The 144,179-nt window shown below is 36.1% G+C and overlaps 2 non-coding genes across 2 annotated transcripts; both read right to left on the bottom strand.

Moving 5' to 3' along the window:
* Positions 1 to 125,054: 125,054 nt before the first annotated feature.
* On the bottom strand, positions 125,055 to 125,126 carry LOC133048371 (small nucleolar RNA U2-30). The gene has a single exon (XR_009691027.1). It is a non-coding gene; the product is annotated as a small nucleolar RNA U2-30 (small nucleolar RNA).
* Positions 125,127 to 125,277: 151 nt separating this feature from the next.
* LOC133048372 (small nucleolar RNA U2-19) lies at positions 125,278 to 125,357 on the bottom strand. Its single transcript, XR_009691028.1, has one exon. It is a non-coding gene; the product is annotated as a small nucleolar RNA U2-19 (small nucleolar RNA).
* Between the last annotated feature and the right edge of the window lie 18,822 nt (positions 125,358 to 144,179).

Genomic DNA, 144,179 nt, shown 5'->3' with positions numbered 1-144,179 from the left:
TCCTCTAGCTAAGAGATCCAAGAAGAAATGTTAATTTTTCAGCATGTTTAGCTTATTACTTATTGTCAGAACAAAGTGGTGACTTCAAGCTTCTTATAGACCAGACCATGAACTGGAAATTCCTACCTAACAGTTTCTATAGATCTTCCACAGACTGCAATCAAGATATCAGGTAAGAGGACTGCAGTAATTACAAGACTAGATGGGGGAGGTTTTACTTCCACATATCCTCATGAGGTTGTTAGGAAGATTTTTAAGTTCTTGTGGTACTAAAAATTCAAAAAGAAATTAAAAAAAAAATCTAGAACATATGAAACAAATTAGGAAAGTCAAGCTGGGTTAACTCTACCTGATTTCAAAACTTTGAATAAAGCCATAGCAATAAAAGTAGTGTGGTACTAAAATTAAGATAAACATTTAACATCAGTGTAACAGAATATAGAGTCCAGAGATAAACCTACACTTATAGGGACAACTCATTTTTGAGAAAATACAAAGTTAACTTAGTGGAAATATAATAATCTTTTCAAAAAACAGCATTGGAACAATTGGAAAACCATATTCAAAAAATATGAAACGTCAAGTTAAACTCAGGGATCATGCTAGGGACCTAAGGAATGCAAATTTTTCATGCTTTACTTATTTTTTTAACTTTTAATTTTGTATAGGGATATAGCTGATTAATAGTAAGGACCAAACAGAAGCAGAAGATATTAAGAAGAAGTAACAAGAATACACAGAACTATACCCCCCCCCCAAAAAAAAAAAAGTCTTAATGACCTGGATAACCACAATGGTGTGGTCACTCATTTAGAGCCAGACCTCCTGGAGTGTGAAGTAAAGTGGGGCTTAGGAAGCATTACTGATAACAAAGTTAGTAGAGGTGATGGCATTCCAGCTGAGCTGCTAAAAATCCTAAAAGATGATTGTATTAAAGTGCTGCACTCAATATGAGAGCAAATTTGAAAAACTCAGCAGTGGCCACAGGACTGGAAAAAAAATTAGTTTTCATTCCAATCTCAAAGAAGAGTAGTACCAAAGAATGTGCAAACTACCAGAAATTAGAGCTAGGCTTCAATAGTATGTAAATCAAGAACTTAAGAGATGTACAAACTGGATTTAGAAAAGGCAGAGGAACCAGAAATTAAATTGCCAACATTTGCTGGATCATAGTGGAAACAAGGGAATTAAAGAAAAACATCTGCTTCATTGACTAAACTAAAGCCTTTGACTGCGTGGATCACAACAAACTGTGGAAAATTCTTAAAGAGATGGGAATATCAGACCACCTTACCTGTTTCTTAAGAAACATGTATAAAGGTCATGAAGCAACAGTTAGAACCAGACATGGAACAACAGACTGGTTCAAAATTGGGAAAGGAGTACACCAAGGCTATATATTATCAACCTGCTTATTTAATGTCTATGCAGAGTACATCATGAGAAATGCTGGACTGGATGAATTACATGGAATCAAGACAGCATGGAGAAATATCAACATGCTAAGATATGAAGATTATAACACTCTAAAGGCAGAAAGTGATGAGGAACTAAATAACCTCTTGATGAAGGTGAAAAAGGAGAGTGAAAAAGATGATTTAAAATTCAACATACAAAACACTAAGATCATGCCATCAGGTCCTATCATTTCTTGGAAAATAGATGGAGAAAAAGTAGAAGCAGTGATAGATTTTATTTTGGGGGACTCCAAAAACTGCAGACAGTAACTGCACCCATGAAACTTAAAACACTTGTTCCTTGGAAGGAAGGCTATGACAAACTTAGATAGTGCATTAAAAAGCAGAGACATCACTTAGCTGACAAAGGTCCAATATTCAAAGGTATGGTTTTTCCAGTAGTCATGTACAGATGTGAGAGTTGGATCATAAAGAATGCTGTGCACTGAAGAACTGATGCTCTCAAACTGTGGTGCTGGAATAGCTTCTGAGAGCCCCGTGGACTGCAAGCAGATCAAACCACTGAGTCCTAAAGAAAATCAACCCTGACCATTCATTGAAAGGACTGATGCTGAAGCTTAAGCTTCAATACTTTGTCTACCTGCTGTGAAGAGCCAACTCATTGGAAAAGTCCCTGATGCTGGGATAGATGGAAGGCAAAAGGAGAATAAGGAGGCAGAGGATGAGATGGTTAGATAGAATCACCAACTCAGTGCACATGAATTTGAACAAACTCCGGGAGACAGTGAAGGACAGGGAAGCCCGGCATGCTACAGTCCACGGGGTGGCGAAGAGTAATACATGACTTACTGACTGAACAACTCAACAACAATAGCTGATCAGCAATTTTGTGATAATTTCAGGTGACCAGCAAAGAACTCAGCCATTTACATACATGTATCCATTCACCCCCAGTCTGCTCTCCCATCCAGGCTTTCAATAACATTGAGCAGAGCTGCATGTTATATGTTAGGTCCTTGTTGGTTATCCATTTTAAATATAGTATTGTGTACATGTCCATCCGAAGCTCTCTAACTGTCCCTTCCCCACCAGGAACCATAAGTTTGTTCTCGAAGTCTGTGACTTTCTGTTTCATAATTCATTTGTGCCATTTCTTTGTAGATTTCATATATACGGAAAGCCATGTGTTATTTCTCCTTCTTCAGCTGACTTAAGTCACTCAGTGTGACAATCTTGAAGTCTATCCATGTTGCTGTAAATGACATTATTTCATTATTTTTAACGGCTGAGTGATATTCCATTGTATAGAGATTGCACATGTTTTATGTTTATGAACCATCTTTAGTTTGACCCCTGTGTTAAATTAACAGCTCTGCATTTGGGTTCATGTTCTGGTTTTGACTGATTCTAATTCTTAAGCTTTCTAGGTTCTTGGGGCTTCCCTGGTGGCTCAGATGGTAAAGAATCTGCCTGCAGTGTGGGAGACCTGGATTCAATACCTGGAAGGGAAGATACCCTGGAGTAGGAAACAGCAACCCACTTTAGAATTCTTGCATGGAGAATTCTATGACAGAGCAACTAACACACACATCCTAGGTTCCTACTCCACTTTTGCCTCAGAGGTCTTTTCACTGTTTCTAAAAGTATAACTCTAGAAATCACTATATTAATATTTTATATGTGAATTCATGTCCATAACTATATATTTGCTTTAACTGTCATATTGAATTTCAACTTATTTATAACATTGCTATTGTTGTTGTTAGCCGCTGAGTCATGTCTGACTCTTTTTCGACCCCATGGACCCCATAGCTTTCCAGGCTTCCCTGCCCACAGGATTTGCAGACAAGAATAAACAGTGGCAAAAATTTTAAGAATTCTATAACTTCAGATCATCTCCTTGGGATTTTCATTATTTATTTTTAAAAATCACAAAAATAAAACTCTTAGAACATCAAAGGATGTCAAGTAATTTTATATGACCTACTTCTTAATCTAGATTAAGCATTTAATTGGGAATTCCTGTAACTGAAAATAAGAACATAATTTTAATTAATTCCTAACATTAGGCATATATCTGTTGGCAATTTTCATGAGTTCTTGAGCTTTCTACCTTTCCTGATATTGTAAGGAAACATCTTTTTTGTTAAAAATACATTGAATTTAAAAAAAATACATTGAATTTATAAAATACCTGTGGTTTAGATATGATAATTTTCATTTTGCTATGGAAAAATTGAAAATAAAATTTTGGGCAGCACTGTTTATAATAGCCAGGACATGGAAGCAACCTAGATGCCCATCAGCAGACAAATGGATAAGGAAGCTGTGGTACATATACACCATGGAATATTACTCAGCCATTAAAAATAATTCATTTGAATCAGTTCTAATGAGATGGATGAAACTGGAGCCCATTATACAGAGTGAAGTAAGCCAGAATGATAAAGACCAATACAGTATACTAACACATATATATGGAATTTAGAAAGATGGTAATGATAACCCTATATGCAAAACAGAAAAAGAGACAAAGATGTACAGAACAGATTTTGGACTCTGTGGGTGAAGGTGAGGGTGGGATGTTTTGAGAGAATAGCATCGAAACATGTATATTATCAAGGGTGAAACAAATCACCAGCCCAGGTTGGATGCATGAGACAAGTGTTTGGGGCTGGTGCACTGGGAAGACCCAGAGGGATGGGGTGGGGAGGGAGGTGGGAGAGGGGATTGGGATGGGGAACACATGTAAATCTATGGCTGATTCATGTCAATGTATGGCAAAATCCACTACAATACTGTAAACTAGTTAGTCTCCAACTAATAAAAATAAATGGAAAAAAAAGAAAACTTTGGCTTATGGAACTCTATGCCCTATATCCTAAAATGGTTTTATTTTAAATGCCAAGTAATTATTAAAAATTATTTTTGTCCTATTACTTGGATGTAAACAATTGTATTGGTTTTAATGTCATAAAATCCTGCAGTTAGAATCAATACGTTCTTCTGAGATAAAGAAAAATCTTGTTGAGAAAAAAAAAAAAAAGGAAATGGAAAGAAAATTTAGTCATTTTAAATGCAAATTTACATTCATGTAATTCTCATTTGAGTGCATGCCCAGTCATTTAGTGGTGTCTGACTTTTTGTGACGCTATGGGCTGGAGCCCTCCAGGCTCCTCTGTCCATGGGATCTCCCAGGCAAGAATACTGGAGTGGACTGCCATTTCCTACTCAGGGTGTCTTTCCTACCAAGGTATCAAGCCCATGTCTCTTGCACCTCTTGCATTGCAGGTAGATTCTTTACCAGTGTACCACCTGTTAAGTCCCAATTGCACACATGCAATTCCAAATGACTATTTGTTTCATGTGGAAGTACTAAAAATTACTTACTGTAGAAAAGCATCTGCTACATATACATGGAGATATTATTTAACCTGGAGAAAAATTTACTACATATATCAAATTGACATTATAAAGGCTGTAAAACAATAAATAATAAATGACTATCAAATGGATTGCATTTATTTAAGGCCATTTATAATGATAAATCTATCCACGTTTAAAAAAAAATCTGTCACCAGTTTTAATCTAAATTTGTATACATCCCATATATTTTAGTTTTATTTTGGTATTTCATAATATAGACATTGGAAGTTGCAAGAAAATCAGAATTGCATGTTATTTTTTTACCACACTGTTCTGCATGTTTGATAGAGGTCTTTTATTTTTCACTCCTTAGTCTCTACATATATTACTGACTGGAAACAAATGCTCTGCAAATTGTCCTATTTCTTAACCATAAAATTGCAATGTCAACTTCTCCAAATTCAAAATTCAGTTTGACACATAAGGAAAAATAGACACGAACCTAAGGAAAGAGACAAGCACATAAACAGAAAAGCCAGTGGTACCTATAAAAAAGAAATTATTTCTAAGGAGCATATTTATTCTTTAAATATATTTGAAAGTTATTTCTCGAATTATTTAGAATGAATATATCTTATGTACCACAGAGGGAAAAAATATAATCCTGCTTTAAAGTTTTTCCTCTGCCTGGGTTACTTTATAGTTTAGTATGGATGATTTGCATAGATACTATAATAGGAAATCTGTATGTAAACAGTTACACATTAGGAATATGAAACACACACAAGTGAAAAAGAAAAACACACAGTGCACATTGCAAATTGAGCAATAGGAATCCTTTTTTACAAAAAAAAATGAAATAAAAACCACTTACAGAGGAAAGGTATTACTGAGAATAGTATCAGTTTAAGAAAAAAGTCATAGAAAAAAATAATAACCATATTTTAACTAGTTCTCAATTGCTGGCAAATATTGCTCTGTTTCTCTACCTGGAACACCATAGTGAATCGCAGTTAGACTGAGTTAGCAATGAATATTCTAATTTTAGGGGGTTTCCCAGGTGGCACTAGTGGTAAAGAATCCACCTACCAATGCAGGAGACATAAGAGATGCAGGCTCAACCCCTGGTTTGGGAATATCTCCTGGAGAAGGAAATGACAACCCACTCCAGTATTATTGCTTGGAAAATTCCATGTGTAGGAGGAGTAGCCTGGTGAGGGATGGGGTCTCAAAGCGTAAGACAGGACTCAGCAACTGAGTTTTTAACTTTATCTCATATTAGATATACAGGTATAGGTGTGAAGCACCACCCAGATTCTTCTTTGAAGAAGGACTCCTCACTCCTCTTGGAATCTGAATCAGGGTTTAATGCAGCTGCACTTCACCCAAGACCATGCTTTTCCTGTGTGGCTCATATCCAAAGATGAATCCACAAGGTCAGTCCTAATGTTGGACAATGCTGACAAGACAGACTGATTCCAAATGTCTCGTTGTTGTTGTTGTTTAGTTGCGAAGTCATCTCCGACTTGGCAAAACCACAGATTGTAGCCCGCCAGGGTCCTCTGTCCATGGGATTTTCCAGGTAGGAATATTGGAGTGGGTTGCTATTTCCTTCTCCAGGGGATCTTCCCGACCCAACAACACACACACATCCCCAGCACTGCAGGTGGATTCTTCTTTATCACTGACCTACCAGGGAAGCCCTAAACGTCCTCGTGAGGCTGGTCAACTATGTCCGGTCTCCATCACTTTGATCCCTCCGCGTCTCAGTGCTGCTTCCCCCGTCGGCCTTCCACAGGCGTTGATCCTTAATTAATACTTCACATGATAAACTCTTTCTCAGCTTCTCTTTCCTCAAAAACAAGCTAGTGACAGTAATTCCCAGAGGTGGTGCAAGAACAAATGCAATAATATTTGTAACCAAATCTCTTGCCAGACTCTCTGCCATCAAAAGCAGTGCTTCACTGGCAGTAAGTGGGGTACAGAGAGCCCCTGACTCAAGGTAGTGATCCACTTGTTCAAAATCTCACAGCAGTGAACTGGCATGGTGTAACAAAGGAAGGGAATGCATAAACTGGAGCCATTTATCACACATTAGAGAGACACAAGGGACATAGTAAATAGAGAGATAATGGGATAGAATAGCGATCGTTAAATACCATTGAAACCTTGAAAAAAATAATGAAAAGCTTCAGGGGATTAATAGGTAATTAAAGCTAGTGTGAAAGCCAAAGTGTTACTTTGGCACCCTGTAAAGTAACTCTTCTCCTGCAGTTGGGCAACAGATAAAGCAGAGGCCAGGCCAAGAATTGAATAGTCTGAATGGCTAAGGTCCAGATAAGGTTAAAACCAAATCAGGTTTGCCAAGGCAAATTTAGGGCCAATGTTGGGGGAAATACTGGACCCTAACTTGACAGGTGCTCCCAAATGTTGAATCCTTAGATATAACTCTAAGCCCTGAACCTGCAGAAGTTGCCCAGGCTTCCTTACTAAAAGCTAACATTTCCCTTATTATTTAAAGTAATGCAGAGACCCCTTCCTTGTAGGACAACTTCCCCAAACAGTTTGGCATGCTCTCAAAATGTTAAGTGCAGAATTTACTATAGGACTTAGCAATTCTAGCCCTGGATAATCCCAAGAGAATCCAAAATACATATCCACACAAAAGCTTGTACACTAAATTCATATAGCATTACTCATGATAGCCTAAAAGTAGAAATGTTACAAATTTCCAACTGATGAACGAATACACAATTGCTTGTTATCCATGTATACAACAAAATAGCTATACGATGGGATAAAAATTAATGAGGTGCTGATACATGCCACAACATGAAAGAAACTTGGAGACATTAGGCTATGTGAAAGAACCCATAAAAGATGAACTGAATGAATTCATTTATTTGAAATCTTTACCAAAAGCAAACTTGTAGACTGAAAGTAGATTAGTGGTCTAGATTGGGAAGCAGTGATGGTGGAAAGAAATGAGGACTGATGGCTAATAGATATGGGGCTTATTTTTCGGAGTAACAAAAACTTCTAAAACTAGATTTTTATAATAGCTGCATAATTCTAGTTAATATATTAAATGCTATTGAATTGTACATGGGTGAATTTATGATTTGCAAATTATATCTCAAAGTTGTTTAAAAAATGGTACAGACAGTTCTCACATAACTTTCACTCATCTTTTCCTAATGTTAATTCTCTTGTAATTATCAATACCAAGAGTCACAGACTTTATTTACTAAAGTACTTTTTCAGTTCCAAGATCCAATTCTGGCTCTCAAAATGCATTTTGTTGTCATATCTACTCAGTCTCCTCTAACCAACTACTTTTTCATTTTCATAATCTACTGTTAGGATCTAGTTAATAATTCTTGCTCACAATGGAAAGGAAAATAACTGAACTCTCATCTCCTTGATAGGGAAGTAACTGAAAATTCATGATAATTTTTTAAAACTACCAAACTAATTAAAAACTTGTGGGGAAATTACTTTGGGGTAATCAAATAGCTGGTTTCTCTTACGTTTGTTCACTAATTCTGTCACTAATCAATGAATCTTGCCTGTTTTAATTATACTATGGTGTTCTTACAGTGCTTTTTTTTTTTTTTAATTTCCCTCATTTTTCTACATTATAGAGGAGGAGGAAAAAGCTTTTCTTCCTCCTCTTTTTAGCTCTTGGGTGGGGCTTTGTAACAAAATACAGATTAACAAGAGAAAAGCACATATGTATTTAATATCAGTTTTACAAGACACAGGAGCTTTCATAAGAAAAAGAAGATAAACATTAAGGGACTTTCCTGGCAGTCCAGTGGTTAAGACTCCATGTTCCTAATACAGGGGGCACAAGTTTGATCCTTGGTCAGGGAACTAAGATGTTATGGCCCATAGCATGGGCAAAAATAAAAATAAATAAATAAAAAACAGTTAAAACTGACTATGCTTATACTAGGTTTGATGGAGAGTAGAAAGACATGGAAATAATGTGATAGGACAAAAGGGTATAAGCTCAATATAGTAACCTGGGGAAAAAATTAGCAAACCCTGTTAGTTAAGATTTTTCTAGGCATCCCTTTGTCTTATGAGATAAGGATGCCCCTTTTCTCCAGATATAAGAAGAGTATCTCTCACAGAAGGGTTTTGAGACCAGCTCCAGAGAAGCAGGGTGAGGTGCAGGAAGGAAGTCAGAAGGCATTTTTGCCTCTGTGATTTTCTCACATTCCTTTAGTTTAAAATACTCAATGTGCTAAGGTACTGTATTTTAGGGTATTACATCTTGCAACCTATCACAGTATTTAATCAAGTCACTCTTTGCAATGCTACAGTTCCATGGGTTCTACAAATGCATGGAATCATGTATTCACCACCCCAGTACAAAACAGTCAATTTCCTTTACCCTAAATTTACCATATGAAGCTCCTTTGCAGTCAGCCCCTTTCCTCCTCCAGTTCCTAACAAGTACTTACCTGTATCTCTGTAGTTTGATCTATTGAATCTGTGTAGAGTTAAGCATCCCTCCTTCTACATCCCCATCACCCACCTGTTCTAGTCTTCCAGCTACAATGAGTTTTTCACTAATGCCTTAAGGCTCACAATGTTGAACCCTCCTCCCCCCACCACATACACACACACACATACACAAACACACAGTTGTGGCTTCTTTTCCATAGCAGAGATAGCAAAGAGAAGAATCTGGGTCAAATTTCGTGCCCCAATTGCAAGGCTGCTGTGCCCCTCCCCAGGTCTGTAGCACAAGAAACACTTCTCAGAGTTGTTTCTGTAAAGATTCAGGAAAAGATAGCTCATATACTATGACCATTCATTTTAGGGTTTTACACAATCCTCTAACCTGTATTTGATGCTTAATATTTTGTCAGCAATTCTAGCTAAACTCTAATGTCTTCAGGAACTTCTATCCCAATAAGTGTGAATTTGTATCTGCTTTCTTTCTTTCAAGCATTGCATTTTCTTAGATTTGGGGCCAGTTATTTGCTATGACAAATATTAAAAAGCAGAGACATTACTTTGCCAACAAATGTCCATAGAGTCAAAGCTATTTTTTTTTTTCCAGCAGCCATATATAAATGTCAGAGTTGAACCATAAAGAAGATTGAGTGCTGAGGAATTGATGCTTTTGCTCTGTTGTGTCAGAGCAAACTCTTGAGAGTACCTTGGACTGCAAGGAGATCAAACCAGTTAATTCTAAAGGAAATAAGTCCTGAATATTCATTGGAAGGACTGATGCTGAAGCTGAAGCTCCAATCCTCTGGCCATCTGATGTGGAGGATCGACTCATTAGAAAAGACCCTGATGCTGAGAAAAGTTAAAGGCAGGAGGAGAATGGGATGACTGAGGATGAGATGCTCAGATGGCATTACCGACTCAATGGACATGAGTCTGAGCAAGCTCTGGTAGATGGTGAAGGACAGAGAAGCCTTGCATGCTGCAATCCATTGAGTCACAAGGAGTTGGACATAACCCAGAGACTGAACAACAAATTTGCTCTGACACCAGTTATGATTTTTAAGTTTGTTCACCTCTTTTACGGTTGCAAGAGAGAATGTGTCATCAAAAAAGAAAAAAAGAAAGAGAGAGAGAAAATGTATCTTATTACTTAGTTCTACATCTTGAGGTAGAATCCAGAAGTTCTCAGTTCTTTGGTTTTTTATTAGCTACTATTGATTTATACTTAGTATGCAAAAGAGGACTCTACACTAAGATTAGTGGTTAGAGAAAAAACAGGTATGTCTAAAATCCAGCCCCACTGGTATAAATCATGCAAATTCTGTCTTTCTTTCTGAGTAAAATTTTTCTCACTTCTGCCTGTGTGCATATATCTGGAAAGTAACAAAACCAAACTAAGTAAGCATTACTCTATTTTGATTGTCTTTCAAAATACATTTTACTTATCATTCTCTTTCTTGTCTTGCTGTTAGTGAATGTTTGTGCTTGTCCAGAGCTTCCCCGGTAGTTCAGCAGTAAAGAATTCACATGCAAAGCTGGAGACATGGGTTCCATCCCTGGGTCAGGAAGGTACCCTGAAACAGGAAATGGCAATCCACTCCAGTATTCTCACCTGGAAAATCCCATGGACAGAGGAGCCTGGTGGGGTACAATCCATGGGGTCACAAAAGAGTTGGACATGACGGAGTGACCAAACAACATCATCTGTGGGTTATATTAACTTCAAGAAGGTAGTCAATCCTTCTTGGGGAACTTTTACAAAGATAACATCAAGGAATGTGATTGTTGATCCACAGAATACCAGGAATTTAATGATAACCATACTTTGCATGTGCAACTCACTTTAAATATAGAGCATTTATTTCAAGGTAGTTGAGTAATTTTCTTCATTTGTGAAGGCCAAAGTCTAGACTAAAAGTATAAGATTTTGATGTACAATTTAATCACTTAGTTTTTCTTTAAAACCATGAAATACAAGTAAATTTATATTTATTCAATAGATATGCAAAACCTAAATTTGAGTAGGAAAAGGATCTAAGTATATATTCCTCTTTTTGTTTATTGAGTCCAAAATATACCTTTTGCTGTAAAGGCCTGCTTCAAAAAACCAGTAAAGCTTCAAATAATCTAAAAACTTTACTTCAAATGGAACTAGAAAGAAACAAGAAAAAATAAAGCCTGAAGTTACTAGAATAAAGAAAATAATAAATGGGAATAGGAAAATGAAATATAGACTGAAAAAAATAGAAAGGATTAATGAAACTAAGAACTTTATCTTTGAAAAGATAAAAATGATAAACCTTTAGTCACACTCACCAAGTAAATAAAAAGAGGAATAAAAGAGAAGTTTCAACCAATACTACAGAAATACAAAAAAATCAAAAGAAAGTGTTATGAACAATTACACATCAACAAATTGGACAATCTAGAAGTGAAGAAATTCTTAGAAACATATACTCGTCCAAGACTGAATTACAAATAAAGAGAAAATCTTAACAGATCATTTATTTACTAATAATGAAATTGAATCTGCAATCAAAAAACTCACCACAAACAAAAGTCCATATTCAGATAGCTTCATAGGTGAGTTATACCAAACATTTACAGTCAATACCTATCCTCTGCAAATTATCAAAAAAAACAAAAAACAAAACTGACCAGAAATACATACTTCCAAATACATTTTATGAAACCATAATTATACTGATACTAAAAACAAAGATATTACAAAATTTATAGACCAATATCCCTCAAGTATATAGATATAGAAGTCCTCAACTATATATTAGCAAACGCATTTCAACAATATGCCATGTGTGTGCTAAGTCACTTCAGTTTGTGTTCGACTCTTTGCACTCCATGGACTGTAGCCCATCAGGCTCCTCTGTCCATAGGATTCTCCAGGCAAGAAAACTGGAGTGGGTTGCCACACTCTCCTCCAGGGGATATTCCTGACCCAGGGATCAAACCTGTGACTCTTATGTCTCCTGCATTGGCAGGTGGTTACCACTAGTGCCACCTAGGAAGCCCCCTACATTCAAAATATCATGCCCCATGATCAAGTTGGATTTATTCTAGTGATGCAAGGATTGTTAAAATCCAGAAATCAATCAACACGGTATACCACATTAACGAAACAAGGATAAGAATCACATTATCATCTCAATAGATACAGAAAAAGCCTCTGACAAAATTCAACATTCATTCATGATAAAAACTCTCAACAAAGTGGGTACAAAGGAAACATACCAAAATAATAAAGAGCATTTGTGGCAAACTCATAGTTAATATTATACTCAATGTTGACTATATATGTTCTTCTAAGATCAATAAAGAGACAAAAATGCCTAGTCTTACCACTTTTATTCAACATAATACTGAAAGCCCGAGATACAACAATCAGATAACAAAAGAAATATCATTCTTCCAAACTGTAAAAGAAGTAAAACTCTCATTGTTTGCAGATAGTATTGTACTATATATATAAAACCCTAAATATGCTACCCAAAAAACATAAGAACTAACAAGTAAGTTTGGTAAAGTTGCAGGATAGAAAAGATAAAGAAATACACTGCATTTAAGCGAAATATTGTCATTTGCAGCAACATGAATGGATTGAGAGAACATCCATGCTAAGGGAAATAAGTCAGACAGAGAAAGAAAGATATATCACGTATACATGGAATCTAGAAAATAATACAACTCAATCTGTATACAAAACAGAAATTGACTCATGGACATGAAATACAATCTTACAGTTACCAAAGAGAAAAGAGAAGTGGGGGAAGGATAAATTAGAACTATGGGATTAACAGATATAAACTACTATACATAAAATAGATAAGCAACAAGAATTCAATATGTAACACAGGGAACTATATTCAATATCTCGCAATAACATACAATTGAAAAATATCTGAAAAAAAGTAACTGAAAAAAATTCTCTGTGTTTTAAAATGCTAATTATAAATGATCATAAAAAGAAATGAAGGAAACAATTTCACTTAAAATATATCAAGAATAAAATACCTAGGAGCAAATTTAACCAAGAAGTTGAAAGACCTGTATTTTGAAGACTGTAATACATGATTAAATATTAAATATGATATAAATAAATGAAAGGATGCCCCATGCTTAAAGACTGAAATTACTATTATTGTTAAAATGTCCATATCACCCATATAATTCAAATGATTTAATGCAATCCTTATCAAAATACCCATTACATTTTCACAGAATTAGAACTAGAAAATTCTGAAATATATATAGAACCAGAAGAGACTCCAAATAGTTAAACAGCTTGAGAAAGAAGAACAAAAACGAAGGCATCATACCTCCTAATTTCACAAAATACTACAAAGCTATAACAATCAAAACAGCACGGTACTGGCACAAAATCAGAAACATAGATCAATGAAAAGAACCAAGAGCACAGAAACAAGCCCGCTTATATGGCCAATTAATCTATGACAATGGAAGCAAGACTATACATTGGGAAATAGACAGGATCTTCAATAAATTATGCTGGGAAAGCTGGACAGCTATACGGAGAAGATGAAACTAGGTCACTTTCTTACACCGTATACAAAAATTAAGTCAAATTTGATTAAAGATGCAAATGTAATATGTGAAACCATAAAACTTCTAGAAAAAATATAAGCAATGAACTCTTTGACAACTCTCTTAGCATTATATTTTTTTGGATATATTTCCTCATGCAAGGGCAACAAAAGCAAAAATAAACAAATGGCACTGTATTAAAATAAAATGTCTTTGCAAGGTGAAGAAAATCATCAGCAAAATAAAAGGGCAACCCACTAATGGGAAAAGATATTTTCAAATTATATATGCAATACAGGGCTATTATCCAAAATATATAAATAACTTATACAACTTAGCATCAAAATAACCTAATTAAAATCAGCAGAGGACAGCAATAGACATTTTCCCAAAGAAGATTTACACATGGCCAACAGACACATGGAAAAATGCTCAATACCACTAATTACCAAAGAGTGCAAATCAAAACCACAATGACATATCACATCACACCTGTTAGGAAAGCTATTATCATTGTCAAAAAGACAGCAAATAACAAGTGTGTGGCAGGATGTGGAGAAAGCAGAACCCTCATGTGAATGATGAGAAATTAAACTGTTGCAGTCACTATAGAAAACAGTATGCAGTTTCCTCAAAAAATTTAAAAATAGAGATACCATACCACTCAGAAATTCCACTCCAGGGTATTTATCTGAAGAAAACAAAAACACTAATTCAAGAAGATAAATGCACCCACTGTGTTCTCTGTAGCATTATTTACAATTGCTAAGATATTGATGCAGTCTAATGTCCACCATCCATAGATGAATGGTTAAAGAATATGTGATACACACACACACACACACACACACACACACACACACACACACACACGTATATCAGCTATAAAAAATAATGAAAAAAATCAAAATATAAAACTGTAACACACATACATACAGAGAGTAATATATTGGTTGTCAGTGGGAGGGTGATAGGGAGATAGAAGAATCAGGAGAAAAGAATTAAGAGTGATGTTGAGCATCTTTTCATGTGTTTGTTAGCCATCCGTATGTCTTCTTTGGAGAAATGTCTGTTTAGTTCTTTGGCCCATTTTTTTTGGCCCATTTTTTGATTGGGTTATTTATTTTTCTGGAATTGAGCTTCAGGAGTTGCTTGTATATTTTTGAGATTAATCCTTTGTCTGTTGCTTCGTTTGCTATTATTTTCTCCCAATCTGAGGGCTGTCTTTTCACCTTGCTTATAGTTTCCTTTGTTGTGCAAAAGCTTTTAAGTTTCATTAGGTCCCATTTTTTTTGTTTTTGCTTTTATTTCCAGTAATCTGGGAGGTGGGTCATAGAGGATCCTGCTGTGATTTATGTCGGAGAGTGTTTTGCCTATGTTCTCTAGGAGTTTTATAGTTTCTGGTCTTACATTTATATCTTTAATCCATTTTTTATTTTATTTTTGTGTATGGTGTTAGAAAGTGTTCTAGTGTTATTCTTTTACAAGTGGTTGACCAGTTTTCCCAGCACCACTTGTTAAAGAGGTTGTCTTTTTTCCATTGTATATTCTTGCCTCCTTTGTCGAAGATAAGGTGTCCATAGGTTTGTGGATTTATCTCTGGGCTTTCTATTCTGTTCCATTGATCTATATTTCTGTCTTTGTGCCAGTACCAAGAGGTACAGATGTGTTATAAGAATGCAGTGCACACATAAGGTATATATCAATAATATTTTAATAACTTTGTATGGTGACAGATGAAATGGTAACTACACTTATCATAGTGATCATTTTGTAATGATCCAATGTAAGATCATCTTACATCCAATGTAAGATCATTGGATCATTATATGATACACTAAAACTAACCCAATATTATAAGTTAACTATACTTCACTAAAAATACATACAAACATATACATATATATGTGTATATATATATATACATACATAAACATCATACACAACTTAGGGGTGTATATTTAGACTTTTTTTGGAGCAGTAATAAAACAAACATTTTTGTACTTGTCCCTATCATGATTTTATGAGTAAATCATGATTTTTCTGAGTCAAAATGATTAAAATGTTTATTTTGATGGATATTGCCAAGTTGATAGATTACAGCATTGTTCCACATATTCATGACTATTCCTATAAATCTTAACTTAATCTCTGATCATAGGCAACAAGGGAATAAGAGCGATATGAGTCTCATGTTTGAGAAGAATTTCAAGGTTGGTCAATTACAACTGGGGAAGTAGGCAGTGCTGCGCAGTTTAAAAGGGGATGAGGGTCTGGACCCAGCTTTACGATTAGAAATGATATCCCTTATAATATGATATTCAGGATGAGTTAAAAGAGTGAATAGGAATAAAATATGGTACAGCAAAATTCACGTTACCCTTAAAATGTACACAGTGATTGCATAATTGAACTTTACATTAACATATAATTATAAACCAAATAGGGGTATGATGAATATCCTTTAGAAAGTCTAAGCAAATACTATTTCCAGCGTGCAGTACTTTATTTCATATCTTAATACCTCTTGAATCAAGGTCTCTAGTCTTTAAATAATGTTTAATAAAGCTTGAAAAATATATACAATTAAAATTCCTCAACTAGTGTACAAAAGCATGAAGAAGGTTAAGTTTGCTAGGCTATAACTAGACAAGACAGAATGTGATGGCCAGGTCCTGTCTAGTTTTTTCTATGTTTAGATTTCATCCTGCAAACCAGGTTGAAAAACATGTTCAATTTGTTTTAGCAAAGAAAGAGAATAAAGAATATAATCATTGAGTGTGGAATTATAACACAAAATCTTTTAAAGAAAATAGCTCCTATAACTAAGATTCACACATCTCTGTTGAATTGGCAGTTTGTATAATAAAATGAAAATAGTTTACCAAAATTCATGTTTACATTATGCAAGTAAATTAACACTGTGAAATGGCTGAGTTTATTTTTCTGCCAACTTGAAATACAGCCGTTATAATACTTATCCAGAGCTCATTTGAAAGCTTTTATGCAAGGAGTTAGAGTACATATATCTAGATTTCCAGAAATACACAGAGGGTCTCATTCCTTTAATTCATGAAAGAAATGTCTATAAATGTAAGTATATGACAGATACTTATCTACCTAGTGAAATTTCTAAAATCTGACTCTTTTTTTTTTCCTTCTCTAGCACTCTATTTCATTAAAAGCTCAACTTTCATGAGTGGGAACTCTGGAGGAATAAATATGTTACTAAATATTGTAGTCCTCTGGTGCAAATTAGATAAGTGAAAGTGAAAGTCGCTCAGTCCTGTCTGACTCTATGTGACCCCATCGACTATGCAGCCAATGGAATTCTCTAGGCCAGAATACTGTAGTGGGTAGCCTTTCCCTTCTCCAGGAGATCTTCCCAACCCAGGGATGGAACCCAGGTCTCCAACATTGCAGGCGGATTCTTTACCAGCTGAGCCACAAGAGAAGCCAAAGAAGGAAGAAAATTCATTTACTTGATTAGAATGTCAAGCACTGGCTTCTCAATTATAACATACAAAGTAGGCATTAATCTTGATAATATTTTAGATCAGGTTAATTAATTCCAATGGGAATATAACAAACCCAAGCCTAAAAGGTTACTGGGCATTTGCAATTATTTAAGTACAGCAGCTACTCTCCTGGTGGCTCAGACAGTAAATCATCTGCTTACAATCCAGGAGACCCAGGTTCGATCCCTGCGTCAGGAAGATCCTCTGGAGAAGAAAATGGCAACCTACTCCAATACTCTTACCTGGAAAATCCCATGGACGGAGGAGCAAGGTAGGCTACAGTCCATGGGATAGCAGAGAGCCAGAGACAACTTCATTTTCACTTTTTCTCTCTAAGTATGGCAGCACACTGGACACAGAAATAATTTAGTAAATCATTTTTTTTTTCAGATTACTACATAGAAAAAGGCTTTATATCCCTTCTATAGTAATATAACAATACTACAGAACTGGCTACTATGTATAAATAATTGTGCATGCACACACACATATCCATGGTGTGGTTTAGTCTCTAAGTCATGTCTGACTCTTGAGACCCCATGGACTGTAGCCTGCCAGGCTCTTCTGTCCATGGGGATTTTCCAGGTAAGAATACTGGAGTGGGTTGCCATTCCATACCCCTACATAAAACAAATATTAAATATACTGATATATATTCTTCTTACATATATGGTGTTCTGAAACCATATCTAATTTTAAAGTCTATGAAGGTTCTTATGGTAATTGGAATTAAACTTTATTAATATAAGACCTAGGAGTGACTTTTACATAAACTTCCCATTTTCTATTTCAGTCATAAGTACTTTCTATTTTACAAAACATTTAATCTATGTATGATATATTAGTATAAATATTACTTAGATATTTCAAGACAATCCAGAAAAATAAAACTCAAACTTTTTCTACAGAGGAATTCAACTTACTACTAAAAGTTTACTTTTTAAAAATTTTTTTATTTTTTTCATTTATTTTTATTAGTTGGAGGCTAATTACTTTACAATATTGTAGTGGTTTTTGTCATACATTGACATGAATCAGCCATGGATTTACATATATTCCCCATCCCGATCCCCCCTCCCACCTCCCTCTCCACCCGATTCCTCTGGTTCTTCCCAGTGCACCAGGCCCGAGCACTTGTCTCATGCATCCCACCTGGGCTGGTGATCTGTTTCACCCTAGATAATATACATGTTTCAATGCTGTTCTCTCGAAACAGCCCATACCTACAGTTTAAAAAGTAGTATAACACCGCTGAGATATTTTCTTTGAGAGTCATTATTTAAGCTATATTATTTGATTAATTTTAAGGCTGTGATTATATGGAATACTTCTGGCAGGAAAGCAATAAAATATGGGAATGGGCCTCAAGATAATTTGTAAAAAACATAGAAAGAATTAGAGGATTAATAAAGAAAAGGACTGGTATATTTTATCCAAAGAAACACACATTCCAAAAAACCTCAAGTAAGTCAACTTCAATATTTTGAGTCATTTATAGGAGTTGGACACATTATCGTATATTCTCACATCTTAGAAACATTTGGAGTCTTACAGTAGAATAACTTCATTTATAGAATTCATGGTTATCAAGGATAAACAAATCCCATGGATTATTCTTACTTAAATGAGATATCACTAAGAGAAAAAAAATACCCAATATATATGTATCTCATATATATATATACATATATATATATATATATATATATATATATATAAAAGGGACATGAGATACTAAAGAATATCTTATTAGAAAATATTAGTATTATTAGAAAATACATAGGAATATATATGAATAGGTGCATAAGTAAAGATGTTAAGGTACATCTTTTCTCTTGATTTTTTTTCCTTCAGGAGACTATTTAAAAAAAATATAACAGGGATGTGTCTTTTATGGAAAAGCAACATTAAATTCAATAATAAAATATGTAAGTGTGCTATGAGAAAATACTATAATAAAAGAGAAATCAGAACATCAGGGGAAATGAATACACAATACTCCAGCATAAAAATGAGGACATTTGTAGAATTTTAATCAAGGGATAAAGAAAGAAGTATCTTTATAGAGATTATACAGGGCAAAACAGTTAATAAGGCCTTGAGGGAGAGATTAAAAAAGTATTAAGGTTAATGCTCAAGTTTCACACTGATAAAATTGAGAGAGTAATGGAGCTGGGAAGAGTGGAAGGGTGCTTAGCAGGAAATTTCAAGAGTCTGACCTTGTCACATTAAGTTTTAGATGGCAATGGAACATACAGGAAGATGTCACAAGTAAAGGTATAGATAGTGAATTGAATAAAGCAGAACATGTCATGGGTAGAAAGACCCATGGAATTGGAATTGATCGGATAGTAATTGAAGACATGAGAAAAGATGAAGACCAGTGGAAAGAGAATAGGAGAGAACATGAGAGGGTAATAAATGGTAAATATATTCTGTACAGTGAATAAAACTGAGAAATCACTGGTAAAGTTGCTGGTATTATAACAGGAAAGAGAATTATTTTATTCTGAACAGATATCTGGACTGAGACATTTTTGAAGTGGAGTAGTAAGAAGAATATAAAGATATGATAAGGATAACAAAGTAGTGACAATTAGATCATGAGTAGGTATTTATAAGGAGATTGAGAATTTAGGAATGCATAGGAAACACAGACCAGTTTATTTCATAAAGGCAGTAGCTAAAGAAATCTTAAGTGAGGATGCAGGGCTGAAAGTGGGTTGTAAGAGATCAAGATGAAAACTGGATGACTGAAAGCCTCAGTACTTTTGTAAATTGCCTCTTAAAGGACCATAGATAGCAAGAAGATAATAGCAGTTGGAAAGAATAGGCATGCTTTGCAGCTGCAAAATCAAAGCAAGACTGACAAGGGGAAAAAGATGAATGTGACAGAGAAAAGAAGAGGCTGTGTGTTTAAGTATAGATGCCATGTAAGAATAAATGAGTTTATCTCTGAAGTTGAAAATATTGAAAACTTTTCTTAAGAAATCTCTTCTCTGTTATCATGTTGTTAACACCCATGTTTATTTATAGACTGACATCTGTTTACATATTCAAGACAAAGAAAATCCCCTGCTTTTGCCAACACTGTCTTTCTCTCTCTCTCTTTTCAAGGAAATACCTTAAAGAAATAAAGCAGTGGCCAATGATTCTTACAGCAAAAATTCAGCTAAAATTCCTGTTAAATAAGATTACCTAAGATTCTGTTCAGAGCGTCATTCAAACCAAAAGAAATTCATACATTCAAAAGTTTTAGAAAATATCTTGGATTTTTTGAACAATAAAAACTGTTTGGCAATTAAAAGTTTAATTTTATCCTGAGGCTTTTATTTAAGAATATTCATAAATCAAAGTATAGGCAGAGAATAAAGTACTAAATCCCTAATCTCAGCTAGCAACCCTCTACTTCCTCCACATCCACTGACCATAGCAGTAATCTTTCTAACTTATCTAATTTATCTGGTTGGTTCACAGCACTTTTAATATCCTTCCACATCTACAAATTATTCATTGTGCTTTCCGGAACTGCTCTTCCAAACCAGCAGATCCTCTGTGTCAAATGAGGAAACTACTTCCCTGCAGTCTCCTTAGATGGTGAGTTCCAGTGTACATTGCCACTTTTCCCTTATTCCTTTTCATGCACTCCTGTTCACCACATCCATTGAACACAGGCTCAGTTTCCATCCTCACCTCAAGCCCTGCCATTATTTTAAGGGACTCCAATAATTAACTGTATTACAAATCCTAAAGCCTTCCCTGTCAACCTCTTCACAATCTCATTTCAAGTGACCTCCTTTTCTCCACTTGAGTAACCCATGCCCATAGCTAAAATTTAGGTCACAATCACAAAAGTACTGACCTTTTAACTTTTTCTAAATCCATTCCTCCTCTATTTTCTTCAGTTCCCTTCTTATTTAATTTGATATCCTATGGTCTATCATTTCAGTAACATGTCCTAAACTCCCTCACTTCTCTAAACTTTTGGTTGCATTTGTTTAGCAAAACTTCAGCTTTTGATGAATCCAAATATTTGATTTCTCTATGACTTTTTTAAGAACCTAGGAATCTATTCCAATGACAACTAACCTTTCATATATATAATCTCACCTATGGAAGGAAAAAAACTGCTAATGTCTAAGCACAAGTGGTTTAGATATTGTTTTAACAAGTCAAATTTTATGTCAGACTAATGCATTTTTCCTCCAAAATTATACAAAAGGAACTTCAACTCTTTGACAGGAAATTATTAATTCTTCAATATACTGAGAGATTCAATGGTTTTCTGTACCAGTCGACATTGATTGACTTTAAAATGTAATCAGTAAAATACGGTGTATACAGTAACATCTAAGTAATCATGTTTATTATAATAGGAGTTTAGTCCACCTATGTATTTATGTGGTACTGTCAATTGAAGAATACAACTTCATTTTTCAGGATTGTTGTTTAAGTGTGTAAACAAGGCACTCTAGCATTCTGGATTATAAATCATAACAAAACAAGACACATATTTTTAACTCAAAATATACTGGCCAACAAATGTAAAATTGTAAAATAAATGGAAAATTTAGTATTTTTGCATTTTTTGTTTTTGAGGATCTCTGTTATTTCCTGATGGACTTTAGAAAATTGCCAGATATATATTCAAAGTCAGTGCCATCCATGGATGGCTATAAGAAAGCTATGGTTTCAGTCACTGTGGTAATCAAAGTACCAGGTAGGTGCTGAGAACTTATTTTATCTTTTGTGATTCTACATTAATAGGCAGGTGTTCTGGATTCCACTCTTAGATATAATACAATATTAGTTAAGCCATTCCATTCTACTTTCAGTCTCAGATTTCTAATATAAAGCTTAACTCATTACTTTAAAAATTTTTCAAGATTTATGTGAAAATCAAATATGACTATGCATGAGGAAACTCATATGAAAAATGTAATTATTTTTACAATTTCAAGTTGTAGAGCTGTGGGAGAAAAGATTCTAATACTTGGTAGCCACTCAGCATAATTTCCTTTTCTTTTTCTCCAGTGGAGATATGACACTATAAATCTCAATTAGTTGATCTCAGATATGGCCTCAGACACCTCTTGTAGAACCTATCAAAGTGTCTCAGGTGTAATGAAGAAGCAAGGACCAGGAGACAGCATGGCTCTCCATAGACTCAAATGATTACCTACTGCCGCCCGGCTCAGAGCTGGTCTACACATGATGTGATGAAAACCTGGAATAGGTGATCCTGAACATTTTCTATTTGTTTAGAACCTTATTTCGGAAAAACTGTCTGAAACAAGATGAGAAAGACTAGCAACATTGGTTGAATACAGCCAGGAACAGAGTCGTTGACTTTAAACCTGATCCGGCAGATCGCACACAAATTTTCCCAATGACCTCAAAATAGTATCTCTTAGGAATCCAAGAAAATTATTCACTACTACTTAAATAGAGCATGCCGGATATTAAAATATATCTTAGCCCTAACACTTAATACTAATAAAATAAAAATCATTGATAGTATGTGCAGAGAACTCTGAATATTTGTTATTCAGTTACAATATCACTTCATTATAAGGGATAAAACATTTTATGTTCTCATATTCTTAAAATTATACTTCTGTATAATAAAGAGCATGAATTGAGATAACTATATTCCTACAAGTCAAAAAGAATAAAATTTTTTACTATAGATATCTCTCACCTTATATAAAATAAATCTATAAATTTTTGTATTTAAAACAAAGGAGGCTGTCAATGAGAAGCTATGTGACCACAGGCACCTGTTTAAATTGTCTGAACTTCAGTTTTCTCAACTATAAAATGGAGACAGAAAGATCGCATAAGAGAATTGTGAGGATTCAATTAGTTAGCACAGGGGCCAGGTTAAGCAGCAGTAAGCACACAGTACATGTTAAGCGTTAATACTGAACAAAATATAAATTAAAATGCACTTTATAAAATTTAACATAAATGATTTTTTAAATACAGCTCTTTTAGTGTGTTAATTTATAACATTACACTTTAGTGTCTATTTACACTGTGCCTTTTTTCAGGCTCACCATTTATTATTTCTTCTCCACCTATTTTTGCAGCATATAAAATGTATGATAAGAATTAGGTGGATGCTGAGCACATCATGGTAAGAAGTACTCAGAACTTACCCTAAGGGAACTCGGGAAGCTCACAGCATAGTAGGGAAGATAAACAGACTAACACACTTCTGATGTAGGAAGGTGAAGGCTGGGACAGCTCTATTCACAAGATGTTCTGACACCTATACCAGCACTTCAGCCTCATGGAGACTTTAAGGTCCTATTAGAAGTAACTCTTAGTAACACAAATCTCAAGCAAGAGAGAAAACTGTATTTCAAAAAAATAAACCATATGTGAGAGAAGAAAATTAAGAAACAAAATAAAAATTCTGGGAAAACAGAAGCTGAAACAAACAAGAGTAGTGAAAATGAAGTTAAAATGCAGACAGAAGCTGGATACAAAGTGTCTTTTCTATGTCCCTTAAAACTTTTTCAACTTTATCCTGAGGCCATATGAGACACTGACAAGTTACACACATTATTTGTACATGTTTTTGAGAAGTCACTCCAGGTCTAAGACAGAGAATGGTTTTGAACAAGAACAATCCAGAACTTACTGTATATAATTAGAATAACAATAGTCTATTCTGAGGGACTGACAATAGCAAGCCAGGCTGAAGAACTAAACATCTATGGGGGGACAATCTAGAATGGATGCCTGAAAGAGTGTGGAGGAAAAAGCACATTATATCTGGCATAAACTGTGTTAAAAATCATGTTTCAGATTCCTTGCTGGAGAACCCATTTCCTCAAAATATAGTGATATAAAACAAAAATTTATGATGACCTCTCAGGGTTCTTGAGTTAGACTGGGGTCAGCTGGGCAGTTCACACTTAAGATGTTAGTGACAGACAGATGGCAATCATGACTGGAACGATCTGGATGTTTCTTTATGATTATATCTGACACAAGGGCTGTGATGACTGAGCTAACTGGGATTTTTTAAGGCATCTCTTTCTCTTTCTCTGTGTAAGTCCTCTATACATGCTGTCTTAGCTTCCTCATAACATAGTAGCTAGACTTCTTCCCTGGAAGTTGGATTTCATCAGACAGAGTGTTCTAATAGATATGAAGTGGACACTGCCATTAAGCTCAGGGCCTGGAAATGGGCATATTATCACTTTTTCCATATAGGTTGGTCAAAGAAGATTCCAAGCCTATCCAGATGCAAGAGGAAGGATCACTGTCTCACACTCAATATGGGAAGCGTGCAAAGAAATTTTTCTGGCAATCTTTAATTCACCACTTCCATTATTGTTACTATTGATATATTTCCTGAGAATCAACTGAACAAATGGAGTGATATAACATGAGGGTAATTGCCAGATTTCTAAATACTGAAGTTCTGAAACTTCCGCGTTATTCATCTATACATTCTACAAATGGCAACTGGAGATCTGGCAGTGGAGGTGAATATTCTTGTAGGTCAGAGAGATAAGGATTAGGAGGTTCAGGAAGAAATGGCAGAAGAAACGGTCAGTTTTCTATGGGCTGGGAAACAGTGATGAACACTGGGGAAAATGGTCAGATACGTAAGTAGAAGGGAAAAGACTCTGTTACCATAAAATCCAGAAGAAGGCATTTTATTAAAAGTCAAAAGAGATTATCATGGAAGTTTTAGGGAATCTTCCTTTACTCTAGATCTGAATTAAGACAAATCCATAATATTTATGACTAGTATTAAGGTTTCTTTTAGATAGGAATAGTTTTTGGAATCTGAGAATATTATAGTGTTTGGAAAATGTTCATTTTAAAAGTAAGCCTTGCTGTGTTTGGACTTGCTTTACTTTTTAATTTTATTCCACCTTCTGTTTCATATTAAATATGTATACCTGCATCTGTAATCTATACCTATATCTGGTTCATCAATACTTTCTTAAATTGTGTGAGAAAAATGAAAAGAAAAATGAAAAAGTCAGAAGGAGTCTGACAAAATTTTGTGATAAACATTTTAAGTGTTAGACCTTCAAAAGCCTTGAAGGATCTTTAAAATTCCCTCTTAGACATTTCTCTTTTAACATTTTAGACACATTTGGCTTTTCTAAAGCTAGGTATCAAGACAAAGAGATTCTGTCGAACACGCGATATCCAATCTGTCATGGGAGGCTTTGCTTCCATTTCTGAGAAATCTCCTTTTGGGTATGATCCTTCCTAGAATAGAAAAGATTTACAACCCTAATACAACCTGCAGTGAAATGCCATTGCATCATTCTAGAATTACTTATAAGTCTCATTAGAAGTCATCTTTCTTCCTGTATGAATAGTAAATATGATAAACTTTCATGAAAGAAAATATGAGTAAAAAACTGAATTTATTACAGTAAAAGTTTAAAGGGTAACAACATGAAAAATATGCTTTATTTTTTAAGTATGAACAGATTTGTAACTCTGGAAGTAAATAATTAGTCTTCCTTTATATATGGGCTGCAGTTGATTTAAACTGTTGTTGACATGGGTTGCCACTGATTAGTCCATATATATATTCACACACATATTCTTTATATTCTTTATATGTGTGTGTGCATGTGCATGTATGTTTATACAGTTAAAAAATCCAACTTTAATTATATGTGGGTATTTATCTGCACTGTGAACTTCAAAATATAATCCTTTGAGTGCCACAACTTAAAATATATGTCCATCTCCATTTCCAAGAGAAATAATATATATCTTCTTAATGTGAATAACTGTAAAATAAAACTCTAACAACATATTTTTACATTTCTTTAGATGTTTTAAGCATAGCCATAAAGTACAATTATTTTTTAAATATTTTAGAAAGAAAGCATCTAAATATTCATTTGTTGTTGTTGTTCAGTTGCTAAGTTGTGTCTGACTCTTTGTGACCCCAGCACACCAGGCTTCCCTGTCCTTCACCATCTCCCAGAGCTTGCTCAAACCATTGTCCATGGAGTCGGTGATGCCATCCAACCATCTCATCCTCTGTTGTCCACTTCTCCTCTTGCCTTCAATCTTTCCCAGTATCAAGGTCTTTTCCAATGAGTTGGCTGTTCACCTCAGGTGGTAAAATATTGGAGCTTCAGCTTCAGCATCAGTCCTTCTAATGAATACTCAGGGTTGATTTCCTTTAGAATTGACTCATTTGATCTCCTTGTGGTGCAAGGGACTCTCAAGAGTCTACTCCCACACCATGATTTAAAAGTATCAATTACAAGTAGCTGAAATATTTCTCTTAGCTCTAGTTCAGTATTGGTCCAATGTGACAGCAATAGTAGATAGAACCTTTACAAACAAAAGTCTTTATGTACAAGTTGTGGGAGTTCATATAATAGAAACTATGACCACACTAAAGGCAAAATTTACATTAAATAAAATGGTAATCAAGGAATAATTAAAATTCAAAACAATTATGTCCAGATTTAAGATATATCTGATGATTTTATTTCTTTATAGCAAGAAACCTCTCTTCATATTTTCCAATTATTAACAAAGATTGATATCATTGTTCAGAGGTATTATTTTAAAAAGGATTTTAATTAATATGACATTTGCATTATTAAATTATTTTTTCATTGTCAGTATAGATAATTAGCAAACTATTTCTAGCTTTATTGCTCTATCAACTTTGTATGATGTCATGATAGCTTGAAAGCAGAGCCTGGAGAATGCCACACAAATATGTTCATAGTTAGACTCATAAACAGAGAGTTTATGTGAGGAGAGGGACCTCCTCACAACCCCTGATAATGTGAACCATCCAAGCCCTCTAAAGGAGAAGCCAGCAGTCCTAAGATGTTGCCTATCGAAAATAGCATGGGATAAAACTCATTATGAGAATGGAATTTCTCAAATAGATGCTTCATTCGGGCCAGTACACATTTGATATTTTAAGTGTGCAGGTTAAGAGATGGGGTGAACAATCTTGAAGAATCTGTGAAGCCAGTCTCCAATAGGAGAAATTAGAATTATCTTTCACAGAGGGGACATGGTTTAAATTGAAGGCTGAAACACTGGTACTGCCATAGAAGTGATGACCAAATCATTGCAGAATTTTAGAATAGGCCTTTAAGAACAGACGTATGTGAAAGGTAGCATTTTGATAACATGTACACTAAGTCGCTTTAGTTGTGTCGACTCTTTGTGACTCTGTGGACTGTAGTCTGCCAGGCTCCTCTGTCCATGGGAGTCTCCAGGCAAGCACCCTGGAGTGGGCTGCCATGCGCTCGTCCAGCGGGTCTTCCTGACCCAGGGATTAAGCCCATGTTTATGTCTCATGCATTCACGGGTGGGTTGTTTACAACTAGCGCCGCCTGCAAAGCTTCCTAATGTTAAAATGACCTCTCAGTAATTTTTATCTGAACTGTGAAAGTGAAGGGAGAAGATAAACCAATTGAAGTATAAGTTGCACCAAGTATGAAAGATGGCACAGGAAGGCATAGTATAAAAGAAAGCTTTTCACTCATGGTGAGAAAGATGGTGAACATTAGACCAAAACCAGAAAGGCCGATTCCATTATCACTGTGTTATAGTTACTTTCATATAAAACCATTAATCATGTACCAAGTTGATAAGAACCAAATTGTGGAAAGATAGATAAATGTCCAGGTTTCAGTAGAACCCACAGTAAAATTATGAATATGTGTTGTAGCCAATTTGGGTTTTTGTCTGCTTTTTTGTTCACAATGAATTTAGTCCATAGGTTTGTAGGACTGTAACCACATAGCAGGCTAGATTTCCATAAGCAAAAGATAGATTTAAAATAATTTCATATATATCTCTAATAGTTAAAAATTAAAATTTATTCTAAATGTCAATAAAGCATTCAATTTGATAATGAGATTTGATCAATTAAAGGGGTTATTCACTTATAACCAGAATCTAAAAATAAATGTTACAGATAAACTTATTTAGGAAACAGAAACAAACTCACAGAGAACAAACTTATGGCTGCCAGAGGGGAAAATGAGGGGAAGGAAGAGTTAAAGAGTTTGGGACAGACGTGTATACATTGTTGTATTTAAAATGGATAACGAACTTTCTCCTGTATAGCACAGGGAACTCTGCTCAATGTTATTTAGCAGCCTGGATGGGAGTATACACCTGTAAGCTGTGGCTGAGACCCTCTGCTGTCCATCTGAAACTATCTCAAAACTGTTGATGGGCTATACTCCAATATAAAATTTTAAAGCTTGAAATATGATAATCAGTAAGTAAAGCAAAAAAAAAAAAAAAAAAAAAAGAAAAAAAGCTGACTTTCAGGCAGAAGTACTTACAGGGATATTATTTAAAAATAAAATAGGGCATGTAATTACACTCAATTGTATATGGAATTCAATTAATGGGATACAACTGATCTTTTCCCTTATTTTATTATTAGGGAAATGATATATTTTATATGCTTTGATAGCATAAATTGTATCTCAAACTTTGAGCTTGCTGAGAATCTTCTAAAGAAGATATGAACTTTTCATAGACTTTTTAAAAACTGTCTCATTTATATAATCACAGATTCAGAATCTTCATTTTATGAATTATCTTTTCCTCTGCATTATTAACATAATTTTTAATGAAACAACTTGGAATGTGTCTTAAAAGAAATCAAATCCACTGCTGAACTTATCATGTCTTATGAACCAATTAGAGAACAATGTATAATGACTACACAGCTTGCAATTTGTAGAAGTTAGAATAGACAACATTATATCATGAGCAGTGATGATATAGCGAACAGAAACATTTGACTTCACAACCCTATAAAAGATTACCTGTTGGAACATTTGAATTATAGTAAAGACTTTTCTGTGATTGCCTTTAAAAAACAATTTTCCTCATGCTTGTGTCCCTTCTTGTTTTAAATATCTCCAAAACACTTCAGTTCTAAGGCCATTAATTAACTGTCAATATAACAAACACTTTTCTCTCTCTTTGTAATGAGATCACATTATGACATCTTAATCCTCAAAGATAATGACCTAATATGTGTTAAGCTGCAATTGAAAAGAAAGTGACCAGGAAAAGCTTTCAAATATTGTGATACTTTTATTTTTTAATAAAATGTCTAACATCAAGTAAAATATCAGAATATTGGCAGCCATAAATATCTGAACCAAGATTAGAGTTATGGTTAATAAGAATAACTGTAACAATTTAAATGAGTGATTTCATTTCAGTAATTTCATTTAAAATTTTTCATTCTGAAAAAATCAAGTACATTTCCTTGAAAACCATTATAAGTGATCATATATCTACAGAACTACATGAATTAATTATATGTTGTCTGTCAACTATTTCAAATCATCACTGCGACATTATTTTAATATTTATGTTTCTTATTTTTCTATGTAGGGGATAGTTTTTCTGGTTGATTTATAATAGCTTCAAAACTTGTGTAAAAAATGCAAACATATAAAAATGAAAAGCTCTTTATCAATAATGACCATAATCCTCCCTCATCCTGAAAGAATGCTATTGATATATGCTGGTAAAGCATATTGAAGGAAAACTAGATTTGGAGGATAAGTAGGAAACATCTTAAGTTGTTAAACTTGAGGTCTCAATAAAAAATCCAAGTATAGTAGACCACTGTTTGGTTGAGTTAAACTGATTAGCATTTGATACGATGTCTGAGCTAGAAATACAAATTTGGGGCATGGGAAGATAGGTGTAGAAGAACAAAAAGATGCACAGAATCGCCTGCTAGTAGAATTCTAAAAAAGAAGAGAAATAGGGCAGAAAAACATTTCTGTAGGCCTCCAATCCAATCTTTAGGGACAGACTAAGGAAAGGAAGCCAACAGTAGGAACTTCAAAAGAGATAGAGCTAACTTTGCCCTTTCCATTTCTTTAGTTGTACACCAAACAGACATCAGAAGTTGTGGCTTCTTCTGTCTAATGTCACTAGTACATTGTTTCTTCTTCTAATAATATCTGTGGCTTTACATACATCAGCTAACCACAAGGTCACTTCTTTTGCTTCAGTTAGCTCCTTTTCATTCTTCAGACCCACTTTATTTTCTGTATCCTCTTGAAAAAAAAATTATATAGATGTTTATGTCTTACACACTCTACTATTAAATAATGTCTACCCTATTATTCAGATTTTAGGGTGAGCACCAAATGGAGAAATTGGCAACAATTTAAATATAGAACACATGCTAGTTTTATTAAATATGATATTGAACTCACCTTGTTTTAGTAACAGGAATATTTGAGACAATCTTTCATGTAAAAAGAAAGCATACATCCCTGTGAATTAAGATAGGCAGAAGAACTGTAACAGAATAGCACACATAGGTTTCAGGTTTCAGGGAAAAATCAATGAGGTCCCTAGGTAAGCTACAGAAGGGCACAACCCCTTTCAGTTGTATAATTTCAAAGCAAAATGTTCAAATTAATACCTGATTTCACAGGAGCAAGTACTATCTTTACTAAAGAAGGACACAACTGAATTTTTTGGAATAGATGGGAAAATATTATTGATCACATCTTAGTTCAAGTGCTACATATATTAGAATCAACAAAATAATGTGTATAGTTCATTTAGTAAGATATATTGAAGAAAAACATTATTTTATCAGAGAAAGTAAGTTCCTTAAATAATCTCATATATGCTTTTCCTTTATAGGAACTTAATTCTTTTCTCCTTGTCTTCTTGATTCTTTCTAGCATCTAGTGAGCTTGCATCACATACTTTATATAAGCACTACCACTGCCTACTAACAATGCTTACTGCTCCTCATTCTCCCTGCTCTTTATAAATTAGTCTTGAAATAGAGGCAGAAGCATGAAAATAAATCACAATTTCTTTATGCATTCATCCTTCTGTGGACACTTAGGTTGTTTCCATATCTTGGCTCTTGTAAACAAAACTGCATTGGTCAAAGGGGTGCATATTTCTTTTCAAGTTAGTGTTTTCATTTTCTTCTGATATACATTCAGAAATGGGACTGCTGGATCATAGAGTAGCTCTAACCTCTTGATGAAAGTGAAAGAGGAATGTGGAAAAGTTGTCTTAAAGCTCAACATTCAGAAAACTAAGATCACAGCATCTGGTCCCATCACTTCATGGCAAATAGATGGGGAAACAATGGAAACAGTGGCTGACTTTAATTTTGGGGGGCTCCAAAATCACTGCAGATGGTGACTGCAGCCATGAAATTAAGACGCTTACTCCTTGGAAGGGAAGTTATGACCAACCTAGACAGCATGTTGAAAAGCAGAGACATTACTTTGCCAACAAAGGTCCATCTAGTCAAGGCTATGGTTTTTCCAGTAATCATGTATGGATGTGAGATTTGGACTATAAAGAAAGCTAAGCACCAAAGAATTGATGCTTTTGAACTATGGTATTGGAGAAGACTCTTGAGAGTCCTTTGGACTGCAAGGAGATCCAACCAGTCCATCCTCAAGGAGATCAGTCCTGAGTGTTCAGTGGAGGGACTGATGCTGAAGCTGAAACTCCAATACTTTGGCCACCTGATGAGAAGACCTGACTCATTTGAAAAGAGCCTGATGCTGGGAAAGACTGAGGGCAGGAGGAGAAGGGGACGACAGAGGATGACATTGTTGGATGGCATCACCGACTCAATGGACATGAGTTTGAGTAAACTCCGGGAGTTGGTGATGGACAGGGAAGCCTGGTGTGCTGCAGTCCATGGGGTCACAAAGAGTCAGACACACTGAGCAACTGAGTTGAACTGATTCTTAATTTTATGAGAAACTTTCATACGGTTTTCCATAGTGGCTGCATCAATTATATTCCCAACAGTTCATAAAAGGGCTCTTTTCTCCACATTCTTGCCAATACTTCTTATTTCTTGTCTTTTTCATTAGCCATTATAACATGAGGTGATATTTCATTATGATTTTGAGTTTCATTCCCACAGCATTAATAATGTTGAGCATCATTTCATGTACCTGTTCACCATCTGCACATTTTCTTCAGAAAATTTTCTATTCAGATTGCTCATTTTTAATAGGATTGTAAGTGTGTGTGTGCTAATATTAAAATGAATCCCTGTCATAACTCACTTAATTCAATATTCTGGCCCCTGTGGAAGCAAATATATCATAGAAGATGACAGTGGTCTAGTCTAACTTTAATCACGTGATAGCCTCTATCATAGCTTCTCTAACATACGTAGTATCTTACTGAAACATATCACACAACCCTGAGCACTGGCAAATGGTTACTGATGTGGTCTTATTACCTCAGTCCAGGATGGGAATCAGTAGTCATTTACATTCCTTTAGGACAGACAACAGGACACATTTACTAGCTTTAGAGTTATATTAACATTCTTTCTCTGCCAGAGTAAAGAATGAAGAAGGCTAGACTCTGTGGTCAATGTACAGAGCATCATGCATGTCTTCCATATTGACAAAAACTGAATCAATTTTGAGGTTCTGACTGAGCCAATAGCAAGAGAGGAACCTGTATCCATTTCAAATTACAGTACTAAGTACATTTCAAATTAGTTCTGTCAATTGAGTCACATGACTTTGCAAATGCCATGATGCCAGAAAAAAAGTCTATACCTTCCAAAATAATAATGTTATTAAAGTGTCCAGAGAGTAGATAAATATATGTAAATATCTTTAGGCATTATTCAGAAAATTTAATGGAAAAAAACTTTCACATTTCAGTAGCAACACCAATAAAATACCTAGAAATAACAGTAAAGAACATTGCTTGAGATTGATATGAAGAAAATAACACAATTTTATTATTACAAAAAAAGTCTAATACATTTGAGTTAGGTAAGAGGATGAACTTGTATCTCTGAACCAGTATACTATGGTGTGTATGAATTGTACATTCACTATATAATAAAACTTTAGGTTACCTGATGCTGATGCAAAGAGCTGACTCATTTGAAGAGATCCTGATGCTGGGAAAGATTGAGGGCAGGAGGAGAAGGGGGCGACAGAGGATGAGATGGTGGGATGGCATCACCGACCCAATGGACATGGGTTTGGGTGGACTCCAGGAGTTGGTGATGGACAGGGAGGCCTGGCATGCTGCAGTTGATAGGGTCGCAAAGAGTCAGAGACGACTGAGCTACTGAACTGAACTGAACTGAAGGTTACCAGAAATCTGATCATTAACAGAGAGAATGACTGACCAAGAATTTTGAATTTTACTTTGGTATTTTTAGGAATGGGTTTGATCATTTGTGGATTTTGGAAAGGTCTGGCACTGAATGGTCCAATTTGGAATATCAAGAAACCATAGTATGTAAAACAAGTTCTATGTGACAATGACATAATTATTATTGGTGTGGATATTAATAAAAGAAAATTAAGCTGATAAGATAAGCTGATAATTGAAATACTATTTAAGAAGGCAAAATACTCTGTTTCAATCTTCCTAAACAAATATGTATGTGTGTGTGTATGTGTGTGTGTGACAAGCTGTGTATAAAATTTAAAATGTAACCATCACTGACTTTATGGCATTTTGCCTGAAGCTCAAAATGGTCAACTTTTCAAATACATTCTATGGCTCAAAAACTGCAATCAGTCTTGTTATGGCTGTTGGTAGTTTTGCTATCCAGACCAGCATGAGTGTCCCTGCCTTAGTGGAAAACTGCCAATCCCCTCAGTATCTATAAAGATTTCAGAATTGTTTTCTCTTTTCTGATTTGGTTTTGATGTAGATATGTTACCAATCAAGAACTGAACATTCTACTTCATTCCTATCTAGGAATTTCATTTTAACACCATCTTTGAACATTAAAAACTAATGTAAAATCCCTTAAGGGTAAATAGAAGATGTCAGAGATAAAACATAAAGTATTTGAAGGTGATTCTAAGGTTGGGGATTATGTATATATACATATGAAAAATCGAGTGCAATGCCAATAACCCCTTTGAACTTGCACAGAACAGATTATTCAAGCAAATTTAAAATGAATCATCAAATTAGACAGATTCCATTTTTCAGACAGTCAACAAGCTAAAGCAGCACTTTCCACACTGTACAGCTTTCTCAGGTATAAATATGGTTAATGCATACAATACAACACCAATTAGAAGTGTTCATTCCATTAGTAGACTTTTGTGAGATACACTGAAAAGTATTTTGCATAGAATAACATTTGAAAATTTTAAGTCTACTTGACTCTTGTTTCTAAAAATAAATGTTTATATTTCTGCTCTGGCATGCAGTATTATTCTTTCAATTAAAAAAACGCTAATAAGCTGAAAAACAACTCAGAGAATTGAGGTCAAAGAGTAAGGTGTGGCCTGAAAACCTGAACAGAGACTCAGATTTGGAGACTCACAGAAAATCACAACTTACTTGGTGCAGAAGCCACTGCTGGTACCGGTACAAGTAGGTAGACATGAACTGTAACTGAACAACTGGCAGTTAAGTGTGGATTATCTTGAAAGTTATGCACGTTGGGGATCCTAGTGTTAGAGAGGCCACCAAAGTTTCATGTAGTTTACCTTGAGGATCCCTGCCAGCTTTTCACTGTGAAAAGAAAAAAAAAACAAAAAAAACCCTTAGTTCTTTCTGCATATAGTATTGATTACTGTAGCTTCATAACAATATTTGAAAGTGGATACTGAGTATTTCCATCTTATTTTTCTTTTTAAAAAGTTGTTATGACTACTTAAAATCCTTTGACTTTCCATATAATATTAGAATCAGTGTGTGCGAACATACGCAAAAATATAGTGGGAATTTCATTGGAATTCCATCAGCTCTATACTTCAAGTGGGGAAGACTAGTAAATTAGCAATACTGAATCTTTAAATCCATCAACAGCGTTCTCTTCTCCACTTAACAAGGTTACTTAAAAATTTATTTGTACTTGGAATTTTCTTTATCCAGTTTTAATGAGGTATAATCGACAGACTTACGGACAAAGAGGTGGAGGTGATGGAATTCCAGTTGAGGAATTTCAAACGCTGAAAGATGATGCTGTAACAGTGCCGCACTCAATACGCCAGCAAATTTGGAAAACTCAGCAGTGGCCACAGGAAGGGTAAAGGTCAGTTTTTATTCCAATCCCAAAGAAAGGCAATCCTAAAGAATGCTCAGACTACCGCACAATTGCACTCATCTCACGTGCTAATAAAGTAATGCTCAAAACTCTCCAAGGCGGTCTTCAGAAATACATGAACTGTGAATTCCAGATGTTCAAGCTGCTTTTAGAAAAGGCAGAGGAAACAGAGATCAAATTGCTAACATCCTCTGGATCATCGAAAAAGCGAGAGAGTTCCAGAAAAACATCTATTTCTGCTTTATTTTTGACTATGCCAAAGCCTTTGACTATGTGAATCACAATAAACTGTGGAAAATTCTGAAAGAGATGGAAATACCAGACCACCTGACCTGAATCTTGAGAAACCTGTATTCAGGTCAGGAAGCAACAGTTAGAACTGGACATGGAACAACAGACTGGTTTCAAACAGGAAAAGCAGTACATCAAGATTGTATACTGTCACCCTGCTTATTTAACTTATATGCAGAGTACATCATGAGAAATGCTGGGCTGGAAGAAGCACAAGCTGGAATCAAGATTGCCAGGAGAAATATAAATAACCTCAGATATGCAGATGACACCACTCTTATGGCAGAAAGTAAAGAGGAACTGAAAAGTCTCTTGATGAAAGTTAAAGAGGAGAGTGAAAAAGTTGGCTTAAAGCTCAACATTCAGAAAACTAAGATCATGGCATCTGGTCCCATCACTTCATGGGAAATAGATGGGGAAACAGTGGCAGACTTTATTTTTTGGGTTCTAAAATCACTGTAGATGGTGATTGCAGCCATGAAATGAAAAGACACTTACTCCTTGGAAGGAAAGTTATGACCAACCTGGATAGCATATTAAAAAGCAGAGACATTACTTTGCCAACAAAGGTCCAGCTAGTCAAGGCTATGGTTTTTCCAGTGGTCATATATGGATGTGAGAGTTGGACTGTGAAGAAAGCTGAGCACCGAAAAATTGATGCTTTTGAACTGTGGTGTTGGTGAAGATTCCTGAGAGTCCCTTGGACTGCCAGGAGATCCAACCAGTCCATCCTAAAGGAGATCAGTCCTGGGTGTTCAATGGAAGGGCTGATGCTGAAGCTGAAACTTCAATACTTTGGCCGCCTCATGCGAAGAGTTGACTCATTTGAAAAGACCCTGGTGCTGGGAGGGATTGGGGGCAGTAGGAGAAGGGGATGACAGAGGATGAGATGGCTGGATGGCATCACCGACTTGATGGACATGAGTTTGAGTGGACTCTGGGAGTTGGTGATGGACAGGGAGGCCTGGTGTGCTGCGATTCATGTGGTCGCAAAGAGTTGGACACGACTGAGCGACTGAACTAAACTGAATCGACTTACAACATTGTATGAGTTTAATGTTTATAACAAGATGACTAGATATAGGCATATGTTGTGAAATGATCACCACAATGAGGTTCATTAACACACTTCACATATTTACAACTGATTTTTCCTGTGATGAGTACTTTTAAGATCTAGTCTCTTAGCAATTTACAAATATACAGTACAGTATTGTTATCTGTAATACTATAACATTACAATGCCATCAGGCTTCCCTGGTGGCTCAGAAGGTAAAGAATCTGCCTGCAATGTGGGAGAACTGGGTTCAGTCCCTGGGTGGGGAAGATCCCCTGGAGGAAGGCATGGCAACCCATTCCAGTATTCTTGCCTGGAGAATCCCCTGGACAGAGGAGCCTGGTGGTCTACAGTCCATGGGGTCTCAAAGAGTCGGACACGACTGAGTGACTAAGCACATAGCACATTATTATCTATTGTCATCAGGCTGTACATTACAGTTAGAACCAAACATGGAACAATGTACTGGTTCTAGTTGGGAAAGGAGCATGTCAAGGTTGTATGTTGGCACCCTGCTTATATAACTTATATTCAGAGTACATCATGAGAAATGCTGGTCTGGATGAAGCACAAGCTAGAATCAAGATTACCAGGAGAAGTATCACTAACCTCAGATATGCAGATGACAGCCACCCTTATGGCAGAAATCGAAGAGGAACTAAAGAGCTTCTTGATGAAGGTGAAAGAGGAGAGTGAAAAAGATGGCTTAAAATTCAACATTCAAAAAACTAAGATCATGGCATCCGGTCCCATCAATTCATGGCAAATAGATGGGGAAACAGTGGAAACAGTGACAGACTTTATTTTCTTGGACTCCAAAATCACTGCAGATGGTGACTGCAGCCCTGATATTAAAAGCCCTTGCTTCTTGGAGGAAAAGGTATGACAAACCTAGACAACATATTAAAAAGCAGAGACATTAGTTTGCTGACAACGGTCCATCTAGTCAAAGTTATGGTTTTTCCAGTAGTCATGTATGGATGTGAGAACTGGATCATAAAGAAGGCTGAGCAACGAAGAATTGATGCTTTTGAACTATAGTGTCAGAGAAGACTCTTGAGAATCCCTTGGACTGCAAGGAGGTTCAACCAGTCAATCTTAAAGGAAATCAGTCCTGAATCTTCACTGGAAGGACAGTTACTGAAGCTGAAGCTCCAATAATTTGTCCACCCGATGCAAACAGCTGACTCATTAGAAAAGACTTTGATGGTGGGAAAGATTGAAGGCAGGAGGAAAAGGGGATGACAGTGGACAAGATGGTTGGATGGCATCACTGACTCAAAAGAAATGAGTTTGAGCAAGCTCCGAGAGATGGTGAAGGACAGGGAAGCCTGGCCTGCTGCAGTCCATGGGGTCATAAAGAACAGGACACGACTGAGGAACTGTACAGCAACATTACTTCCCTAGAAGTCATTTATCTTATATTCGGACATTGTACCTTTTGACCACTTTCCCCATTATCTTATCCCCACCCAAACCTTTGCTAACTATCATCTTGATCTCTGCTTTTACAAATTTTTTTTTTCAGATTCCACATAGTAAGCGAGAACATGCAGTACTTGTCTTTTTCAGATTTGTTCCACTCAGCATAATGTCCTGAAGATTCATCCATTTTGGTGCAAATGGTAGGATTTCCTTTTTAATAGCTGATTAGCATCTATATCTATACATCTATCCGTCTGTTTCTTTTTTGTATGTTCTATTCTTTTCTTTTTCAAGGAATGCTACTAACGCTTTCTCTAGAACTCTAAAATCATGGAGGAAAGTGGGAAATATATATATACATTTTAATTACTTTCTGTATAAAGACTGAAACACTGATGTAGCTCATCAGCCATGTATAACTAGATTCAATAAACTTTATCTTATTATATTAGGGTGATTTTTTTCCTTTTGTTTAATTCTGTATGTAATTCATTGCATGAGTTTCACTTATATTGTTGTAATATCTTATGGTTTGAAAAATAGCAGACCCAATCTTAAAATGGGAATCCCTAGTGGCTCAAAGATAAAGCAACTGCCTGCACTTCAGGAGACTGCCTTCAGTGCAGGGGACTACCTGTGATGCTGAAGATGCATGTTCTATCTCTGGGTTGGGAAGATCTCCTGGAGAAAGAAATGGCAACCCACTCCATTCCTGCTGGGAAATCCCATGGACAGAGTAGTCTGGTGGGCTATAGACCATGGGGTCCCAAGAGTTAGGCATGGATTAGTGACTAAACTACCACCAAGTTTAAAACATTTCTATATGGTTGGAGTATTCCCATTTTAGATGAAGAAATTTTCAAAAAGGAAAAGTTTTGATAAATTATACCAAGAAAATATACATTAAAGTTTGAAAATAAACTAGTGCTTCCAAAATCCTTGTCATTGTTCCACACTTACTCTGTGTTTTATGTAATAGTGCATTTAAACATTATAATAAAAAATAATACTGAATGTATAATAATATATTTATAAAACTGATTAATATACAACTAATTAACAATTAGACTTTATATCTGTGTTGTGAGTGATCTGGGGATATAAACCTATTAAAGGGTAAGATTTATCTAATCTAAATATCATAATACTATTATATGGCTTAGACAGTATAGAACCTATCTGCAATGCGGGAGCCCTGGGTTCGATCCCTGTGTTGCAAAGATCCCCTGGAGAAGAGAATGGCTACCCACTTCAGTATTATTTACCTGGAGAATTCCATGGACTGAGGAGCCAGGTGGGTTACAGTCCACGGGGTTGCAGAGAGTTGGACATAACCGAGTGACTAACACTTTGACCTTCATTCTATGTATCATGAATATTGGTATCAAGCATGCTTATTTTTTTTTAATTTATTTATTTTTTAACTGGAGGATAATTGCTTTACAGAAGCATGCCATATTTAAATGAATCTCTATCCATGTAAACTACTTTGTCATTGATGGGCTATATAGGAAATTATTATTTAAGGAAAAAAGATATAATTTAAAAAATTTTTGCCTTCCCACTAGGGAAAAAAAGAAGGTTGAAGTAAACAGATTAAATAGATTTATTGCTAAATTAAATAGATTTATTAGTAAAGAAAAAGGAAATATTTTCCTATATTTTTTATTCTCTTCTTCTAAATTGAAAATATATTACTGTGCTAGGTATCAAGCCAAACCTCCAAGAAAAACACTTAACAGTTTCACAGTTTCATTGACTGGTGTTTGAGATAGTTACTTTAAATCATAGCAGGACACGTGGAGTTAAATGAGTTTATCTTGGCTTGAGGATTAACCAGCAGCTGAGCACTCTACCTGCAGTCTCACTCAATGTGATTTTAATGCACTAGCTCATGGGAAAATGCCATCACAATTAAAATGAATCTTTCAGGTTTATGAATCCTTGCAGAGACTAACACAAGAAGGATATCAACACAGGTTACAAAGAGTTATTTCAAACTTGAAATTATCTGTAATACCCTGAATATGTGACATTTTTACAAATGCTTATGGCTTACCATATTTTCTATTTTAATATACAAAAAATAATCAAATAAATATTCTGTGCATATTTTTAAAAGTGCTATAGGCCAGAAGTTAATGGCCTTGATTTCAAGAGGATTATTTGTAGTTCAGGGCTTTACTCTCTGATGTACAGAATTCTATATGAGCAGTTTGCCCAAGTGTCCCTAATCCTTTGACTTTGCAAGACATTGTCATTAGAGGAATCAAAATTCTAGATCCGAAACAACAAACACGATGCTCTTCATCTAGAAGGATTCTGGAATTAACAAAATCATTGAGGCAGCTTCCAATCAGTTTTTCTTTTTTTCAGTAAAATTACAGCATTATTTATTTTAACAATGTTTAAAATCATTTTAATGGCAGAGGTGTTGAGAGGATTAATAGGTATGATAGATTTAAATGAAGAAGTAAATAAAAATTCATAAAGATTACCTTGTTGGTAATAACACAAAGGCAAGAAAGACAATAAAGACAAGTTGATAATCAGAAAGACACTTGAAACTGCAAAGATAGCGAGTCTTGGCCTAGGATGGGAAATAAGGTACAGAATTAAAGGAGGTACTCTCAGATTCTTGAAAGTGAGTGCCTCCATGCATTTTGTGCCCTAGGCTCTCGGCTTACCTCATCTTAGTCTAGACCAAGAAAAGCTGAATTAAATACTACACAGATTTCCCAAGTTTGGATATCTCAAAGGACACATCTAACTTCCCAATGCATATACACATGCTGCTTTTTAATTAAAAGGTGAAAATAAAAGATAGCAATAGAAAGAGTACAGACAAGTTCTGGAGGACTGAAAGATACTCAGTGACAATATCCACAGAATCCATAATGTACATTGGTCAGGCATTAACATCAACTGAGCTATCAAGATCAACTGGAATGAAATGTGGGTCTTGTGAGCACTTAGGCAAAAGTAAGGGAGAGGGATTACACACGTTTGGCTATGCAGTTAAGCTAATATAGCTAACAAGATACACCAGGTGAAAACCACCAGTAAATCAAGACGTAGGTGTAAATAGGAGATTTTCGCTTTTAAATATACCTTATAAATATCACAGCCCTTATTTTGGTTAAAGCTGACCTCCTGTACCCACAAGAGAAGGATAGAGTTTTCCTAGAACAGCTGAAAATCAACTCTATCCTACACATATTTCAATATGACTCCCCAAACCTTAGAGCTTCTGTGCAAAAACATTTTAACAGATGTGAGATGGATGGCAAGTTAGTTTTAAAACAGTCTTAAGTATGCAAGAGAGATTTTGATAGATCTAGATGTGGCACAGGGCTCCCCAATGACACAATAGTAAAGAATCGGCCTGCAATGCTGGAGACCCAGGTTTGATCCTTGGGTCTGGAAAATCCCCTGAAGGAGGAAATGTCAACACATTCCAGTATTCTTTCCTGGGAAATCCCACAGACAGAGGAGCCTGGCGTGCTACAGTCCATGGGGTCGCAATAGAGTCAGACATGGCTTAGCAAGTCTTCCTAAGCCCCACTTGACTTTGTGGCCCTTAGGAAGCACCAGTACAAACAAAGCTAGTGACAGAATTCCAGTTGAGCTATTTCAAATCTTAAAAGATGATTCTGTGAAAGTGCTACACTCAGTGTACCAGCAAATCTGGAAAACTCAGTAGTGGCTTCAGGACTGGAAAAGGTCAGTTTTCATTCCAATCCCTAAGAAAGGCAATGCCAAAGAATGCTAAAACTACCACACAGTTGCACTCATCACACTAGTAAAGTAATGCTCAAAATTCTCCAAGTGAGGCTTAAACAGTATGTGAACTGTGAACTTACAGACGTTCAAGCTGGATTTAGAAAAGGCAGAGGAACCAGAGATCAAATTGCCAACATCTGCTGGATTATAGAAAAAGCAAGAGAGTTCCAGAAAAATATCTACTTCTGCTCTATTGCTTACACCAATGCCTTTGACTGTGTGGATCACACAAACTGTGGAAAATTCTTAAAGAGATGGGAATACCAGACCATCTGACCTGCCTCTTGAGAAATCTGCATGCAGGTCAGGAAGCAACTGTTAGAACTAGACATGGAACAACAGACTGGTTCCAAATAGGGAAAGGAGCATGTCAAGGCTGTATATTGTCACCCTGCTTATTTAACTTATATGCAGAGTACATCATGAGAAATGCTGGGCTGGAGGAAGCACAAGCTGGAATTAAGATTGCCGGGAGATATATCAATAACCTCAGATATGCAGATGATACCACACTCATGGCAGAAAGCAAAGAAGATCTAAAGAGTCTCTTGATGAAAGTGAAAGAGGAGAGTGAAAAAGTTGGCTTAAACTCAACATTCAAAGAACTAAGATCATGGCATCTGGTCCCATCACTTCATGGCAAATAGATGGAAAACAATGGAAACAGTGAGAGACTTTATTTTTTGGGGCTCCAAAATCACTGCAGATGGTGACTGCAGCCATGAAATTAAAAGACACTTTCTCCTTGGAAGAAGAGCTATGACCAACCTAGACAGCATATTAAAAAGCAGAGACATGACTTTGCCAACAAGAGGCTATAGTTTTTCCAGTAGTCATGTTGGATGTGAGAGTTGGACTATAAAGAAAGCTGAGCACCAAAGTATTGATGCTTTTGAACTGTGGTGTTGGAGAAAACTCTTGAGAGTCCTTTGGACTGCAAAGAGATCCAACCAATCCATCCTAAGGGAAATCAATCCTGAATATTCATTGGAAGTACTGATGTTGAAGCTGAAACTCCAATACTTTGGCCACCTGATGTGAAGAACAGACTCATTTGAAAAGAGCCTGATGCTGGGAAAGATTGAAGGCAGGAGGAGAAGGGGACAACAGAGGATGAAATGGTTGGATGGCATCACCGACTCGATAGGCATGAGTTTGGGTAAACTCTGGGAGCTGGTGATGGACAGAGAGGCCTGATGTCCTGAAGTCCATGGGGTTGCAAAGAGTCGGACACAACTGAGTGAGTGAACTGAACTGACTTAGCAACTAAAAAATTTATGTACGAATGTGAGGAATGGTCCATAAAGAAGGCTGCGTGCCAAAGGATTGATGCTTTTGAACTGTAGTGCTAGTACACTCCAGTTGCTCAATCTACCGGCAATCTTGATTCCAGTTTGTACTTCATCCAGCCTGGCATTTCGCATTATGTACTCTGCATATAAGTTAAATAAGTAGGGTGACAATATACAGCCTTGATGTAGTCCTTTCCAAAATTGTAACCAGACCATTGTTCCGTGTCCAGTTCTATTGCTTCTTGACCTGCATACAGATTTCTCAGGAGGCAGGTCAGGTGGTCCAGTATTCCCAACTTTTTAAGAATTTTCCACAGTTTATCATGACCCACACAGTCAAAGGCTTTGGCATAGTCAATAAAGCAAAAGTAGATGTTTTTCTGGAACTCTTTCGCTTTTTTCATGATCCAGCGGATGTTGGCAATTTGAAATCTGGTCCCTCTGCCTTTTCAAAATTCAGCTTGAACATCTGGAAGTTCACAGTTCACATTCTGTTGAAGTCTGGCTAGAAGAATTCTGAGCATTACTTTGCTAGTGTGTGAGATGAGTGCAACTATGCGGTAGCTTGAACATGCTTTGGCATTGCCTTTCTTCGGGTTGGAATGAAAGCTGACATTTTCCAGTCCTGCAGCCATGAGGAAACTCAGCCTGCTGAGTTTTCCAGATTTGCTGGCATATTGAGTGTAGTACTTTCACAGCATCATCTTTCAGGATTTGAAATAGCTCAACTGGAGTTCCATTACTTCCACTAGCTTTGTTCATAGTAATGCTTCCTAAGGCTCACTTGACTTCACATGCCAGGATGTCTGGCTCCAGGTCAGTGATCACACCATCGTTGTGCTAGAGAAGACTCTTGAGAGTCTCTTGTATTGAAAGGAGATCAATCAATCCTAAAAACCAATCCTGCATATTCATTGGGAAGACTGATGTTGAAACTGAAGCTCCAATTTTTGCCACCTGCTGCAAGCAGTCGACTCACTGGAAAATATCCTGATGCTGGGAAAGACTGAAGGTAAAAGGAGAAGAGGGCAACAGAGGATGAGGTGGTTAGATAACATTACTGACTCAATGGATATGAATTTGAGCAAAGTCTGGAAGATAGTGAGGGACTGGGAAGCCTGGCGTGCTGCCATCCATAGAGTTGCAAAGAGTCCGACAATTTGGTGACTGAATAACAACAACAATAATAACTGACTATAGAAATCTGAATTCTCTGGATAGTTATAAAATTTTGCCTTTTCATTTTTTGGTCCTTCACATGCACACCTTTTACATGTACTGAAGAATTCCAAATCTGAAAAACTGCATTATATTTAGCCATTTGCATTATGCTCAGACAATGTTGAGTATTCAGTGATCTGATCCTTAGAACAGGTTTCTTTGGGAAATTTTCCAAAATTATATATTATCTTTGAACTCTTGCATGTACTTATTTGCTCTTTTAGTAGGTAACATAAAAAAGAAAATAAAGAAATTAAGTATAACCAATTTAAAATGGTTAGTAATCAAACAGGTGAAATATTTAGATGAAATAGGAATGTTTGTATTATAATTAACAAATTTCAGTGCTCAGTATTAGTTGCTCAGTATAATCTAACTTTGCAACCCCATGGATTGTAGCCCACCAGGCTCCTCCATCTATGGAATTTTCCAGGCAAGAAACTGAAGTGGGTTGTCATTTCCTACTCCAGGGATCTTCCCAACCCAGGAATTGAACCGGGGTCTCCCTCATTGCAGGCAGACTCCTTACCATCAGAGCCACAAGGGAAGCCCATAATAACACATTGGGAGAGTTTGGATGCAAAAACCAAATGCCTGTGAGAATTTCCATATAGTTTTTGATTTCTAGTTTCCAATACGGTGTATGAAAAAAATACTTTGAAATTATGTTTTTCTTTGTCACTAAGAGAAATTATTGAAGGTACCAATACAACATTAGGATTGAAAATACTCTGACTTTATATTTTATATTTAGACTGTCTTAAGAATTTTCTTTATAAGCATCTGTTCAGATATATTTTTATTTTCTATTAACATATTCATAAAGTAGAAAAAGTTTTCTGTCCAAAAGTGTTTTATCACATAAATGTATAATATTAAAGCATAAATTTACTATTTAAATTATACTGAGATTACTAAAGCAAAAATGAAGACTAGGAAAAATGTTTTGAAATTATGTATTTCTGTGAAATTAAAGTAGTTGAAGTAATTAATCAACATTAAAATGACAGCTATTTTCTTCATTTAAATAAGATATTATACAGGTATAGATATATATAACATGATGGGAAAAATTTCATTAATTTATAAAATCAGAGCATAAAAAAAGAAATATTCAAAAACAGTACATTATATTATAAATTCCTGATGAATGAGGTCAATAAAGCCACAGAAATGTTTTGGAATTAGTATGAAATGACTCACAAATATATATGATAATGTACTACTTTCATACATAGCTATCAAAACACTAACCTATGTTGCATAAATATGTACTGCTTAACATCTTTTATTAAAATTTTAATTTTGTTTTTACAATTATATTTTAAGCATCATTGTCTATACTCTGTAATGGCCTTATTTAAAGATGAAGAATATTTAAGTTTTATAATTTGCATTAAAAATTTGAGTCAACTATATAGCAGGGGAAAAAATAACTGGAAATGTTATAATTAAAATTTTTATGAGATGAATGTATTTCTATTAATGTTAGAAAAAAACAACTTAGGAACTACAATATTTTGACATAATTTTGAACTATCTGAGTTATTTTATTTAAATAGTGCCTCATCCTTTCTCAGTTTTCTAGACTTGGTTGTTGGGGGACTTCAGTGGAAGAGGATATTATGCATATTATACTTTCAGTAAAATAAAAATTTATAAAATCATATTTCTGTCAATGAATTTGAGACATATGGTAGTTCAGTTATAGAAACAACATATTAATTCATCAGTTTTTAAAACTCTTTTACATATTACTAACACTTAAAGTCTATTATAGTAAATATGTAACAATATCCTTTAAACTTGTTCCCAAAAATTTTTTGTATGCCTCAGTGTGTTAGTTTTATTATGGCCATAAATAGATTAAATCTGCATACCGAAAATAAAATTAAAGACAAAATGGTACAGAACTCCTAAAATGTGAAGTTCTTAACTTTGCAATCTTCCAACATGCAACTGTCTTTTGTATGTAAAAACTGCACTCATTAGAATGGCCATCATCAAAAAGTCTACAAACAATAAATGCTGCAGAGGGTGTGGAGAAAATTGAATGCTCTTGCACCATTGGTGAGAATGTAAATTGATACAACCACTATGGAAGATGCTATGGGGAGTCCTTAAAAAACTAAGAATAAAACCATCATATGACCCAGCAATTCCACTCCTAGGCATATACCCTGAGCAAACCAGGGTTGAAAAAAAAACACATGTATCCCATTGTTCATTGCACTATCTACACTAGCTAGAACCTGGAAGCAACCTAGATGTCCATCACAGATGAATGGATAAAGAAGTTGTGGTACATATACACAACGGAATATTACTCAGTCATAAAAAGGAACACTCAGTTTTAATGAGGTGGATGAACCTAGAACCTATTATACAGAGTGAAGTAAGTCAGAAAGAGAAAGGTAACTATTGTATTCTGTCCCGCATATAGGGAATCTAGAAAAATGGTACTGAAGAATTTATTTATAGGGCAGCAATAGGGAAACAGACATAGAGAACAGACTTATGGACGTGGGAAGAAGGGTGGAGAGGGTGAGATGTATGAAAAGAGTAACATAGAAACTTACCTTGTCAAATATAAAATAGATAACCCACAGGAATTCGCTGTATGGCTCAGGAAAGTCAAACAGGGGCAAGGTATCAACCTAGAGGAGTGAGATGGGGAGGGGGATGGGAGGGAGGTTCAAAAGGGAGGGGAAATGTATACCTATGGCTGATTCATGTTGAGGTTTGACCAAAAAAAACAAAATTCTGTAAAGCAATTATCCTTCAATTAAAAAATAAATCAACAAATTAAAAAAAAAAAAAAAAAAAAAAGCTTTAAGTCCTCTCTACCACTAGGATAAAACGCTGAATTGAGACACGGTTACTTTATTAATTTGATGAACACAATTTATGCTAATTTCAATCAGCTTTGACTTGCGGCCAGGCGTGCAGACGCGGAAGGGGAGGTGAGAAGACCCAGAAGGCTGGGGCTGTGTCGCCATTTCAATGAGTATTCCTAAAAGGTGCAGAGAGTGGGGCTATGAGAGCCTAGGAAATGGTGACAAGAGGGTCGTGAATACCGCGGCGCTGTCCCTGCTGAGTGCGCGAGCCCCACGTGCTGCGGAGCCAGTACCCGGAGAAGGAAGTGAAGCCCTGAGGTCAGTGAACACACTACGCCCCTGGGCACCCGACTGCCTCCAGCAGGAAGGACTCCTACACTTCACCGACGGTGCAAAGAGCTCAGCATGTCTCAGCGCCCAACGCCATGACCAGCGATCCCGCCCTCAGTGTCAGGCTGGCCGGGAGGGACCGGGAGAAGACCATCAGCTTCCATCCATGACGCTGCGCCTCCCACCTCCAGGACGATGCCTTGCACCTGGGGGGCCTGAAGAGCCCAGGACCCCAGCATCATTTCTCCAGTCCAAGTCTGTCTGCGGAAAGTTCCAGAGGCCTCAGGGCAGCTCCTTGTCTGAGAGAGCGGTGCGGGGCCTGCGGAAGCCAGTTGCTCGGTGATCCCGTCTCCCGCTCTGCCAAGTCTTCCAGATTTTTTGGCAGAGTCCACCGTGGAAGGGGGGAGTTAACACCCACCAACACTTATGTTCCCTCACAAAAAGCGACTGGCTCTCCCACGCAAGTGGACAATAAAGGATCCCACGAGGCCGAACCTTGCCCCTTTATCCCTGGGTGTGCGTACACCGGGCGGCGCCTGGTCCTGCCTCCTTCGTTCGGAAGTAGCAGAGCGCCCGCATCACCAGTGGGAGTGCTCGGAGCACCGGCCCGGGAGCTGCTGGCGGCCTCTGAGCTGACGCAGCGTGCCTGTTTCTCTTCCCAGGAGACCTAGCGGTTGGCCGCCATGGGCTACCGGTGCCTCTAGGGGCCGCAGTCCGCGAGTTCGCCCTCCGCGTGCGGCAGCTTTGTGCAGACGGCCGCAGTTTCATGCTGCTGGGGCCGAGGACTCTTACCCCTCAGGAGGACGTCTGGAGGACATCAGGGTGACGGATGGCCACCGCATCATCATGGTAAGGACAAGGATCCTTACCCATCCCCTAATCTTGGCCCATCCTTTCCGGGAAGAGGTTCCTGGGACCTCTGTGCATCCATACTTCCTATCCCTGGACTGGGCTGGGGGCAGGGCGATAGAATCCAGACACAGATATCCCTCTGCCATGAAGAAGCAACTATATAACAAGAAACAATATGTCACGCAACATAAAATGCTAACTGATTTATTATGACCATATTAAACTAAACTTTGCAGATATTTTCATTTCCTGCTACATTGACTGCACTATTTTTTTCTCCTGCCACCTCCTTCTAGAAATCCTCCCCTATTACTCACATCCTTCAAAAACATTTTGTAAACATACAGTACTGCATATTTTTAACTTAATTATTTATTCAAGAAGAATTCATTGGATGCCAGTTATATGTGGGGAGAGTTCATGTAAAAATTAATTTTCTGATAGTGCCATAGGTAATGTCACAATTCTAGAGAAATACGGTTTACTTGTTCATTGCCTAAAAACTGAGATCTCAGTGGTGAAAATTCTTTATTTCCAAGCTAACAGAAAGTCAATGAGATTCTCAAAATGCAGGGTTTTTTTTTTTTTTGGTAGAAGTAGAGGAGTTGATGTTATAGTGAAGGCTTCCTAGGCGCTTCAGACATTATTGTGTGAGTCCTGACTTTGCATAAAGTAATACATGATCAATAGAAAGTAGCAAATCAGACTTTTGCATCGCAAATTAGTTCACTGCACTATGTAACTAAACATTTATTATTAGCTCAGTCTATGATTAAGACCAGAAGAAATTACAGAGTGGAGTTGACATAAAGTGTTTCTACACTTCTTTATCAAGATTCCTTTCTACATCACAAAATGTGTGATAATCTATTACTAGAAGAAGATGAGCCCTTTATTGACACTTTTATTAAAATCTATCAAGTATATTTTTTCCTGTAAAATCAAACCAAGTTGACTTTGAGACAAAATTATCATTCCAAGTAGACATGGTGTAGTTCTTTTCAGAAAAGGCCATTTTGAAATCTCCCTGAAAGTGAAATAGGTCATGGCTTGGGTGAAATGATGGATAAATGAAATTCATATGGAGGCTCCATACTCCTATGCCTTTACTCAAGACTCCTAGAAAATTATGTGAATCATTGTGCTCTCTCACAGAGGGCACTTTTCTTCTCATGTATACTCTCCATTTGGACCAGCAGTTTCTCAGATTTGTAAGTTTGAAACAGATACAAAGCTGAGTAAAAATGCTAGTTCTTTTAGTTTATCCACAGTTGTTTCTTCTGATGATATTAGGTAACATCTAGTGCTCTGGATACATTTCTTTCTGATTAAAAAAATACATTTCATATACATATATATACACACACATAGATACATGCATATGTGAGAGAAATTTCTATATGGCTTTGAGTTAGGAACATTGTTTCTTTAATATTGAAGTGTTTCTTATATAACTGTGTCTTTTATATTGTCATTTCATGTCATCTAAAGTATTGTGTTTTAAATATCCCTCCACTTCTGTTACGACATTCTATAATCTTTTCATGTACTAGTGTGAATCATGCAAAAATATATTTGAACAAAAGTACCGGTCTTCAGTGCCATGGCAAATCAAGGCATGGCCATAGATGACAAAATCTTGTCTAACCCTAAAATGAGAGCTATGCGTTGCAGAACTTGAATAGGCCCTTGTGTTCATGTCAAAACAAATTCATCTTAACTCCTAGGAAACAGACTCAAAGTTCATAGTTAATGAATAATGACAGAATAACATCATTGGCCATTTATAAAGGATTGCACATACCGTGACTACACTAGAATTGATTTTTCATTTAACAGTTTCCTGTATTGCAAACTAGTTTTTCAATTTTCTTAAGTTTTCTTAGTTGCAATTTTTATCTTCTTGTAAGTTCTTATTTAGTAGTACTGTTTTGAAAGCACTGCAATGTTTAATTTAGGCCATTTTCCTACTCTTATGATCAAATCATGAAAAGATTTTGAAGTGCAATGTGAAAATTTCCACTCAATGAATAAAAAGTTCATATGAAATATATGAAGAAGAAAATGTTAATGAATATTTGATTGCTTGAACAAAATGTAGGAAGGTCAAATATAGATTTAAAAGTTGATAATTATACATCTTTAGAAAAACTTCAAGCAAACCTAAAATAAATAAGACTTTTTAATAGAAGACAAATGCAAAGCTTGAACTTGCAAATGTACAAGAAATCCAAACAAAAACCATACATTTGATCATGAAGATAAACCTTTAAGCTGCAAGCATGAAAAATCTTGTGACTACACATTTCTGATTACAATTCACTGGTATTGGAATTAACGAAAGAGGGATAGCCAAACAACCAAATTTTCCTGCTCAGATATTTCGTACAAGAAACAGGCAAAAGCAAAACATGTATTTGATACAAAAATGAAATCAAACTAGATGTTAAATTTTTGAGATAAATCAAACTTTATTGCAGAGCTTGTGTGGAAATTTACAGACTTAAACATCTTTATTGAAAAATATGAAAAGCTGGAAATAACTTAGCAAAGACATTAACTCAATAAGTTAGAAAACATGACAAAATAAACTTTAAAATGGAAGAAATATGAGCATATATTGGTATGAAGCAAAATCACAGAGTATAACTCATCAGTAAAAGCAAAATATTTTATCATAAAACCTATATAAATTAAACTACATAGACTTTTAAAGGAACTGAGGGTGAAAAAAGTAATTATTTCAAAAAGGAAAACAGATAAATGTAGACAGTGAGATTTTAAATAATTAAGCAATTAAAGCATTTTTATATTATTAATCTTAATTAGAGTTAAAAGAACTTAATCTAGTGAAAAATATAAATAGAAACCCCTGAAGAATAAGTAGAGTAATACATATATTAATAATTTTGTAAGATCATTGAAAATAAACAGAAATTCAATACATAGATTTGTGGTTAGAATGAAAGGAACAAACCAAGATTAGTGGGGCCCCTGGGGACTAAAAACCAAGGAACTTCTTTACCACCCATAGGTGGAAGGTAAAAAGAACTGTATTATGGGAACCTGGGAAAAATTCAAGTCTACAAAATAGATCCTTTACCAGGAGTTGCAGCCCTTGGAAAAAGGATGGCTCCTGCTAAAATTTCAGTCCTAGAGAAAAGAATCAAGAAATAAATACACTTGATTCTCTTGTCAACCTCTTCCCTTAGCTGGACACAAAGGGGACCCAGAGTGCACAGAACAAAGGTCATGAGATCAATAGAAGTCAGCCACCTAGGCCTAGAATAGATAATTGGAAGATAGAGAGGTCTCTGAAGTGGCAAATGGACAACAAGTTGTCCCATTGCAGAAAAAGTAGTCAAGTCAAATTTGAATTTTGGTAGGGTAATCTTTGGATATGACATACCCTTTCAAATCACTGTTTAGATTTGTTGTATCATATGCTATCTATTATGCATAACTTATATACAGAGTACATCATGAGAAACACTGGGCTGGATGAAGCACAAGCTGGAATCAAGATTGCTGGGAGAAATGTCTATAACCTCAGATATGCAGATGACACCACCCTTATGGCAGAAAGTGAAGAGGAACTAAAAAGCCTCTTGATGAAAGTGAAAGAGGAGAGTGAAAAAGTTGGCTTAAAGCTTAATATTCAGAAAACTAAGATCGTGGCATCTGGTCCCATCACTTCATGGGAAATAGATGGGGAAACAATGGAAACAGTGGCTGACTTTATTTTTTTGGGCTCCAAAATCACTGCAGATGGTGACTGCAGCCATGAAATTAAAAGATGTTTACTCCTTGGAAGGAGAGTTATGACCAACCTAGACAGCATATTAAAAAGCAGAGACATTACTTTGCCAACAAAGGTCCGTCTGGTCAAGGCTATGGTTTTTCCAGTGGTCACGTATGGATGTGAGAGTTGGACTACAAAGAAAGCTGAGCACCAAAGAATTGATGCTTTTGAACTGTGGTGTTGGAGAAGACTCTTGAGAGTCCCTTGGACTGCAAGGAGATCCAACCAGTCCATCCTAAAGGAGATCAGTCCTGGGTGTTCAATGGAAGGACTGATGCTGAAGCTGAAACTCCAATACTTTGGCCACCTAATACAAAGAACTGACTCATTTGAAAAGAATCTGATGCTGGGAAAGATTGACGGCGGGAGGAGAAGGGGACGACAGGCTGACATGGTTGGATGGCATCACCGACTCAATGGAGATGAGTTTGAGTAAACTCCAGGAATTGGTAATGGACAGGGAGGCCTGGTGTGCTGCAGTCCATTGTTGCAAAGAGTCGGACACGACTGAACAACTGAACTGATGCTATCTGTTATACATTATTTTTACAGTTGTATTCAATAGATTGTTTAGTATTAGTACTAGTTGAGTTGCTTTTCATTCGTTTCTCCCTTTTATGGCTTTTGATATTCATTTTTAAAAACATATTTACTGTTATACCTTTTTTGTCTTATTGCCCCAGAATCTGTGCTTCAGTCTTAAATCATAGTAATGATAAACTCTAACCTTGTTTTTAATTTGAATGCATATACTTCTTCAATTTTGAGTATCGTGTATGCTATAAACTTCAAGTAGGTAGGTTTTGGTCTTCCCAGGTGGCTCCATGGGTAAAGATTCCACCCACAATGCAGGAGACGCAGGCAGATGTGGGTTTGATCCCTAGGTCAGGAAGATCCCCAAGAGGAGGGCATGGCAACCCACTCCAGTATTCTTGCCTGGAGAATCCCACAGACAGAGGAACCCAGTGGGATACAGTCTGTTGGGTTGGGGTTGGACACAACTGAAGCAGCTCAGTGTGTACACACAAATAGTTTTTAATAGGGTTAAGCATTTTTTTACCTGAAATTGTGTTTTGTGTTTATAGTATATGCTGCATACTAGGTTTTCAAATCATATATAAAATGATATCCACCAAGATAGGCACATAGGCATATTATTGTAATATGTTACTGTAGTAACATAGTCCTTACTAGAAATGGATTTATTGAAAAATTTTAGTAAAGGAGGGGTTTGGTCAGTAAGATGACATAACAGGAGGTATCTCACTTGTGTGTCTCCGGCTATCTGTGGGTAAAAATGCTTTTGTATGAGCACTGGGATCCAAGTAGGAGGTTCTGAAACCCTCATGAAGCCCAAAACTGAAGAGAAATACTTTGAGAAGACACACCATGCCCTGGTGGCAGACTTACTATGGTCCTGGCTGCAGACCCAGAAACAGCCCCATTCTCCTGAAGACTCATCTACATCCGTGTTTGGCCTTGACTGTGGCTCTAGTTCCGCTCATAGAGTGACCTTGGAGGAGTCATGTTTGCCTGTGTCACAGGCAACAGACTGAAACTTATTTTACAAGGCCAGAATACCCTGGTATCAAAACCCTGTGAGGCACTACAAGAAAATACTATCCCTGGTAAACATATATGCAAAAATTCCCAGCAAAATATAGCAACTGAATTCAACAGCACATTTAAAGGATAATGCAGAAATATCAAATGAGATTAATCCCTAGGGTGCAAGGATAGTTCAACATATACAAATCAGTATTTGTGAACACCACATTAATAGAATGAAGGACAAAAATTATGTAATCATCTGAGTAGAAAAAGAAAAAAAAGCTATATTTGAAAAAAAAATAGCATCTTTTCATGACAAACTCTCAACAAATTAAGTGTAGAAGGAATATACTTTCTCATAATAAAGGATCTATGTGTCAAGTATACCTTTTAATATCTTACTCAAAGATAAAAAGCTGAAAACTTTCTTTTTAAGTTCTGAAACAACTCAGGTTTACCCAGTCTCACCACTTCTACTCAGCACAATACTTAAGAGTCCTAGCCAGAGTAATTAGGCATGAAAAATAAATGAAAGGCCCCATATCTTAAAGGAAGAAGACAAATTGTATCTGATTTCAAATGGCATGATCTTATTTATAGAAAACCCTAAGTTCTCCACCAAAATATATTAGAGCTAGCACACGAATTTATTTATTATAAGATACAAAATTAGTTGTATTTCTACATACTAACAACAACTGTGGGAAAAAGATATTAAGAAAACATTCCCATTATAATATAATAGCATCAAAAGTAAAATAAGATAAAGTAGATACTTAGGAATAAGTTAACTAACAAAATGAAAGATCTGTACAATGAAAATTGTAAGACATTGATGAAAATAATTGAAGTAAAAAGAAATAAAAGGTATTTTGAGCCCATAGGAAGAATTTGTTCAGTCACTAAGTCATGTCCAACTATTTGTGACCCCGTGGACTGCAGCACACCAGGCTTCCCAGTCCTTCACTATCTCCTGGAATTTTCTCAAACTCATGTCCATTGAGTTGGTGATGCCATCCAACCATCTCATCCTCTGTTGCCCCCTACTCCTCCTCCCCTATGTCTTTCCCAGCATCAGGGTCTTTTCCAGTGAGTCAGCTCTTCCCATCAGGTGACCAAAGTATTGGAGCTTCAACTTCAGCTTCAGTCCTTCCAGTGCATATTCAGGGTTGATTTTCTTTAGGACTGACTGTTTTGATCTGCTTGCAGCCCAAGGGACTCTCAAGAGTCTTCTCCAGCACCACAGTTCAAAAGCATCAGTTCTTCGGTGTTCAACCTCCTTTATGGTCCAGCTTTCACATCCATACACGACTACTGAAAAACCATAGCTTTGACTAGATGGAACTTTGTAGGCAAAATGATGTCTCTGCTTTTTAATACACTGAGTTTGTCATAGTTTTTCTTCCAAGGAGCAAGAGTCTTTTAATTTCATGGCTGAAGTCACTGTCCACAGTGATTTTGGAGCCCAAGAAAATAAAATCAGTCACTGCTTTCACTTTTTTCCCATGCATTTGCCATGAAGTGATGGGACTAGATGCCATGATCTTACTTTTTTGAATGCTGGGTTTTAAGCCATCTTATTTGCTGTCTTCTTTTATCATCTTCTCTTTCTGCCATTAGAGTGGTATCATCTGCAAATCTGAGGTTATTGATATATCTCCCGGCAACCTTGATTCCAGAAGAATTAATATTGTTAAATGCCCATACTGTCAAAGTAATCTACAAAATTGATGGAATCTCCTTGTAAATTCTGATGGGATTTTTCACAGAAAATAAGAAAGAAAGAAAAAAAAAAAAAACTAAAATGAGATAACAAAAGACTTTTTTTTTTAAGTTTCTGCTGTCCAGTGAAGTGAATCAGCTATGTGTATACATATATCCACCCTCTCTTTGACCTCCTTGTACTGTCTCCATCCCCCCGTCTAGGTCAGGGAGCACTGGGCTGAGCTCTTCGGTGCTTTATCACAGGTCACCCTGTTTTACATATGGTAGCCTATTTATGTCAAACCTAAACTCACAATTCATCCCATAGTTCATCACAATTTCCTTTCCCTCACTGTGTCCTCACGTCCATTGTCAATGTGTGTGTCTCTATTCCTGCCCTGGAACTAGATTTTTCTAGATTCCACATATATTTATATATGTATGATATTTGTTTTTCTTTTTCTGATTTATTCCACACTGTATGACAGATTCTATTTCCACCCACATTTCTACAGGTGACCTAGTTTGTTCCTTTTTATGGCTAAGTAATATTCCATTGTATATATGACAAACATGATTTCAGGTTGAAAATTGCACCATCCTCCAAAAAAATGTCAGACTTGATAGTAAAGGCAGGTTACGATTGAGTGACTTCACTTTCACTTTTCACTTCATGTATTGGAGAAGGAAATGGCAATCCACTCCGGTGTTCTTGCCTGGAGAATCCCAGGCACAGTGGAGCCTGGTGGGCTGCCGTCTATGGGGTGGCACAGAGTCGGACACAACTGAAGTGACTTAGCAGCAGCAGCAGCAAGCAGTTGACTAAATATATGAATGTTTACCAGACTTTCCAGATGGTGCTAGTGGTAAAGAACCTGCTTGCCAATGCAGGAGACATAAGAGACACAGGATCATCCCTGGGCTGGGTAGAGCCCCTGGAGGAGGGCATGGCAACCCACTCCAGTATTCTTGCCTGGAGAATCCCATGGACAAAGGAGCATGGCAGGCTGCAGTCCATGGGGTCACAAAGAGAAGATATGACTGAAGTGACTTAGCATGCACACATGAATGTTTACCAGAACGATTATACTGTTACGCTGCTTATTCTCAAATGGTCAATATAAAAAGTTTTAAAGTTAATCAGTATTAATTGGACTTTTAAATACACCAAGCTATATTTATTTATTTATTTTGTCCAAGGTAGTATAGTTTTTCAAAATAAGTTTGTTCCCACTCTTTCTTTATCTGATACAATTATATTATTTGTCACAAACAGCAAGCATCATGTAAGGAAAGGAGAGTCTCTTACATTTTCTATGATACTCTGTCATTGGCCTGAATCAAGTTGTAAACTTCCTGTCAAAGTCAATATGAACAAGCTAATTCAATTTAATGTTTGGTTGAAGATGTTCTTGGCCTACCTCAGAGGTCAAGGTGGGGTAATCCTTTTAACTTTCATGGGAAGTTTGAGGAGGGGTGCATTTGAAAGTAGAAAATGAAGATATCTTTGGAAAAAAATGCAGAAATGAAAGCTTTGGAGGACATTGAGACATCTTCATCATGCTCTTTCCAAAGTCATCATATACAATTCTCCCCAACTCTCAAATCTGTAGCTCCTCAGTTTCTTTATAACACCAGAGTTCTTTCTCTATTTCTATGTATGATTGATCCTCCTCACCTTTTAGTTTTTACACCTCAGAGAGACCTTCCATAACTGTCCTATATATGTAGACTCCCCTTGCACTCCACCACTCTTAATTTTTAACAAAATCTTGTGTTATTTCCTATAAACCATACACCACAGTTTGATTTCTAAATTAGCTTTACATCAGGCTTGTGTAAAAATGTGTACTTGTGTTTGTTTTTTGTCTATTTCTCCTTGTAGAAAACATGTTCCTCAAGAGTATAGGCTTTGCAACTTTTTTCAGAACTCCAGAACCTGTTATAGTGTCAGATAACTAGGAGAGACTCGTAGGTACTTTTTAATTAACTGATGATAATATTGATGTCTGTAATTAACCATGGGGGAAGACGTGTGAAAGTCATGTACCTCTATATTATAGGCAAAGAAAGGTAACCAGAAGTTATAGTCCATGAATATTAAAAACCTAAAAAATCAAGCTGAAAGGCCAAATTTACAATACAAAACAAAGAAATAATGCAAGATATGTATATACATGAATATGTTGACACTAGAATGGGCCTTACTGAATATTATCTAGTGCAATTCCCATGTTTATTAATTACAAAAATAAATACATAAGGGTAGTAAATGACTGAGTTTTGCAATTAGTCTTACCTGTCTCAGAAAAGTCTTACTAATATAGTACACAGACAGTTATGGGAACAGGCTGTGCATATCCTAATCTATTTCAATAATGTATTTTATTTATATATATATATATTATACTTTCACGTATTAACTCAGTTTATCTCTAGTTATATAACTTGCATGCTTCTGTGTGTTTTTGAGTGGACTGAATACATTACATATCTCTATTTGAGCTTGACTTACACTGCTCTGTTTTAGCCATAGACTATTTTCCTTTCTTATCATTAAAATTGTGCTAAAATACAATTCATCTAACTCAGTTCAAATTCACCTAAAAGAATATCCAATGAGAGTAAACAAAAGAGATGTAAAACTCAAGTAAAATCCATTTATTTTAATGAGACTAGCTCTAAAAATTACCACCTTAAATATATTACTTATCCTTTTTCCTGAGAATGAGAAGAGTGATAGGAGTTGCCCATAATCTCACTGTCCTGGTTCTAGATCCCCCAAACTATTATTCTGTTTGGCATTCCAAATTTATTTCCCATTTCTCCTCAAAATTATCCTTTCAACACGCAGGTCAGTCCGTTCATTTTTTCTACAAACATGCTATGGTCATTTATATCCCAGTTTCTTTTCTTCAAGTGTCACTTTCTCCCTGAAAGCTTTTTGTTTTGCTTTGTTTTTTATTTCTTACTGACTGCTGGTCTCACTAGCAATTTCCAGTATTATTTTCTTTAGGTGCAATATATGCAGTTTTCACATGTGGAGCAAGTATCTCCACTGAAACTCAAGTATAACAGCCACAGTGATCAATTGTGTGTTTCCAAGTCATTCAAAGTTACAGAAAATAATTTAATAACATAAAATCTTGCCTTCTGAAAGAATGGCTCACCAGTGCTTCTTTGTACCCAAGGGTACCCTTTTCACGAAATACAAACTTCCAATACTTACAGCATCAACGTCTCAAGCTAACTGATTATTCTTCTAAAGCAGGGCTACATTTCAGATTGCTGTTTTAACAGATGGATAAGATAAAAGGAGAATGGGGATGAAAGTTTCATATGGAGTGATTCTTTTTCTCAGCTACTTTACTTGCTAAACTTACTTTCTAAGAGTGTAGGCCTCCAGGGCAAGGACTTGTCTTCTTTATGCCTTTTGTGTGGCTGCAACAAATGATAAGTAATAATGTTTAACACATTATGGTAACACAGTGCATTTCTTTAGTATAGACTGTTTTTTCAGTCTATATACACTTAACTTTATCCAGAATTTACTCCATGTTGTTTTTTTTAAGTTGGCTATCTTGTAATAAGCAATGGGGTAAAGTCAGATGAATTTTCTTTTACAGGGCCCTGATTTAATGAACTATTAGTTTGAAACAACTTGGGAGGAAAGTTTAAAATTCTATTAGAAGAATTCCTTATAGAAAAAAATGCACTACTAATAACTAAAAACGTGGTTTTGTTTCTTATTGGTTCTTCGTTTAATTACAATTAAACGTTTATACAACTCACTGTATGATGTACAGTGTAAAAATGAAAAAAGATGATCCTTCTCTCTTTCCTGCTTTTAAAGTATCTAGATTTTTCCTAACATAAGTAATTTATAGTTGATGTGGAATATATGTAGAGACTTTCCATATTTCATTACACATTAATTTAGTAAGAGGTAGTTGAGAATATGACTAGCACTACTTAGGGATTGGTTCATTTTAGAGATTTATATTAATGGATATTCTTAAACTTTGTTCATGCTTTATCTATTATAGTATTCCCCAATGATTGCATGAGTGAAAAGAGAACCTTCAGAAGCAAAGTCGTAAGACTATTAGATACTCAAAGAAAGACTACTTGTGGCATGGAATAGGTTGATTACAATATACATTAATTATGTTACAGATGTTAGGGGGACTTCACTAGTGGTCCAAAGGTTAAGGCTCTGAGCTCCCATTGCATGGGGCATGGGTTCTATCTCTGGTCAGTCTGGTCTGGGAACTAAGGTCCCACTGCTAAGATCTTGCATGCTCAATGGCATGGTCAAAAAAAAAAAAAAAAAGTAGATAAAGGAAGGAAGTAAACAGAAGTCTGTCCAAATTTCATGCTTTTTATATAGCATCTTAGCTACAGTGGATATAAATCAATAAATACATGCATACCTGAACACAGGAAGTATACAAAAGTAATTTTAGTATTATACTTCTTGTATTATTATCATTTTTCTTTTTATGATTTGCTCCCTGCCAAATACCTTCTAATTATTTACCTACCTATGTGTCATCTAACTATCTCTTTATGAGGTCAAAGATTTAGCTGGAAAGAGGAGTCTGCACTCAAATAAAATATAGCAGCCCCCCTTTTTCTGCAGGGAGTATATTCCAGTACCCCCAGGGGATACTTGAGATGGATGACTGCACCAGATGCTGCATGTCCTGCGTTTTTTTCTTATGCATGCATACCTATGATGCAGTTTAATTTATGAATGAAGCACAGTGAGAGAACATCTGAGTTTCCGACATCAATTCTCATGTGCTCTAAGGCCATAATTAAGTAAAATAAGGGTTACTTGAACATAAGAACTGACTGTGGAACTTTGAAGGTGATCTGATGACTGAGACAGCAAATAAGTGACTAATGGGTGGGTAGCATATTCAGCATGGATACACTGGACAGAGGGATGATTCACATCCTGGGAGTGACAGAGTGGGATGGTGTGAGATTCATCATGCTACTCAAAATGGCCTGTGATTTAAAACCTGTAAATTGCTTATTTATGGAATTTTCCATGTACTATTTTCAGATCTTGGTTGATCACAGGTAACTTAAAGCACAAAAAGCAAGCCCGTGGAGAAGGGGGACTACTGTAGAGAGGCCAACAATACTGTCCATCTTAACTAAAATTCTTAGTTTTGCTAAGATGGATGGCTCACAATGATCCCACGTGAAATATTTCATGACATAAATGTACTTCTCAATAAGTTCAGCATCTGAGACGTTAATTCTTTATAGTTCAAGAGGCAAATTCCATAAACTGTTGTTGCAATTAGATACCTCCCACTGTACATGAATCTTTAATATCAGATTGTTTTATCTGCATCAAGAAACTCATGCTTATCTACCCATAAGTGGAGCAAAATAAAGTTTACTGACATTTATTATTTTTATTCTTTTGAATAATCTATTTACTTGGTCCCTCAATACATTTCTAATATGTCCTAGTAAGTATTGTTTTTTCCCTCTATTTTACTTCATTGTAACATAGTTTGTTTTTAAAATGCTTTGCTTCAAAAACAAAGCAGTGCTAGTATACTGAAAAACAGTAAACTACTAAGGATGTTGTATGCTGATGGTCTGTTCTCAGAAGGCCAGAAGACCATGGAAAGGTCTGCATTTGGGAGACCTATAGCTGCAGATTGTACTATACTCGCTGGATCCAAGAGCACTAGGGAACATACTGAAAACAAGCCAATCAACAATCATATCCTACTGTGCTGTTAGGATTTGACTACATTCTGCAACATGTGCTATTTATTCCTTTGTGGCTTCTCTTTATTTTATGTCCTGGTGAAGCTTTATACCCATACTGGCAGTCAAATTTTGTGCACAAAGAAAGCAAAATCATGGCTTAATGTAGATTTGTATTTCCTAAGGGTCAAGTTTCCTGAGGCTCAAGTTGCCTTTGAGGAAATAGACAATAAATATTAGCATGTTATTAGGAATCAATGGAGTCAATTGTATCATTAAGGAAGATACATACAGCATTGCAGCAGGAGAGGCACTGTTCCTTGTTTGTAGGAAAGGTCACTTGAATAAACTGTAGTCAGGGATATGTTGGGGCTTTTAAGGTATTTGAAGAAAACAGAATGATTATCAGGATAAAAGCCTTGGATGAAAATCCTGAATAAAACTGATTCTGTTAGCAGCCCCATTTCCAGAAAGAGATATTTATGCTATTAAAAATCTCCTTGATACTCATAACAAACAAACTGATTATTGTAAGCTTCACAAAGGCAAATTTCACTTTCATTATGGAATGAATCAGTGAAAACTAGAGATACATATCGATGCCTTATTGATGTCCTATGTTAATACATGTAAATACAAATTAAAAAAATAAGTATATATGTATGGGGCAATAACATAATTGCTGGACAGGATGAAATAACAAAATTCAAGTGAATATCAGTTTGAAGTCATTGAACAACTTGTGTTGATATAAGATAAAATCTCAATAAAGATATTGGAATTTTGAGCCTTCAATTTCAAAATATCACACTGAAGAAATATTTCAAAAGTTCAGGAAACCGAACATACATATTTTATTTATTAATTTTTAATAGTTTTTTAAAATTTATTTTTATTAGTTGGAGGCTAATTACTTTACAATATTGTAGTGGTTTTTGCCATACATTGACATGCATCAGCCATGGATTTGCATGTGTTCCCCATCCCAATCCCCCCTCCCACCTTCCTCCCCATCCCATCCCTCTGGGTCTTCCCAGTACACCAGCCCTGAGCACTTGTCTCATGCATCCAACTTGGGCTGGTGATCTGTTTCACCCTTGATAGTATACTTGTTTCAATGCTGTTCTCTCAGAACATCCCACCTTCGCCTTCTCCCACAGAGTTCAAAAGTCTATTCTGTACATCCATGTCTCTTTTTCTGTTTTGCATATAGGATTATCGTTACCATCTTTTTAAATTCCATATATATGCATTAGTATGCTGTATTGGTGTTTATCATTCTGGCTTACTTCACTCTGTATAATGGGCTCCAGTTTCATCCATCTCATTAGAACTGATTCAAATGACTTCTTTTTAACAGCTGAGTAATATTCCATTGTGTGTATGTACCACAACTTTCTTATCCGTTCATCTGCTGATGGGCATCTAGGTTGCTTCCATGTCCTGGCTATTATAAACAGTGCTGCGATGAACATTGGGGTACACGCGTCTCTTTTCAGTTTTATAGTTTCTGGTCTTACACATTTTAAAGGAATGAGTTTTTATGTGCTAATATGTGTGAAAATGTAAATGTTTAGCTGATAATTTAACATAATATATTAAGTTATTAAAAAGAAAAATGTCTAGAAGATTTTTAGTGTTGTTCGGGGAGTGTGTAATTTCCTTGGTTATGTCTTGTCGCAACAAAAATTTGAAGTGACAGACGGACCAGTGTTAGAGCCGTTGGACAGACCAGTGTTAAAGTGAAAGTGAAGTCGCTCAGTTGTGTCCAACTCTTTGCGACCCCGTGGACTGTATGTCTTCTTTGCAGAAATGTCTGTTTAGTTCTTTGGCCCATTTTTTGATTGACTAAATCTTCATAGATAGATATAGGAAACAAAGATGACCACAGATGAGAAATGCTAACCAAGTTTGCCAAGGAAAATAAATGTACAAATAATAAATGACATAGAGTTTGCTGTATCTCTCTGTCTGAAGTGCCTAAATGAGTGTCCAGGAGAAGGTGGAGAATAGTCCAAGAATCCCATAGGTTCCTTCCAGAGAATTCCTTCCAAATTCTCAATGACTTGGGACCAGTGCATCTTTCTGGAAGAATGTGTGCAAGGCAGAGATGCTGAAAGGAGGACTGCTTGAAAATGTATGAAGATAACTGGTAACCCTGTCACTAGCTAGCTAAGGGACTGCCTTCCTCCACTTATGTCAAAAAAAGAAAATTGCTTCTTTGGAAAAGTGAATAAGAGAAATTCAGTCCTGGGCCCATTGAACACTGATGAAGCTGGGGGGAAAAAACAAAAAAGGTGTCTTACACCATAAAACTTCTCATCTTCACCTCAAATCCTCTAAGCATACCTGGCCAAGCTTACAATCCTTTTTAGGAAACTAAGCAGTTCAGGAGAAAGCCCACACATACAGGTTCTGGAGATGGGAACAGATGCTCTGGAGACGGGAACGGATGCTCCACATAAAAGTAGCCAGGTCTTGTGCTGCACAGTGGACCTGAAGGTCCATCAGTTTATACATTGTTCATGCATCTGAGCCTTCTGGCAGCTTTGAATGCCTAATTCATAGGTATGAAAATATGCATACTGAGAATCATCAGTTGTTGAAAAATACCTAAAAAAAAAAAAAAAAAGATGGCTTGAAACAACAACAAAAAAAATCTCTTACTAAAAAAAATGTATTTATATGACAACTTTCCTCCTGCATACATCCTGATGCTAAGAATAATTATATTATTAAAGATTTTACAACACTGACACTGACTTAACAGATATCCTTTATACCACACAGAGAAAGATCATTAGTGTATTTATGTTTTTAAAAGCCACATTGTATGAAACTCACTGCATGGATTATGGTCATTAAGACCTATGGAACTCAAGAAAACATTTTCCTATTTTGACAAGTTTATGATATTCATTATTGAAGTACCAGGATGTTTCTGTCAGGTTTGCTAGCCATAGACATTATTCTCATTTGCAGTCAATAACTTGACTGGCAGGCAACTCCCAGAGAGAGAAAGTGAGGATGTTTAACTGCTAGCTTTGCCACACTACATCATTTTGCTTCATCTTTCAAGCATTTTTCATATGACACAGCACAGAAAATGCCACAGAACACTGCTTCACAATTAGTTTTCTATTTCCTTTTGATACTTTTTTTTTTTATGAGAGGCTCTCTATCTTGTTACAATATGTCATCCTAATATTGTGTAGCCTGTTGAAGATTTTATGTTGTGTCTTCCTTTCTTCTTTAAAAGAGGAAGGGAGGTTATGGCACATTTTCAATGTAATTAATAATTCTCAGAGTCCAAAAAATATCTGCCTGTAATTGCCAAATGTCAGGTTATAATATTTATTATTTTCAGTCTTCATTTAAGTCATGGTGTTAGGAAAAACCCTTTTCATATATCACATATTGTTATATTGCAGTGGGTGAGTTGTGGTTCCATTTTGCTTTGCTTGCTCCAATTCTACCCATAATTTCAACATCCAACAGCCCATAGTTTAAAAAACAGATTAAAGTTTTGTTTTTTCTTTTTCCTCACAATTTTGATAGCAGAAGAAAAAAACACAGGTGCCTAAAATCTACACCTTCTGTGTCTGAGTTGATCACAGTTAATGGATTTTGAATTTCCATTAGAGAAATGTGTTATAAATCAAAGTACTTTAAATCATTTATCTCTTAGTTAAATGGATGCAACTATGAGGAAGTCCTAAAATATTTATGACCAAAGTTTGAAGAAACTCGGATGGAGACAGCAGTCATGCTCCAATTTAGAAAATGTATAGATATAAATACAAGTGTGTTCTGACTTAGTGGTATTTTGGTATTTCCCTCACTACAATGTTCATGTGAATCATCAGCCTTGTTCATTTCTATGACTTTACTGTCTATCTTCTGTCCTGTCTCAGCCCCCTATAGACCACCTTTCATGAGCAGCCAATTTTTTAATAAGTGCATCAAAACACATGATTTCTTTCTTCGAATTTGTCAATGGAATTTCTTTACAAATTAAGTAATTTTTCTTGGTACATGGACTTTAAGGCTGTACATGGATGGATCTGGCTCTGCCTTCCTTCCTCTTCCCTGTTGGGGAAGACTTTGGCCTCTGTCTGCCCTTGTTTCATAGCACTTGCATGTGCTATCCTTTCTGCATGTCTTTTTTGCTTAAATCTTAGAACACTTGCCCCAGTTTGGTATTTTGTGTCACAGTGCATATGCTCCTGTCATGAAGCTGTACAATGGCGAGGGAATTCTGAGGCAGCAAAACTATAGCCTTCCTCACTGCAGTTATCAGCCAGTAGCTCATGGAGAATCACCTCTGCCGCTCTTCTGCTCATCAAATCTCATGTGAGTGAAATGATCTGACATGGCCTAAATGATACTGAGGATCCCAGCAACAAAGGACTCCTTAAATATAGTGTTTTAGCATTACAACTTCTCCTGCTAAAAAGAGAGGAACGCAATAGCGTTGAAACGTGTATATTACCATATGTGAAACAGATGACCAGTCCAAGTTGGATGCATGAAACAGGGCACTTAAAGCCAGTGCACTGGGACAACCCAGAGGGATGGAATGGGGAGGGAGGTGAGAGGGGGCTCAGGATGGGGGACATATGTACACCTGTGACCAATGCATGTCAATGTATGGCAAAGACCACCACAATATTGTAAAGTAATTAGCCTCCAATGAAAATAATTATTATTTTTTAATTTACTTTTAAATTTTAATTTTTTTTTTAATTTTGAAATTTAAAAAAGTAAAAAAAGAGAGGAATGGAAGTTGAAGCAAGTTAAGTTATAGAGATATAGCTAGATATTGATGAAAATTTGGTAGATATTAGATATTATGGACTAGTAAAAATAATGATGCTTGTCTCTGCACAAGGCTCTTGAATAAAGACTAGGCCTGTGAGAACTTGAGAAACATGTTAAGACAACCCCTTTATTGGATCAGGAAAAAGGGCAAGCAATTACTTTTCTGCATGACAAATTGCATGTTTTTGCATATTCAGATGTCTCCAAGGAGGGATGCCTTTGTTATTATTTGACTATCCAAAAGTTCTTAAACATGCTTTGAAATATTCTTCAACTTTCTTCCTTTGAAACTTTCAGCCTCCTAATAAATCCCTACTGAAAGCTGTTTATATATCTTATAAATGCCTCCTAAGATATAAGACATTTTAGTCTTTTGTTTAATCATTTCCCTTAAAGAGAGTTTTATTGAGTATCCAATGTGACTCAGATTCTTCACTGGGCACAGTCCATCAGTGAAATAGAAAAATGAACTAACAATTGCATTCTGTGTAGTAAGTGTAATTCTCTATGTTTGAAGAAGCGAATGAAAGAGCTGTCCACATTGAATGGGGTCAGGGAGATCCAGGCTGGGAAAGGAATAGTCAACCAAGTTCCAAGGCCTTGAAGTTTACATAGGAAAAGCTAAAAAGAGATGGAATCTTTATGTCTTCAGCTATTATCCCGGGTCTTAACACATATGTTTGATTATGTGATTGAATGAATTTGTGTATGGATGTGAGGGATGACTGTGTTTAAGTAGATTCATAGGAGGAACAAAGCTGTTAGGTTTCCCTAAGTCCACATTAGTAAGTGGTCTTGGGAAGGATATGATCTATAACAGCTCTTTTCAACTCTAAACTGGTTTGTGTAAACTTATACTGTTTTGTTTCCTTTCCAACCACCTATTCCTGATTTGTTTCTTAGTCCTTCCCACCACTTGTGTAAGCATTTCCTGCATTAAATTCCCTCTGTTAAAAACTCTCAGAGTGGTATATGTTTTCATAGCTGGATCCTGACTAATAGAAGCTTATCACTAATAGAAGTAATAAAGTATTTCTACAAAATTGTGTATGTTTCCAGAGTTCAGCAACGCATCTTTGAATGAAAATGAAAGTTGCTCAGTGTTGTCTGACTCTTTGTGACCCCTTGGAATATACAGTCCATGGGATTCTCCAGGCCAGAATACTGGAGTGCGTAGCCATTCCCTTCTCCAAGGGATCTTCCCAACCCAGGGATTGAACCCAGGTCTCCAACATTGCAGGTGGATTCTTTACCAGCTGAGCTGCAAGGGAAGCCCAAGAATACTGGAGTGGGTAGCCGATCCCTTCTCCAGCAGACCCTTCCCAACCCAGGAATCAAACCGGGGTCTCCTGCATTGCATGTGGATTCTTTGCCAACTGAGCTATCAGGGAAAACATGTAACTGAACATTATGATGTATAATAACCCAGGTCTACTTACTATCAGATATATATTGTCAAAGTTTTTACGTGGATTCCCGCTTGGTACTTCAAAATATCTGCGTATATATTGACTTCAGCTGTGAGGAATGCATTGAGATTCTGGCTCTCCAAGTGATACTTGATACTGGCTTGATATTGGTTGAAATCTGCCAGCGTTTCAACATGACAGATAAGAACATTGAATATCAGGTCCTTGATATCCTGAATTATAGCTTAGTAAATGTGAAAGCTACTCAGATAGCCTGTGGAGGCTCCATGGCAGGTCAGGCAGAACTAGAACACGACCGGATAAAGGCCTTAGTTCTGCTACAGCGCTGCCAGTAGGGTGAGGGATATTGATGAGCTTGATGCTGATTATATGTAGATACTTACTGAATGCTGTGCCTTAATCCTAGTGAAACTATGAAAGCTACATATAAATACAGATACATTTTGTGGAGACAAGAGTATCCACTTTCCTGTCATGTATCAACAATTTGGTCTCATATTTAAAAATATAGAGCCATGTCAAATGTTAACCTATGGCCAATCTCCTTGACAGATCCTTGAACGTTGTCCTGCTGAAGGTCCCTGGCACCTATACAGACATTGGATTATACGCAGATTCCAACACTCCTTCAGTCTTGCTTTTCTCAAACCAGGTACTTGTTAGTACATCGTCATCATGAACCTCAGTTTCACAGCAGATTTGTTTCTGCCGTTTTGGACCTTAGCTCTGAACACCATTTCACTTCCTGCCACGGTTCCTAGTATCCGGCCCTGTGGTACAATGTTATAATAAAGGAACACGTCCTTTACTTTGGGTAGGAGGAAAAAGTTTGTATAAAAAATTTGGGCTTCCCTGGTGGCTCAGTTGGTAAAGAATCCGTCTGCAATGTGGGGGACCTGGGCTTGTCCTGGGGCTGGGAAGATCCCCTGGAGAAGGGAAAGGCTACCCACTCCAGTATTCTGGCCCAGAGAATTCCATTGATGGTAGAGTCCATGGTATCACAAAGAGTCAGACATGACTGAGCAACTAAAAACATTATAGTGTGTAAAAAGTTTACTTGTGATAAGAAATAGACATTATTTATGTTTCCTCTAGTGTAAAATCTCCCTGTCAGAGTTAACGATAACCTCATTTGGTTTACTAGGTTTTAAATACAATGCCCTTATCAACCTATATGTGGCAGTTTTCAGTATATTATTTAAATGAACAAAACTTTTGATGCTCAAGTGTTTTATTTCATGAAATTTTTATTAATTAGTGCTGGTTCCTTTTCAAGGAAGACTTATAATTTTTTATTTGATATCTTTTTCTTATAGTTGGGTCTTAATATTTCTTGGCATATATATAAATATATATATATATATATATTTTTTTTTTTTTCTGTTCAACTGTCATGGCACAGCCAGTTGGCACAGCTGTCTCTGACCATGGTGTTGTCCTGTGTTACATTAAGATCTTTCTCCAGCTTGGAGATCATGAAGTGTCCCACTCCTCATTTATTCCTACCTTCTTATTGTTGGTCACAAGTTATTTCATAAATGGAGGTTGTGTTCTGTGTAAGAAAATGGGGCTTTTGTTAAAGATTCAAAGCAAAGAAGAAAAACTATCTTAGTTTTAGAGATGACATGATATGTATCGAAAATCATAATTAACATACATAATTATTAGAATTAATATATAAATTTAGCTATATTTTAGGCTGAGGGATACATTTAAAACTATAAATTTATATGCACTCTCATAAACAATTGAAAGTAAAGTTACTATATTACAATACTATCTCACCCAGAAATAGAAGTGAATTTAACAGGATATTCACAGTTTTTACATTGAAAGTTGCAAAACATTGCTGAGAAAAGCTGGGAAATATCTAAATAAATAAATGGAAAGGTATATCATGATCACAAATCAGAAGGCTCAATATTATTAAGATGTCAGTGTTCCTGAAATTGGTTTACAGATTCATTGTATTCTGAATCAAAATTTCAGATGGGCTTTTATAAGGAACTGATATACTAAGCCTAAATTTTATGTGGAATGCAAAGGAAATGAAAGAGATAAACAGCGTTTTACCAGGAAGAAAGTTGGATACATTTACTGCCTGATTTCAAGATTTACCATAGAGCTATAGTCAACAAGACAACGTGGTGTTGGCATGAGGGATGACAAATAAATCAACAAGACAGACTAGAGATACCATAAATAGACCAGCATTTACATGGTTATTTGATTTTTATCAGAAGCGCTAAAGCAATGCACATATAAAATGACTGGGATCACATTTTTATTTGAATTTCTCCTATTTGGAAAAATATTTAAAATTTGATAGTATCAAGTATTGCAAGCATATGATGAAATAATTTCTGTAATACCCTGATGGCAGAGTAAATTAATATAGTCAATTTGGAGAACAACTGGTATTATTGACAACAACAACAAAAAAGTAGAACTCTTTGGCTAGATAGACTGTAAGCAGGGGACAGTGATTTCTTCTGAAGGTGAAGAAGTGAAAAGGTGCTTTTCATCTGTGAGGAAAATGTTCCACAGAGGCTTGCTTTATCTGTTCTATACAACAGTAAAGGAGAAAGTATGCATATATTAGACTGTTTAAAATGTATGGATAGGCTGGAAGTAAATGTTAAGTTATTTATTCTATTGAAATGTGTGTATATATTGACTTTTGGTGTTTTTTTTTTTTTTTTGTATTCTGTACATTAATTATTACACCATCTGCAAGACCTGCAATTGATGGAGTCAGTCCTCAAAAAAAATTCATTCCATCTTGTTCCTGACTTCTTGGTCCCATCCCATTCCTCAGATGCAGGAGCTTTGTCCAAGCCTGGACTCTCAATACTTGGTTCTCAGGTCTCTCTCTCCATGTAAGCCTTCTAATCCTATTACCCAAATGGGCTTACCTTAATCCTCTTGCTCTCAGACATTCAATAACCTTGAATATCCCTGCATATGAATTTCTCTCTGCAGAAGGCTTGCTCTAGAGTCAGCAGTTACTCAAGCACATGCAGCTTCTCCTTTTTGTTTTTTCTGCCCAGCACCACCTAAAGAGTGGGGTCCTTTTTATCTCTCCATGATGGCTAATGTTCTGTCATTCTGTGTGTGGGTGTAGTCCTGTGATAACTCTAGTATGTTTTATCCGAACTACATAGGAGCTACAGACAGGATCGACGTGCTTTTGGTAACCGTTTCTCCCTCGATTAAATACTGTGCTTTAGGCATCTGGTTGTCTCTTGGCTACACTGTTGCTGCTGGTTGCTTGTTGTAAGCATTTGGACAGGGCTTTCCTGTGGATTGGGGGCAGGAGGAGAAGGGGACGACAGAGGATGAGATGGCTGGATGGCATCACCGACTCGATGGGCATGAGTTTAAGTAAGTTCCAGGAGTTTGTGATGAACAGGGATGCCTGGTGTGCTGTGATTCATGGGGTTTCAAAGAGTCAGACACGACTGAGCGACTGAACTGACTGACTGACTGACTACCTGTGGATGGCGTCCAATTTGAGGTTTCATACTGACTGAAGTCTCTCTCCAGCTTTATCATCTCACACATGCACCTTTCTCCTTTTTTCACAATCAGTGATTTTTACTACACAAAGAGTTTGCTCAGACTTTCTTAAATGCCATAATCAAATAGTATTCCATCCTCATAATTAGACATTTTACAGCCATGTTGAAGAAAAGTGGCTCTGTCCTCTAAGCCATGGTTCTGCATTGCCACCTGACTTTATGCCTATGCTGGCAATATCACACTCTGCTCTGTGTCAGAATTGTCACTTCCCATATATCAGAGATTCTGTAATGACTGCAAAGACATCTCAGCTTCTGTAGCTGCAAATACTCAGTATTCACACTTCCACTATCTCTTGTTCAAGGTATTTTTATACATAAAACTATTTTTGCTAGCAGAGATTGAACCCCTATGCAGCACATAAACAGAGTCACTATCTTTCTAATGATTTTCAAAAATGCCTGCCCCTATTATTCCAGAAATAACTTATGTTCTCTTTGGCACTGCTCTGATTATTTTCTTTTGTCCCAAGTTCTGCTGTGGGTTGGAAAGGTTATCCAAGAACTGGTTATATTTTGGTTGGAAAACAAAAAATTCCACTTTTACAAATGTCAGAGTTGGCACTATAGAATGAAATGTTATTATATGCCAAGGTATTTGATACAGAATTTAGCATCCTTTGCTTGGCTTAAGCAGCCAATGGTTTTACAATTTAACATGATTTGTTAGTTTAATATGTTCTGTTAAGCAAATCCCACCAATACCTTCTACTTAATGAAATTCTAACTGTCCTTTCATTTACAAGTTTAAGTGATAATCCTTGGAACTTTTCTTGATACCCCTTTGGAATTAATTGATGTTTCCTCTGGGTTCCCATGTGATTTTTATCTCAGTGAAACTACTTGCTTCTGTATAGGTGGAACTAATAGTTTGTTACCTGTGTATTTTTTAAAATCTAATACCCCCTCCCAAATACGAGCTTCATTTATAACAGGAACTTTCATGTCATCTTGCTGAGAATGTAGCACACTTAAAATAGTTGATATTAAAAATATGTTTTGAAAACTCAAGTTTTACATGTTTAGAAGGATAAGTATAGACTAAACTTCAGACATTTAAGTGTATAACCTGATTAATTTTCAAAATTAAATTTGAGATAAGGAATGATACCTGCAACACAGAAACCTCCCTTGGCCTTTCCTAGTCAGTAACATCATTATATATCAGATCTGTCCTTTTTTTTTTTTTTAACTTGGGTTAATGAGACAACAGAGTATTAATTTGTTTCTGGCTTCTTTCATTGAACATATCTGTCAAATTCATAATTATCTTTGCATATACTTGGCATTCATTTAATTTACTATGTGAACACTCCACATTGTAGTTAGTTATTCCTTCTACTGCTAATGAACCTTTGATTTGTTTCAAGTGTTTGGCTATTGTGTACATATATGTACTTAGGATAGCTGAATGCATGTCTAAGAATTGATAGTATGAAGTGTGCGTTTAGTCACTCAGTCATGTCCGACTCTTTGTGATCCTGTGGACTGTAGCCCGCCAGACTCCTGTGTCCATGAGGATTCTCCAGGCAAGAATACTGGAGAGGGTTGCCATGCTCTCTTCCAGGAGAGCTTCCAAACCCAGGGATCAAACCCAGGCCTCCCACATTGCAGGCAGATTCTTTACAGTCTGAGACACCAAGGAAGTCCAGAATAAAGTACGTAAGTGCATATGTTAAGCTTTGGAAGATTTTGAGTTTTTCAAAGGTTTTTAACTTCTCACTCACAGTATATGCGGCTTTCTGATGTCTACATTATCCTCAGCACTTGCCAGCACTAAGACAATTATTCTTATTTTTTTATCTTTTGTATTTTAAGCTATTCTCATAGATGTGTGTCAGTATCTCATTTTAAATGGCATTTTTTATTGTTGACTACTAATGTTGAACATACAAATATTGTGTTTTTGTATGTCATATTTGAGTATTCCTGGAATAATGCTCACTTGTCAGTTATGTCTATCATTTTTATGTATTGTTGGGGTTAGTCTCCTAATATCTAGTTTAGAATTGTTGCATCTATATGCATGAGAGAAATTGGATCTACCCTTCTTCTTATGGGGCTGCCCAAAGGAGCTAGTGGTAAAGAACGCGCCTGCCCATGCAGGAGACATAAGAGATGTGGGTTCTATCCCTGGGTTGGGAAGATCCCATGGAGAAGGGCATGGCAACCCACTCCAGTATTTCTGCCTGCAGAATGCCATGGAATGAGGAGCCTGGCCGGCTACAGTTCATAGGGTCACACAGAGTCAGACACGGCTGAAGCGACTTAGCACAGTGCAGCATCCTTCTTATAATGTCCTTAGTGGTTTAAAAATTATTAGGGCCTTGTAAAGTAAATTGAGACACTTTCTTTTTTTTCTCCTTAATTATTTAATTAGGTACATTTGTTTACTTATTTCCTCCTATAGTTTTTCATTCTTCATTAATTCTTTAGGATTATGTCAGAGAGTGCTATATGCTGCCTTGATGTATTAGTGTCTATTTTAAATTCGTATTCTTATCACTTCCTGGACAATATGAGGCCTACAAAAATTTTAATTACATTTTTTTCTTCCCCTTCACCCTTTCTGCTGTTATTTTCAAACCTTTTAATTCTATGTAAGTTTAAGAGCACACTTAACCTTCTTATTATTTTCAACAGTATACATTTAAGTTTTCACACATATCTATCTTTTGCAGCAGTTTAAATTTATTCCTGCATTTCCTTCCTTGCAAATGGACTTTCTATTTGTCTGAAGACCATCCATTAGTGTTCCTCTTGGTATAGTTTTTCTGGTGATAATTTATATTCTATCATTTTTGTTTGATTGAAATACTGTATTTCTCTCCTATTTTTAAGGTATTTTTCATCAGCTATAGAATTCCAGTCAGCAGTCATATCTCTCAAAGACCTAATTCAACTTTTATATTTCTAACACTGTTAAAAAGTCTGCCATCCATCACAAGATTATTCTGTTAGAGATAGTTTGTGTTTGTGTGTGTTTAATCCTGCTTTTAAGTTTTCACTTCATTTTTAGGTTTCAGTAGTTTTATTGTAATGTGACTATTTGTAGCTCTTGGGGTCCATCAAACTTGAATCAGTGACCTGGGATCTCTCATCAGATACAGAAATCTAAGTCAGCATTTCTTCAAATATCACCTCTGTGCCTTTTGCTGCTGAGATCACAACAGGATGTAAAGATTATGTACACTGTTTCCCTTTAGCTTCCTTAGTTCTTTTGATTTCTTTTTGTCCTTGAATTTGGATATTTTAAAACTGATAGATATGAGTTGCCTAAGTGGAATCCCAATTGTTGGCCTATCTGCTGATTTTGTTCCTAAATTCTAGACATTGTATATGAAAAACTTGTGCAAGCTCTATATGGTATTTTCCTCCAGTGCAGGGTTTTTTATTTTTTTTTTTAGGTAGGGAGATATAAAGGATCATTTGATTCTGTCTTCTCCAATTTAGCAATTCAGGTGCCATGAGAACACTCCATTTGTTTTATGCTCAGTTTCTCTGTCTCTCTATCAGCTTAAGACCTGACACGTTATTGACAGGAAATTGCAAACAGAAATTTTGGCTCACTTCTTTAAGGTTTCATTCCTTCTGAAATCCTGTTCTTCAGTTTCACCCTATTTTGCCAATTCTGAAATCTAGCCTCTGTCTCCCCTACCTCTGGACACTCACATGCCCTAAGATGCTACTTTATACTTGGTGTCTATCTGCAGAAGTGGGTATTGGCAAATTCCTTCAGTTGCCACTTACTTTGAGTGGCTTCCCTGGTGGTTCAGATGGTAAAGCATCTGCCTGCAATGTGGGAAACCTGGGTTCAATCCCTGGGTTGGGAAGATCCTCTGGAGAAGGAAATGGCAACCCACTCCAGTACTCTTGCCTGGAAAATTCCATGGATGGAGGAGCCTGGTAGGCTACAGTCCATGGGATCGCAAAGAGTCGGACACGACTGAGCAACTTCACTCACTCACTCAATACTAAAGAGGAGAGTTAAACTCAAACCACTGTTATAGGCTACTTCTGGTACCGATTTTATTTTATGTACAAGGCAAGAATTTCAGAATACCAGAAGAGATACATCAGACATGCCTTTTAAGGTGAATTTCAAAGGAAGACTCAGGTCTGAGAGAATGAGATCTCTTGAGTGGGTACTGCATGAGGCATCCGTTTAGGGACTGTTCTGTCTTGTAATAGTTCCATGAACCCAGCAAGGGAGAAATCCTAGTTAAAAGTAACACTCGACTTATGAAAACTCAAATGTGTGAATTCCAGGAGTTATTTATAATTGGTTTTACTATCCCAAGTCAAGATACAACTTACCAATAGGAAGTCATTTTTACCGTAAGCAGTTTGCTTAGTAACACAGGTGATAGTCTATCTTTATCAAATTTTTAGTAAAATATGGAAGTTTAACCCAAACTCAATCTCCCACAGAGAAAGAGAAAGAGATCTTGAAATCCTTGATTCATGTAAACTGGTGAGCAAGTGAGTGAAGTTGCTCAGTCGTGTCTGACTCTTTGCGATCCCATGGACTGTAGCCTACCAGACTCCTCCATCCATGGAATTTTCCAGGCAAGAGTACTGGAGTGTGTTGCCATTTCCTTCTCCAGAGGATCTTCCCAACCTAGGGATTGAACCCAGGTCTTTCCACATTGCAGGCAGACACTTTATCCTCTGAACCACCAGGGAAGCCCATGAAAACTGGTAGAAAATTAGAAATTTATTTGGGCTTCACCTCAGTGTACCACCTTTTTCTCTGGACATCAAAGTCTTGATGTCATGATTGTTTTCAGAGTCTTCAAGCAGTTGCTTTATGTATTTTATGCAACTGTCGATGTACTTACCTGAAGTATTAGTGTGATAGAATTATTCTACTACGTCCAGAGGTAAAAGTGAGTCAAAAAAATTAAAGTTGTATTTAGGTTAACTTTCATTTTTTCCGTTTTTTGGCTTCAAAGAGATTTATAAAGGTCATGACCCTGGGGGCTGTAAGCTGTTTATGTTTAATGGAATCTTTGAACAGATTGTAAATTGTAAAATAGTCTTCTGTATACATCTGAGGATGTTTAAGTGGGAGTCACAGGGGAAATGATGATACTCAAGCTTCTAAAGAGAAGAAAATTGACAGTGTACATCATTACCCTCTAGAGACCACTTTATGTAAAAAAAAATAGCCACCTGTTATATATATGTTCTGTTAAATTCAAATTATTAGATTGTTCTCTATATCTATGAAAAGTTAAAAAATCAGTCATTATATCAAGTTTGGTACCATTTTTCATATATTTTTATTTACCCCCAGGAAGAGACAGATAAGAAGAAATAAAAACCAAAGTAAGGGAGTAAAATATATAAATCACTTAAAAAGTCAATTTATAATATTTTAAGAATATTTTAAGAACATCCAGAATCAAAGAGGTAGAAACATCTATAATAATTCTGTGCTAAATCCATAAATTAGGAATTGGCAGTAATTCAAGAACAGAAATTTGCCTTTCTTAGTCATCAAAGTATTGCTTAAAAATTCAAGTGTTAACAGTTTCAGATTGTTCAGATTTTTTTTTAGAAAAGATACTTATGAGACTTAAAATACTTTATTTGAAAGTAACAGATTCTTACTAATTCCTTCTGTCATGAGAAATGATGCTATATTATATAGAAATCTTTTAAAACTTTGGATGATGTGCATGATCCATACATAAGAAGTTTTACTGTCAAAAATATAATAAAATGAACACATCAGTTTTCACCTTAAACAACGGAGAGAGGATTAGGTAAACGATGTATGTTTTGATTTTTACATTAAAAATGACTTTTTTGCTGTGATTAAATGTTATTTTTCTATTGTGTAGTAATTAACATTGACTCATGATCTGTATTTATTGACTTCACTGCACACTCACAGACACATATCTTTCTATAAACCTATCTGTCTTTCTATCTACTATCTGTTATATGCCATTTAAAAAATTCTACAGCTCTCATCCCTTTGTGAGAGGCTGTAACCAAGATTGGAAAAATAAAAAGATTCTGAACATTGTAACACTGTCTTTCTCTGGTGTTGTCACTTTTTCCTTTTCATTTATTTTATTTTTCAAGATGCTTTATCTCTGTGACCTTATATATTCTAGTTTCATCTCATGACAGGGCTACTCCTATTTACTCCAGAATGTAGTTGGCATCTGTACATGCTGGTTATGATAGGTAATCTAGTATAATTATAATGTTTTAATGTATCAGCTAAATTTCAGTTTTTCTCATCTTTGTTTCTTAAGAGGCCACTAAATTATCTTGATTCAGAGTTTTACTAATTCAAGTTCATTACCATAGTCATTTTCTTCTGGCTTTATTTATTTCTGTTAAGTCATTTAAAAAATCACTCTTTTTCTCTTTGGCACAGCCTTAAACACACATCTCAGTTACTCTGCAGATAAAATCAAGTAAATATAAAACACTGTCAATAGTTACTAACAGTGAATGATTGAGAATGCCATAACTTTAGTGAACTCAAAATGGGATTTTATTTTTTTCTTTGTGTGTGTATATATATATATAATTGAGGTATAGTTGAGTTACAGTGTTTTAGGTGCACAGCCAAGTGATTCAGTTATACATATACACAAGTATTTTTTTTTTTATTTTTTTTTATTTTTTCAGTGGGTTTTGTCATACATTGACATGAATCAGCAATAGATTTACACGTATCCCAATCCCCGCTCCCACCCCCCTCTCCATCTGATTCTTCTGGGTCTTCCCAGTGCACCAGGCTCGAGCACTTGTCTCATGCATCCAACCTGGGCTGGTGATCTGTTTCACTATAGATAATATACATGCTGTTCTTTCGTAACATCCCACCCTCACCTTCTCCCAAAGAGTTCAAAAGTCTGTTCTGTATTTCTGTGTCTCTTTTTCTGTTTTGCATAAAGGGTTGTCATTACCATCTTTCTAAATTCCATATATATGTGTTAGTATGCTGTAATGTTCTTTATCTTTCTGGCTTACTTCACTCTGTATAATGGGCTCCAGTTTCATCCATCTCATTAGAACTGGTTCAAATGAATTCTTTTTAACGGCTGAGTAATATTCCATGGTGTATATGTACCACAGCTTCCTTATCCATTCATCTGCTGATGGGCATTTAGGTTGCTTCCATGTCCTGGCTATTATAAACAGTGCTGCGATGAACATTGGGGTGCACGTGTCTCTTTCAGACCTGGTTTCCTCAGTGTGTATGCCCAGAAGTGGGATTGCTGGGTCATATGGCAGTTCTATTTCCAGTTTTTTAAGAAATCTCCACACTGTTCTCCATAGTGGCTGTACTAGTTTGCATTCCCACCAACAGTGTAAGAGGGTTCCCTTTTGTCCACACCCTCTCCAGCATTTATTGCTTGTAGACTTTTGAATAGCAGCCATCCTGACTAGCGTGTAATCGTACCTCATTGTGGTTTTGATATGCATTTCTCTGATAATGAGTGATGTTGAGCATCTTTTCATGTGTTTGTTAGCCATCTGTATGTCTTCTTTGGAGAAATGTCTGTTTAGTTGTTTGGCCCATTTTTTGATTGGGTCTTTTATTTTTCTGGAATTGAGCTTCAAGAGTTGCTTGTATATTTTTGAGATTAATCCTTTGTCTGTTTCTTCATTTGCTATTATTTTCTCCCAATCTGAGGGCTGTCTTTTCACCTTACTTATAGTTTCCTTTGTAGTGCAAAAGCTTTTAAGTTTCATTAGGTCCCATTTGTTTAGTTTTGCTTTTATTTCCAATATTTTGGGAGGTGGGTCATAGAGGATCTTGCTGTGGTTTATGTCGGAGAGTGTTTTGCCTATGTTCTCCTCTAGGAGTTTTATAGTTTCTGGTCTTACATTTAGATCTTTAATCCATTTTGAGTTTATTTTTGTGTATGGTGTTAGAAAGTGTTCTAGTTTCATTCTTTTACAAGTGGTTGACCAGTTTTCCCAGCACCACTTGTTAAAGAGGTTGTCTTTTTTCCATTGTATATCCTTGCCTCCTTTGTCAAAGATAAGGTGTCCATAGGTTCATGGATTTATCTCTGGGCTTTCTATTCTGTTCCATTGATCTATATTTCTATCTTTGTGCCAGTACCATACTGTCTTGATGACTGTGGCTTTGTAGTAGAGTCTGAAGTCAGGCAGGTTGATTCCTCCAGTTCCATTCTTCTTTCTCAAGATTACTTTGGCTATTCGAGGTTTTTTGTATTTCCATACAAATTGTGAAATTATTTGTTCTAGTTCTGTGAAAAATATCGTTGGTAGCTTGATAGGGATTGCATTGAATCTATAGATTGCTTTGGGTAGAATAGCCATTTTGACAATATTGATTCTTCCAATCCATGAGCATGGTATGTTTCTCCATCTGTTTGTGTCCTCTTTGATTTCTTTAATCAGTGTTTTATAGTTTTCTATGTATAGGTCTTTTGTTTCTTTAGGTAGATATATTCCTAAGTATTTTATTCTTTTTGTTGCAATGGGGAATGGTATTGTTTCCTTAATTTCTCTTTCTGTTTTTTCATTGTTAGTGTATAGGAATGCAAGGGATTTTTGTGTGTTAATTTTATATCCTGCAACTTTACTGTATTCATTGATTAGCTCTAGTAATTTTGTGGTAGAGTCTTTAGGGTTTTCTATGTAGAGGATCATGTCATCTGCAATCAGTGAGAGTTTCACTTCTTCTTTTCCTATCTGGATTCCTTTTACTTCTTTTTCTGCTCTGATTGCTGTGGCCAAAACTTCCAACACTATGTTGAATAGTAGTGGTGAGAGTGGGCATCCTTGTCTTGTTCCTGATTTCAGGGGAAATGCTTTCAATTATTCACCATTGAGGGTGATGCTTGCTGTGGGTTTGTCATATATAGCTTTTATTATGTTGAGGTATGTTCCTTCTATTCCTGCTTTCTGGAGAGTTTTAATCATGAATCGGTGTTGAATTTTGTCAAAGGCTTTCTCTGCATCTATTGAGATAATCATATGGTTTTTATCTTTCAATTTGTTAATGTGGTGTATTACATTGATTGATTTGTGGATATTAAAGAATCCTTGCATTCCTGGGATAAAGCCCACTTGGTCGTGGTGTATGATTTTTTTAATATGTTGTTGGATTCTGTTTGCCAGAATTTTGTTAAGGATTTTTGCATCCATGTTCATCAGTGATATTGGCCTGTAGTTTTCTTTTTTTGTGGCATCTTTTTCTGGTTTTGGAATTAGGGTGATGGTGGCCTCATAGAATGAGTTTGCAAGTTTACCTTCCTCTGCAATTTTCTGGAAGAGTTTGAGTAAGATAGGTGTTAGCTCTTCTCTAAATTTTTGGTAGAATTCAGCTGTGAAGCCATCTGGTCCTGGGCTTTTGTTTCCTGGAAGATTTCTGACGACAGTTTCTATTTCTGTGCTTGTGATGGGTCTGTTAAGATCTTCTATTTCTTCCTGGTTCAGTTTTGGAAAGTTATACTTTTCTAAGAATTTGCCCATTTCTTCCAAGTTGTCCATTTTATTGGCATAGAGCTGCTGGTAATAGTCTCTTATGATCCTTTGTATTTCAGTGTTGTCTGTTGTGATCTCTCCATTTTCATTTCTAATTTTGTTAATTTGGTTCTTCTCTCTTTGCTTCTTAATGAGTCTTGCTAATGGTTTGTCAATTTTGTTTATTTTTTCAAAAAACCAGCTTTTAGCTTTGTTGATTTTTGCTATGGTCTCTTTAGTTTCTTTTGCATTTATTTCTGCCCTGATTTTTAAGATTTCTTTCCTTCTGCTAACCCTGGGGTTCTTCATTTCTTCCTTCTCTAATTGCTTTAGGTGTAGAGTTAGGTTATTTATTTGGCTTTTTTCTTGTTTCTTGATGTGAGCCTGTAATGCTATGAACCTTCCCCTTAGCACTGCTTTTACAGTATCCCATATGTTTTGGGTTGTTGTGTTTTCATTTTCATTCATTTCTATACATATTTTGATTTCTTTTTTGATTTCTTCTATGATTTGTTGGTTATTCAGAAGCGTGTTATTTAGCCTCCATATGTTTGAAGTTTTAACAATTTTTTTCCTGTGATTGAGATCTAATCTTACTGCACTGTGGTCAGAAAAGATGACTGCAATGATTTCAGTTTTTTTGAATTTTCCAAGACCAGATTTATGGCCCAGGATGTGATCTATTCTGGAGAAGGTTCCATGTGCACTTGAGAAAAAGGTGAAGTTGATTGTTTTGGGGTGAAATGTCCTATAGATATCAATTAGGCCTAGCTGGTCCATTGTGTCATTTAAGGTTTGTGTTTCCTTGTTAATTTTCTGTTTAGTTGATCTATCCATAGTTGTGAGTGGGGTATTAAAGTCTCCCACTATTATTGTGTTACTATTAATTTCCTCTTTCATACTCGTTAGTGTTTGCCGTACATATTGCAGTGCTCCTATGTTAGGTGCATATATATTTATAATTGTTATATCTTCTTTTTTGATTGATCCTTTGATCATTATGTAGTGTCCTTCTTTGTCTCTTTTCACATCCTTTATTTGAAAGTCTATTTTATCTGATATGAGTATTGCGACTCCTGCTTTCTTTTGTTCTCCGTTTGCGTGAAATATTTTTTTCCAGGCCTTCACTTTTAGTCTGTATGTGTCTTTTGCTTTGAGGTGGGTCTCTTGTAGACAGCATATATAGGGGTCTTGTTTTTGTATCCATTCAGCCAATCTTTGTCTTTTGGTTGGGGCATTCAACCCATTTACATTTAGGGTAATTATTGATAGGTGTGGTCCCGTTGCCATTTACTTTGTTGTTTTGGGTTCACGTTTATACAACCTTTCTGCATTTCCTGTCTAGAGAAGATCCTTTAGCATTTGTCGAAGAGCTGGTTTGGTGGTGCTGAATTCTCTCAGCTTTTGCTTATCTGTAAAGCTTTTGAATTCTCCTTCATATCTGAATGATATCCTTGCTGGATACAGTAATCAAGGTTGTAGGTTATTCTCTTTCATTACTTTCAGTACGTCCTGCCATTCCCTTCTGGCCTGGAGGGTTTCTATTGATAGATCAGCTGTTATCCTTATGGGAATCCCTTTGTGTGTTATTTGTTGTTTCTCCCTTGTTGCTTTTAATATTTGTTCTTTGTGTTTGATCTTTGTTAATTTGATTAATATGTGTCTTGGGGTGTTTCGCCTTGGGTTTATCCTGTTTGGGACTCTCTGGGCTTCTTGGACTTGGGTGGCTATTTCCTTCCCCATTTTAGGGAAGTTTTCAGCTATTATCTCCTCGAGTATTTTCTCATGGCCTTTCTTTTTGTCTTCTTCTTCTGGAACTCCTATGATTCGAATGTTGGGGCGTTTCACAGTGTCCCAGAGGTCCCTGAGGTTGTCCTCATTTCTTTTGATCCTTTTTTCTTTTTTCCTCTCTGCTTCATTTATTTCCACCATTTTATCTTCTATCTCACTTATCCTATCTTCTGCTTCCGTTAGTCTACTCTTGGTTCCCTCCAAAGTGTTTTTGATCTCATTCATTGCATTATTCATTTTTAATTGACTCTTTTTTTATTTCTTCTAGGTCTTTATTAAACATTTCTTGCATCTTTTCAATCTTTGTCTCCAGGCTATTTATCTGTAACTCCATTTTGTTTTCAAGATTTTGGATCATTTTTATTATCATTATTCTAAATTCTTTTTCAGGTAGATTTCCTATCTCCTCCTCTTTTGTTTGACTTGGTGGGCATTTTTCATGTTCCTTTACCTGTTGGGTATTTCTCTGCCTTTTCATCTTGTTTAGATTGCTGTATCTGGACTGGGCTTTTTGTATTCTGGAGGTCTGTGGTTCCTTTATATTGTGGAGGTTTTTCCCAGTGGGTGGGGTTAGACGATTGGCTTGTCAAGGTTTCCTGGTTAGGAAAGTTTGCGTCAGTGTTCTGGTGCGTGGAACTTGATTTCTTCTCTCTGGAGAGCAATGGAGTGCCCAGTAATGAGTTTTGAGATGGGTCTATGTGTTAGGTGTCACCTTGGGCAGCCTGTATGTTGACGTTTAGGGCTATGTTTCTGCGTTGCTGGAGAATTTGTGTGGTATGTCTTGCTCTAAAACTTATTGGCCCTTGGGTGGTGGTTGGTTTCAGTGTAGGTATGGAGGCTTTTGGACGGTCACTTACTACTTAAAGTTCCATGTAGTCAGGAGTTTTCTGGTGTTCTCAGGTTTTGGGCTTAAGTCTCCTGCCTCTGGATTTCAGTTTTATTCTTCCTGTAGTCTCTGGACTTCTCCAACTACACAGCACTGATAATAAAACTTCTAGGTTAATGGCGAAAAGATTTTCCCCTGTTAGGGACACCCAGAGAGGTTCACAGAGTTACATGAAGAAGAGGAGAGGGAGGAGGGAGATAGTGTTGAGCAGGAGGAGAAAAAGGGGGACTCAAGAGGAGAGAGACAGATCTACGCAGTTGTCTGTTCCCAGAGTGTTCTCCGTAGCCCAGACACACACCAAGATTCACAGAATTGGATTGGGAAGAAAAGGGGAAAGGAGGAAATAGAGGTGTTCTGAGGTAGAAAACAGAGAGTCAAGATTGGGAGAGAATAATCAACACACTCCTGAATAAAAATGGGAACTGAATATTGGATTCTTAAATGTTCACAATTTATATCATATATTGAAAAACAAAAATTAAAAATCTACAGTAGAGATTAGACTCTTAAAAATACTATATTAAAAACAAAAACCAAAACACACACACACAAAAAATTTTTTAAATATATATGAAGTTCAGTTTAAAAAATAGGTCTTCTCTTTTTTTTTTTTGGTAAGGTTATAGTGTATTGAAAATTAAGGAGTAGTATAGGAGTACTAGAGGACTTTAAAAGAAATAAGAGAAAAAGAATAATAGAAAATTGAAGAGAAAAAGGAGAAAAAAAGAAAAAAAAAAAAGAATTTTCCCTAATTAAAAAAATTGTAAAAATCTATGAAAATGAAAGTTAAGGAGTGATGGGGGAGTAATAGGGAATTTTAAAGGAAAATAAAAGAGAAAAAATAAAAAAGAAAAAATTAAAATTTTTTTTTTTTTTTAATTTAAAAAAAAAAAAGAAGAAAGTAAAAATATATCTAGGAATTTCTCTGGAGCTGTTGCGGTCAGTGTCGGTTCGGCTCTGTTTCAGATATCTCCTCGGTCCAGCTTACAGTTCTCGATATCTACAGGCCTCTTCCGGTGTAATCGGTGTTTTCTACAGGGATTTTAATCTGTTGCACCGCTCTCTCCTGAAGCAGTTCCTTTTGTTTATTTGGCTTCTGTTTGCCGGTCTCTTCAGAGCCTCATTTCCGCCCTGACACAGGCGGGCGGAGGTGGACTCTTCTTATTCAGGTAGCTAGTTCCGTAGCGCTGCGGGGATGGGCTGGCGCTGCCGGGAGGGCCTGGCACTGCTTTCTCGGTCTGCGCTGCTCAGGATCCCGGCCGCTCCACATGGAGCGCAGCGCGCGGTTCCAGCCCTCGGGTATTCCACAAAAGCGCGGAACAAAAGGCTGCGTCCGCTCTTGTGCCTTCCCCGTCAGAGCGGTCCAGGCAGCCAGGAGCTTGACAGGCGCACTCAGGCCCGGACCCTGCCCCAAACAATGCTGCCGGCTCCTCTCCGTGCGCCCCCACTTGCTGGTGGCGGATGCGGGTGTCTGGGGCACTTTTCTGCTGAGAGTTGCTTTTGGGCACGTAATCTGTGGGTTTTATTTATTGTTTCCCTCCCAGTCAGCTTGCCCTCCTAGATTCAAACACTTCCCCCAGGCCCGCCAGTGCAAGGGTTTCCCGGTGTCTGGAAACGTCCTCTAAAGACTCGCTTCCCGGGACGGATCTCCGTCCTTAGCTCTTTTGTCTCACTTTTTATCTTTATATTTTGTCCTACCTCCTTTCGAAGACAATGGGCTGCTTTTCTGGGCGCCTGATGACCTCAGCTAGAGATCAGAAGTTGTTTTGTGAAGTTTGCTCTGCGTTCAGATATTCTTTTGATTAATTTGTAGGAGAGAAAGTGGTCTCCCCGTCCTACTCCTCCGCCATCTTTACAAGTATTTTTTTTCAGATTATTTTCTATTATAAGTTATTCTGAGATACTGAGTATAGTTCCCTGTGCTATACAGTACACCTTTATTGCTTGTTGCATATCTATTTCTTAAATTAGAAATTTAGCATTCTATTTTTCTGAAGTCAAACAAGTAGAATCAAAATGTCAAATTTTTTAGTTAGGCAAAAATTCATGTTTTCTGAAATATATATATATTATGCATAATGTTTACATATATATGTGTATATATATATATATATATGCAAAACCTTTTCTACTATGCTTGATAAAAAACCTTTTCTACTATGCTTGAGAAAGAACATCAAAACAGAAAAAGAGATGGAGAAATTGGAAAACATAAACTAAATGAAATGTCAGCACTAAATATGAAAGAGAAGGTGAAGCAAACTAGACAAAAGTAAACGATCATCATACAGTTGTTTTAAACATGGCTGTTCATTAGAAATATATCTGGAGATTTGAAGGAAAAAAAAGCAATATGTGGGCATTTGTATTTTTCAGAAAATTTTCCAAGGTAATTCTATATGCATCTGGATTTTAAAAAGTGATTACAGTTTTTTTCTATAAATGGTAGTTTTGGTGATATACAATTATATTATTTTTCTGTTGATCAATCATGATACAGTGGTATTAAGTGAATAATAATTACATAATCACAATAGTTAAATATGTTTATCAGTTTTCACAATCAATATCGAGACAAAAAGTAAAAGATAATTACAATTGCAAGCCATCATAGGAGCATGATTAATCTAACAATATAAAATAATTATATACAATTTGGGGGGTCAAGCAGAGTGATGTGATAAGTGTAAGTGCCACATGTTTTCATCTGCACAGCCAGTCTGTGACTTTGGTCAGTGCATTTCATCCATTTACATTTAAGGTAGTCATCGATATGTATGATTCTATTACCATTTTCTTGATTTGGGGGAGTTTATTTCCTGTAGGTTTTTCCCCTTCTCTTGTGTTTCCAGCCTAGAGAAGTTCCTTTACCATTTGTTGTAAAGCTGGTTTAGTGTTGCTGAATTCTCTTACCTTTTGCTTCTTTGGAAAACTTTTGATTTCTCCATCAAATCTGAATGAGAGTCTTACTGGGTAGAGTAAGACTCTACCTTGGTTTTGGTTCTAGGTTCTTCCCTTTTATCACTTTAAATACATTGTGCTATTCCCTTCTGTCTTGTAGAGTTTCTATTGAGAAATGGACTGATAACATGATGGAAATTCCTTTGTATGTTATTCTCATTTTCCCCTGTTGCTTTTAATGTTTTATCTTTGTCTTTAATTTTTGTCAGTTTGATTACTATGTCCTCGTAGGGTTTATCCTGCCTGGGACTCTGTGCTTCCTAGTCTTAGTTGACTGTTGCCTTTTTCATATTAGGGAAGTTTTCAGCTATTCTCTCTTCAAATATTTTCTTAGGTCCTTTATTTCTCTTTTCTCCTGGTAACCATATAATGCAAAGGTTGCTTCACTTAATGTTGTCCCAGAGGTCTCTTGGGTTGTCTTCATTTTTTTCATTCTTTTTTCTGTATTCTGTTCTGTGGCAGCGATTTCCACCATTCTGTCCTCCGTGTCACTTATCAATTTTTCTGCTTGTTATTTTGCTATTGATTCCTTCTAGTGTATTGTTATCTCTGTTTGTTTTTTAGTTCTTCTAGATCTTTGTTAAACCTTTCTTGCATCCTCTCTGTTCTGTTTCTGAGATCCTGGATCATCTTCACTATCAGTATTCTGAATTCTTTTTCTGAAAGGTTGCCTATCTCCACTTCATTTAGTAGTTTTTCTGGAGTTTTATCTTGTCCCTTCATCTGGGACATAACTTTCTGCTTTTCCATGCTGATTAATTTTCTGTAATTTTTGTTTTGTTTTGTTCTATTTACTGTGGGATTATAGATCTTGATTCTTCTGTTTCTGCCCTCTGGTGTATGAGGCTATGAGACTTCTGTAAGCTTCCTGGTGGGAAGGACAGAGTGGGGAAAACTGGGTCTTGCTCTGGTGGGCAGGGCCTTGCTCAGTAAAACTTTAATCCAATTATCTACAGTTGGGTGGGGTTGCACCCCCTCCCTGTTAGTTACTTGGTCTAAGGGAAGCCAGCCTCAGGGTCTAGGGGCTTTATGATAGGGTTAACTGTGACCTCCAAGAGGACTTCTGTGAAGGGGGACCTTCCAGGACTGCTGCTGCCAATGCCCCCATCCCTGAGGTGAACCCCTGCTGACCCACTCCTCCACAGGAGAACTTCCAACAATAGCAAGTATTTTTGGTTCAGTCTCCTATGGGGTCACTGCACCTTCCCCCTGGATCTTAGTGCATGCAAGATTTTGTGCCCTCCAAGAGTGGAGACTGTTCCCCCCCGTCCTGTATAAGTCTAATAATTGGATGTCACTGATATTCAAGGTTGGATTCCCTGGCTGGGAAGCCTGATGTGGGGTTCAGAACCTTCACAACAGTGGAAGAACTACTTTGGTATTATTGTTACCCAGTTTGTGGGTCACCCACCCAGTGAGTATGTGATTTTATTTTATCGTGATTGTGCCCCTTCTCCCATCCTGTTGTGGCTTCTTTGTGTTTGGATGCACGGTATCTTTTTTTGGTGGGTCCTAGCGTCCTCTCATCGATGGTTGTCCAACAGCTAGCTGGGATTTGGTGCTCTAGCAGGGGGAGATGAGTGCATGTCCTTCTACTCCACCATCTTGAAATGGAAGTCCTCAAAATAGGATTTTAAATTGCTTCAAAAGTTATTGTCATAATGTCATGTGGGTCATTTTAAAACTGAGTTAGTTATATCTATACAAAGCATAAATTGAATTAATAGATAATCTTGATACATATTAATTTTGTGTATCTTATTATAGCAGGGGGAAAAAACCTCTTATCATAATATTGTTTTAAATGTTTAATGTGAAGGACAAGCTCAGTTATAGTGACTTTATCATGATGTTTGTAAAAAATTTTAAGTTTCTCTGAGAAAAATAGTGTTAGCAAAACTTGAAAAATAGAATGTCTCACTATGCTTTACCTATGAGAAAAGATTCCTCATATTTTTCCTTTAAACAATTAATATTCAGATTATTTCATTTCAGTGCATGACACTTTTTACCTCAAATTTAGCTCCCACATTTATCATCATATTTTCACTTCCAAATAACTGGGCATAGCAAATGCATAGGATATTCCCATTTTTCATTTTAGGAGACAAAAGCATTGAACATAATTAACTTGTCTGAGGAGAAAAAGCAGGAGTGGGTACAATTTGCTTCTTTCCAGAATGCAAAGGGACAAATTAATTTCTGTGTTATGTTTTGTTTAACCCTTCTTTCAGCATATATGTATAATTTAGTAATCAATAAACCTGCCAAGTAAATCAGAATATGCAATAAAAGGTTGTGTTCATATTTCAAGCATTATAGTTGAAGATTTTCGAGCTCTTGTAATATATTACCATCTATAAAGGCATTTTGCTCGGCCTATTTTAAATGGTAAACAAAAGCAGCCCAGTAGTCTTATTTGAAGCCTGAAGTAGTTTTCTGCATTAGAGAACCACTTATAATTATGACAGACTATGAATGTAATAGCTATTAAAATAAAATATTTTAAGTTAGGGTTGAGGCTAGCATTCCCAGGTTAAATGTATGATGTCCAATTACATGTCACTTTCAATTAAGCAGTGATTGTGTGTGTGTGTGTGTGTGTGTGTATGTGTGTGTGTGTCCCATTTATGTATTTGAGGCATACTATATTAAAAAAATGGATATGATCCCAGAATTGGAAGATCCCATAGAGAAGGTAATGGCTATCCACTCTATTATTCTTGTCTGGAGAATCCCATGGACAGAGGAGCCTTGTCGGCTACAGTGTCTAGAGTATCAGAGTGTCGGACACAACTGAGTAACTAGCACACACAAGCGCACACTAAAAATATTTATACTTCACATGAGATTAACGTTTAGCTGGATACCCTATATTTTTATCTTCTAAATCCAGCAACCCTAATTGCAGTGCACTGACCACTTTTGAAGATATTATTTGTGGGAAGTCCTCTGCCTATACTGAGAAAGTCCAGGTAGTTTCTTTCTTTCTTAATCACTAAAGCCTCCTAGAGTTAAATTGGGAAAGAAATAGAGATATGACTATCTATGTAAGACTTAATTATATAATTCACATATTTCAATATATTGAATTAAAATATCAAATTACTATTAAGCATTTTAGTATGGACTCCATTTAGTTCATTTTGGGAAACCTGAATTATTAACACAGAATTTTTATTTCTTATATTTGGTCTTTGTAATTTGGATTTCTTTTTATTAAACACAAATTTAAATACTACAAAAATATCTGCAGGTATAAAGAATATTCAACATCTTTTCAATTCTTTTCAATTGGCCTTGTAAAAGCAAATGTAATTAAAATGCATAATGATAGTGAGACAAGTATGAAGATGTAAATATTTTTTAAGACTGTTAATGCCTTGTAGTTTGGGAACATTTCATAGATGACAGAGAACATCTATTCTTTTCTTATTGTGGTAAAATATGCCTAACAATACTTACTGTATTAACCATTTTTAAGTGTACAAATCAGTGGTATTAAAGAACTTTATGTTGTGCAACCATCACTACCATTCATCTGCCAAACTCTCTTCATCTTGCAAACCCAAGGCTCTATCTATCTATGGAATGATAACTTCCCAAGACACTCTGTCCCTAAGCCCTGGCAGCCATCATTTTACTTTTATTTTTGCTTTCATTTTTTAATCTTCCCCTGGCCTGGCTCCTGGTAACCACCATTTCTGTTACTATGAGTTTAGTGTTGTTTCTTTGTTTTGTTTTTTTTTTAGAATCCACTTGTATGTGAGCTCATGTAGTATTTATCTTTGTGAGTCTGGTTGGTTTGTTTCACTTCAGGTTCATTCATGTTGTCACAAATGGCAGAATTTTCATGTTTAAAGGCTGAATAGTATTCCACTGCAGCAAACAGCCTAAATAGCCATTGACAGAGGTATGGATAAAAATGTGATATATATATATGTGCATGTGTGTATGTTTATGTGTGTATACACAGGCATATACATGTGTATCTATTAATATATATCCATTATTTAAAGAGGGGGAGAGAAAGTAGCTATAGAGAAACTCAGATTGCATTCTAAATATTAAAAAAAGCCACATTTTTATGTATATAATACTAAAAGTATGCTTATTTCTATCACCCAAATATTCTGAATTTTTTTACATGGATTCATTTTCTGTATACTCATGAAGGAAACATGTTCATAAATAAAAATCTGATTTTATAAGCAAAACATGGGAATAATTAAAGAGGGAACAAGTTATTCACATTTTTCATATTTCTGTCAAGGTATTTCTGAATGTCTTGCTTACTTGTGTCCCAGAATAATTTGTGGGCATGAAATATATATTTGTAAGCTTCTTAATATAATAGATATAGAAAAATGCCATTAGGCACTTTATAATACTGAGTAAATTTGTTATAGCTACATACAATCTGTTTTTTTTTATATCCTGTGTTTATTTTGCTGAAACCAATATAAGATCTAGTCCTATATATAAGGAATATCAATATGACCTTCTCCTATGATTTGCCTCCACAAAGCCAAGTACTTACTGTATTAATATTCAAGTCTGGTATGTTTTAGTGAATTTTTCAATTCATATCATTATTTTGTTCATACCTACATTCTTGAAATGGTCTTGACAGATAAGGCTAAGAAAGACAAAAGAATAGATTTGTTTATGGAGAGATTATTTTAAGCCTGCTGGAAGCAGCAGAGGAGTCTCAGAGGAGGAAATCAGAAGCGGAGAGGCAATCTGTGTGTCTCTCATCTTCTAGCAGTTCCTAGAGGTTATATATAAGAAGATTAGGAAGCAAAACAGAATTACAATTGAAAAGCTTTCTAATGAAAACAAATTTACCATGTTTGATAGCTTATACTTGTCATCACTTTTCGAGAACAGCACAATACTGAGAGATGATTCAATAGGACAGAATTATTTCCTATGTAAAAAATTTGTTTGGGACAGTTTGGATTCTGAAACACAACTGATATTTCCCTTAGTTTTAAATGACAATTTTAGTGCCCAGACCAAATTTTAAAAGAATGGGCAATAATGAAGTAATTGTTCCTACTAAATGGAGACTGTTGTTAGATACTTACATGTTTTATATGAATATTTGACATAAAATATGCATTGCTTAACCTGATATATGGTAAGCATTAAGGACTGTCTTTTTCTGTATATTTATATTATAGACTGCACAATAATATGTTTTCCTTAATATTGATTATTTAAATTTCATAATGCAAAGAAGTATGTGAGCAATCAGTAAGGGTACTAACAATGAATACAAATGTCTAATACTTTTAGGTGGAGGGCGGACTCAGAGATATACTATTCAATTTATTGTGCTAAATTCTAGTTGATGACTTCTCTGATTCCCTAACTCTGTACCTTCTTCCCCTCACCCCCCTACCCACAACTCTTTTAGACCTTCACTTCCTAAGCTCTTCCTATGTTTGGGTGAGGCCACTTCTTTGTAATGCTTTCCCCCACAATATTGGAGTATTTATATTTCCCTGACTAAAAACAGTTGATACATTAGTGTTTGGTGGTTTAGTTCTGTTGCAGTGTGAAGAGTGGCATAATTAGTAACTTAAAGTAACATGTGATTCAGAGCAAAATTTAATGATCTTTCATAAAATATAGCATTAAGAATAGTCAGTGACATTTTGAATAGTCAAGGAAGGCCAAAAGAAGAAAGTGATATTTTAGGCAGGTCTCACTTAGACTCAATTGTGTCTGATTTTTTTGTGACCTCATGGACTGCAGCCCGCCAGGCTCCTCTGTCCCTGGGATTTTCCTGGCAAGAATACTGGAGTCGGGTGCCATTTCTTCCTCCAGGGTTCACACCCATATCTCCTGCATTTCCTGCACTGCAGTTAGATTCTTTACTACTGGGCCACCAGAGAAGCCCAATTGGGTGTTTAATGATAAATAGAGGATAGAGGGATAGAGTCCAAATAGGGCATTATTACATTTATTACATTATATTCAGAGTCAGGGAATTAGGAAACTTGCCATGCCATGAACATGGCACATAACAATGAGAGGAGTAGGAACATGATTAAACAGGTGTCTGGCTTTAAATGAAATTCTTTAAGACTGTGGTCACTGCAGTTGCATCTAAGGAAAGTTTCAACACTTTGTCATGTCAGGAAATTTACTTAAATATTCCAAAAGAATTTCTGCTCTGTAAAATGAAAGAAGCATGATGTTTTCTTCATGTGATTTTTGAAGATTAAATAACATAATAGTTTCAAAGAGTTCAGCACAGTATCCAGGCTGTAACTAGTGGTTGTTGTTAATATTAATTTTATATATTATGCATTCTGTTCATCATAAGAGTCAATTTGAGACAGTAAGAAATCCTTAATTTGTGTACCTAATTTTGGATTCTGTTCACATATTGACACTAATTTTTAAAATTCTAAATTCAGTTGTTCAGTCACTCAGTTGTGTCGGACTCTGCGATCCCATGGGCTGCAGCATGCCAGGCTTCCCTGTTCTTCACTAACTTCCTGAGTTTGCTCAGACTCATCTCCATTGAGTTGGTGATGCCATCCAACCATCTCATCTTCTGTCGTCTCCTTCTCTTCTTGCCCGCAATCTTTCCCAGCATCAGGGTCTTTTCCAATGAGTTGGCTCTTTGCATCAGGTGGCCAAAGTTTTGAAGCTTCAGATTCAGCATCAGTTCTTCCAGTGAATATTCAGGATTGACTGATTTGACCTCCTTGCTGTTCAAGGAACTCTTAAAAGAGTCCTCTAGCACTACAGTTTGAAAGCATCAATTCAGTAAATACATACCAGTCCAAATAACAAAGCACTTGCCTGAATTGAATTTCTTTTTAATAGAGTGTGTATACTCAGCTACATTTTAACAAAACCATTGTTTTAACGTGAAGCTTGTCTCACAAACTTTTAAAATTTATATATGTTTTATTTTTAGAAAATGGCAAGCACATATGATGCATGGAAATAGAGTCACATGGGTATTTATTTTCCTGGTCTCCTGTGTTTTTCACTCATTTTTCCCCCTTTGACATCAACTTCTCAGCAAGATGGTTGCAGTAGCTATGAGGTCTGTGTAAACTCAGTACAGTGAAACAATCTCCATATACAGATTCATATCCATAGGCAGAATTGGAAGGTAACTACTGTGTCACAGCATGTGAAACATTTTTTTACAGCACAGTGATACACATCAATCTCTTTTTAAATAGCCAACAATAATCACTAAAAATAGCATGCAGTCATTCTCTGAAATTCTCTTTGGACACAAAAGTACCTTGGTTTCTACTAACCTAAACATCCTCATTACATTCTAGTATTGTAGGTTATGCATCAACACACTTAATTTCTTTCTTGATTTTTAAATCAGGTAACCAAGGTGTAATTTACTAATGATTCCTGAATGCCTTCTTTATTTATGGTTTGGGGCTATTTGCATGGCAGTCATTTAGCAAATTAATGTAGATGAAAAGCAATAATTTTACAGATGTTTGTTGCAGTCATGCTGTCATCCCATACTTAATATGCTAATCTATTGACATCTACTCATTAGAGATGAGCTCCACTTACTTTGTGACATTAGTATTTTATAACCTGGGGTGTTTTGAAGTAGGATGAAAGTCAAATTTTTAACCATCCCATTTGGAATATATTTTTAAAGGGTAAATGCATTTTATCCTTTATATCTTTAAAGCTATTTCTTCCCAAGTCAGGATTACAGTTCAAGTAACCCTTTGCATACTACCCTATACAGATTAGATTTTTATATTAATTCTGTGTCTCAAGTGGCAGAAAGATGACTAACATCAGAAAATGGTCTGTCTGTTGACTGACAAAATCCTCAAAGTTTTCAACAGTTAAACTAGGTAAAGGTCAAATATGTAATGGGACCAGAATGGATTATGATAAAGATTGAATATCACCAGGAGCTCTCTGTCCTTTGTTGGAATTTCTCTAAGTCAGATTTATTTTCCCTGGGGTTTTGATATTGATATAGCTGTTGTCAAGGGACTTAAATTCTTGGGATGTGACTCATTACCCCAAACTAAATCTGATGCAAACCGTTGGAACAATCAAATGGGACAAGGGAACAAGATGATATAAAATCTGGAGCTCACACTGGAGCGCTGAGAATTTGGTGGGAGTGTAGGTGAGGCACACTTCCTTGAAAGGCTGTGCTGCCAAAAATGCGTGGAATTCAATAAATATGGGAGACTATTAACACTTGAGATGATTTTCATTTTCATGTTTGATGTTTGAGATATAAATATCTCAGAATGTTGCATTTTTATTTTCAAAATTAACTTTCTGATTTTAAAATTAAGGCATGATAAATGTTATTAAATGTGTTGTCTGTGTATTTTCTTTCAGGCATTATCATATATATTCCAAATACACACATATACCTTCATTTATTAATGTAATTTAGTTAATGAATAATTGTGTTCAAACCAGCACCCTTTCAGTGCTTTAAATAAGGCACTTAAATTAATAGATTTGCTTAAAATATGATCCCACTGACCATCCCCAAATTCAAAAGGTACATAAGGTGTTGAATACCCCTCCTTTTTTTTTCTGTATCTATGAACTCATAATTTGCTGTGTCTTCTTATCAGCATAGGAGATTGTCCTACATTATTTTGTTTAATAAAAGTGAAAAACATTAATTACCATAAATAAATTTTATGTTTTCTAATATCCCTGTATTTATATTTAATTAATTGGATTTACCTTTACATTCTTAAATTTACTCACATTGAGTCTTGCTCACTGGGGATTATGTAAATCAATATAGAGGAAGATGATGAAGGTGATGAATTTAGGAATCAGGCAAATTGATATGAATAGAATTTTAATTTTTAGCGAAAATAAATCCCTATATTGATTCTCTTGAACATTTGAATATCATCTTTTGCTTAACATTTGTTTATTTCTTTCTTTTCCAACAGCTACTGTGGACAAATTCCTATAGTAACACAAATACGTCTAATCCATCTCTCCGCTTGCTTTTTCTTTTTTCTAACTGAATTTCCTGAAACTGCTGTTTGCATGTTACTTTATCTCAACCCTGGAGACTTTAGTAGTTCTAATTTGAGTTTGAGTTAAAACTCAAAACTCAATTAGCTTGACTTTATAGCTAGCTAAGCTTGACTTTGCAAACTTACATATCTTCCATATCCTCTACTACTACTTAACCACAATTTCAGGCCCCAAAACCTTGTTTTTCTCCAAACGCGGTATGCACATTATTGATTTTATAGATATAGCAATGCGCATTGGTTAAAATTTGGGGTCTTGTGCTAGACAGTCCAAAGTTCAAGTCAGGCTTGGGGATGTCTGTGAAAATGTCACCAATATATTTGACATATCTCTATACATTTTTCTTCCTTATCTGAGATAAAAATGGAAATAGAAAAAGTATCTGCTTAATAAGGTTGGATAGATTAAATAGAAGAAGCAGGAAAAGCTCTGGCTACAGCACTGAGTGCGCTTCCTCCTCCGTTTTCCCCTTCTGCTTTTTCTTTCTGTTCACCATTACGTGTCTGCTGAGCTCTGCTGGAAACAATACAGTGGAACGAATTAGAACCTGACTTTATCATAGGAAGTCTCAGTTTGGTGTTCCACACTCCATTATCTTCCCCTGTTATTTTTGGTACATTCACTACACCTTCCCTGAAAGAGCAATTACACGTTTCCTCCTCTATTCTGAAAAATATATGCATTCCTTCTGACTCTTTCACTCATAGTAATTCACCCTGTTTTCATAATGCCCTGAAGAAACAGAATTTTCTAAATATCATGTCCCCAAATCTGGGCGAATAAGCAGGCAAAAGCCACATCTACATAGGTAATCTTTACTTGTAGGGGAGAACATTTATTTCAGTAAATGCCTCACCTATTCTCTGGATCCTGCTCACCATCAGCAAACTCAAAGGGAACAGAAGGTTTGAATGTCCCTCCTTTTTCTCTATATCTGCATTAGAAGCATAGGAGGTCATACTACCTTTTTCTGATTAAATAAAAGTGAAAAACATTAATTCCGATAAATAAATCTTATGTATTCTAAGTTCCCTAGTAATATAAGCTTAAATTTCCCTTTCAGAACGATGCTAGAAATATTTCTCCACAATTCTTGCACGAATTAATACTTTTTAAGCTTCTCCTCAAACATCCTGATCTGTCCTCTGCCTATACTGTCTACAGAAATGGTTCTTATTAGGTTGATTAATAATGACAACATTTCTGCTTGTATAGGCAGTTATTGTCCTTATCTTAATGTCAGTAGCAATTAATATAGAAGAGGACTTCCGCCCTGAAATAACTGCTTTCTATAATATTGTAGTTTCCTAGTTTTCACCTCTCTCTTTCATCCCAACTCAGTCTTCATTTTGGACTTGTCTATAGCATTTCATAGATTTCACCCTTTTGAGATATAACCTACTTTGTTTATTAGCAGCTAGTTGTGGTTGTAAGAATCATAAAATAATGATAGTTTTATGTCAAAGTTATTTCCACACCCCTACACATAACTGCTAATTAACATATTTTAATAACAATGGGTATTTGTAGAAAAAAATACTAAAGGCTAAAAATACTAAAAACATATAGGAATAGGTTAAATATATTTGAAAGACCTATATTGTATATGTTGGAAGTTATTTTATCTATTAAAGTTACATTTAAAATGCATAATGTCCCATCCTTCCTGATCCTTTAAACAGTATAATTACTTTGTATTAAAATTAAATTGCATCTAATCATTCAGAGCAGTATATTTTAATACATACCCAGTTTAAATTTCAGTTCAGTTCAGTTCAGTTGCTCAGTCATGTCTGACTCTTTGCAATCCCATGCACGGCAGCATGCTTGGCTTCCCTGTCCGTCACCCAACTCCCAGAGCTTGCTCAGATTCACGTCCATCGAGTTGGTGATGCCATCCAACCATCTCATCTATATGTAATGAGAAGAATTTACAGGCATACACAGTGGCCTTGAGATTCCATATCTCTCAGTATTTAATGTAATTTTATGTCTGTTAACAAAAGCAACCCATTTGCAGTGCACCTCTGACCCACACTGTGTGTGTGCTCAGTCGTGTCTGACTCTGCGGTCCCATGCGCTGTCCCACCAGCTCCTCTGTTTTGGGATTCTCCAAGGCACAAATACTGGAGTGGATTTCTATTTCCTCCTCCAGGGAATCTTCCTGAACCTTTATCTATTAATAGCTTCAAATTCTTCAAATTATAATACCTTGTGTTAAGGTAGAGACTGGTTGCAGAGGGTCTTTCTCCGTTCCTGATCCACTTTCTGATGAAGTTCTCCCTTATGTGCAGCTCTGAACTCTTGATGTAGTATTTCATGTTACTTTACTTTTAGCCTGCTCGAGAGTAAGGATGTAGGGGAGTTCTCTGTTTTCTGGTTAAGCCTCAGTCTTGGGTCAGTACTGTATCCTTGGGTCTTGGAAGTGTGTCTCTCTCCTTGATCCTACTCTTACTACACTGTAGTTTTGGGTCCAGCACATATTTCTACCTTTTTTCCTCCCCTTGCTCATTTTCTGTAACTAGCATTGTTTATTGTTGCACTAGGGTGACCATTTATGTAGCCCTACCACTTTCTTCTGAATTTTAAGCCTTTTACTCAATAGGAAAGGTATGGGAGAAGGATCCTAGTGGGGCTTTATGCCTTTCTCACAGTCTCACCCCCAGGACTGCACCAAAATGATGCTTTCTTAGAATTAAAAAAAAAAAAACAACAACTTTTTTTTGTGTGAATTTAAGAGATCCTTGTAGAAGCATCTTCAGATGAGTCCTGCTTCCAACATCACCAATAGTTGAACCCATCAAGGAGTTCCAACCTATCAGCAGCTCACACCCAACTTATACTAATTTATTAATAATTCTAGCTCAGTTTTTCTTACCAATGTCAAGACATCTAGAAAGCAAATTTGTTCTTCCTGTTTTTCTTTACTGACCTTCTGAAACAGTATTATTAGAGGTAGTAGTGATATTTTTGTCAGTAACTGTTGATGATGGCTACAGATTTTCAGGGAAATATTAGCTGTAGTAAAATTCCTGATAGTAACTTTGTAAATGGTGACAAAGTTGTAAATATTTTGTGTATCTTTATTTGATACCTAATCAACATATAAATTATATTAGTTTCAGGTATACAATATGATGATTCAATATGTATATATATATGTGTATATATATATATAGTAAAATGATCATCACGGTATGTCTAATTAACATCCATCTCCACGTGGTTACAGATTTTTTTCTTACGATGATAACTTGCAGGATTTAGTCTTTTAGCAACTTTCAGATATATAGTACAGCATGATTAACTATAGTCTTCATGCTGTATGTACATTACATCCGTAAGGTTACTTATTTTATAACTGGAGGTTTTAACCTTTTACCACCTACACCATTTGACCCTTTCACCACTCCTGTTGCTTTTGTGTTTTTTTTCCTTCTTTTTTTGAGAGAAAAAAAGCGCTTGATTATTTCCCAAAGTCAACCGAAAGAACTGTGTCCAAAGAGAGTCATTGGTAGACTGTAGATGTGCCATAAATAGCTGACTGGCCGTCTTTCTTCAGTTCTCAAGTTGCTTCTCTGCTTAGTCCTTGGAGTAGCTTGCTATTCTCTGATCTTATCTAAATAAATAAGAAAAATATAATTGGAAGGAAATTTCAGACAGCTGGGAGTGGGCAGAAAGGGAGGAGTTAAAGCAGACAGCACTCATTTTATTTGGAAGGTAAAATTGCCTGAGTGTCTTCTGGGTCAAGTAAGTAACTAAGGGAGCTGATTGTATGGCAGAATAACTCCACAGAAAGTATTTATGCAGCACACTCTCTCAGCCTCATTTCCAGATTAGCAGTATAGCATGACCAGTACTTCTCAGTTTTCCCAAGAATGAATGCTTCTCAGGTTGTGTGACTTACCAAAAAGTCACATGTTTTTGTGTGCTAAAACCAAAAAAGCCCCCAGCAAAGCAAACTGACTGGGCTGGTGGTAGCACCTAATCAGTTATTAGCTAGAGAAGTTCTGATCAACACAGAGAAAAATGAAGTCAATAAAAAGAAACCTGTAGGGAGAAAACAGCGGGTCATAATTTACTTCTACTTCAGGTCCACTGAACAGAACTAAGAGATGAAAAACCTTGGAATCAGATAGAAGATGTAGTATTTAAGCTAGTCTGAAATTTTGAAATACTTAAGTAACAGAGAAATTGTATAATGTGCCCAAGAAATAAGAAAGCAGAAAAAAGTGATTTGAGAGACCATGTTTAAAGACAGTTACCGCTAATTTGCAACTCATCATTACATTGCTGCTGTTCAGTCGCGCAGTCCTGTCCAATTCTGTGACGTCATGGATTGTCAGGCTTCCCTTTCCTTCTCTATCTCCCAGAGTTTGCTCAAAATCATGTCCATTGATTTGGTGATGCTATCCAACCACCCATCCTCTGTTGCCCTATTCTCCTCCTGCCTTCAATCTTTCTAAGCCTTAGGGTCCTTTACAATGAGTCAGCTCTTTGCTTCAAGTAGCCAAATTATTGGAACTTCAGCATCTGTCCTTCCAATGATTATTCAGGATTTATTTCCTTTAGGATTGACTGGTTTGATCTCCTTGTTTTCTATAGGACTCTCAGGAGTCTTCTCTAGCAACACCAGTCAAAAGCATCAATTCTTCAGCACTCAGCCTTCTTTATGATCCAACTCTCACATGATTACATGGCTACTGGAAAAACCATAGCTTTGACTATGCAGACCTTTGTTGGCAAAGTGATGTCTCTGTTGCTGTCTAGGTTTGTCATAACTTTTCTTCCAAGAGCAAGTATCTTTTAATTTCATGACTGCTGTCACCATCCACAGTGATTTTGGAGCCCAAGAAAATAGTCCGTCACTGTTGCCGTGTTTTCCCCATCTATTTGCCATGAAGTGTTGGGACTTGTTGGAATGATCTTAGCTTTTTGAATGTCGAGTGTTAAGCCAGATTTTTCACTCTCCTCTTTCATCTTCATTAAGAGGCTCTTTAGTTCCTCTTCACTTTCTGCCATTAGGGAGGTGTCATCTGCATATCTGAGGTTTTTTGTATTTCTCCCTGCTATCTTGATTCCAGCTTGAGCTTCATCCAGCTTGGCATTTCACATGATGTACTCTGCGTATGTTAAATAAGCTGGGTGACAGTATACAGCCTTGATGTACTCTTTTCCCAATTTTAAACCAGTTTGTTGTTCCATGTCCAGTTCTAAATGTTGCTTCTTGATCTGCATATAGGTTTTTCAGGAGGAGGTAAGGTAGTCTGGTATTCCCATCTCTTTAAGAATTTTCCACAGTTATTTTGTGATCCACACATTTAAAATCCATTTATTTTTATTTTAAAAATAATTTTTTAAGATGAATCTGCTGTGGGCACAGAACCTTAAGTTCAAAATTAGTAATTATTGGTTTATTTAATCAATTAAGCCAAGTTATAAATTGGAAATTTTTTTTTTTTTTGGTAGGAATTTGTCTTAATTCAATTTCTAGTTCCCAGTAACAAATGATACCGCAGGACTTCACTAACTTGGGATTTTGAAGATTCATCAGTATACATGAACATATTATATTTGTGACAATAAAATGATCTTTTTAAAAAGCTCATTTCTTCCACATACATATTCAGGACATTCATCTTCTTTCAATGATGATGAACAATAATTCTAAGACTTTCAGGAGTAGTACTTGTATTTACAGATAAGTCACTGTCATCTTCTTCTTCTGTATTGCCTGGGCATATTACTGGTCCAAATTTCTATTGAAAACATGACTTTTTCCCCCGTGATCAATTCAGTGCTGGGTTGATGCTTCTCTGTTGTCTTAAGAAGAAAACTGTTGTCCTGCTAAAGGAGATTTGTCTGAAGGTTATCACAGATGCAAAATCTGTGAATTTTTGATAAACCAAATGCCACTCATTTCTATTTTTCCTCATTTCACCTGATCCTGGCTATTTTCTAAAATGGCTCTGAAGGAAATTCAGATTTTATTTGACCAGATTTAGTGGGCCAGTGTTGTTATCTGGCCCACTAAGCACCATTGTTTTTACCTTACATGCTATATGTTCCTGACAGACTTTCTGGATAAAACATAGAGTTATTTCTTAAGACTTCCCTTTTCTGCCTTTATTTCCTAACTTAGGTGCCACCACAAGGATCTCATTTCATAGAATTCTTTCAATTTACAGTTCTCTCACATTCTTGCTCCTGTGAGTTTCTGCACAGATTTTGCTTTCCTCCAAAAAGTTTAAAAGTTTCTGTTACTGAGCCTTCCTTCTCTCAGGAGAGATTAAGCCAAGATCCTACTTCATATAAGGTCTCATTGCTTACTGCGTTGGGAACAGTGCGGGAGGAAGAGTGTGGAAGTGAGAAAGGAATTAAAACTGAATATTAAAAACTCTTCTAAGTTTTGTCATCAAGTGAATATCCAAGTGGGGATGTTAAGAAGATATTGGGTGTATTATGCTATATCTTAAGGTCATGGTTGAGGTTTGACTTCAAAGTCACTGGGTTGGGTGATATCATTCAGATGCCTTGCTGTATCTCTAGCAGTGAGAGTTGGCATATATAGAAAAGATTAAACAAAATAATCAGAAGGACCTGTAAACTAAGCCAGAGAAAAGGGAGCCAATTCAGAATAGACTGCTGGGAACAGTGATCCAGACTTGATTTACTATTGCTTCCATAGCAGTTTACTGTTAAACCAGCAGACGCTCAGTGTAGAAGAGACACAAAATGAGAATGTAGATTTGTGGATGCACATTCTCCTTGATGATGCCCCATTTCCTCATAATGGTACATGAGTATTCAGACAGTCAGGACATAGTCTGCAGGACATGAGAAACACTCCGGGTTGGAGAGACTCAGGAAGCAGAAGCTCCAGATGTTACAGCCTTTTATAACAGAAGAAGGAACGTCATGTTGGTGCCTAAGAATGTAACTGCTAATAAGAAAGGGAGATACTCAGAGCCTCACAGTCACACATTTCTATATTTCTGTAATCTGTTTCACACCGAACTATTGGATTTGCTGTCCAGACATGCTAATAATGATCACTGTCAAAAATAAAGTCCAGGAATATATGGTATTCTAGAAGTAAAGAAAAATATTCTCAAGAAAAAGGCATGATTATGGGGATATGCATCTGACCATTCGTGCTGGCAAAGTGAAGGAACCTTCTGAATTCACAGTGTTTTTATCACCTGATAGAAAAATATCTTTCATTAAGAAACTAGCACTAAACCTATATCACAGAATGCATGCATGCCTTTGCATACAAAGTTTAAAGCTATTGAGATGAATTTACTTTTGAAAGGAATTAGGTAGTAGAAGGCAAAGATGAAATAATTCGTATACAGTTGTAATTTCTAAAATTTTTGAAAATAGTTGATTTGTTAAATGTAACTTTTAGCCATCAATTGTTAAATGTAAAACCAACATAAGGATATGGAACATAAAATAGTAAAATTAAAAAAAAAACCTTCATTTTGGAAATAAAATACATATTTTCAGCTAAAAAGTATAAACAGTAAATATAATATTGGATGTTTACTTGGAACCAATACAGAAAATGCAAATTTCTCTGTAGTTCTGGCCTTAAAAACAGATAGATCAAGGCATAACTGAGCCACTAATTATGATACATTTGTGACAGAATAAAATGAACATTTTAATTGCATATCTGTAATTTGTTTTAATGAGTCAAACAAATATTTTAATTAAACAAACTTAAGTAACATGATGAAACTGAACTCAATAAGTTAATTACAAAAATAAATGTGATAAAATTAAAGTGCCTGTATTAAATTACAAAATGTCCAAAGGAAATATGTGGCTTTGTAGTTACAAAGTAAAATTGGTGTTGTAATGCCTTTATGGCCCTTTTAGCAACCATGAGACTTTAAAGAAAAATAAAGTCTTATAAAAGCCAAATGAAAACAGCTATCTAAGATGCTCTTTAAATTGTGCAAACTAGTTACAGCGTCTCTTATACAGTGTAAGACATTTATACAAATTTATGATCAAATTTTCAAAGAAGGTAGACATTTCCATCATTTTTTCACTGATGTATCTCAGATGTCTATAACAGGTACTGTACCTGGCACATAATGGTGATGCTTAATAAATGTGAGTAAATTTTTAAAAGTATGTTTCAGATAATAAAAATGAAATAAATGTCTACATTGCTTACAATGCTTAGTTTCTTGGTCTGCATGATCAGAATTTTAGAGTAGATCATACTAAATAAAAGTAGTTTTAGGAATAATGCTCCAAAAATTAAATATATTCAATTTATTGCCTCAAAATCTTTGAAGGTTTATACTATAATTTAGTCAAGTTTTAGCAATTGTAAAAACTGCCCCCAAAAGGAAAAATGAAATTTTCAGAAAAGCCATCTTCAGTAATCTTCATTAGTGCTGTATCACTATAAATATATTATATGTATATTTTTCTTTGAGTTCATGTTGAAGAGTCAATATTCTATTTACATCTGCTTTCAATATATCAATTTAAAATATTTACTCAATCAAGCCATTTTGGGGGTAGGGAAATGGCAATTCTAAGGAAAACAGTTTAACATCCTGAGCTGAAATTGAACCATGAATAATCTTTAAATCAAATACATTAATATTTAGCTATTTTCATCTCTTATGTGTCATCACATGTGCACTGAATTATAATCTAGAGCTCAGATGAATACTCAAGGGAAAAAAACAAATACTACTACTTTTCTGTCTAAGGGAACAGTTTATATCCAGATAAAAGTTTTTATCCCATTCAACAATTCTTATTAAACATTGAAAATAGTTACTCCTAAATAGTGTCTCCAGCTTTAGATGAGAATTGTTGCATGAATTTGAAACTTTATAGCTCTATCCTGGAAAACTTTCCCCAGGTTTCTGTATTTGTCAGACTATAAAAGTAAACATTTAATGTTTATTGAGCAGGATTTATGAAGCTGTCAGAGAATTGACACATAGCAATAAAACGTATTGAGGCTGGAGTCTAGATAATCTGCAGCTGAATGAATTACGCTAATTCTGGTGCTTGCATATTCATGCTATGGAAATAATTCTTGTAACGGATTTCTTCATTGTCTGCAGGTGCCACAGCATGGCTAGAAGTAGAGTTAATTGCACTCCAGGACATGAGGGATTTCACACATACATAGAGTTGGCTTGTTTTCTGGAAGACTATTCTAGATTTGTGTAAGGAAGCCAAAACACCCATAATTAAATTATCAAAACTGCAAACACTTAACTTTTGAAAAGATATTCAAAATAAAGGCAGAAATTTCTTACTATTATGTTGATATCAAAAATTTATCTAAATCTACATCCCAATTAATATGTACACTTATGTTCTGAATTAAACTGATATATTAACAGCAGATATAAATGGAATATCTGTTCAAAAATACCTCAAAATAAAATATAATATAATCTTCTCCATTAATTCCTTCCAACATGAGTGAATCTAGCCTCTGCTAGCTCCAGCTGTGAGGGAACCACACAAACACTGGCTTTCTCATGGATTTATGGTCATTAGTTTCTTTCAGGGCTCAGTCTGAATGTGTGGGAACATTTATTGAGGGTTTTTCTCATTGTCTTCTTTCAGATCTTGGTTGGTGTTTTGCACACTGTTTCTTGGATTTCATTTACGTACCATATACCTTTTTGTGAGCATATGCAGGATAATTTAAGATTTGTTCATTCGACTCAAAGGGGGAAAAACAAAAAACAAAACTGTAAACTATACATTATAAAACTGAATGGGGACAGAGAAATATAGCCTTCCACTGGCCCCTTGGTGCTCCATCATTAACTACACCGTGTCTCACTGTGGTCCTTTTTCCAAAGCAAAGATTTAGTCTCACAAGCTCACTGATTATCCCACTTTTAGACAAGGACATTTATCAGTCCCTAACTTGGTAGGAAATATAGTGAGAAGGGGGTTGTAAAGGGGGGACATGAATGCATCTGCACTCCTTCATGCTCAGAGAAGATTCCCCTTCTTTCCCCTTGTATACTACCTGGGGCTATGAAGGTTCAAAGGAACAAGTTTTGAGGCATAGAAGTGAGGTTTTTGTGCTAGTTCTGATAAAATGGACTGTTATCTGAAAGCCCCATGAGAAAGTGATTAAACTCACAGACTTAAATTTTCTGAACTCATAATATAAGGCAATTAGCACAACTAAACTTAAATTGTCTATCTGGTGGACTCTGGTGGTCATTTCTAGGGAAAGGAAAAAAAAGAAAATTAGCCCCTACTCTAGTCATTGTGGTGGTTTAGTTGCTAAGTTGTGTCCGACTCTTGCGACCCCATGGGCTGAAGCTGGCCAAGCTCCTCTGTCCGTAGGACTTCCCAGACAAGAATACTGGAGTAGGTTGCCATTTTCTTCTCCAAAGGATCTTGCTGACCCAGGAATTGAGCCCAGGTCTCCTGCACTGCAGGCAGATTCTTTACTGACTGGGGAAATACCTCTAGTTATATTTATATATAAATTTATATATTTTTATAAATATATATATTTTTATATATTTATAAATTTATATATTTTATATTATATATTAAATATATATTATATATAATAAATATATATTCTATATTAAATATATATTAAATATTATTTATATAATATTTATATTATATATAAATTTATATATTTATATATATTTATATATATATTTATATATTTTATATATTTTTATATATATATAAATTTCTATATATATATAAATAACTCTATATTTATGAGGAAATAACTCTAGTCATCAACTCATGTCAAAACAGTGAAAACAATGGACCCAGGGGATGCTTTCATAGGTAGGAAGATGCCAACTAACTTCCAGCATAAGATTTGATAGGAATATTTTAACAGCAGTTGGTTTTGAAAAAAAAAAAAACAGACTCATGATAAGAAATAACTAGAACTTCATTCACAATGAAAATGTGTATAAGGAGCAAACAGCAGGCCAAGAAAAGAAATTTGAAGTACAGTAATCATGTTGAATTTAAATTTTAGATTAAAAGATTTTCTTCATAAGAAACAGGAAAATTTCATAAAAACTCTTCTTTGAAAAATACTGTCCCAATGAACTCTGAAGCACTAAAGCATAACTAGGTTGAAAATAAAAGAGCACTAATATCATTTGGGGAGTTCTTTGTAAAGATTCTGCCATTTAGAACACTACAATCGAGAGAATATAAGTATGAAGATAAGCACACAATATATTTAAATCCTGATGGAATTAATATATAACATAAACAAAGACTTGTATTAGTATGAAAGAACCCAGATGATTAAAATAATTTTCAAAATATTTCTTAAATGACACAAAACAGTGTTTAGGAAGAAAGGCTGAAAATATTAAAACAAAATGTTAAAACTCTACATGGCAAAAAAACCCACAAAATATACTTGAAAATATTTATAACAAATGTATTGCACAAAAAGTAATTCTTAAATATAAAAATAAATCTATATATATGTCTAAATCTAAACAGGTGTCTCCTTATTGTCAAATTCAGACTGAAATTGAAGTAGTGAAAACCACTAGATCATTCAGGTATGACCTAAATCAAATCCCTTATGATCATACAGTGGAAATGACAAATAGATTCAAGGGATTCGATCTGATAGACAGAGAGCCTGAAGAACTATTGACAGAGGTTTGTGACCTTGTACAAGAGTCTGTGATCAAAACCATCCTCAAGAAAAAGAAATGCAAAAAGGCAAAATGGTTGTCTGAGGAGGCCTTACAAATACTGTGAAAAGAAGAGAAGTTAAAGGCAAAGGATTAAAGGAAAGATATACCCGTTTGAATGCAGAGTTCCAAAGAATAGCAAGGAGAGATAAGAAAGCCTTCCTCAGTGATCAATGCAAAAAAACAGAGGAAAGCAATAGGATGGGAAAGACTAGAGAACTCTTCAAGAAAATTAGGGATACCAAGGGAATATGTCATGCAAAAATGGGCACAATAAAGGACAGAAATGGTAGGGACCTAACATAAGCAGAAGATAATAAGAAGAGGTGGCAAGAATACACAGAAGAACTGTACAAAAAAGATCTTCACAACCCAGATAATCACGATGGTGTGATCACTCACCTAGAGCCAGACATCCTGGAATGTGAAGTCAAGTGGGCCTTAGGAAGCATCACTACGAACAATGCTAGTGGAGGTGATGGAATTCCAGTTGAGCTATTTCAAATCCTAAAAGATGATGCTGTCAAAGTGCTGCACTCAATAAAGCAGCAAATTTGGAAAACTCAGCACTGTCCACAGGACTGAAAAGGTCAGTTTTCATTCCAATCCCAAAGAAAGGCAATGCCAAAGAATGCTCAAACTACTGCAAAACTGCACTCATCTCACCTGCTAGTAAATTAACACTCAAAATTCTCCAAGCCAAGCTTCAACAGTACGTGAACTGTGAATTTCCAGATGTTCAAGCTGGATTTAGAAAAGGCAGAGAAAGCAGAGATCAAATTGCCAACATCCGTTGGATCATCAAAAAGCAAGAGAGTTCCAGAAAAACATCTATTTCTGCTTTATTGACTACGCCAAAGCCTTTCATTGTGTGGATCACAACAAACTGTGGAAAATTTTTCAAGAGATGGGAATACCAGACCATGTGACCTGCCTCCAGAGAAACCTGTATGCAGGTCAAGAAACAACAGTTAGAACCAGACATGGAACAACAGACTGATTCCAAATCGGGAAAGGAGTACATCAAGGCTGTATACTGTCACCCTGCTTATTTAACTTATATGCAGAGTATATCATGTGAAGTGCCAGCCTGGATGAAGCACCAGCAGGAATCAAAATTGCCAGGAGAAATATCAGTAACCTCAGATATGCAGATGACACCACCCTTATGGCAGAAAGCGAAGAAGAACTAGAGCCTCTTGATGAAAGTGAAAGATGAGAATAAAAATGTTGGCTTAAAACTCAACATTCAGGAAACTAATATCATGGCATCTAGTCCCATCACTTCATGGCAAATAGATGGGGAAACAGTGGAAACAGTGGCAGGCTTTATTTTTGGGGTTCCAAAATCACTGCAGATGGTGATTGCAGCCATGAAATTAAAAGATGCTTGGTCCTTGGAAGGAAAGCTATGACCAACCTAGACAGCATATTAAAAAGCAGAGACATTACTTTGCCAACAGAGGTCTATCTAGTCAAAGTTATTGTTTTTCCAGTGGTCATGTGTGTATGTGAGAGTTGGACTATAAAGAAAGCTGAGCACCGAAAAATTGATGCTTTTGAACTGTGGTTTTGGAGAAGACTCTTGTGAGTCCTTGGACTGCCAAGTGATTCAACCTGTCAATCCTAAAACAAATCAGTGCTGAATATTCACTGGAAGGACTGATGCTGAAGCTGAAATTCCAGTAATTTGGCCACCCGATGTGAAGAACTGACTCACTTGAACAGACCCTGATGCTGGGAAAGACTGAAGGCGGGACAAGGGGATGACAGAGGATGAGATGGTTTAATGGCATCACCAACTTGGTGGACATGAGTTTGAGTAAGTTCTGGGAGCTGGTGATGGACAGTGAGGCCTGGTTTGCTGCAGTATTGGGGCTACAAAGAGTCAGACATGAGTGAGCGACTGAAATGAAGTGAAATATGTGTCACAAAAATAAACAATTCAGAGACCCATTCCAAAACACATTATAATTAAAATGGCAAAAACCACTACAATGTTGTAAAATAATTAGCCTCCAACTAATAAAAGAAAAAAAAATAAGAAATAAAATGTCAAAAGTTAAAGACTAGGAGGAAAACATTAAAAGTAATTGTGTGGGACAAACGCGAGTAGCACTATATACTCAAAGTGCTGAAAAGAAACACAAAAAACAGAAAGCCTGCCAGCCCAGAATACTCTACATAGGAAAGTTATCATTCAAAACTGAAGAAGAAATGAAGCATTTTCCAGATAAGCAAAAGTTTAAGGAATTCATCACCATTAAACTGGCCTTAGAAGAAACGTCATTTGCTTGCATTTGTCAGTGCCAAGTGGAAGAAAAAAAAAATGTCTTCATATATACATATGTATTTGTAGATTATGTAAGTGTATATAAAGTTCTTATTTCTAGAAAATAAAATGAAAAAAGAAACACTATTTGTTGCAAGAATATAATGGCATATTTTCAAAATATTTTTAAAATCTTTATGCTTTTTAAATATACTTGTTAAAAATTAACTAAAGGAATTCATATTGTATAACCTTATCTAATTACTCAATATTGAATGTTATATAGTAGTTTTTGATTTATTATATGATCTTCAAACAACTACTGTGTACATATTAAGACTGCCAATTTTAAACTCATTTCCTGAAAACGTTATAGTAGCTTTAAAGAGGGAAAGGACAAATACTTCGTTTTCCAGTCTAGTTTGTCCTTTTATCACACAACATAACCTGAAGCATAAAGCATAAATAAGTATGGATACATTTCAAATCTATAATTTAAGAATAAAGTAACAGGAAAGTAGATATGGATATCACAGAAATGGAGATACGTGGCAGTTTTTCTCTACTTCCAGCTTTGGATTTGTTAACAGAAAATCCATTAGTAAAGTATAAGGCATGATCCTCTCTTCTTCATTTGACAAATGAAGAAAGTGCTTATCAAGAGTACACAGACATTCAATGTTTCATTCCAAGTGCTTTCATATGCAGTACCTATTCCTTAATTAAACCAGGTATCTTTCTTAGCAAACCTTATTCTAAATAAACTCTATAGGATTTCAAAACATCAATCAGTAAAACACATTTACACTTGCCTCTAAATCTTTGAAGAGGCCTGCAAAACAAAGAGGATTTCAAAATTTGCTGTTTGCCAGGGAGGTGAGGATTTTTATGAAATTATGCGATATACAAAATTATATTCAACAGTGAGTAAAAGTTCTGATTTATTTTTGTAGGCTATATTATCACATTGCATGATTTCTACAATATCAATGTATAAATCCTATTTCATATTTTATGTACCTACTTTTCAGAATACTTATTTATAGTCATAAATTATGCAGAGAGTGCTCCTAATTGGTTATATTTCAAGTCATAATTTGTGCACTGTAAGGATTGTATGCTTTCTAGTTGTGAACACGGATTTTCTCTGATCTATATCTAGAAATAGATACTGTATTTAGCATCAGTGAGCCAAAATTATTTAATAACTCTGAATTTACAATCCCCAAAATAATAATAATGATAATAAGAATAAGAATATTATAGTGGTTGCTGTTGTACGTTGATGGGATTCCCCTTCAGGACATGGGCTTTTACTCCTTCAGTTGACTGCTCACAAAATGGTCCTTCCTCAGCAATTTCAGAGAAATGACTAGCTGATTTTGAGGTAAAGAGAATAGTCCCCATTTCACATTTTAGGGCACCTCTAAATGTGACCAGTGGAATTGTTTATCTGATACACACACACATATATCTGATTTCTATACTGGTTAAACATCTGACTATATTAATGCAGTTTTGACTTTGAACAGCCAAATTTGTTTTAATTTTAACTTTAGAAATTTAATCATGTATTTACCATTTCTGCTACTGTTCATTTCTTTTATTTTTCTTTTTAATTTTTTAATTGGGGGATAATTGTTGACAATACTGTGATGGTTTCTGTCATATACCAGCATGAATCAGCTACAGGTATACATATGTCCCCTCCCTCCTAAGCCTCCCTCCCATCTTCCACCCCATCCCACCCCTCTAGGTCGTCACAGACCACTGGGTTGAGCTCCCTGTTTCTATCTGGTGTGTCCTTTTCATTTTGTTCAAGAACTTTCAATAATATTTCTTTCAATGCAGGCTTACTGATAGTCCATTTTTTTCAACATTTTTTTTGGAGAAAAAAATGTTTATTTTTGGCTTCATTTTATTGTAACTGTATTAAAATTTAATTGACATGTAATAAACTGCACATGTTTAAGTTGCATGCTTTAATCAATTGTGATATTCATATAGAGACATGAAGCCATCACCACAATCAATATAGCAAACACATGTATCACCCCGCCCAAAGTTTCCTTGTGTTTTTTTCAATTCCTGTGTGGTTCTCAAATAATCTCTTAATTATTTATTACTACATTTTAGCTTGTATTTTCTAGAATTTTATATAGATAGAATTATATACATGGGTCCTGTTGTTTGCTTGATTTACATTACTCAGTATGATTTTTAGATTTATTGGTACTGTTATCAGTAGTCTGTTCCTTTATATTGCTAACTAGCATTTCATTATATAGATATTCCACAGTTTGTAACTCTTTCAGCTGTAAATGATTGAGTTGTTTCAGTTTTGAGTACACATAAAAATATGTGTGTGTGTGTGTGTGTGTGTGTGTGTGTGTGGTATGTGTGAGTGTGCATGTGTATATTTAGAGTTCTAAGTTGACAGGTTTCCTAAAGTACTTTTAAAGATGACAAGCCAGTTCCTCCTGGCTTTTATCATGATAAGAATTCAGTCTTTCTTATTTTGTTCTCTTGAATTTAATGAAATTCAGATACCTTAGTATCTGGATATGCATCTTAGATTTGGTCAGAGACTCATGAGAACTCCTGTGTAGATACCTGAAAATCTTCCTTTGGATAACTCCTTCTTTGATTTTCTGCCGCTCAAGTCTAGATATCCCAGTCTCTGTGAATTCTGGGTTGTCCTCTAAGCTCAGTGAGCCTATTGTACCTTATACGGAGCCCCCTCCTGTGTTTAGGACCTGTGGGTAAAAAGCAGTAAGATCTTAGACCATCTTAAGGAAAAGCTTACGAGATGTCTTTTGTTGCATTTCTCTCGGAGGTTACAGCCCTGACTGCCTGTTATCCAATGTCTTGAAAACACTTAATGTACATCCTTCTGATTACTAATGGGGTTGAATATACAGTTTGCCCTCCAACAATGTGGGATAGGGGTGCCATCCTCCATGTAGTCCAAAATTTGAGTATAATTTTACAGTGAACCGTCCATGCCCATAGTTCTACATCCACAGATTCAGCTGACCTCAGACCATGTCGTACTTACTTTTTGAAAAAAAAATGCATATAAATTGACCCACATAGTTCAAACCCATATTGTTCAAGGGTCAACTGTATTTTCATATAAAGAATTTCACATAAATATTTGATAAGATGGGAGATACAGTGTACAGCATGGTAACATAATACTGTATCCTATTTTTGAAGTTGCTAAGAGAGTAGATCTTAAACATCTAATTAAAAAGCACTTTTTTGGTTGTTCTAGTTTGTATAGTATCTACTATTTCGCTTTGATTGTGTTTTGACACTAAATTTATTTAAGGCTCTTCTTAACATTTGGATAAAAATCCTTTGCTTTTTATATGTGTAACAGATACTTCTCATAATTCGAGTGTCTTTATTTTTTTTATTTATTTTTTTTCAAAAACAAATGTTATTTCTAATTCTCTTGACTGTATCTTCAAGATATATTTAGTAACTGACTACTTCTCACCAGTATCATTGCTAGGACCTGGTACAAGCCATCTGTATTATTTTGGTACTACTTTTTACCATTTGACCCTATAGAAAGCCCATCTTTTTTGATTTTCTGGGGTCTGTTTTGGTTGTTTACTACTAATTTTCAAGTATTTCCATTTTGCTCTTAAAATTTCCCCTGTTTGGATAATAATTCACAAGGTCATTCTACCTATGGTTGATTCTCTAGCGAGCAGCCAGAATCATATTCTAATTGTTGCTAGTATGTAAAATTAAAACTCATTTTTAGGCATTAAACTTAGATTGTATAACTTTGCTGTACTGTGTTATTGACTTTAACCATTTGTTGATCCTTTGAGGTTTTCTACATAGGCAATCAGAACATTTGTAAACAGTGAAAACTAAATACCTCTAAGCTCAATCCCTACCACCTTTATCTTCTTCTTGTACCAAATAAAACTTGATTGAATAAAATTGGTTCTGGAGTAAAACTGGATAGAGTAAACCTTCAGTGAAATTAAAACATTCAGTTACGGTATAAGTTCCCTTGAAGGTCTTCCTAGATGAGTGCAGTATATGGTTGGAGGGAAGTCTTGGATGAGTGAGTGATTGTTGGTGATATAGCAAAGAGTGCTTCAGGAGTAGTAAATGGCTGTTGCATTTGATTTTAGGATTGATGGACCTGATTCCTCAAGGATTAGGTCCGCTGAGTCAGGTTTATAAGTGGGTGGCCAGAGCCAGTTTTTTGCTGACAGCTGAGTAACTGAACTGTCACCAGGCTCCCCTTTGCTCCCTCTGTCCCCACACAGCCTACAGGCTCTTCCCTCTATGAAGGAATATCACAGTCTGCTCTGTTGACTTGTTACCTTGATAAGACACCACACTTGCTAGAATATACACTCCATGGAGTGTATAACAGAATTTATAATTACCTCTGGTTCTATATCATTATTTGTTTCATATTTGTGAGTGTTTCACTTGCTGAAATGTAAACTCTCTGAAGGATACATATTCATGCTTATGTTTTTTCTTTACCCCCAAATGCATTTCTTAACACTAAATCATTCTGTTTAAATTAACTTTGAAACCTTCCTCCAGGAAGCTTTTTTTTTCCTTCTGGAGGAAAATTATGCTATTTTTTCACTTAGCTTTTTTTTAATAATTCAGAGCTTCCCTAGAATATGTTTTAACTGCTAGTTAATCACATGCAAGGAAAAATTTAAATGAGCAGGTGATTGATGTAGTTTGTGTATATTGAGTCTGAATTATGTGAACTTTGAAAACCCACTTTTTAATTCATTATTAGAATATGTTGATTAAAGTTAATGCATTTCTTAGTTGATCACAAGAATACTGGCAAAAATATAACTTTCAATTATATGCAAAGTTCTAAACATTGGACAGTGATCTTAGCCACACACTCTACTTTCATTTATTCTGTTTTTCTAGGTACCTTTTTGTCTGTCTACCTTTTTTTGTGATACAGAGGACAGAAACCCACTGAAATGATACTAAGCAAATAGAGCAATCCTTGCCTCATCCTTTGGTTTAGCTGTTAACACTGAAGCAGAGAAGAGACAAACAGGCAATTCTGGGGTCTCTTGGGCAGTGATGTTCAACAGCACTAAGCCCCTTTCTCAGTCTCTCTATGTGTCTCTGTCTCCCCCTCTCCTCTATCTCCTGTTAATCCTTTTCTCTGCTTAGCTTTTTCTCATCTACTACATATGTGTTTTCATCACATGACTGTTAACCTTGTTAAAGTAAGGTTCTCTTAAATTTGACATCCAAAATAGAAAGCCAAGAAAAGGGATACAAATGACATACCTTGGATTAAACTTCTGAACTCTTTAGCTAAGTGGTTAACAGTTTGTTACCACATTCTTATCAGACTCATGTAATTGGAATAGAAAATAAATAGTCCCCCAAGCTAGTTCAAGTGCTGTTCAGACCTAGAGAACATGTACTTACTACCTATAAATTTCCCTGTTTTCATCACATGTATATGTGGATTTTTGCACATTAACATATCATGAAAATTTTGGGTTTGGATATTCAAAACAAAATTGATTCATAGATAATGATGTTTAAACAATTTGCAAGTCTAGTTTGCTACAACTCACATTCAGGTGATTGAGAGAAATTCCTAATGTAGTATATGTTTGTGTTCTGTCCACTGACTCCTCTCACCAGTAACTGCCTTTTTTGTTTGTTTGTTTGTTTGAAAGGACTATTCCATCATTGTGTAAAATTTCAGTATCATTTTGACATTTATCATTAGCATTTGAACATTATAAGAGAGGGCAAAATTATAATTATATTAAAAGAGAATAATACTTGCAAAATAATATCTATTTAAGTAATTTATACCTGTGGACTTCCCAGATGGCTCAGTATTAAAGAATCTGTCTGCCAATGCAGGAGACACATGTTCAATCCCTGGGTCAGGAAGATCCCCTGGAGTAGGAAATGGCCAGTATTATTCCTGCAAAATTCCATGGACAGAGAAGCCTGGCATGCTACAGTCCATGGGATCACAAAGAGTCAGACACAGCTGAGCGACTGAGCATGCACATACACATCGTTGTCTATATGCATTATTTTAGTGTTATACTTTGTTTTTCTTTTTCATTTCAATTACAAATCTAAGTGATAGGAAATAAAATAACAGAGCTGTAGCCATAGGTACAGTTATAATTCACTTTGAACACAGCAAAGAAATTGTTTATTACGTATGTTACCTGTGTAGCTTGCTTTAGTTATTCTACAATATGGATATATGTTTTAAATATAGAAAGCAGAACAAGAAGTATGTGGTTTATATACTTCCAGGTTTAAAGGCATTTGTTTTTTTGATGTGTGAAATCCATTTCAGTTATTCCAAATATCATTAATTCTATTGATTGTCAACCTCTTATTCCCTGGCATTAAATATGTAAAGGTATGTTATCTTAATAAGTGGGGATTTTTTGTTTTCCTTAATTCTTGCCTTTTCGTTTCAGTATATATGTATAGTATATATACTGTATATATATACTGTATACATGTATGTGTGTATATAGTATATATGTGTGTGTATATAACATATATGTTTACTATACTTTTCTTTTAGTGTATGTATATCTGCCAAATTAGATACAGTGCTCAGTTGTTGATATGCCTGGTGATGAAAGTAAAACCCAAAATACTGCAAATAACAGTCCTGGAATGTTAGGTTCATGAATCAAGGAAAACTGGACATGATCAAGCAGGAGATGGTAAGAATAAACATCTACATCCTAGGAATCAGCGAACTAAAATGGATGGGAAAGGGAAAATTTAATTTAGATGACCATTATATCTACTACTGTGGGCAAGAATCCCATAGAAGAAATGGAGTAGCCCTCATGATCAAGAAGAGTCCAAAATGCAGTACTTGGGTGCAGCCTCAAAAATGACAGCCCAATTTTGGTTCATTTCCAAGGAAAGCCATTCAACATCACAGTAATCCTAGGCTATGCCCCTACCACCGATTTCACAGAAGCTAAAGTTGATCAGTTCTGTGAAGACCTAGAAGACCTCCTAGAACTAACACCTAAAAAAGATGTTTTATTCATCATCAGGAATTGGAATGCAAAAGTAGGAAATCAGAATATACCTGGAGTAATAGGCAAGTTTGGCCTTGGGGAACAAAATGAAGCAGGGCAAAGGCTGACTGAATTCTGCCAAGAGTGTGTACCAGTCATGGTAAATACTATTTTTCAACAACACAAGAGATGGCTTTACTCATGGACATCACCAAATGGTAAATACCAAAATCAAATCGATTACATTCTTTGCAGCCAAAGATGAAGAATCTCTATACAGTCAGCTAAAACAAGACCTGGGGCTGACTGTGGCTCAGATCATCAGCTTCTTATAGCAAAATTCAGGCTTAAACTAAAGAAAACCAAGAAAAACATTAGGCCAGCCAGGTATGACTTAAATCAAATCCCATATGAATTTGCAGTAGAAGTAACAAATAGATTCAAGGGACTAGATCTAGATAACAGTGTGCCTGAAGAACTATGGACAGAGATCCATAACCTTGTACAGGAGGCAGCAAACAAAAGCATCCCAAAGAAAAAGAAAAACAAGGCACAGTGGTTATCTGAGGAGGTTTTACAAATAGCAGAAGAGCAGCGAAAAGGGAGAAGAAAGGGAGAGAGGGAAAGGTACATCCAATTATATGCAGAGTTTCAAAGACTAGCTAGAAAGGACAAGAAGGCCTTCTTCAGTGAGTGATGTTTATTTATTTATTTATTTTTTAATGAGTGGTGTTTAATAATAGAAGAAAACAACCAAGACTAGAGATTTCTTCAGGGAAATTGGAAACATCAAGGGAGTATTCTGCTGTAAGATGGGCACAATAAAGGATAAAAATGATATAGACCTAGTAGATGCTGAAGAGATCAAGAAGAGATGGAAAGAATACACGGAAGAACTGTATTAAAAAGATCTTAATGAACCGGATTACTATGATAGTATGGTTAGTCACCCAGAGCCAGACATTCTGGAGTGCAAAGTCAAGTGGGCCTTGAGACACACTGCTGTTAATAAAGCTAGTGGATGCAATGAAATTCCAGCAGAACTATTCAGATCCCTCAAGGAGGATGCCATCAAGGTTTTGCATTCATTATGTCAGCAAATCTGGAAGGCCCAGCAGTGGTCACAGGACTGGAAAAGTTCAATCCTAATCCCAATTCCCAAGAAGGGTAGTACCAAAGAATGTGTTAACCGTTGGATAGTTGCACTTATCTCCCATGCTAGTAAGGTCATGCTTAAATCTTGCGTGGTAGGCTTCAGTATTATGCGAACCAAGGACTTCCAGATACTCAGGCTGGATTTAGAAAATGAGAAACTAGAGATCAAATCACCAACATTCACTGGATTGTAGAGAACAACAAGGGAATTTCAGAAAAAACACCTATCCCTGTCCCATTGACTACACTAAAGCCTTTGACTCTACATCATGACAAACTTTGGAGAGCTCTTAGGGAGATGCAAATATCAGACCATCTTACCTGTCTCCTGAGAATCCTGTGCAGGTCAGGAAGCAACAGCTAGAACCCTGTACAGAACAACTGATTGGTTCAAGATCAAGAAAGGAGTATGACGGTACTGTCTGCTGTCACTGTTTGTTTAACCTTTATGCTGAGCACATCAGGAGAAATGCTAGGCTGGATGAGTTACAAGCCAGAATCAAGATAGCCAAGAGAAACATCAATGGCCTCAGATATGCGAATGATACTACATTAATGACAAAGTGAAGAGGAACTAAAGAGCCTCTTGATGAGGGTGAAGGAGGAAAGTCAAAGAGCTGGCCTAAGACTAAATATTAGAAAAACTAAGATCATGGCATCCGACCCCATTACTGCATGGTAAATAGGAGGGGAAAGGTGTAAACAGTGACAGATTTCCTTTCTTGGGCCCCCAAATCACTGCAGATGGTGACTGCAGCCATGAAATCAGGACACAGTTGCTTCTTGCCAGAAAAGTGATGACAAACCTAGACAGTATGTTGAAAAGCAGAGACATTACTCTGATGACAAAGGTCCATATAGTCAAGGCTATGGTCTTACCAGTGGTCACGTTTGGTTGTGAGAGGTGGACCGTACAGAAGGCAGAATGTCAAAGAATTGATATCTTCAAGGTGTGGTGCTGGAGAAGACTCCTGAAAGTCCCCTGGACAGCAAGGAGATCAAACCAGTCAATCTTAAGGGAGATCAACCCTGAATGTTCACTGGAAGGACTGGTGCTGAAGCTGAAGCCCCAGTATTTTGGTCATCTGATGCAAACAGACAACTCGTAGGAAAAGTCCCTGATGCTGGGAAAGATTGAGGTCAGAAGGAGAAGAGGGCACCAGAGGATGAGATGGCAGGATGGCATCACTGATGCAATGAACGTGAACTTGGGCAAACTCTTGGAGCTAGTGAGGGACAGAGGGGTCTGGGGTGCTGCAATCCATGGGGTTGCAAAGAGTTAGACACAACTGGGAGACTGAGCAAAACAGTATCTATCTATCTATATGCTTGATTTTCCAACCCTCACCACATACCCCAGCCTTGTGTTGAGGCTGAGCTGTAAAGCTCCCTGATATTTATTGCCAGCATTTTGTTTTTGAAAGAGAAAATATATAGCTTCTTGTTGAGAAATCTTACCATATTTGAGGAGAAATGAAGTAACATTTATTTTTAGGTCTCAAATAAATCACAAACTCTAAATTCTATTTATAATATAAGTTGATTTTAAATATTTAATTTTTCTCACATAAGTGAAATGTTTCTTTGGACAACTCAAAGCAAAAGCTAACTTTATGGTCCAATTCACTTAATTCAAAACAGCAAATATTTTTAACCACCTACTTGTTGAACATACAGTACAGATTGTATAAAGATCTATAAAAGAGTTCATTGTTTCTAATTTTTCAAATGAATGAAATTGCCCTTAAAAGAAATGCTACTTTTCCCCTGAAATCAGGAACAAGACAAGGGTGCCCACTCTCACCGCTACTATTCAACATAGTGTTGGAAGTTTTGGCCACAGCAATCAGAGCAGAAAAAGAAGTAAAAGGAATCCAGATAGGAAAAGAAGAAGTGAAACTCTCGCTGTTTGCAGATGACATGATCCTCTACATAGAAAACCCTAAAGACTCTACCACAAAATTACTAGAGCTAATCAATGAATATAGTAAAGTTGCAGGATATAAAATTAACACAGAGAAATCCCTTGCATTCCTATATACTAACAATGAAAAAACAGACAGAGAAATTAAGGAAACAATACCATTCACCATTGCAACAAAAAGAATAAAATACTTAGGAGTATATCTACCTAAAGAAACAAAAGACCTATACATAGAAAACTATAAAACACTGATGAAAGAAATCAAAGAGGAGACAAACAGATGGAGAAACATACCGTATTCATGGATTGGAAGAATCAATATTGTCAAAATGGCTATTCTACCCAAAGCAGTCTATAGATTCAATGCAATCCCTATCAAGCTACCAACGGTATTTTTCACAGAACTAGACCAAAGAATTTCACAATTTGTATGGAAATACAAAAAACCTCGAATAGCCAAAGTAATCTTGAGAAAGAAGAATGGAACTGGAGGAATCAACCTGCCTGACTTCAGACTCTACTACAAAGCCACAGTCATCAAGACAGTATGGTACTGGCACAAAGACAGAAATATAGATCAATGGAACAGAATAGAAAGCCCAGAGATAAATCCACGAACCTATGGACACCTTATCTTTGACAAAGGAGGCAAGGATATACAAATGGAAAAAAGACAACCTCTTTAACAAGTGGTGCTGGGAAAACTGGTCAACCACTTGTAAAAGAATGAAACTAGAACACTTTCTAACACCATACACAAAAATAAACTCAAAATGGATTAAAGATCTAAATGTAAGACCAGAAACTATAAAACTCCTAGAGGAGAACATAGGCAAAACACTCTCCGACATAAACCACAGCAAGATCCTCTATGACCCACCTCCCAGAATACTGGAAATAAAAGCAAAACTAAACAAATGGGACCTAATGAAACTTAAAAGCTTTTGCACTACAAAGGAAAGTATAAGTAAGGTGAAAAGACAGCCCTCAGATTGGGAGAAAATAATAGCAAATGAAGCAACAGACAAAGGATTAATCTCAAAAATATACAAGCAACTCCTGCAGCTCAATTCCAGAAAAATAAATGACCCAATCAAAAAATGGGCCAAACAACTAAACAGACATTTCTCCAAAGAAGACATACAGATGGCCAACAAACACATGAAAAGATGCTCAACATCACTCATTATTAGAGAAATGCAAATCAAAACCACAATGAGGTACCATTACACGCCAGTCAGGATGGCTGCTATCCAAAAGTCTACAAGCAATAAATGCTGGAGAGGGTGTGGACAAAAGGGAACCCTCTTACACTGTTGGTGGGAATGCAAACTAGTACAGCCGCTATGGAAAACAGTGTGGAGATTTCTTAAAAAACTGGAAATAGAACTGCCATATGACCCAGCAATCCCACTTCTGGGCATACACACTGAGGAAACCAGATCTGAAAGAGACACGTGCACCCCAATGTTCATCGCAGCACTGTTTATAATAGCCAGGACATGGAAGCAACCTAGATGCCCATCAGCAGATGAATGGATAAGGAAGCTGTGGTACATATACACCATGGAATATTACTCAGCCATTAAAAAGAATTCATTTGAACCAGTCCTAATGAGATGGATGAAGCTGGAGCCCCTTATACAGAGTGAAGTAAGCCAGAAAGATAAAGAACATTACAGCATACTGACACATGTATATGGAATTTAGAAAGGTGGTAACGATAACCCTATATGCAGAACAGAAAAAGAGACACAGAAATACAGAACAGACTTTTGAACTTTGTGGGAGAAGGCGAGGGTGGGATATTTCAAAAGAACAGCATGTATACTATCTATGGTGAAACAGATCACCAGCCCAGGTGGGATGCATGAGACAAGTGCTCGGGCCTGGTGCACTGGGAAGACCCAGAGGAATCGGGTGGAGAGGGAGGTGGGAGCAGGGATCGGGATGGGGAATACGTGTAAATCCATGGCTGATTCATATCAATGTATGACAAAACCCCCCAAAAAAAGAAATGCTACAAAATTTACTACAGTGTACCACAAAAAGGAGTTTGGTATGAAAAGCAAGTTTGTATCATGCCTGGCTTACTTTATTCTGTAGGCATATCTTCAGCTTCCTTCTTCAAAATAAACACTGAAGAGCTCATAAATAATGACTGGAAGTTAACCCATGAGGTCAAATTTTTCTTCATGTTCTTGGTAAATAGTATTTCTTCTTACTTATAGTCCATGGCTATAGGTTTTTAAATTTTGTGTAATAGTAGCCTAAATGATATTAACATTATCACCATTGTGTATAGGATAAACATGCACAGCTTTTTTTTTTTTATTTTTACTACCTATTTAAATTTTAATACCCGTGTGATCAACATTAAGAACTTGAGCAAGAGATTATGGAGAGAGTAAATATAACTACATTAATAAAACTCTTGAGAAAAGGAAAGCCCTGGATAATCAACAAGTTGAGACAAGGGCTGGAAATAAATAACCATTATCTGGCAAAATGGACAACTCAGTCATCAGGAAGGAACCATTACTAATGGAATGCTTAGCGGAACATCTAATCTTTTTCTCACCACAATTCTTTGCAATTATAATCATATCACTGAATAAAAGCTGATGAGTCAAATTGTTGAGATTTTCCATACTTAACACAGATATCACATTATTAAAGAAAGGAAAACAAACAACTAACTTGGTTTTAAAGTCTGTATTTTCTCCCCTCAATCATGCCACATGCTTCAAAAATGAAAATTAAGGAAACCACAAATATAAGAAAGTTGTCAAAAACTCACTCTGGTTAGAGTTTGTATGATTTGAGAGAGGCAAACAGTGTGTGTGGGTCATGTCCTGTGATGTTCTAGTCATAGTATGAGAAGAATAATTAAAATAATATGTTTAAATTATGTTTAATTTCTTTTAAAACAATATGCTTGAAAGAATAATTGAAATAATGTTCTTTTAACAGACAGAATTCAAATGATGAAATTAATGAATGAAATAAAAGATGCCTTGATATTTCAAGTCTCAGTTTTAGATTAAAGCTTATATTATTATAAGAAAGAACTTTTATTTAATTTAGTGTTATTTACCACTTGGCTTCTTCAGTATTCTCTTCTAGGTACAGATGAAGGAAAATGACAAAAGTGAAAAGAAAAAGGGTTGTTTAGGGAAATGTTGGGAGTTAATATGCTTACTCCTCATTTTCCTTGGTATCCTTCAAGAGTGTGGCACATGCCAATTGACAGTGACTTCAATATTAAAATGTTTATTTCTTCACCATTAAGTAGAATACTTCTCACCAATAAAAAGAGATAATCATCCTAATTCATGCAATAGCATCGATGCATCTAAAAAATGTTGTGCTTTAAACAGAAGAAATCAGAGATAGTCCAGAGGCTATTTTTTGTCCTTATAGAAACCAAAGACATTTGCTTCAAAGTTTACTTTTTGTTAATTAAAAACTTTCATAGACAATTTATTTTTGAGACTTAGATCATATGTTAATGCATTTTTATATAAATATTTATTGAGGTACTAAGAAAGTTCCTTGATATCAAGGGGCTCATAGCCTATGTACAGAGACAGGTAAAGCTAGAAATTTCAATGGAATAAAAATAGAAGACAGTTTGAGACCTTAATAAATGTTGTCATTTGTATAGTTAAAGATACAATATAGTCTACCTCCATACCCACGGGTTCTGCATCTGTGTGTATGTATTTAACCAATCATGGATTAAAAATATTTGGGGGAAAAAAGCATTCCAGAAAGTTCTAAAGAGCTAATCTTGAATTTGCCTGGTACTGGCAACTATTTACATTTGCATTCTGTTTACAGCTGTTTATATAGTGTTTCCATTGTATTATATGTTATAAGTAATCTAGTAATAACTGATTGAGAGACGGAGAAGCTCTATACAGTCAGCAAAAACAAGACTGGGCGCTGACTGTGGCTCAGATCATGAACTCCTTATTCTCAAATCTAGACTTAAAGAAAGTAGGGAAAACCACTAGACCATTCAGGTATGACCTAAATCAAATCCCTTACGACTATACAGTGGGAGTGAGAAATAGATTCAAGGGATTAGATCTGATAGAGTGCCTAAAGAACTATGGACGGAGGTTGCTGATATTATACAGGAGGCAGGGATCAAGACCATCCCCAAGAAAAAGAATGCAAAAAGCCCAAGTGGCTGTCTGAGACCTTACAAATAGTTGTGTAAAGAAGAGAAATGAAAAGCAAAGGAGAAAAGGAAAGATATACCCATTTGAATGCAGAGTTCTAAAGAATAGCAAGGAGAGATAAGAAAGCCTTCTTCAGTGACCAGTGCAAAGAAATAGAGCAAAACAATAGAATGGGAAAGATTAGATATCTCTTCAAGAAAATTAGAGATACCAAGGGAACATTTCATGCAAAGATGGGTACAATAAAGGACAGAAACAGTGTGGATCTAACAGAAGCAGAAGATATTAAGAAGAGGCGGCAAGAATAAACAGAAGAACTGTACAAAAAAGGTCTTGATGACCCAGATAATCATGATGGTGTGATCACTCACCTACAGCCAGATATCCTGGAATGGGAAGTCAAGTGGGCCTTAGGAAGCATCACTACGAATAAAGCTAGTAGAGGTGATGAAATTCCAGTTGAGCTATGAACTGTGGTCTTGGGAAATTCTTCAGAGTCCCTTGGACTGTAAGGATTTCCAACCAGTCCATCCTAAAGGAAATCAGTGCTGAATATTCACTGGAAGGAATGATGCTAAAGCTGAAACTTCAATACTTTGGCCACCTGATGCAAAGAACTGGCTCATTTGAAAAGACCCTGATGCTGGGAAAGATTGAAGGTTAGAGGAGAAGGGGACTACAGAGGATGAGATGGTTGGATGGCATCACCAACTCAATGGACATGAGTTTGAGTCAACTCCAGGAGCTGGTGATGGAAAGGGAGGCCTGGCGTGCTGCAGTCCATGGGGTCGCAAAGAGTCAGACATGACTGAGTAACTGAACTGAATTGAAGTAATCTAGAGATGGTTTAAAGTATGTTCATGGGTTTTATGTAAATACCACACAATTTTTTATAAGGGACTTCAGTACCTATAGATTTTAGTATTTACAGGGGTCCTAGAACCTATCCCCTCTGGATATAAAGAGACTTCCCGTGGTTCACTGAAGAAGAATATCTAATAAAGGCATAAGTGAAGGGTTGTAAGTGCTTCTGAGTACAAATGAAAAAGCTATACACCATGATTTTGAAGGTTGTTAATCAAAATAACTGGTGCTGCATATAAAAATGTTGAACAAACTTGGTTTCCAATAATAAACTATACCAAAGGAAAATATTATCATCTTAACAATTTCAGACAAAAATAATATTTTTTTTTACAATCTGTTCAATAATAAATGAAGAGGTCAGTTTTCAGAATTTATGTAGAAAATTCAATACTACTATGGGAGATACTCTGCTTTTGAATCACTTCCTAGAGTTGTTCATGTGATGATACAATTGTGTCACCACTGTGTGCATTTCCATTTGGCCCTGCTTATGCCAACTGTCTCAGGGACTGCTTTCAATTTTGTACAACCAGTGTGATCAGCAGAAAATGTCAGAGTGAATCAGTGGGTACCCTTTTTTGTTTTTTTGTTTTTTTGTTTTTTTTCTCTTTTTTTTTTTTTTCTGAGCTCAGATCAAGTGTAGAAACCTTCATAGTTATATAAAGTTCTGCAGTAAAAACTTTTCATCATTGCTCAGAACTGATCAGCCTTTCATACATGTACACCCACAACCAACTCTCACTTACCCACCAATAAGCCCCTTAATTATCCAGTCACCTTTACACACACACCTCCAAACACACACACACACACACACACACACCCCTTATTTTAAATTATTTTGCTTCTCAGAACTACAGAGATCATGCATCAGGTACACTGGGTGGTCGTCTGATGCTCAGATTTGGCTACTTTCATCACTGATCCACTTTAGTAAGAGCAGATCTCAGAGAACCTTTTTTGTTTTTAAAGAGAACACTTAAGTAACTGATGCGGAAGACCCATCAAATTTAGTATAATTCCATACTTGGCCTGTTCCACACTGTAAGTCTTCTTTAGTATTTACACACATTTTTTAAAAAATTTTATTTTACATTTGGTTCTTACTAAGCAAATATTGTAAAATCAGAACTGTAAACATACATTATGTGTGCTGTGTGCTAAGTCACTTCAGTCATGTCCTACTGTTTGTGACCCCATGGACTGGAGCCTGCCAGGCTTCTCTCCATGGGATTCTCCAGGCAAGAATACTGGAGTGGGTTGCCATGCCATCCTCCAGGGTGTCTTCCTGACGTAGGAATCGAACCCATGTCTCTTTTGTCTCCTGGATTGACAGGAGTGTTCTGTACCACTAGTGCCACTTGAGAAAGCCCCGACATACATTATAGGCACACCAAAATAAGATGAAATATTCCTTTCCTTTATTTCGGATACTACTAAGAAAGGATGATCTTAATAATTTTTAACTGTATTTTCCCAAACCTATCTGTCCCAAAACCTATCTAATCCCATGTTCTGTCAGCAAATCCTGTTGGCTTCATCTTCAAACTCTGTTACAAATATGACTGCAGCTCACCATCTACACCTCTGCTTTGCTTATTCAAGCCATCATTACCTCTCATCTGAACTGCTTAATGAGGCTGTTACTGGGTTTCTCATTTTCTGTCTTTCCCTCCTACAGTCTGTTCTCCACAGAGCAGACACTGTGATTCTTTTAAATTGTAAATCAATGACTCTTATTCCTCTGCTTAAAATTATCTAATAGCTTCTCATCTCTTCCAGAAAAAAATTCATAGGTCCTAAGTGACTTGAACCCCTGCTACCTCACTGGCATTATTCATAACCACCGTCCCGTTTAGTTCCTTCTGACAGCTCTGTGTCACTCTGACCTTTTGCTCCATGATCTTGCCATGTTATTGCTTATCCAGGCCCTTCCTATGCCTGCTGTCTCTTCATGGGACGCTTTCCAGCTGGTACCCAGACAGTGCGCTACCTACCTTTACTCAAATCTTTGCTCTAATTTCATTTTCCAGATTATTTCTCTGCTGTATTTTATTTGATCACTACTATTACAGCCTAAAACGCTGTATACTTTTTTTTCTTTTTCCATCCTCTTCTTTTAACTATTAAAAAAAAAAAAAAAAAACTCTGTGAGAATTAAGACTTTTTTCTGTTTTGTCTATAGCTGCTTCTCGAAAACCAAGAAGAAAGCCTGGCATATACTAGGCATTCAGTAATCACTTAGTGAATGATTGAATGAATTAAATAATTAAATAGTGTATGGGCTGTATTTGTTCAGAACTAAGAGCTATTTATTAGTATATATTAACTATCCATTAACATGTATTTAATGTATGCAGTACATGCTCATAGTTTTCCCAAGTTGATCAGTAAGTGATGAAAGTTTACCTGTTGGTAGGAAAGGACCCACACTGTGGAAGAATTAACAGCCAGAGAAGAAAGAATCGTGTTACGTCTAGATTGCATATTTTTGTGACGGTTCCATAAACCAAGTCTAAACAGGACGATTATATCTATTAGTAAGGAGAAGTTAAAGCTTGAAAATTTAAGTTAAATAGAAATATCTCTTGATATTAATCAGTCATCTGTAGAAAATAGCTAAATATTTTGTTGGACATTTGTGAGTTAAAAATAATATAGCCAATAAAAAGGTGTGCATGAGTACTCTGAGAAAATAATAATTAATGTCAGATTCTGTGTTCACGTTTTCAAAGGAAAACACGTTCAAGTTTTCCTTTATGCCAGTGTGTTCTTGGTAAGGTTACTAAATCTTTGAACCTCAGTTGAATCACAATAAATCAAATAAGATATGACTTCATTACTATCTATTTCTTAGTGTTATAGTAAATAAGATATAGTATATGGTCTTGTTAATTATAATGGATTGTTATATAAATCTTAGTTTTTATTATTAGTGACATAAATTATCTTGATAAACACCCTGTTGTGACTCATTCACATTTTGCTGTTAGAGAACCCAGGATCCACTCAGATAACAATGCAGAATTTATTATTTATTCTTATTTAATACTGGAGATTTTTGTATTAACAATTGTGTCTCAAGATCCCTTTTTTCAAGGATCTTGCAGAACTCATTAAAATTCAGTAATAGACACAAGTGACATTTTAACTTACTTATTTTTTTTAAAAGGAGCCAGATTTATGTAACTATAAGTATTATCTTTGTTATTGAGAAAGCACTTTGAAAAAGCAGTGGATTGCTTATCATAGATGTCTAATTTGTCAGAGTTGTCTGAAATTTCCTACACTTACATAACTTTGCCCATTGCTAAAGTTAATATATCCCAGTGGTTTGTCACTGTTCACAGAGCCAGCAGCAGTATTATTAGGCACATTAACACATCAACTTCTAAGTTACAGGAGGTCACCTAGCATTAATAAGTGTTTAAAGTCCAGTGGTCATGTATGGATGTGAGAGTTGAACTATAAAGAAAGCTGAGCACCGAAGAATTGATGCTTTTGAACTGTGGTGTTGGAGAAGACTCTTGAGAGTCCCTTGGACTGCAAGGAGATCCAACCAGTCCATCTTAAAGAAGATCAGTCCTGGGTGTTCATTGGAAGAACTGATGATGAAGCTGAAACTCCAACACTTTGGCCACCTCCTGCGAAGAGCTGACTCATTAGAAAAGACCCTGATGCTGGGAAAGATTGAGGGCAGGAGAAGAAGGGGACGACAGAGGATAAGATGGTTGGATGGCATCACTGACTCAAAAGACATGGGTTTGGGTGGACTCCGGGAGTTGGTGATGGACAGGGAGGCCTGGCGTGCTGTGGTTCATGGGGTTGCAAAGAGTCGGACATGACTGAGTGACTGAACTGAACTGAAAAGTGTAGGGAAGAATAGGAATTTACTTGTCTCCCTTACATAGTTAGAATAACTGATATTATGAATGACAGATACTGAATTTTCAGTGCAAACTCTCCTCCACTATATACTGTTCTTTATATATAATTTCATGTTCAGTATATGATAAAATCAAGTTCTGTTTTGAATGTGCTAAATTCTCTAAATACTATATAAAAACTGCGGCTATATTTTAGTTTTATAAAAGTATTTGCTTTTTTAAAAATACTACATGTTTCCTCGGTGTGTATTGTAAAGTAATTAGCCACCAACTAATAAAAATAAATGGAAAAAAAATACTGCATGTTTCAAAAATTCATTGCCACAAATATTTAAATAAGAAAATTTGTATTTATGTTACATAATAGACTTTTTTATGATTATCACAATTTTATTGGAAGTTCATTAGATTATTTCTTATTTCCTGTGGATGAACAAAAGTATAGATTGCATTCTGATAAACACATCAATTATTTTCCTTTACAGGTATGCTTTATATTTCCATATGTTTTCATTTTCCAATTAATGTCCCTTAATTTTTGCTTGAGCAACTCCATTCAGGATTTCTTGTAAGGCAGGTCTAGTGGCAGTAAACCCCCTTAGTTTTTGTTTGTCTGAGAACATGTTTATCTCTTCTTCATTTCTGAAGGGCAACTTTACTGGATTAAGTATTTTTGATTGACTGTTTTGTTTTTTGTTTTTTCTGCACCTTGAATGTAGCATTCCAATCTCTCTGGGTCTTTAAAGTTTCTGCTGAGAAATCAGATACAATTAGGATGGTTTGGTGGTGGCTCAGTGGTAAAGAATCTGGCTGCGAATGCAGGAGACACAGGAGACGGTTTCAATCCGCTGGGGGAGGAAATGGCAACCCACTCCAATATTCTTGCCTGGAAAGTCTCACGGACAAAGGAATCTGGCGGGCTGCAGTCCATGGAATTGCAAGGAATTGGACACAACTGAGCATGCACACACACATGTTAGTGACAGCCTTGTTCTGCGGTTTTCGAGATTCTCTCTTTGCCTTTGATTTTTGAAGATTTTTTCATAATATGTCTTGGAGAATATTTCCTTGAGTTGAATTTGTATGGAGACCTGTGAACTTCGTGAACTTGAGTGTCCAAATCTCCCCCATATATTTAGAAAGTTATCAGTTATTGTTTCTTTAAAATAAAAATTCTTTTTCCCTATTTATTCTCTTCTCTTCTCTCTCTGGGACTCTGGTAACATGTAGATTATTTTTTTTAGTTATGTCTTAGTTATTCCTGTAGCTTTGTTCATTCCTCTCACATGTATTTCTTTTAGCTGTTATTACTGGATAATTGCAAATGGTATACCTCTGTGTACACTAATTCTTCTGATTAGTCTAGTCTGCTGTTAAACCATCTATTGAATTCTGTAGTGATTATATCTTATTATACAACTCTAATTTTTTTGTTTGGTTCTATTTTGTTTTCCATTTATGTTGAACTTTTTGTATTTTCTAGTAGTATTTTCCTGATTTTGTTAGATTCTTTATATCTGTTATAACTCTTTTAATTATTTAAAACAACTGTTTTGGATTCTTTGTCAGACAATTTATATGTAATTTTTTTCTTTGGAAACAGTGTTCCTGTGGTGATGCCATGCTTCCCTGATCCCTGTTACCTTGCGTCTGTGTCTGCATGTGTGAAGAAGCAGTCGCCTCTCTCAGACATTATGGATTAACTTTGGTAAAGAAAGACCTCAATCTGTGGGTGAAATCACACTGGCATCTTCTGTGAGGCTGTTTATAGTGGTGCAGAGTGCTCATATGGAGATTTGTGGTGGCTCTGGTTCTGGAGAAAAGTGGTGTCCCACTGTCTCAGGCTGAGGTCCACAGCACTGACCGCTGGGTGGTCCTGGCAAATGCGGAGGGATCCTGGAGCCACTGGGGTCCATGCCAATAGTCCAGTCCCTGCAGCTTCTGTGGTGCCCAGGGTTGGCCCTGGTCATTTCTTCTGGGTGGCACCTGTCACTCTTACCTCCAAGTGTGTGCACATCACTGACTCTCGCCACCATTTCCGCCTGCTCTGGTCTCTAGCTTAGCTTCTGGACCTGAAGGCCCAGCTGACAACTCAGTAACACTCACACTTACTCCAGACATAGTGGGCCTCTCCCAAGAGACCATACAGTTGTGGAGGTTATGGACTACAGCGACCTGAGGCAGTGAGACCTCATGCAATCCAAAATCTCCCCTGCTGTGATCCCACCAAAAGGGATCAGAGTAAGGAAGGCCAGTGATGGGATTTGGTCCAGGAGCGTGCAGGTACACAGCTACAAGGGCTGGCAGTAAGTAAGCTCAGAAGTGCAAGCCCATGGAGGGGGTCAGGGCTGGAGATAGACTAACCAGCAGGTTTGGGGGCCTTGGCTGGTGGCGTGCACCCCCATGGCTATAGCGTCTTGCCACTGGAATGGACATGGTAGTAGAGGTCAGTGACAGGAGCCAGGCAAATGGCAGGAAATGCATAGCGGTAGAGGCTATTCCCCAGTGCATGGGTGGCAGTGTGCGTCAGCCGCTGGGGTCTAGAATGAGATCTTTCATTTGTGCAGTCACAGAGGCTGGGGCTGCTTGCCATTGTCGATCCTGGGCTTCAGAATGAGATGAGAGGAGAAGGTGGGGAGGAACTGAGGGGGTTAGTGTCTGCAGATGCAAAATCTTAATGGGGAAAATCTCCGTGTTGACTGTATTGGCGGTTGGTCTCTTAGGCAATGAGAGCAGGCCATTGGGAACTGCAGTTACTCCTGCAGGTCACTGACACTGGTTGACCCTACCCTTCTTTTCTTCCTTCTCCTGTCCTGTTTATTATGTCTCACCTTTGTCTCTCTGGGTAAAGCAAAACTGAAACAGTCTCTTTCTGCACTTCCCCCCAAAGCTACAAATGCTATTGCTCACCCTTTACTCACTTGGCTTGCTCAGAAACTCTTTAGGGCCATGGAGTTTCCTCTTGGCATTGAACAGTGCCTGCCTGGGGAATGACATGATGCAGACAAAATGAAACTGTTCTTAGTGCAATTATTCTCAGCTTTTTTTGTTGCACTGTGTTAGTAAAATTTCTTAAGGGGCTTCCTGAACTCTCCTATAGCTACTTTTGCTCATACGTAGCTGTCTAATTGTTGATCTTTCTGCAGGTATGCAGACGGGGTGATATTTGGTGATATTCTCAAAAAATGATGAAAATAAATGGAAATATGGCTGGGGATTCCAATTATTTGCATTTAATTTACTATTTAATACAAAATAGTTCTCATTTAGAATACTACATTTTAAAATATTTTATAAACATTCCTACTCAAACTTCAAAAGCACATAAGGAGGAATAAAACTTAGCATAAAAAAAAGCATAATTCTGTACTGTAGAGCCTCTAAAATCTACATTAAACTAGATAAAGAATTTAAAGTTTTCCTGCTTCACAGTCATTACAAAATCTCATCATTGTTTGAATCCTAAGTAGATAGCAGCCAGCCATTTTGTAGCATATGGGATTGCTTTGGAAGTCCATATGCCTTGTAACAGTTGGTGTTCAAATGAAAATGTGTGAAGTCAAATAAAATGTGGCCCAGACAACAAAACCTAATTACCAGCAGCGTTAAACTGCAGGCTTTCTTTCAGACTACCTATATCACTATTTTTGGTGCTTTATAAATAATTCTTTGGTAAAAATAATTTTTGACAAACTCATAGATAACTTTTTTGAAAAAAATAAAATTAAATATTACAAATGTAACTTTTATTCTAATTTTAACTGATAAAGATAATGGTTTCCTTATTCTCTGAAAACTACATAAAAGCCAGAGCAACAAGATAAATAGAAAAAAATAAAAGAATCATCATTTATAAGTCTAGGAGATAACTATTATAGATGCATGTATGTATTTATGTGTACATTTATATATCTTTGCAATTATGTGTGTAGTTCAGGACTGCAGGAAGACATTTAGAGGGAATATTCATGGCTAAATACATAAAATAAGGCAAACAAAAAATGTTATTTTTGAAATTAAGTAGCAGAACCTGAAATTAAAACCTAATATTACCTTTTGGAAACATGAAAACATATATGCAGTCTTTGTTGTTTAGTTGCTAAGTTGTGTCCAACTCTTTGTGAACCCATGGAGTATAGAAACCAGGCTCCTTTGTCCATGGAATTTCTCAGGCAAGAATACTATAGCAGTTCGTCATTTCCTTCTCCTCGGGATCTTCCTGACCGAGGAATCAAAACCATGTCTGCTACATTGGCTGGCAGATTCTTTACAGCTGAGCCACCAAGGAAGCCCCCAGATGTGGTCTAGATGGCTATATTTCCTGAGCTGGATTTTGGTATTAATTATTGAGAAGCAGGAAAGGCAGGGTTATAAATGAAATATTATAAACAAACAAAACAAAAATGTTTGGAAGAAGTTTACAGCTGCCTAGAAGTGAAAATGAAGAGACATTCTACATTGTGACTTATCTTTGTAAGTAATATTTGCTGACCATAAAGACATAAAAATTAAAAGAGCTCATACTGAAGAAGAATAAATCCTCTCATTCTGAAAATTATCTTTATTCCTGTTCAGACATGAATATTCAGAAAATGATTTGTCCAGAAAGCATTAATAACCTTGCAATAAAACAGGAGTTAGCTGAGGATCAATATACATGTATTATAAGATAGAATAAAAGAAGAGAAAGATTTATGGCAGTTGAAGTGGCAGTGGCACAGAAGACGTGAAAATTGTGACTTGGTAAATATCCATCAACTAAACAATTATTGAAATAATCTCATGTATAAAATAAGATTGTAAAGATTAAATAATGGAGTGAGTGTGTGTGTGTGTGTGTGTGTGTGTGTGAGTGACAGGGAGACAGTTATGTGATGGCCGAAATGAAAAAAAAAAGAAAAAGATGCCTACAAAAAATGAAAGCCAAGTTGGGAGCATTACAAAGAAGAGATTGTTGAAAACACAGTAATGTCCTTGCAGGTCAATGTTGAAGGAAAAAGCAAAAGAAAAGAAACAAAGAATTGCTGCTGTTAAAAAGTATAAGAAGTAAATTTTGGTGTGTGTTCCTCAGTTATTTGGAGACATTTTTTTGTATAAATATTTTGTATTTCTGTGGAAAGATTGCAACTAAATATTTCCCAGTCTGTAAAAGAAATATTAATACAATTCTGTTGCTCTGCATTGCTAGTCATTCATTACTTATCCATGAATTGTTATTACCACTGTTTTATTTAAAGATATAGTGAATGATGATTTATGAAGCCACAAAGCACATATGTATTTATTCTGACCTACATTTGTACAGTTGCATGGTAAGTGTTATTTCTAATCATTGATGAAAATTCATTTCCTTTGAAATTGTGTATTAGTCGCTCAGTCATGTCTGACTATTGTGACTCCATGGACTGTAGCCTACTAGGCTCCCTGTCCATAGAGTGCTTTTGGAAAAATCTAATGAAATTGATATTTACTTAGAAAGTAGCTAAAATCTTTAAACAGAATTTTGATAATTTAAGATTGGTTTATTTCCCTGTGTTCTTTTCTTGTGGTAACAAAGATTTGGAAGGATGGACTAATTACAGCTCAAATAGTCAGGATTTCTTGGCCCTCTTCTCATCATATGAGAGATTCGAAACAGCAGACTAGTTATAGTTCAAAGAGGCAGAAATTTATTAAACACCTAGTGAGTGGATAGTACACTCCCGATACATGGGAGCAGGCCAACCCTGAAGGAGTGACCATGATCAGTCTTAGCTTCTGTTTTTTATACTTCCTATCTTCTCCTCTTGGTTCTGTCCTATGGAAGATAGGGCTTGTACCTGCCACCAATTAGAAAACGAAGTGTAAATGGGGGTATGATCAAGACCAGTCAGGGAAGGGGGAGTGTCTGGGGACATGCAGAATAGGGCTTTTACATATTCATCTAGGTGGGCATGGACTGAGATTTTTGATTAACAGTTGAAAGTTCTATAACAACAGGCACTATTGTGTATGTCTTTCCCGTAATTGCTACTGCTAAGTCACTTCAGTCGTGTCTGACTCTATGTGACCCCATAGACAGCAGCCCACCAGGCTTCGCTGTCGCTGGGATTCTCCAGGCAAGAACACTGGAGTGGGTTGCCATTTCCTTCTGCAATGTATGAAAGCGAAAAGTGAAAGTGAAGTTGCTCGGTTGTGTCCGACTCTTTGAGACCCCATGGACTGCAGCCCACCAGGCTCCTCCATCCATGGGATTTTCCAGGCAAGAGTACTGGAGTGGGGTGCCATTGCCTTCTCCTGTAATTAGGTCTGTTATAATCAGATGTATGTATGTATAGCATATTTATAAAGAATGGAAAACAAATGCAAAAAAAGCAAAATGGCTGTCTAAGGAGGCCTTATAAATGGCTGTGAAAAGAAGAGAAGTGAAAAGCAAAGGAGAAAAGGAAAGATATTCCCATTTGAATGGAGAGTTCCAAAGAATAGCAAGGAGAGATAAGAAAGCCTTCCTCAGAGATCAATGCAAACAAACAGAGGAAAACAACAGAATGGGAAAGACTAGAGATCTCTTCAAGAAAATTAGAGATACCAAGGGAACATTTCATGCAAAGATGGGCTCAATAAAGGACAGAAATGGTGTGGACCGAACAGAAGCAGAAGATATTAACAAGAGGTGGCAAGAATACACAGAAGAACTGAACAAAAAAGATCTTCATGACCCCGATAATCTAGGTGTGATCACTCACCTAGAGCCAGACATCCTGGAATGTGAAGTCAAGTGGGCCTTAGAAAGCATCACTATGAACAATGCTAATGGAGGTGATGGAATTCCAGTTGAGCCATTTCAAATCCTGAAAGAAGATGTTGTGAAAGTGCTGCACTCAATATGCCAGCAAATTTGGAAAACTCTTCAGTGGCCACAGGACTGGAAAAGGTCAGTTTTCATTCCAATCCCAAAGAAAGGCAATCCCAAAGAATGCTCAAACTACCGCACAGGGAGGCCTGGTGTACTGCGATTCATGGGGTCGCAAAGAGTCGGACACAACTGAGCAACGGAACTAAACTGAACTGGATGGGTTCTTGGACTTCCCTGCTGACTCAGACAGTAAAGGACCCACCTGCAATGCGGGGGACCTGGGTTTGATCCCTGGTTTGGGAAGATCCCCTGGAGGAGGACATGGCAACCCACTGCAGTATTCTTGCCTGGAGAATCTCCATGAACAGAGGAGCCAGACAGGCTACAATCCATGGCGTCGCAAAGGGTCGGACATGACTGAGCGACACAGTGGGTTCTTGACTGTGTAAGGTTACTTGATTAAACAGCTGTGCGTCAAGGGCCCATGTGCCAATGTTGGAAAAGTCCTTGTGGTTTATTTCTATCCATCGTGTGCCTCAGTTGCATGCTCAGAAGTTGGAGAAGTCTCTGTAGTTATTTTTGTAACATATTTGTGAGCTCTCTTGGGCCACACTGGGGCATGTCTGGGGTAGAGTTTAGACATCATCTTGAATCCTTTTCAGGCAGGCCACCCCTTGTTGTTCATGCCTGACTTTCTACCTAACAATATGAAAAGCAAAAAATAAATTAAAAGGGATATTGAAACTGCACCTAAAAATAAGTACCCTGAAACAGAGAATCAAATCATGGAAAAATAAGAGAAAAAATTATCAAACTTTAATGAGTATTAGGACTTTTTTGGGCTTCCCTGGTAGCTCAGATGGTCAAGAATCTGCCTGCAATGTGGGGTACATTCAATCCCTGGGTTGGGAAGATCCCCTGGAGGAGAAAGGCTACCCACTCCAGTATTCTGGCCTGGAGAATTCCATGGACTATAGAGTCCATGGGGTCACAAAAAGTTGGACACGACTGAGTATTCCTGTCTGGAGCATAGTGGGCTATAATCCCTGGTGGGCTATAGTCGTGGGGTTGCAAAGACTCAGACATGACTAAGCAACTAACACAGGATTTTCTTGGTGGCCCAATAGTTAAGACTCCACACTTCTCCTGCAGGAGGCATGGTTTTGATCCCTGGTCACGAAACTAAGATCTTATATGCTGCATGAGAAGGTCAAAAAGACTATGAACTGAATGTTAAATCTTGTTTTAAGTTTTCCATTGTATCACAGGAAAAATTTGTATCAAACCTTCAAAACATATGCATCTCATTTTAACATACACACAAGCAAAAAAGTTAGAAAAATTATAAAAATTTTAAAAATCTATCAGGTATATAAGTTCTCCATATTAATATATGTTGCTTTCAAGGAAATAAAGTGCAATGAACACTAGATCCAATTTAAATATTGAACTTCCTATAATTTCACAATGGAAGATACACATTTTCATGTACCCATGAAACATGATATAACATTGATCATTATTTAGACTACAAAAGAAATCTTCATAAACTACAGAGAATGCTTAAAAATTATAGATAATACTCATAGGTCATAATGATATATGAAATTTATCTAGGAAGAAAAAAAAGAAGTTGAAAAGCCTGACACCTAGAAATTAAATGTTAACACACAGAAAAGTATACCTTCTAAATTACAAGATAAACTCAAAACTTAGATCACATAATATATAAGAAAAAAAAGTAAACTCTATAACTAGAACCTAATAGTCACAACTAAAGGAAAATTCATAGCTTGAATAAATAGTGTTAAACAAGACAGAATTAGAAAAGATGTGTTAACTTTTCTCCTAAAGAAATTTAAAAAATGAATATAAAATCTCTGGAAAGTAGGGGGAAAAGTTAATTGAAATCAAAACATAAAAGACTAAAACTGAAATCAAAATGGTTGATACAGTGAGCTGTTATTTTGGTGAGGGTGAGTGAAGGCAAGAATCAAATGTTCAAAAACAACAAGAAAAGTTATGAAACCACAGGAAAAGAAATGATAGAGTGGACATAATCACTGTTAGAGAGGAACTTGGAGAAATTATAAAATAATTCTTAATGAAGTGCATACAGTTAAAGGATCTGTATACTGTAGGTAATTTTAATATATAAATTATCAAGCAGCTACATTGAAGACAGAGAAAATTATCAAAATGGACCAGGCCCATACATTTTTATCATGCAGTTTTATCTTAAAAAAAAGAAAAGTATAATACCATTTTAACTAGGTTTGAGGAAAGATATTTCTAAATTTTATAAAGGAGTTTTTGTGTCACTTCATTTTTATTTGAATAGCTACTGGAATTTTATTTTTAATTATAATATAATTCTATTATATCAATATATTAATATATAATTAATTATAATTATAACTGTACATTATAAATCATTATGATTAAGTATAATTATAAAATTATATTAAATTATAAATTATTATAATTATAATAGTTAATATTGTATATATTATAAGAATAGGGATTATGATGATACAGAAATGTTAATTTTTAAAGAATACAGAAATTATTTCTACTTTATTCATTATTGGCATGTTATAAAAAGTCTAGCATCTGGTTTAATAGCTCCTGTTATTTCAATGTGATAGTGATTTAACCATAGATTAAAACATTTGTAATATCTGTAATTTCTTATGAAAATATCTGCAATATCTATAAGTGAGTAAGTTACAGTTATGGCTAATACTATTAGTATTTGTTGCCTACATTCATGATCAAAGGTAATGACTATATTTTAAGTTAGTATAAGTATAGTTATGATATTCCCCAATAAAGAAAATGGACTCTCTGATATCTCTATGTAAACTGTTTTTAATCCCAAAAGTAGAACATTTAAAAAAATTTTTAAGATTTTAGCTTTAGAGTTATTCCTAAAGATGATATGGAGGGCACAAAAGACTGTTACAGTTTTAGAATATCAATAACAAATCTAAATTTTCATTATCTAATCTCATCAGAGACATGCTGTTTGTATACTGATGTGGAAAGTTTGCTATAAATTGCAGAACATTGTGTAAAATGTGCCACCATATATGTAAAACAACAATACGAACACACACATTCATGCTTATAATATGAATCATTCATGTTCGTATGAATATATTTTATGTAAATATATCCATATACATATATAAACATACATGTGTATATGAGTTGCAGTGAAAGTAGATACACACGGAGGAAGAAAGGAACCTAGTTTATTGGAGTGTTAAAAGATAAACAGAAGCAGGTTAAAATTTTTAAGATTTTATTGGAGTATATATTGATATGAATCTGGCAACACTGAGTCAAAAGTGTCTAGGAGTACTCCTCCAACATGGACTAGAAAAGAGGTATTTATAGAAGTGAAGCAAACAGATTATTTGATTGACTATGGCTTAAGTTGGTACCTGTTTGGGAAAGCCTAGTTGGCTGTTCTTAAATTTTGTTTCTTAAATTTCTTGGATTCTAGTGCATTGAATCTGGCCTAGGTTTTTGTTTGCGTAAGAGTCCCCAGTGGCCTCTTTGTTTAATTTATTTAACAGAAGAACCAGAGTAAGCAAGATTTACCTTCACAGTGTGCCTTTCTTACCTTTGTACATTGTAAGATATTTCTTTCTTAACTCTTTAAAAGTCAGTAGAACAAAAAATTCAAATAAAACATCAATGAAAACATAGGAACTATTCTGTTTAAGAAAAGAATTGTCTTAATTATTGGAAACTATGAAGCAAATAATTTAGATATAAATGTATTTTTGTTTATTTAAATTTTATTTTCTTTGGCCACACCACATGGCATGCATGAACTTAGTTCCCAAACTAGGAATCAAACCCACACCACCTGCAGTGAAACAGAGTCTTAACCACTGGACCACCAGTGTGTTGAGTGTTAAGTCACTTCAGGCATGTCCCACTCTGTGATCCTATGGATTGTAGCCTGCCAGGCTCTTCTGTCTATGGGATTCTCCAGGCAACAATACTGGAGTGGATTGCCATGCCGTCCTCCAGGGCATCTTCCTGATCCAGACATCAAACCCATGTTTCTTATATCTCCTGCATTGGCAGGCAGGTTCTTTACCATTAGCGCCACCTGGGACCACCAGGGAAGTCCCTAAATGTCCTTTAAAAAATGCTTGAGCACTCTCTTCCAGTGTGCTTAAGCTGGTATAGCTAGGATATCAAAATAAGTCCAAAGCAAAAAGATATATCAAGGCATGTAGAAGGGACATATTTGAAATGGATAGGTTGCCTAAGAATTTTTAAAGTTTCCATCAACTATGTATTTGACAGTCCAATGATAGCAGAGAGTATGGCCTGGGGACATGTAAATATATCCACGTGACATTTTCTGCAAGTCTACTGTAGATTTCAGGCTGACAGTATTAGGCAGCTGGACTTGTCAATAGCTTTCTGACAAAAATAAAATGTGGCAAAGTACATATTTCTTCTGTGTCTGCTCTGTCAAAGTCCAGTGTATCACACTGTACAGAAAAGATGCTGCGTGACTATGGATTATGCTCATATCCAAGAATTTACAGATGTCTGCATATAGTATTACAGTGAAAAACAAAGCATTTTAATTTTTTTCTGCTTAACAGTAGAATATTAACTGCTCCAACATGATTCAGGTTTCATTGAACATCCTGTTATTCTCTTTCAATGGAAAACTATGCCAAAATGTTCATTAGCATCCTTTACATTAGGCAGCAGACTAGTCCATATATACATGATTCTGTATCCCAACAGTATCCTAATAGTGTTAAGCTATTTCAGAAATTACTGAAACTCGAAGCATCAGTAATATCCTCTCTAAAATAGGGACACTTATATGTATTTGATGCTGTGGTAATGAGACTTAAATAATATAATGTATATAATTCTACTTAATAGAATCACAGACACATTGTGAGCTTTCAAGTAATGAGCTATATAGGTAAAAAAAAAATGTAGTCCATCTTTTCACTGGCTGAATTAAATTATTCTTTCACCACATATTAACTGTGTCATTGTCCAGTTGGTTATCCATTGGTTATTTATTATCTGACTCAGTGTACTTTCCTGTGCTACACAAGAGCTTATACCTCTGGGAACTGTTTAAAGAATTAGAAATTTGCACACACACACATACACATATACACACAAAATTATTAAAGTAAGTTCTGATAAATAGTAAGTGCTCACTAAATGCTATTATTATAACTAAAAGCACAATATTACATTCTTAATTCATGTTTCCATTCTATGTATATTTGTGTTTTTTTCCATCTTAAATATATTTGGTTCAAAATTCTCACTCTTTAGTTACACAATGAGTACTCAAATAAGTTTAAAGAATGTCTAATTATTGCCAACATTTTAGAATTTAAAATACTTTTAATTATTTCTAAAAAAGTTAATAAATTTAAGACCAAGTAAAGACAAAAGGCTTACCTGGTGGCTCAGATGGTAAAGAATCTGCCAGCAATATGGGAGACCCGGGTTTGATCCTGGGTCAGGAAGATCCCCTGGAGAAAGAACTGGCAACCCACTCCAGTATTCTTGCCTGGAGAATCCCGTGGGCAGATGAGCCTGGCAGGTACAGTCAATGGGGCTGCAAGGAGTCAGACACGATTGAGTGACTAACACACACAAGACAAAAGAATAGTAGAGACGTGTAGAAATTGGAAAAACAATTTCTCAAGGAAAGGTTACAGTTTATATCATTGATATTGTTATTATACAAAATATTTACTGATAAATTCAAGTAAAAGAATATGCTTATTATTTCATTTTCATTAAGGGAAATGAAATGGTGGTGTTGTTCAGTCGCTCAGTTGTGTCCAACTCTCTGCAGACCCCATGGGCTGCAGCATATCAGGCTTCCCTGTCCTTCACCATCTCCCAGAGCTAGCTCAAACTCATGTGCACTGAGTCGGTGATGTCATCCAACCATCTTGTCCTCTGTCGTCCCCTTCTCCTCCTGCCTTCAGTCTTTCCCAGCATCAGGGTCTTTTCAAATGAGTCAGCTCTTCGCATCAGGTGGCCAAAGTATTGGAGCTTCAGCTTCAACATCAGTCCTTCCAATGACTATTCAGGATAGATTTTCCTTTAGGATTGACTGGTTTGATCCCTTTGCAGTCCAAGGGACTCGCTAAGAGTTTTCTCCATCACCACAGTTCAGAAGCATCAGTCCTTTGGCGCTCAGCCTTCTTTATGGTCCACCTCTCATATCCATACATGACTACTGGAAAAACCATAGCCTTGACTAGACGGACCTTTGTTGGCAAAGTAATGTCTCTGCTTTTTAATATGCTGTCTAGGTTTGTCATAGCTTTTCTTCCAAAGAGGAAGCATCTTTTAATTTTATGTCTGCAGTCACCATCTGCTGTGATTTTGGAGCCCAGGAATATAAAGTTTGTCACTGTTTCCCCATCTATTTGCCATGAAGTGATGGGACCAGGTGCCATGATCTTTGTTTTCTGAATGTTGAGTTTTAAGCCAGCTTTTTCCACTATCCTCTTTCGCTTTCATCAAGAGACTGTTTAGTTCCCCTTCTGGCTTTTTGCCATGAGGGTGGTGTCACCTGCATGTCTGATGTTATTGATATTTCTCCTGGCAATCTTGACTCCAGCTTTTGCTTCATCCATCCCCACATTTTGCATTTTGTACTCTACATATAAGTTAAATAAGCAGGGTGATAGTGTACAGCCTTGATGTACTCCTTTCCCAATTTGGAACCAGTTTGTTGTTCCATGTTTGGCTCTAACTGTTGCTTCTAACTGTTGAAAGTGGCATAGTCCTACTTCTATAACCAAAATTATGAATATATGTTGATTTCTTCATATTGCTGTTTTTTTTGAACTGGAACATATTTGATGTACAATGTGTTAGTTTCTGCTTTACAGAAAATTGAGTCGGTTATGCATACACAGATATCCACTCCTTTTCAGATTCTTTCCCCATATAGGTCATTACAGAATGTTGAATAGAGTTCCTGTGCTATTCAGTAGGTTCTTATTAATTATATGTTCTATATGTAGTAGTGTGTATATGTCAACCCAGTCTCCCAATTTATCTATCCCCTCTCCTCTTTCTGCACTGGAAACCACAAGTTTGTTCTCTACATCCGTGACTCAGCGTCTGTTTTAGATTCATTTGTAATCTGTAATAAATTCATTTGTACTCTTTCTTTATATTCCACATACAAGCAATATCATATGATATGTCTTTCCATGTCTGATTTACTTGTCTCAGTATACAGTCTGCAAGTTTCGAGACTGGCTCGACAAGCAGGGTTTCTGAAAGTGTGATACGGCTGGAGAATGAGAAATAAGACACAAGAATTCAGTGAAAAGCGAGGATCCAGGGACCAACACTGCTCCAAGGTGAAGGTGCCAAAACTGAATCCAAGCCAGCTTTATTATACTTTCAGCTGTGAATGAAAGAATATGTGGGGAATTAAGCAATAACTCATGTGGCCTTCAGGGCCAAAGAACAAAGTGATCATTAACCATTGAGTAACTAAGAAACAATAATCAATAACAAATCAGTAACTAAGATCAATATTCTTATCTATAGATTTTCCATTAGATTTGTAAAACATGTGACTCTGAGACACTAGTTGAAAAATAGTCTGGGGTCGGTTCGACCCCAGGATCATATCTTATTTTCAAGACTATGAACTGTTCCCTCTGGACTTGTTCCATAAGTCTCATCCCTTATAGCATCCAGTTTATCAAATTTCTTTTGTGGCCCTTGCCGGGGCTTGCTTTTCTTTTATTCTTCCTGTCTCCTACTTGCAAGTCTATCCATGTCACTGCAAGCAGCATTGGTTCGTTCTTTTTAATGGATGAACAATATTACATTGTATTTATTATGTACCACATCTTCTGTATGCATGCCTCTGTTGATGGACATTTCATTGCTTCCATGTCCTTGCTATTGTACACAGTACTGTGATGAAAATTGGGGTACATGTATCTATCTTTTTAAGTTAGGGTTTTTCAAGTTCTGGGTGATTGCTCAGAAGTGGGATTGCTGGATCATATGGTGCTCTATTTTCAGTTTTTTATGAATCTCCATTCTGTTCTGCATAGTGACTGTACTAATTTACATTCCCACCAACAGTGTAGCAGGAATCCCTCTTCTTTGCACCCTCTCTAGCATGTTTGTAATTTTTTGATGATGGCAGTTCTAACTGGTGTGAGGTAATGTCTCACTGTAGTTTGGATATGGATTTCTCTAATAATTAGTGATGCTGAGAATCTTTTCTTGTGCCTCTTGGCAGTCTGTATGTCATCTTTGGAGAAATGTCTGTTTAGATATTCCACCCATCTTTTTTATTATTTTCTTTATTGAGCTGAATGAGCTGTTTGCATATTTTGGAGATTAATCTCTTGTTGCTTGCTTTGGTTGCAAATATTTTGTCCAGTTCTGTGGGTTTTCTTTTTGTCTTACTGATGGAACAAGCCAAAGTGGAACAACTAGATTGTAATATTAATGTATGAACTTTTTAAGCAAATAGCATTGTCTATACTAGTCAGAATGAAGATTATTTAATTGTACAGGAAATAAAATAAAGTTCTCCTACTCTGTTTTAAATATCCCTTTTGGCTCAGCTGGTAAAGAATCTGCCTGCAGTGCAGGAGACCTGAGTTCGATCCCTAGGTTGGGAAGATCCCCTGGAGAAGGGAAAGGCTACCCACTTCAGTGTTCTGGCCTGGAGAATTCCATGGACTGTATAATTCATGATGTCAAAAAGAGTCAGACACGACTGAGCGACTTTCACTTCACTTCACTCTGTTTGAGCAGGAGACCTGCTGCTTAACTATGCTTTTCTTCAGGAATGGCCTAATCCCCAACATCCAATAATGATAGATAGATTATAGAAATTTTGTAATATGAGGATTTTAGAACAAACTGATTAAATAAAGTGTGGTGTATGTTTAAATATTGAATATTAGAAGTGGCTGAAAAATGAGACATCTTAGTAAGAAAAGACATAAAAA

The sequence above is a fragment of the Dama dama genome, chromosome 28 (assembly GCF_033118175.1).
Source record: "Dama dama isolate Ldn47 chromosome 28, ASM3311817v1, whole genome shotgun sequence".
Lineage (NCBI taxonomy): Eukaryota > Metazoa > Chordata > Mammalia > Artiodactyla > Cervidae > Dama > Dama dama.
This window is presented reverse-complemented; position numbering and strand designations above follow the sequence as displayed.